This window comes from Prionailurus bengalensis, chromosome C2, assembly GCF_016509475.1.
Source record: "Prionailurus bengalensis isolate Pbe53 chromosome C2, Fcat_Pben_1.1_paternal_pri, whole genome shotgun sequence".
Taxonomy (NCBI): domain Eukaryota; kingdom Metazoa; phylum Chordata; class Mammalia; order Carnivora; family Felidae; genus Prionailurus; species Prionailurus bengalensis.
In genome coordinates this window covers 29,163,399-29,284,188 of record NC_057350.1, presented here as the reverse complement: position 1 = coordinate 29,284,188, position 120,790 = coordinate 29,163,399, and the positions used below count along the sequence as shown (strand labels likewise).

Here is a 120,790-nt window from a genome sequence, read left to right as displayed (position 1 = left end):
TAATCAATAGCTCTTGTATCATAATTTTTTTCCTGAAAATTCTTTGCCACTTACAAAAATGTGCTAATTCTATTTTCAGTGGTATTGACACATAATACTTAAAAATGACTAAAGATCTCCTAGTCTTTAAACATGTAAATCTGTCAGGCAGGTGTTTCTCCGTGGAGAGCCCTCCCACGGTGTGGTTCTCTAGTATCCACAAACTAGGAAGAGGCTAATCTGAAATTCATACAGCTAATCTGAAATTCATATAACATTACCTCTAGCTCAAGAGCAGGAAATACTAGCGTTATTGGAGAGAGTCAAGCTGGAAGACACTTCAGAAGATGGTGAGACTTTGAAAAACAATTAGGAAATTGTTATTGAAAAGTTTGGTAACATAGCTTCCTGTCATAATGTAGAAAATAAAAATGGTATTTAATGAACTTCTGGATCTAGCTGCAGAGATTTAAAGACAGAATGTGGAAAATCTCAACAGCCTTCTAGCTTCCTGTAACTACACACAAGATGGAAGGGCGGCTGGGAAGAGGAAGAGAAACTAAAGAAAGAACTGTACCATTTTCATTCAGATTTTAAGAATTTAGAAGAGATATAAAGGCTCAGGGATTTGTGGATTTGAAAATAAAATTGGTTTTCATCCTCAGCTATTACACCCAGAAAAAGATTCTCAAAGAAATAAATAGCTTTAGCAATCCAGCTATATAGCAATAGCTATAAAATTGTTATATAGCAATAGCTATAAAATTACTATATAGCAATAGCTTTAAAATCCAGCATACTAAAAGAAACTTAGGGTAAAGAATGCAAGTGTCTGGCTGCTGTAAATCCCCTTGTTGGCATCTCAAACAAAAACTAAGGACATGTCTCCTAGTACTCTGCTAGATCATATAGATGTTGCCCCACATCATTCTTACTCTTGTCCCAAGGTAGAAAAAAGCCCGTCTCAGTAAACAAACAAACAAACAACAGTGTGTGTATATGGTTTATGCTTAATGGCATGGATTTAGAAAGTACAAAATAAAAAGTCTTTGGACATCCCCAATTTACTGTGGGCAGGGAGCAGGCTAAGAAGTACACTTTGTCGCACAAACTTTGCCATTCCATATAGATGAGGACACAAAAGGCAGAACCAAGAGCTTAGAAGGCAGTGCCAAGAACCAAGGAGAATCATTCCCAGGAGTAAAACTGTCCCCATTTCGGGACTTCAAAATTACTAACCCCAGTAACTGCTGTGCATCTAATTCTGTCCCTATTTGCACTGCACTTATTTTTGGCTCACCATCCTGTGGTGACAGAAAAACATATCTCTTTAGTTCACAGCTTATCAGATAGAGAGGAACCACATCCTAGGAGCCAAAGAACCCATCCATACCTGGACCTGATTCAGATGATGACCACCTGAGCATGATGCTGTAACATGAGAACCTCAGGGGTCATGGAAGGGGCTGAATGTATTTTCTGTGCAGTCGGAGGGCAGGTAGAACACAATAAAGATGACCCTAAGTTCTTTGGTTCTCTCCTCACTGAGTTAGAGGGTATTTGTCTCCTCCCCTTGAATCTAAATGGGCTCTTTCACAGCCTTAGGAAATAGAATATGGCCAAAGTGATGAGATCCCAGTTTCTGGACCTAAGCCTTCAGAGACTAATGTTTCCATTTTCTGTACCTTGAAATACTTACCATTGGAGCCTTTAGTCTCCATGTAAGCAATTCTGCTAGAGGGACTATGTGGAGAGGTCCTAAAACTACATGGAGAGGGAGAAGAGCACAGCTGAATCCAACCTTCCAACCATTCCTGCTAAGGCCAGGAATATTAGTGAATCCATTTTGGACCCATCAGCTGAATAACACCGAATGACTCCAGCCAACAACATAGGGAGAAGAACCAAACCATTGAGCTCTGCCTACATTTCTGACCCACCGAATCATGAAATAAAATAAAATGTTTTGGCTTTTTAGCCACTCAGGTTTTAGCCACTTTGGGATAATTTATTGCATTGCAGTAAATAATTGGAACAATGTTTCAGCATGAGACATCTCAGTCTACAGTTGGTGGGATACAGAAGAAAAGCATTCATATCATTTTCATATGGAGAAGAAGAACAGCTGTTTCCATTGATCTTCTTGGGGTAAGGTTGGTCTCAGGTGTAGGTATTCTCTGTTCCTTATACAATAAATTGGACCAGCACCACCTTTGCTGAGTTAATAAGCTTTCGTGAATTTTAGAGTTTAATAATTGGGGACTATTTAGATGTAATACTCTACGTTTTCCTCCCAAGCTTTATTAATAGATAGTTATGTTTTGGCCACTCCTTGTCTTCCCATATCTTTAGAAGTCAGATGAAGCTGAGGGGGGATATGTTTTCATCCCTCTCTAAAACATTCCTGCCAAGCCCAATTTTCCAAATTTTATTTTATTTCTGATTGGTTTTATTTGCTTTTAAATACAAGTGAGATGGAGGGGAAAGAACTGATTTTTTTTTGTCACATTCCATTAACCAACGCAAATAACTTTCCATATGCTCACTGAACAATTTAAATGCATCTCTGCAGTCAACCTGCCTTTAATCTTTTTGCAACATATCTGTTAGCTGGGGAGTTTAGATCTCCATGGCACCTCTCCCTCCTTATGGTTAGAGAGTAGGTAAAACTACAGACTTCAATCCTTACAGTTAATCTGTAAAATTTTTAATGCTCATTTAATTTAAACCATAAAAAAATCCCATTTAATCATATGCTATATCCATAAACAGATATGTTTAAAAGCTGGCCTTAAAAAGACTTGGGAAATCAACTTGCCATAAAGATGTTCTAAGAATTTTCGTATTCTGCTTCTTGTTAACTCTGGGTGTCCTCTCTGAGCTGGCCATCTGTACAGCTCTTTCTTAGCCTTCTTCACATTTAACTATGATTAGGGCAAACCACACAACCTAGGAAAGCTTCAAATCCAGCTTAATCTTCTCAGATGGAGTAATATTACAAAAGCACTGTTTATCTCACTCCATACTTTTCTTTACATTTCCTTCAGGGAGACAAAGTCGGCTCCTCCCACCTTCTTTCCCAATCCATCCTGTTTATTCACAGTGACCATCATGCAGATCCAGCCTTGTGATTCTCAGGCTTTCTAACTCCAAACATCTAAGTGGTATTAGGCTCCCCAATATTTCCTGTAACTATTAAGTAGGAATCTAGGTATAAGTATAGAATATAAGGTATTCTATAAATAAGAATCTGGATTCTATAGCTATTTCGTGGTTAAATCAGAGTTATAAATCCCTCAGGTGACTGGATTATTTTTGGGGTTCCATCCAAAGGGACAAGCTGTGTGCTGACAAAATGTCCCTTCCTCTTCCCTCTCATTACTAATAAAGGAGGGCTCTGTAGTTCTGTAATGTTCTGGTAAGAGCTTCACCATTCTCTCCCCCTGCTACTTTTAATCCTGGTACCCACAGCACCCCCATAATTATTTTCTCTGACACCATTAAGATCGATCTTATTATGGTATTCATCTTGATTTCCTTCAGTTGCTACAAAAAAGCACATTAAGTTGTCCCTCATCTCCCAGACTATAGGGACCAGAAGGCTTGTGAAAATTCCTTTTCTTACCCATATTCCATCCCTTCCCAATTCTTGAAACTTCCTGCTAAATTCCTTTGAGAATTCAGTCTTTTGGCGCACCTGAGTGGCCAAAGCTTCTGACTTTGGCTCAGATCATGATCTTGAGATTTGTGGGTTCCAACCCTGCCTTGGGCTCTGTGCTGACAGCTCAGAGTCTGGAGCCTGCTTCGGATTCTGTGTCTCCCACTCTCTCTGCCCTTCCCCCAATCGTGCTCTGCTTCTCTCTCTCAAAAAATAAACATAAAATTTTTTTTTAGTAAAAAAATAAAGAATTCACAGTCTTTCAACAGAAAGATCTCCTGTCTCCTTAAGCTGTTCTGTTGCCTTCATGCTCTAACTGAAACTGGATTCTCCCCTGAGGACACTGGTTCCCTTGCAGCCTTCTCAAGAGGAGGCTGTCTCCTTATGTACCTATCCCTTTCTGCTCAGGCTGGAGGAGGGGTAGTTTCTCTTTCCTCAGCATTTCCACTTCAAGATCATTCTCTCTTCTCTCTGTTGGAATATATCTCCTGCCATACCTACTCACTGCATCATTTACAGTGTTCTCTCATTTCCAGAATCTAACTCCTGGCTCACTATCAGTGTCTTCAAATCTATTCCCGCTAAAATTTCAGTGATTTCAATGTACATCCAGCAGATCCTTCTGAAGGACTGGTCCCTTAGTTCCCTGAATTCTTCTCGAAGCTTCTCAATTCTTAACCTCATACACTCCCTCCCATGGTCATATATTAGACCTGGCCCCGTTACCAAAAAATGCAACCTCTCCATATTTCAATTTCAAGAATCCTACACTTCACTTCTTGAACAACTCCTGTCTTTCCATTAACAGGTGAGGGCAAGAGAAAGATTCTTGCTTCAAACTTTGAGCTAATGCAGGCTGGAGAACCTACATTTCATAATACTGCTTGATTACTCTGCTAGGAATTTGAACTGTTTTTCACTATTGTAGATCATGCTGAGCCAGACATCTTTATGCAAACTGCTGACCATTAGTGAATTTATTTACTTATATGCATTTCTAGGCATTCATAGACTCAGAAGGATGAGCTCTTTTAGTGTTCCTGCTGCATTAGTTGAAAGTGGTTAACTTTCAGAGGAGTTATAATGAGAACTAGAAGATACAAACCTTTTTCCCCCCTTTATATTTCTGTATAGTTTGAGTTTTAAAATAAGAACCAGCATTTATGAATCAGTGATAGAGCTAAAATCTTTTAGTTTTAAAAATAGTAGATAATACTAACCAGTAATTCACGGAAGATAAAAAGCAAATTGCCAATGAATATGTGAAAAAAAAGTTCCAAAGTTGAACTTTAAGACCAGGATGAGTATTCTCTTATTCTTTGTAAGAAACATAGCTTTTGCCTCTTCATACTTTTAGGATTTTGCTCTTTATCATTCTGTTTTCTTTTTTTTTTTAATCTGAGAGTATATTCAAGGTGTTGATTTCATCTCATTTACAGGATATTTAAAAGTGTGAATGTATTCTTGTTGATTCTACCTGAGATATGCTGTCCTCTTCTTCCAATTTTGCTTTTTTTTTCATTTATGGTATATATAAAACCCCTCTTTTTCTCATTCATCTCCCTTTTTGTAATGTTTTATTCATCTTTACACCAACCTGTTCTTTCTTTGTGGTTCTTCTGCCATGTTTAATTAATGTGGAAACCTCTTGTGTCACGAGGTAAATAAACATGCTCATTATTACATTGCTTAAAGTAATCAATCTCTGGAGTTTCCTCTTTTTCTGAAACTTTATGAATACTTCTATTCTGTTGCTTTATCATACATTTTAATTCCCCTCTTTTAAAATGTACTCATTTTTAAACGAGAACTCTCCTCAAACAGTATTTACCAAATTACATGCAATAAGGAATGAGTTTATGTCCATTGTGTGCCAACTTGGGTGCAATTCCCATTCTTGTGTTGGGACTTTATCCAGAACACTGTTTCAGGAGCATGTGCCGAGCTCATAAGCTCTTTGATTACTTAGAAGACTTTTATCTATTTCTGTCCTGCAGGAACGAGATGAGCCTTTTCTGTATTCACCACCTGGGTTTTTCACATTCTAAACAGATAATGCACATGGATCTGTAGAACCCTCAGTGTGTACTGTGACCAGAGATCTTCCCGACTCCACCCCTGTTTCTAATGCTTTGTTTGTGAGCCTTACACATTGCAGAGGATAGTAAGCCACCACCATCAGTCTTGATTTTGGGTGGCTCCTGGTTCTATCCCACCAGTAGTATGCGAATTTTGGTATCTAATTAGGTGTAGAAAACGTTGAAGTGGGATGTAGATATTGATATTACAAAGTAGACGAATAGCTGTTAATTTTCTATTTGATAGTGATCTTCAAGTTCTGAAACAGGAAGAGAATGGCAGAGAATGGAGGGAGAATGGCTCCTGCTTCTGACAGCTGAGCTGATTGGCTTCTTCTCACTTCCACCAGCCTGGCAGATGGTAGGGAATTTCCCAGCTTCAGACAAGTTTACTCCTGTGGCCACTTTGAGTTTTTCTTGTCTTCTGCTTCTAGAATTGATAATTTGAGTCCGAAGCTGAGTGAGGCAAATTAATTATAGCCATTTTCTTAAAAAGACAAGAGGTCATTAGTCGAACTACTTTTTATTCATGAGATGTAAAAAGGAAACCAAAACAAGCAGGTGGGGAAAAAATACTGTACAAACGATGGATCTGATTTCCAAATAATCCTGAAAACAAAATGCAAATTACTAATACTTTTCTATCATTTACTTTATCTTTTACTAAGAGAAGCATTTAAATACATGCTCTGGGCACAATGAATTGAAACAGAAAGAGTAACTATGTTGTAAAAATCTCATTAGTCCTCTTGATGCAGCCTCATACCATAGAAGTAAGTTCATCTGTTCTGTCTCCACAGCTTTTGAAGAAGATACAATGCTGTCGACCTCAATGAAGAGGCAAGCTTAAAAATCATTAATAAAGATGAGTTTATTTGGGAATAACAGAGGAATTATAATTCAGGACAGGCAAACTGTAACAAGCTACAAGCAAATCTACTGAGGGTTTGGGGTGGGCTGTATTTATGGGAAGGAATGTAAAGGGTGGGGGAGGTCAGTTAGAGCCTGAAAAAATCAAAACAAATGCAGACCATCCTTTCTTCAAAATTCCCCAGCCAGCCAAAACCAGTCCAGTCATACAGACAAAGCTTAATTTAACTCATTTTGCCAGCCAACCCAACCTGGGTCATTTCTTGTTTAAGACTCTGAAAAAGAAACAAAACTTTCCAAAATCTCTGGCTACTTTCCTATCTTTTAAGAAAATGCAGGGTGCCTGGGTGGGTCAGTAGATTAAGCGTCCAACTGCGGCTCAGGTCATGATCTGCGTGGTTCACAAGTTTGAGTCCTGCATTGGGCTCTGAATGTCTGACAGCTCGCAGACTGGAGCCTGCTTCAGATTCTGTGTCTCCCTCTCTCTCTTCTCTTCCCCTGCTCACGCTCTGTCTCTCTCAAAAGTGAATACATGTTAAAAAAATTAAAAAAGGAAAATCTGAATATTACTAGTTTTCTACCTGTTAGGTATTCGGGGGAAATCAGTCTCTCTGTCCTTAAGTTTTGCTTTCTTGTGGGCATATCCATGAGGTTTTCCATCTTAAATTCTCTGGTTCTGTTTTAGATTAAATTTCGTTCATAGTGCCTTTGAATCAAGTGGACTAGATATTTGATTTTTCTTACCAATCATTTGAAGATATCATTGTTTACTAGCACTGAAGTCAGTGTGCATTGATTAATAGTTTGATGGCAGGAATATATGCATTTAAGTTGACTTATATGGCTACTTAGGACATTTTCAGAAATTGCCATATGCTAGTTGTCCTAAATTCTCTGTATAACAGATCCTTTAACATTTCTTCAAGAAACTGAATGTCTGAAATCTATATCCAATCCATATCAAATATAGAAACATAGCCCATGAAATCTGTACCATTTCTATTCTCAGTTTTATTCATTTGAAAGTGAAAAACAATGATCTATTTCATATGTTAAGGATAAATGCAACTAAGAATGTCCTAGACACCTTGTAAACATTTAGTAAATATTATTTTTCTTTATGGACTACAAAAATCTAATTCATCATATCTGTTGCAAGAATTCTGTTTGTAATCATGAGATGGGACATGGAAATGGACTGATGCTTTTGCCATACAAATACATAAAAGCAAAGCTCTGTTCCACATCAATGAGAAAACACTCAATGCAGAAGCGCCAGTTAATAGCTTTCAATATTAATACAAGGATATTCTATTGCTATGTTCAGTTTTCCATATCTCTTTGGTTATGTTTATCCATTGAGTCAGATAATTGATACAATTCTCCAATTTAAGTCATCTGTGTGAGGAAGAATTTTAATACTTTTCATTCTATAGAAACCACGACTAGATGAGGAATATATCTCATTTCCTCAAATTGTTTACCCATTATCTACCTAGTGTAGTCAGATTGTAAGGGATAAATTGCTGCCATGTGACACAGCAGGAAAGCAAGTTAAAATTCTTAACAAGTCCAAGGCAACTATTTGGATATCCCAGAATGCAGTGAAGCGATAGGGATATGACTAGATCATGCAAGTGTTCGCCAGATCACCCTACTTATTCTATAGTTTTACCTGTGCAAAAACAACATTAATGTTTTGACTCATCATGCTCTTTGCTACCATGGATATAACAATAATTAGGTCCCTTACAAAATTCATTTTTGCAATGAGAACTAAGAAAGAGAAAAATTACATCTTACATGTGTCTGAGAGTTGTAATATTATAATCCTACAGCTTTCTGAGAAGATAGATGGCAGTCATGAATATAGACTAATTATATAGAATCACTGACCCTTTTTAGCAGATGTCAAAGGAAGGCTAAGAAAATCCTTCCAGTCCTAGAAACTATAGGGCAAACAACAAACTACTTCCAGAGAATAGGATGCTTGAGTTCCAATCATCATCACTTACCTTGGGGGGTTGTAAATAACTTTAAACAAAGGTTTTGGTTATTAATCTAGCTAATTCTGAGTAGAGAATTTTTTTTTTTTGGTCTGAATGATCAAATCCAGAGATTTGATAGAGAGAAACAATTAGTTATCTATCTATTAAAGAAAATCAACCTTCACTTCTTAATTCAAGAAGATTTAGACTTTGAGCTTCTATTAAAACGTACAGAGTCAAGGACACTCAGTATATTTTCAGACTGACCAGTATATCTCCTTTGACCCTTTGCTATTCTCTCACTATTTTATTTCTCAAAAATATCTCATCCATAATCTCTGTGAATCCTCCCTGTGGTCCATATTCCAGCCCTGAACTCTCTCCTGAATAGCAGTCACTTGTTCCCAAGTACTTACAATGTGCTTTAACTGCAGATATTTGATGTAGTTGATTGTTTGGCAGAACAGAAGGAGAAAAGTGGGGATTACAGCTCTGCTCCAAAAAATAATGAGTCCTCTTGAGATTCAGCAGAGAATCCTCCTGACTTGTATCTCAGGGGTGCCATGGACAGCTTTAAAATACAATAGATATTTTTTAATCACACGAGTGTTTGTATAGGTATTTGACTCATATCTGATCATTGAGAATGAAAAATATTATTTCAGCCAACAGAATTTTACATATGGGTCATAAAAGCCAGTTGTCAGTGCCATTAAACAAAACAAACAAAAAGCAAAACCCTTGGTATGTCTCCTTAAACCCTCTAATTTTAATAATTTCTTCTGTTACACAAAACATGATGAATTATGATGATATGTGGTCCAGTGAATTACTTCTTGGAAGAGATTTGTATTTGATATTGACAGATCATTTATTTTCAGAGAAATCATGTTTTTGCAAAATAAGTGGAAAAATACTAATGTCTTTCTAATCAATTTCTCAACAATTTAAAGAAGTTGGAAAATAAAGTTATATAAAAATCATGCTGAAACTGGCTTAATCTATTGTAAGTGAAATGTTTCAAAATGAATTAAGCTTAACAGCTGAAAGGGGTGATTAGGCAGTGTCTTTATTTAGCAAAATACCTTGAGATGCCATTAGAGGGCAATCATTTAGTGGGAAACTAGGAAAAAAAATGCCAGCACTGCATAGAAATGAATAGAATTGTGTGAGAGAGTAAAGAAGGGAAATTGAGAAAAACAGAAAGGAGAGCAAGAGAGAGACAATACAGCTGATCAAAATAGTACAAGACTGGATCCTTTGTTGGTGGAAAGTACCACGAGATAGTGTTTAATACTCAGTTTCAAATTATTTACAATTTCAAATTACTCATCAATGTAATGTCAACCTAAGTCATCCATCCAGATTATCAGTGAAGTCAAGTAGGCCAGTAAAGACCCTGTGTGTGTGTGTGTGTGTGTGTGTGTATACATGAGCACACATGCACATGTGTTAAAAATAAAAAAAAAACACTGAGTTCAATGTTTGAGTTAATGAGGTGTGGAACAGTATCAACATATTGTTTATACTAATTTAGTGGAAGAAGGAATTTGAAGATAAAGATGACTATGGCTATGACTATGTTGGGTATTTCTAGAAATCTTGGGGAGCCCCCTGCATACTTCATAAAACATGGATTTGGGATTTGAATCAGTCTTAACAATTTTAAGTAGTAGAGTTTAACTATCACAAAAGATTTGATATAACACACACATATGCACACCTTTTTACTGAGTAAAAGATTGGCATGGAGCTTTTAAGTGGTTACCAGTTCATAGTGGCAGATAAAATAGTCTCTGCAGACAGGTATGTATCTGTATCAACATCTATCATCTATCTATCTATCCTATCTATCTATCTATCTATCTATCTACCTACCTATCTGTCTGTCTATCTGTCTATCTATCTATCTACCAAAAATAAGAGATAAAAACCCATAAGGAATCTTGGAAGAAAGAAAAACAAAGCATGGCCCAAATAATCATTGGATATACTGCTCCCAATAGTAGGATAACAATGAAAGCACTCTAGACCCAGGGTCTGTAGACAGCTATAGCCAAAGAAGGTGCAGGTGAAACTAACAGTGTGATTTGTTACTTGCAGAAGGATCATCCAGACAGGGTGATCCCCCAGCCCATCCACTGTGAGCTCCTCCTTTGAGCAGCAACCCTAGGGCCTCTGTCTCCTGGTAGCTCTGGAAGAGATGGGTCACATCTACCAATGACTTTGTCAACTTTTCTTTGATTCTATTTCATTTATATTTATATTTTTATGATAGAAAGAAAACTCTAATGTTAATGCATCAGTATTGGTACTAATTCCAATGCTGTGGGCTTGAGAAATAAATTTAATCATAACAGTTTTATGTTACAGAATTCCTAAAATATCTAAAGAGTTGTTAAAGTATAAGGAGGTCAATATTTCATGAAGCATGATACCTAGTGCCTTCCCTTAGAAAACTGTTCCTTTAGAATATTAGACCATATGTCTCAAATTTGGGGCAATGCTCTGTCACCTTGAAACTCACTTTTGGGTTCATTTAATTTTAGTGTTCTGCTGCGTGGGAGGAAATATACACAGCTACTTAATGGACCTAGGAGGTAATCTATAAGAGCAGTGTTGGGTATTGAAGAAGTTGGCTGTTAAAGTTGGAAGCTGTTTGCTCTGGTAGGCGGCAAGTCTCCCCCTCAGATGGGAAATATCCTGTCCCTGATTGGCTTTTGACCTAAGGGTTAAGCCTAATGGATTAAGAGAATGGAAAGCCTGGGGGTATTAGAGGGAAATATGCTGTTCATTCACCTCATGTTTTCATTCCATGGACATTTCCAAATAATTCTTTGTAGCCTCTTATCCTATATCTTATTTACTTGACCCTATGGAGGTGTGGAGTTCTTCCTTGAAGAAAACTGTTAATCCATATTTTCTGATTGTATGGACATATTGATAAAAAACTGGAAGTCGTAGGGATTTAACTCCTATCTTCTTCCCCATCTGCCCTGGACTCATGTGAGAAATCACAGTCCTGGGAACATATGTCGGCTCTGCAGAACTAAACTTTTCACCCTTTGGTTGTGTCAGTGTCTACACTCCATAGGAGGCGGTGTTCATAGCTCTTCTAGTTTGTGTTTGTTCTTTTAAAGGTCTTTCTAGTTTGCAGTTTTCTGGTGTATTTCATAGGGTTTTTTTCACCTTGGAATTTGAACCTCTTTTTCATTCAAGGTCAAGGAATGGAAACTGGAAATGCCAATTCTGATTTTAGGTTCTCACTAAGTCCAGCGATGGTCACTAATATAGACTGCAGCTGGTGAGGCCAGGAAGTCAAATCATGTTAAGATACTGCAACAATAAAATGCAAAAAATGCATTAGTAATCAAACGTCAATATATGATTTCCTCATTTTACTATAATCACTGACAATGTTTCCAGGGAGAAATTAACAAAATTAATCTCCTCACAACCTGAAAGAAATGAAAAGGAAATTAAAGTCCCATACTGAAATAAAATAATCTTGCCCTTGTGAGTTAAGGCCCCAAAACTCTAAAAATTTTTAAGTTAAAGTCCAAAGAAATTAAAATATTTTGTGGTTTTGTGTTCTTCTCAGTAGCAGCCTGAGCAATTCTCCATGCCTGTTTGAGGCTGGGTTTCCTTTATGGCTACATCTGGGTTCTGCCTCATAGTCTCCATAAGTTTTCCAGATCCAATAAAAACAACTGGAGACCACTCCCATTGAAGGATTTAATTTGACAATGTGTTTTGTCACATCTGAAGGAAAAGTTCATCCATATACCCATTTCCTTTCTCAGAGATATTTAAAGATTGCTGCCTTATAAAATTTAGGAAATCCCTATGGTGATAGCCCCAGTCTGCAGGTTTTTTGAGGTTTCTTATTTTGGTATGCTCCCAAATATTCAGAAGTTTATCATCTCAATTTCCTCTTTCAACCCTAATTTCTCATTCTTTAAGCCTGCATGGAGAGTAAGCGCTCAGTCCTGCAAGATGTGAAAGAAGAGTTTAAGGACCTCCATTTTGACCTTAGTCTGTAGTTTCTCACCGATTAAGTTCTTTCTAGCTTATCTCTTAACTCAGGCAAAAGACCTGGCAGGCAAGGCATCTTATGATGGGAACCTGACCTACCCAAGCAATAACAACTGCCCTGATTCCAGCAAGACCCCACATGTTTGACCCCAAAACAAGGACCTACCCAACCTTTACTGCCCAGCTGTCTGTACCCACTGACCTTTGTCCCACATTTTCTTATATAAACCTAGAAGTATTTTCAGCATTTTGGAGACAGTCTTTGAGACTGAGATTGTAGTGTGCTATCTTCCTGGTGTTGACCTCACTGAAATAAATTCCTTTCTTGTTTCTATGCCACTCATCTCTCTCTGCCTTTGAATTTTGTCAGCAGCGAGTGGCTGAATCCGGTCTATCTGAGACCCCTGGAGACAGGTCTCTTGCACCCTTGGGCCCTGATTACAATACCTCCCTTCAGACACCATTTGCAAGTCTGGGTTATCATCTGACCAACTGGATCTGGATTGGAGGTTCCAACAACTCCTGCCTTGGTTCAATTAATTTGCTAGAGCAGTTCACAGAACTCAGAGAAATACTTCACTTACTAGAGCAGCAGTTTGTTACAAATAATATGTATAACTAAGAACAGCCAAATAAAGATGCATAGGCAAGGTATGGGAAAATGGTGCAGGGCTCCCATGACCTCTGTGAGCACATCATTTTCCCCAAACTTCCATGTGTTTGCCAACCTGGCCGCTCTCAGAGCCTGTCCTTTTGAGTTTTTATGGAGGCTCCTTGAATGAACATGAACACAATTGATTAAATCACTGACCATCTGCTATTGATTCAGCCTTCAGCCCCTCCTCCTCCTCTGAGTTCAGGGAGGTGGGATTCAAAGGTCCAACTTTCAAATCACAGGGTTGGAGTTTTTGTCACTCAGGGTTTACCCTCAGGTGGGTTCCAAAAGTCACCTCATTAACATCACAAGAGACCCCTTCGTAACTCCTCTCTTAGGAAATTCCAAGGGTTTTCAGAACCCTATCCCAGAAATGAAGTTGAAGACCAAACATTATTTCTTATTGCAAATCACAATATCCAAAGCTGTACCCCAGAGTCATCCCACTGGAGGGTAAGGAGTCTGGGCCATTTATCCTTGGACTTCCATCCCCCATCAGCTAAGAGTTGCCTTGGGCACATTAACTACCCATTCCAGCCTTTCCAGGGCTCTGGAGAATTTGCAGACAGAAAGGAGACTGACTGGCTGGAGGGAGAAAGCTGGGAGCTATGGGACATTGTACTTAGCTGCTAGTGAACTCAGATGGGCCGGGGAAAAGAGTGAAGATTCATCCACAGCATCTGCTACATACTCTAGCCTGAAGTTTTCCTCTGCTATCCCCCTACTACTTCAGCTAAACTCAACAGTTTTTAGAAGTTTCTGATAATTTAACATTGCAGGATAATTATTTTCCTTATGTTAGCCGAACCCCAGTGTTCCTTTCATTTTAGTTTTCTTTCCTTTCTGGTCCAGTTTTCTTGTTTTGAAAGGCCACCCATAGTAAGATAGATTTATAAAGCATACACAATAAATTCAGAGTCTCTGAAAAACATCAAGTACACAACTCTTTCCCACCTGCACCTCATGGAACTGGATTATGTTACCCAAAATGTATTCTCTTATCCGAGCATCTTCTAATCCAAGCTTGGACTCTTGTCTTGGACTCTTTTGCTCAGAGTCCTTCAATATGTATCATTTCTACTTTCCCTTCCTTTCAAAAGCTATTCTCTAACTTCTGGAACATGACTTTAAGGGTCAAGGGAATGCTCTGTCACCTCGACATTCACTTAATAAGGGTGTGTGTATATTATACTGATTTTGTCAGCTTTCCACTTTCACATTTATACAATCCTTTGATATAGCTGTTCCACTTTTTAAAGGATGTGTCACAGTTTGGATTCTCCAGAAAGTAAATTTTGACATGGAGTTTAGTGTGCAAGATGTTTATCAGAGACTTGGGATCAACACCAAAGGAGGGAGATGTGAGCAGTAATGGACAGAGGGAGACATGAACGCCCGTTAATAATTAGAGCTATCCTGTTTTGGACTGAAATGGCCTGGTCTTTATACCCCAGCCTCAATCACCCTCATTTAATGTAGGCTACTCCAGAGTGCATGTCATTGGGGGTAATGCCATAAAGAAACACAGGACAGGAGAAAGAAAGAAAGAAAGAAAGAAAGAAAGAAAGAACAAAATAAGATGGTATATTTAAACCCAAATACATCAGTAATCACAGGATATATGAAAGCTCTAGATAAATGACATTTTCACACCAAATTTTCAAAAGTCCATCCATCTTCTATTTACAATAAATCAAGTAATGGCAAAGGATACTTAAATGTCAGAAGTAATAGAATGGGAAGGTATATACCATGGTAACATAAAGAAAAAAATTGGCAAAAATGTATTAATATCAGGAAATAGAGACTTTAAAGCAAACACTATTATACATGATAAAGTGGGAACTTGAAAACAATGAAAGTTCAATTCATTAGTATGATATAAATCTAAAATTGTATGTACCTAATATCATCATCAAAATACATAAAGCAAAAAATTGCCAGAGCTGTGAAGAGAAATAGTCACAATTATAGTGAAAGATTTAAATTTTTTTTAATGTTTTATTTATTTTTGAGACAGAGAGAGCATGAGCAGGGGAGGAACAGAGAGAGAGAGACACACACACACAAAATTCGAAGCAGGCTCCAGGCCCTGAGTTGTCAGCACAGAGCCCGATGTGGGGCTTGAACTCACAAACTGTGAGATCATGACCTGAGCCAAAGTCGGATGCTTAACCAACTGAACCACCCAGGTGCCCCTATAGTGAGAGATTTTAAAGAAGTAGATATACAAATCAACAAAGGCTTTAGTAAAATTGAACAATGCAAGTATCAATTATAATTAAAAATAATTGATATTGGTGCTCACTTCGGCAGCACATATAATAATAATTGATATTGATATCAAAATATTGATAATTCATATTTGATATTGATATCAAATGTAACTAATAATTTAATTATTTGACTATTATCTCTATCTCACTCTATATCCATCTATCTATCATCACACCAACAAGACACACAAACAATTAAGAAAGCTGAACTTATACTGAGTCATAAAACAAGTCTTTAAAAATTGTAAAGACAGATATCACATATATTAGGGGTTAGTAAACTATGAACTATAGCCACATTCGGTTTGCTGTTGATTTTTTAAAATAAATATGTATTGTAATAATATAGCCACAACATTGTCGATGGCTGCTTGCATACTGCAATGGGAGACTTGAGTGGTTGTGTTAGAGATCTTTGTTTCTGTTAACTTAGTGATCTCGGTTCCCAATGGAGTAATTCTTGCACTAGAGGACCCAGTAATAAGGTACCATTAAATTGGAAGTTGAGACTACCACCTGGCCACTTGGAGCTCCACATGCCAATAAATCAATAGACAAAAAAGGGGGTAAATGTCCTGAGTGGGCAATTAATTCTGATAAGCTAGATAAAATGTATTGCTACAACACAAGGGGTATAAGTAGATCTGGAATTTGGGCATTTTCCCTGCTTCTATCCCTTAGTATTCCAAAGTTCACAGCAAATGGGATGTTATCTAAAAAGTGTCCAGCAGATGGTGCCCGAGTAACATGCGTAGTGGAACTGCCGCTCCTGCAGGCTAGTGGTGGATTTGATTTGCATCCACTGGCCCCTGCTTTTCCCCTTGGAAAGGTAAAGTCTGCATTTGCAATTGTTAAAACGCTGGCTAGACAGCCTCCTGCTTCTATATAGGAGCTGAATGCAATTGCTTGTTTTACTTTGGGAGTAGAAAGAATAAAGGTTAAACCAATACCTTCTAGTTTTTATAGACTTACTGATAGAGTTTTTATAGAATCATAAAATATTCTTGAAATTAAAAGTGTGTGGGCATAAAGATAATACTATATAATCATATATCATATATTTTAATGGAAAAGTCATATTTGAAAAGCGTGTTCAATTTTTAATCCATACTATGCATAGGCATACTGTTTTATTCTAGGGTTAGTGTCTAATCCCGAACAAGAGCACTTGTTAAGCTTTATTTGATCTTTTATAGGAATTCCCCCATCAACTGAAATGAGTATTTGAGATTTTATAAGGGATTTCAGTTCAAATTTACAAAGCTATAGATAATCAAAAGCACTTGCTCAGCAAAGTTGAAGTTATAGTATATAAAGGATTTAATTATTTGGGGCAAAATGGTAGAAAGTATAGCTCTGGAGACAACCAACCTAGGTTCATACATTTATTTGCTCTGTACAATTTGGAACAAGGTTCTCAGAGTCTCTCTGTGCCTCAGTTTCCTCAGGTTTAAAATGAGAATAATTATAGTTTTTCCTCATAGGTTTCTCTGAGACAACATGAGTACAAATAAAACACTTAGAACATACCTGGCATATAAGAAATGCTAAAAAAAAACCGTTAATATTATCACTATTATTTAAGAAATTTAGATGCATGGACATGCATCTAAAATATTAAAATTTTTTTGTGTAATTTGGGCCACTCATGTAGGGTAAATGTGTCCTTATTCTTATTTAAATCTTTTATGTTAATCAAATTTCTTTACAAAATGCAATACTATTATCTTTCATTTAAGTAGAGTATATGTAATATAATTTAAATGAATTTTGATTAAATCAGGATTTAATTCAGGGACCAGAATTAATTTCCTCATTCTATTTTATAAATGGCATATTCTGGTTCAATATACCAATATTTACATTCTTGATAATTAAACTATAGTTGCAAATTTTGTACTTAAATGTAATAAACAGTTTGGAATGCATATCTTATATATTTCAAATAATATCCAATTAAATATATTACATTCTGTAGCTACAATCAGACACAGTTTTGTTCTAGTTATAGAAGTTTATTCAGGGGACTCTGATGGGAGTCCTGGAAGGTTTCTCTCCCCTAAGTTTCATTTAAGCACATGATTGCACCTGTGTTACATTGAGACCTAGTGACAAAAACTTAACAATTTGACTTTGATTACACTGAAAAAATATCAATACTCCTGAAGTTAACATATACATTTAACACCATCCCACACCATACACTTATTTTGTAACTAAATGCATTTTCTGGTAAAAAATAAATTTGCAAAACGATGAAACAATACTGGGAAACAAATGAAAACCATGGGTTTAGTAAGAAAGTATAGCCTACCAAAGAATGTAACATATTTTGATCCAATAGTTACTAAAGTACCCTTGTACAGCCATAAAAATATATCAGTGAAAAAGAATAGAAATTTTAGAAATAGATACAATTGTATATGATAATTCACAATGTAAGGAAGTACATCACACTAAGTGATGGCAAAAAGGATATTCAACAAGCAGTGTTGTGATAAATGAACAATATTTAAAAGAATTATATCCACATATTTTAACATATTAAAAATAAATTCCAGTTATATTAAATAGTTCTATTTAAAAACTCAAGTCTTTAGAAAACCAATCCTTTCAAAAATCCCATAAGATTTTTAAGTACTAATTGCATAGTATAACTGGGAAAACTTATTTTAAAGAGATTAAGTAAACTACCCGAGGTCACTGAGGTCTCTACTAGAAGAATAATGAATCAAACACAAGTTCATTTGAATATAAAATCTGTAATTTTCCATTACAATTCTATATAAAGTGCTTAGAAAAGTACCTGGCATATTTTGAATTAGTCAAGTTTATAATTTTAGTGGTGTTGTCATGTCATGATCATTAGTATTCTCAGAGCTAGAGGAGAGTTCAGAACCAGATGAAATAATGTAAGTTAATAGTCTATACTTCTGGGTAATATTGCCAAAGCTAAAACCAGAGCCATTGAAATGTTTCAACCTTCTGAACTTGGTTCAATGAATAATTCTTGGTAATTCATTTCAAGGAAGTAAGTAGTGAAACGAAGTGGACAGAAACACTTTGTGCACAAAGAGGTTATGACTTGAGTCCTTTGTGACAATAAAAATTAGAAAATAATCTAAAATTTGAAGAATCACCATTACTTTATTAATTAAATTATGCTACATTAGCAGTAAAATGTTAGGTAGTTATTTTAAAATGATAATTATAGGGGTGCCTGAGTGGCTCAGCCAGTTAAGTTTCCAACTCTTGTTTTTGGCTCAGGTCATGATTTTACGGTGGGTGAATTTGAGCCCCACACTGGGCTCTGTGCTGATCATGCCCAGCCTGCTTGGGATTCTCTCTCTTTCTCTCTCTGCCCCTCCTGAGAATGTGTATGCTCTCTCCCTCAAAAAATAAATAAATAAACATAAAAAATAAATAAGACAAAATGATAACTATGTAGAAAATGTAGTAAAAGGCAATCCTTGTAGGAAAAGGAAAAACATAAATGTAATCATGGTAAAATTTCAATTAAATGTAGTAATGGTGTTCATAGAGAAAATCAGAACATAGAAAAATCATCCACAGGGTGGCCATCAGAGGAGCATGGAATTTGGGTAATTTTCTTCTTTGCTTTTTTAAAAAATCTTTTTTATGTTTGTTCAGTTCATGAAATTGTAAGATGATACATTCAGGTAATTTGCTTAATATATTCATCATCATAATTATTTCAAATATGAACATAGGTATATATTTGACATTTAAATTCAAAATAATGTGAGCTTTAAAGTAGATTGTTTTAGCAATTAAAAAGATAATAAATTTATCATATTAAATAATACATACTTTCACTTTCTTTTCCATTTTGTCCAAATTCAGATAAATTTTTCTTCTCTTTAATCCTTAAATTAACTCCCAATTAACAATGAATCACTGGGGGAGAAACCATGTCCAAATTTTTGTAGGGGTCTACTGCAATTAAGGCTGGATAATCACGTTGGTAGTCTTGGAAGAATCTAAAGGTTTTTTGACTTCTCTCTGCTCATTAATGTGCATTTTAACAGCCAAATTAATAAAACTCTTGCTTCTATAGCTCATCCTTATCCCACAAATTCATCTTGTTAATGTTAATGGGAAGATAATTACTACATTCTTGTGTCATACCATCACCTTTCCTTTAATAGCTAAAGATTGATGGTGATTCTAAGTAGGAGAATATTGGTCAAGGAGGGGACAGGAAAAGAGGCAGAAATTGTGCACAGCCTGTCATGACCCCTTTTCAAGCTTTTAAATACACATGATTTTATCATTTCTACTTGAAAGACATTACCTCTGGACACCTGGGTGGCTCAGTTGGTCAAGCATCCAACTCTTGGTTTCGGCACAGGTCGTGATCTCAGGGTTTGTGAGACTGAGCCCTGTGTCAGGCTCTGTGCTGACGGTGTGGAGCCTACTTGGGATTCTCTCTCTCCCTCTCTCTCTGTCCCTCCCCTGCTTATGCATGCTCTTCCTCTCTCAAAATAAATTTAAAAAAATAAATACATTAGCTTTATTTTAGAAAGTATTTTTTTTAATAAGAAGCCTCCTTGCAAACTTTTATCCTTGATTAAATTACACCATATGCTGTTCACAATACTGTAATTCACTGGATCTAAGATGTCAATGATTATAGATTTACCATTATTTCATGGACAACTAAGGAAAAAACTATACTACCAACTAAACTATGAAATAAGGTTTTCTTACCTATCACATGTGTTATTTTATATTTCTAAGAGAATGTTTTTAGACTTTAGAGAGTTTTTTTTTTTATTTATCACTGTTCCACCTGCATGAAAATGATAGAACAGGAATAAACCAAATCAATTCATACATCTCTAAAACGTCCTGATACTCAGATCCAACTTTTATGAATCCCTCTTCAAATCAGAGTTGTTGTGGTCCTGTTTGTCCGCACCACATTGTCCTCTGTGCGATCAGGAGCCGGTGTAGGTGGACATTCTGAAAAGTGTCCAGTTTTTTCCAAACGGCAGACACCTGTTCTGCAAGTTTTCACACCAATTTCCTTGGACATTGCCAGACACCACATTCCTTGTTCCTCTTTTCCCACAGGAATTTGCTTAAAAATCCTTTTTCAGAGAGTAAACATTTTGCTGATCACCACATACAAATTGCAACAACATCACTCATATTTCTTTCCCTCTTTCCCTTACTGTTTTCCCCCACAGTGCACTGACAGCAAAACATTGCTTTATGTATGTATTCACTGTTTGTTCCCCCAGATGTAAAGTTAAGTTTTATGTAGACAGGATTCTACTTCCTTTAAAATTTTTTGTTTTTGTTTTATCCAGCACCTACCACAGTAGTATTTTATCCAGCACCTACCCCATAATAGATACTCAAAGAGTAACAGATGAATGACTAAGTGACTATTCACCTGAACTGTGGAAAATTCAGAAAAAAAAAAAAGCAAGCACTCCTAGCTTTCAGGAATTGTCCTCCCTTTGAAACGCTGGGGTTATACACTTAGAAAATATGTTTCTCCCTGAACCCTAGTCTATGATAACAACCCCACCCCTTTTTGTTGACACCATCTTTCCCTAGCTGTGTGAATATCACTATACACAATCTTCTATAGTTTTGGGGCTTTCGTAGCATGGTTGGCTACCTTCCATTCTGAATATCTTGATGGTAAAATGCTTCTGGTCAACTCTTGGCTGATCAGCCATATGACTCTTTCAAGTTATTTATTTTCTCAAAAATTCCTGGTCGTAGATCAGGAACACGACAAGGATGCCCACTCTCACCGCTGCTGTTTAACATAGTGCTGGAAGTTCTAGCATCAGCAATCAGACAACAAAAGGAAATCAAAGGCATCAAAATTGGCAAAGATGAAGTCAAGCTTTTGCTTTTTGCAGATGACATGATATTATACATGGAAAATCCGATAGACTCCACCAAAAGTCTGCTAGAACTGATACATGAATTCAGCAAAGTCGCAAGATACAAAATCAATGTACAGAAATCAGTTGCATTCTTATACACTAACAATGAAGCAACAGAAAGACAAATCAAGAAACTGATCCCATTCACAATTGCACCAAGAAGCATAAAATACCTAGGAATAAATCTAACCAAAGATGTAAAAGATCTGTATGCTGAAAACTATAGAAAGCTTATGAAGGAAATTGAAGAAGATTTAAAGAAATGGAAAGACATTCCCTGCTCATGGATTGGAAAAATAAATATTGTCAAAATGTCAATACTACCCAAAGCTATCTACACATTCAATGCAATCCCAATCAAAATTGCACCAGCATTCTTCTCGAAACTAGAACAAGCCATCCTAAAATTCATATGGAACCACAAAAGGCTCCGAATAGCCAAAGGAATTTTGAAGAAGAAGACCAAAGCAGGAGGCATCACAATCCCAGACTTTAGCCTCTACTACAAAGCTGTCATCATCAAGACAGCATGGTATTGGCACAAAAACAGACACATAGACCAATGGAATAGAATAGAAACCCCAGAACTAGACCCACAAACATATGGCCAACTCATCTTTGACCAAGCAGGAAAGAACATCCAATGGAAAAAAGACAGCCTCTTTAACAAATGGTGCTGGGAGAACTGGACAGCAACATGCAGAAGGTTGAAACTAGACCACTTTCTCACACCATTCACAAAAATAAACTCAAAATGGATAAAGGACCTGAATGTGAGACAGGAAACCATCAAAACCCTAGAGGAGAAAGCAGGAAAAGACCTCTCTGACCTCAGCCATAGCAATCTCTTACTCGACACATCCCCAAAGGCAAGGGAATTAAAAGCAAAAGTGAATTACTGGGACCTTATGAAGATAAAAAGCTTCTGCACAGCAAAGGAAACAACCAACAAAACTAAAAGGCAACCAACGGAATGGGAAAAGATATTCGCAAATGACATATCGGACAAAGGGCTAGTATCCAAAATCTATAAAGAGCTCACCAAACTCCACACCCGAAAAACAACTAACCCAGTGAAGAAATGGGCAGAAAACATGAATAGACACTTCTCTAAAGAAGACATCCGGATGGCCAACAGGCACATGAAAAGATGTTCAGCGTTGCTCCTTATCAGGGAAATACAAATCAAAACCACATTCAGGTATCACCTCACGCCAGTCAGAGTGGCCAAAATGAACAAATCAGGAGACTATAGATGCTGGAGAGGATGTGGAGAAACAGGAACCCTCTTGCACTGTTGGTGGGAATGCAAAGTGGTGCAGCCGCTCTGGAAAGCAGTGTGGAGGTTCCTCAGAAAATTAAAAATAGACCTACCCTATGACCCAGCAATAGCACTGCTAGGAATTTATCCAAGGGATACAGGAGTACTGATGCATAGGGGCACTTGTACCCCAATCTTCATAGCAGCACTCTCAACAATAGCCAAATTATGGAAAAAGCCTAAATGTCCATCAACTGATGAATGGATAAAGAAATTGTGGTTTATATACACAATGGAATATTACATGGCAATGAGAAAAAATGAAATATGGCCTTTTGTAGCAACATGGATGGAACTGGAGAGTGTGATGCTAAGTGAAATAAGCCATACAGAGAAAGACAGATACCATATGGTTTCACTCTTATGTGGATCCTGAGAAACTTAACAGGAACCCATGGGGGAGGGGAAGGAAAAAAAAAAAAAAAGAGGTTAGAATGGGAGAGAGCCAAAGCATAAGAGACTGTTAAAAACTGAGAACAAACTGAGGGTTGATGGGGGGTGGGAGGGAGGAGAGGGTGGTTGATGGGTATTGAGGAGGGCACCTTTTGGGATGAGCACTGGGTGTTGTATGGAAACCAATTTGTCAATAAATTTCATAAAAAAAAAATAAAAAAAACAGCAAAAATAAAACAAAACAAAACAAAACAAACAAACAAACAAAAAATTCCTGGTCGTATGGACTTAGTTAGATTATAAATGTAAATAATATACCAACTAACATAGTAAATGCACTATTAATGTTAACTGTTATTAAGTTTGGATCTTAAAGTCTTCAGGGGTCTGTTTTAGCATCTTACATGAGTTTGATAAAAAAAAATACTCAAATCTATTAGAATAGATTTGCACTATGCATTATCTACAGAATGTATAGAAGAAAACATGGATAGAGTTGTGTAATGTGGCTCAATACATGTTCATTTAAATAAGATAAATGTTGACTTTGCTCCATAAATATCTCTCTAGAAACCAAATAATGATTCACGAAATGTTGGAAAAAGATGGAGAAATAAAGAATGCGGTCTGCTGCATGTTTAGCAATACCTAGTCATGGGCAGATTGCCTGTTTTCAAGCAATTTGCATCATAAAAACCATGAAAAAAAACACACAAAGAAAAAGTGTTTAGGTTTCTGCCCATAGTATTTCTCTCCCTGAAGTTGTTTGCCTCGTGCTATTGTGGTTGGCTATAGTGTATTCATTATGTTATAACCTGCGAGCCTTCCCCAGCTAATTTGGAACGGTGTTCCGTATCTTGATTCACTCTTCTCTATTATTGCATCTTGTTCATTTTCTTCATATCACTGTACATTTTGTAGTTATTTATTTTCTTGTCAGTCTCTCCCACTAGTGTATAATTCAGTGAAGACAAGAACAATTCACTACAGTCCCAGCACCTACCAGAATGCCGGGCACATAGAAAGTAGTCAGTGCTTGTTAAACACATGATAAAGAGTGGCACCTGGGTGGCTCAGTGGGCTAAGCGCCCAACTCTTGATTTTGGCTCAGGTCATGATCTCATGGTTCATGAGGTGGAACCCGACATCCAGTTCAGTACTGATAATGTGCAGTTTGCTTAGGATTTTCTCTCCTCCTCTTTCTCTGCCCTTGCCCCGCGCTGTCTGTCTCTCTCTCTCAAAGTAAATAAGTAAACTGGGGAAAAAAAAGAATTAAGACATGATAAATAAAGCAGTGAAGATTTGAAGAAATTCTCTGGAAAATATTTGGAAATTTCTCTTGGCTCAATGATGAGCATACAACTTTGGGATCAAAGAAAAACGATCACAAATAAATTGTTACCATAAAAATGAGCAGACTTATAGCTTCTCTCATACATTCGCAAATCACTAGTTATTTGAGGTAAAAGGAAAGGGTATTATATTGCTATAGTGGAAAAACAAACACAAAGAATCCTGGATTCAAGGCAATCTAATACTTTGCCCTGGTTTTCTTTCTAACTGGAGTCATAGGAAAGTCATTGAACTTTCCCCTGGCCTCCTGGTCTCCTCCTCTGTGACATAGTGGATTTGGAATAAATCCTTAGAACCTCGAGATCTTTTCTAATATTGCTTTATTTTTAATTTCTGTAGTGTTGATTTTTTAACTTTTGTAATACAGTCTAAAGCAGAGCAACTTGCACTTGCTTTTAATATATGGAATTAATAAGTGACCTTATACTATTTAGACTATTATTTGTGAAAATATATAAAAGAAATTTCATTTAAAATGGAGTCAGAAAAAATAATAATAATAAAACGGAGTCAGGGGCACTGAAAGGGGTGCTGTCATGCACTATAACTCAATGTAAGAAGGGTACCTCATCCCAAATGGAAGAAATTTACTTTTCATACCGCATCAACAGGGAGAATTTCTCTTTGCCCATCAATAGTCCAGCCAATGAGAAACTGCCGCACTCAGCCAATGAAAAGCCATCACCACCTTGAACTCAGCAAAACAGCCCCTCCCAGCTTCCTCCTTTCTTCTATGAAAGCAAACCCCTCTCTTGTGTTCTCCGGACTTGCCTACGGTTTGCCAAAGTTTGCTTGTCCCGAATTGTAATTCCTCTGCTATTCTTGAATTAACTCATTTGGCTAGTAAAATAACTGGCTCTTTTGTTTTTTAAGGTCAACATGTTCTTCTAACTCCACTTAGCTATTAGGAAGAACGCAGGGCTGAAAAAGTTGGCAATTTTCTCTATACTGTCAGATTCTGAGGTCTGAGGTCTGAGTTTCATAGAGAAAAAAACCTGTGCATACTTGATAGAAATAAACCAAGATGTTCTAACCTGAAAAACGTTTGATTCGCCCTGTCAAAATCAATACTTGCCCTTCCTTTTGCTGCTAAATGCCATTATTGTGATTCGTGTGGAAATTCTGAAGAAATTTGGTTATGCTTACTACTGGGGGAAAAAATAGTAGCCATGTTCAATAAAGAATAAAGCCATCAACTCCAAATGACAGACCTGCATGTGGGGTTCCCTGTAAAGCCAGTAGAAGAAAGCCAAGTTCACCTTTAATAGACAGCCGTTTGTTGGCAGAGTCCTTTGGAAAGTTGTTCTATCTGCCTCTCTAAAGTCATGTTTGGAATCGTGATCTGGTGACTGATTGTTTAAATACAACTTGTCAAGGTTTATACTCTTTGAGATGTGCTGGTCTCCAGTTCCCTCCCACTTTCCTATCCACAGTGACACACTCAAAAGCAGTCTCAATTCTTGCATCTTAATATTTTACAGGTTCTCTTCGTGGAGTAAATCCAATCATTGCTTCAAATACTCTCGTTCCCATGTGGATAAGGAAATCTGGAAAGACAGCCTCGTAATTCTGCTCACTGGCTGTGCTTTACATTTCTGGTTTCCCACGTCAGCTGGGCCCTAGCCTTTGGACTTTTTAGATATGGCTGTAAATGTAATGTGATTGCAATGTTTACTGAGTACTTAACCGCATGCTAGGTTCTGTGCCCAACATTTTAATTTAGATTCTAAGCCAGATTCTAATTTAGTACCTTTGGTGCCCTGTGAGGTAAAAATTAGGCTGAAAAGCTGAGGCTAAGAAACAAGAAGCTAAGTAACTTGCCTTGTTTCACACAGGTCACAAATGCAAACGAAATTCTAGCCCAGTTCTCACGCTCAAGCCTTGTTTTCAACCCGGTCCTCAGTAATCTCCTCCTCTCTTATTCTGATAATGAGCCGTGGAGGTACAAAGCATGTGCTGAAGAATTATATGTCTATTTAAAAACACATCTGCCTAATGGAGAAACATCCCTCACTTAACGTTTATTTTTGTCTACTTTAAAAACTAATGCATGTTTGCTATAGAGAATTTTGAAAATATATAAATACGGACAATAAAAATCTTTCATAATCTCACTATCCCATGGGGACCACTATTAACACTGCTTATTTGCAAACAGCAAATAATTTAACATTTTTAAATGACAATAATTTAACTAATTACGTATACTTTATAGTTGCTGTCACAGATAGGGGCTATATCCTTTAAAAGTTGTATAATTATATAATTATATTGTTAGCATGTTCAGATGTTAACTTTTATCATAAATATCATGACATAATATTGCATCATGTGGATGTATATATATTAACTCAAAGGTTGTCCTATTGCTATACTTTAATTTTTCCTTGCTTGAAATATATAAATAATGACCCAGTGAAAATATTTATCAATAAAACATTCGATTTCATTGCTGTTTATTCCCTTGGGGTGGAATGTGAATCATTAGGAAATTCTGTTATTTAAAATTAAATTTTTTAAAAAAATTTTTTAACGTTTATTTATTTTTGAGACAGAGAGAGACAGAGCATGAACGGGGGAGGGGCAGAGAGAGAGGGAGACACAGAATCAGAAGCAGGCTCCAGGCTCTGAGCTGTCAGCCCAGAGCCCGACGCAGGGCTCGAACTCACGGACCGTGAGATCGTGACCTGAGCTGAAGTCAGACGCTTAACCGACTGAGCCACCCAGGCACCCCTAAAATTAAATTTTAAATATAATGTAAATTCTCTTCAGACCTCTCCTGAATGATAGTCTTGCTATGCACCACGGATGAATAATTAGTCTTAGGACCTTGTCTTTTTTCACTTGTCTTCCTCACTTTGTAAATATTTGGACCCATAAGGCAAAAGTAATCCCGGGTAAAACTGCTGGCTCCCCAGGACAAAAGAACGTAGGAAAGCCAAGCCAAGTCCAAGTAGTCACTGCTTTCTTTACCATTGTGTGTCCCAGTAAATTAAAGTGTGTGTGTGTGTACAAATATTAAATCTTGACCCTTGAGTATGTATTTCTAGTATTTTGTGTGATGAAATTCTAAGTCGCACAAAGAACTTCTGCTACATGACAAAGTATGATAGGAGCTTTGAGGAAAAACACTTATACAACGGTCTAAACTGAAGCTGAATTGACACTATATCACAGAACACCATTTTTACATGAAAGAATGATTGAAGACAAACTATGGTTATTCAGACTTGGATACCTGGCAGAATTTGCTCAACAGTAAATAGAGCGAATCTATCATTGCAAGGAATATAACTGACAGTGTTTGTTGCCAATGAAAAATTCAAGGTTTTTTGAGAAAGTTGTATTTTTCCACTACCAGTATTCACCATTATGAGCTTGACAGCTTTCCAATACTTAAAAAAATTTTTGCTGAAGTTGGTGGTATCAATAAGCTTTTTTGGATATTGCATTATGATATGTGTCAACATTTGGAATATATTCATAACTCAGTTATTCATACTGAGTTATTCATAACTCATCATACAGTTATAAAATCATACAGTTATAAAAGATTCATTCAAAATGCAAGATAGACCAATGAATTTTAATGTAGCACAAAAGGTTTGCTGATAGGGTTTCAGGTTCTACATTGCAACTAACTTTTAAGAAACTAGCAGAGGTTTGCTGTTATTATCAGACAAATTTCCAGGACTACCTGAAGAGCAACTAAATTAGTCCACCTCTTCCAACTATAATGTGTGTGAAGTGAGATTTTCTTCATCGACTTCAATCAAAAGCATACATCGTAATAGACTGAATACAGAAGGAGGCATGGGAGTCCCACCATCTTTTACTAAACCAGGCTTTAAAATGTAAAACAATGCCAGTATTCTTAGGAAAAAAAAAACAAAAAAAACAAAAAAAAACTTTGTTCTTTAAATATAGCTATTTTTCATAAATAATATATCATTAATGAAAACAGGTAATGGGTTATTGTTAGCTTTAAATAAATTAATAAATCAAAAATTTTAAAGTCTCATTTTAATTTCTAATGTAGTGAATATCCCTAGAGATCCTCCATATACGCAAAAGTTGTTTAAGTACTCAGTAATTTTGGAGTATATAAAGGGTTTCTGAATCCAAAAAGTTAGAGCTCTCTTGATCTAAGAGAAATTCATACACCAGTCCTCCGAGAGAGAGATTCTTCACAGCACTGACCATGGGAGCAAGGAATTGGAATGAGCCTATAGCTTGTTCACTAGGGAATTATTTAAGTAATAATCATCACAATAATTTATGTAATATATACCATGTGTTCTTGCTGTTCTAAGTGCTTTACTTGTTACACAATTGGATTGTGTAATGCTTACCACGAATCTATGAAGAAGGCATTGCTATTACTTCCATTTTATAGATGGGAAAGTGAGCTCTGAGATGTTAAATGACTTGCTGTTAAATAGTGGCGCTGGACTTTAACCTGAAGTCTTACCTCACAGTCTACACACTTAATGACATTCAAGTTCCCGTAAATTGTAGTGTTTGCAGAGAACAAAGCACCATGGAGAAGTCAGGAACAGCAGGTGAGTATTGCACAGCCTCACGTGGGTAGATCCTCTACAAAGAATAAGTTAAAAAATATGGGGGGAGGGAAGGAATTGTATTGCAATTGCGATGACTTGTAGGAAAATGCCATTTGTATACTTCCATGTTATTCCAGATAAATGACTTATGGTGGCTAATAAATGTACCAGAAAAAGAATCAGTGGGGAAATATAAATGAAACAAAATAAAATAAAAATGGCCCTTCACAAAATGGTGGTAGTATGCCATGAACTGAATAGTATTGTTTATTCAATTTTTAATGGCAAGGTTAAAAAAAGCAATGAAAATAACATCTACTCCATACCAACCCCCCCCCTTAAAACATAAACTATGATTGTCACGAGGAAAGAATTCTCCCCTGTTGGCCACAGCGCCAAACACTTGCCCAGATAACTATGGGAAACAGGCAGCTCTTTCTTTCAGCCTTATTTCTAATCAGCCTCATTTCTAATCAGCCTCAGAGATTCTGATCCTAATCTATGAAGCTCTCAACAAGAAAGGATAAGGTGTGTGCCTAGAGCACTTCTAAAGTAGAACAGAATCCCTGGAAGGAAAAGAACCCAAAAACGAGTCTCTCCAGCAAGCTAAAAAAATTGAATACTATGACATAAAACGTGTCCCACCCATTACTAAATCCATATGCCCTTTTATTCCCTCTCTCCATGATTTTCTTTTTGCTGAGAAGGAAATATTTATTTTATAATTCAGTTAGTGTGAGAGTTCAGTGATAGAATGCTAACTTTGTGGCAATGTTTAGTTTATGTCAAGGTCATTTTTTTCATACTTTCTGTTGCCTAGGTAAATCTAAATATTTTACTGTTTTTTTTAAGTATTGAAGCAATGAAAATTGTCATTCCTTTCTTAAAAACCTCTCATGCCTTCCATCTCATTAGCGCAGTCTTACTGTACATACCTCCTTCAAAATAGAGAATCTTGGCATTAAAATATGATTCTGGGGACTCCCAGGGATTTTCCCCCAATTCCTTTGAGTGGAGACAGTATTACTCCAGTTTCCCAACACACCTATAGCCCTGATGTTTACTAAATTACCTTGGGGACCTCTCTCCTCCCACTGATCAGTAAACTGTGTGTCTCTATAGAGCTGAGTATGTGTAGAAATCTGTCTGCTTTCAGTTGCTAGAACCAGCTTTTTCTGAAGGGACTGATTCCAAGAAGAGGAAGGAAAACAAACGTTGAATTTAAAGCCTGAGCTATTTTTAGGCCTCTTCTTCCTGGCTTACCTCCTTTATGGCACAGGTCCAAACTTCCTTCTTTCCTTGTATCTGAAAAGCAAGGACTAGCTCTACAAGAAGATCTTGCACATGGAATCCACACAGTGAGCAGTTTCAAAGTACAGATGGAGAAAGGGCCCCTCAGGCTGAGGCTGCTCAATATGAGATATCCCCAGATTGGCACATGAGTTTGTGTAAAGTTCTGGAAGAAGTGAGACAAAGTTTCTAAGTCCTGAGCTGCGATCTCATTTCTTCATAGACACATTTGTTTTAAAGTAAAATCTGTCACTTCCTCTTTGCATAGGGCCAGACAAACGTGGTCCAAAGAGAGGAAGAAAGCCAAATAAATCTTTTCTAGACATCTATGACAAATCATTTAGTCTAACCCTTATGTAGAAATTATCTGGTTCCTCACAGTTTGACTCATTCTATGAGCAGACTAAAAGTTCCCCCAGGTATCATGTTTGGGCCTTTTTCTCTTGGAAGATGGCTCTCTCCAATGCTAAATCTCATTCTATTTACCTCTAACATTAATTTCAAGAAGCAGACAGAATTTTCCTTTGTCCTGAAATATAATTACCCATCCTTGTAAAATCATCACATTGCCTTATCTTTAACCCATATTCAGAATGTCTAAAATTTCTTTCTCTTGGGGTGCTTGGCTGGCTTAGCCAGTGAAGCAAGACTATCACAAGGTGGTGAGATCGAGCCCTACATGGGGATGGAGCCTGCTTTGAAAAATAAAATAAATAAATAAAAATAAATAAAATTGCTCATTCTTCTGTCGCTTCAGGGTCTAAGTTAAGTGAAACAAAATATTTCCTCAGACCAATGACACATCTCAGGGATCAGCAAATCTTCCTCAAAGTATTGCATACACCAGACTTCTTCTTTTTTAAAAATGTTTTATTTTTTTATTTTGAGAGAGTAAGCACAAGTCGAGGAGGGGTAAAGGGAGAGAGGGAGAGAGAGAGAGAGAGAGAGAGAGAGAGAGAGAGAGAGAGAGAGAGAGAGAAATTCCAAGCAGGATCCTCCCTGTCAGCGCAGAGCTGACCCTAGGCTCAATCTCCCCAACCAGGAGATCATGGCCTGAGACCAGCAAGAGAGTGATGCTTAACTGACTGAGCCACCCAGGTGCCCCTACAGCAGTATGTCTTTATACAAGGCTCCCCGTTCCTTAATAGTTATTGAAACTCAAAATGCCATCCTTAACATTATATTCCCTTTTATACGTCTTGTATCTCATTTAGCTCTTTGCTGGTTCTAGTTACTGGGGAGTTTTTCATTTATTATGTTGCTTTATACTTAATTTGAAGAATAAAATTTGGATTCCATATACTCCTTTGGTTTTCTAATAGTAAGGGAAGCATTTCATGTGTTTCTAATTTTAAAACCAGTCCAATAAAATTCACTTCATACAATTCTACTGACACCTGTTGTCCTTAACAGTTTCCTGTAGGGGACAACTGCAATATTCTGTTTACAAACAAAATTTCTCCCCTCATCCCAGGGAGAAATGAGCTTTGTGCTCTATCACGAAGAAACACTGATTTTCCAACAGAGCAATCCTGCAGCTTCAAGAGTGGAGACCTACAAAGTGCAAACTCCCCTGGAGGCAGATCTTAGTACCCTACAGAAGGTCCCGCCTCTCCTTCCGCCCCTACCTCCCACTCCGACCCCCCTGCCTGCTCCACCCCGCGCCCGCCTCCCGCCCCCTGCCGGTCGCCCAGGCGCGCTCGCGGGAAGGGTCGGGTCCGGGCACGGCGACTGCCAACTAGGTCTGGGCTGAGTGCGCGCGTCCTTCCACCTTGTAGGCGCCGGACTGACTGACCCCAGCGGAGAGAGGTGACAGCCTCGGTGCCTCTCTCCGCCTCCCGTCGTCGCCAGGCGCCCGAGCACCATGTTCTCCGGCCCGCGGAGGTGGGGCGCCCGCGGCGACTACGAGCGGGTCCCCGAGGGGCCTGAGGCGCAGGTAATGCTTATTGGTCCTGCGGGGAGAGGCGGGCGGTCTCCCGGCCACTCTCGATGGGGAAAGGGAGTTGGGGAGGGGAGAGCCTCCTGTTAAGACGCTGAAACGCGAAGTGATGGTTTAGAGCCTTGTTTTAGCCGTTATCACACACGACACACACACACACACACACACACACACGCGAGGGCAGTCTTGAGAGCGGCAGTGGAAGAGGCTGGTGGAGGAGAGAAAGGCATCTTTGTTTGAAGGGATGAATAACTCCCCCGTAGTAAACAGAAACAAGCATTTGAGAAAGGAACGAGTGGACCTGGCATCGCTGAAGGAGTAGAGGTTGGAATTAGAATTCTGCAAGCGGTGGCAGACCCCATTGAAGCCGCAGGAGAGACTCGGGATAAATAATGCTGTGTTAACCGGCCGTTTTGGGAGACTGAGGTTGGGGCAACCCAGAAACTGCGGACACTGAACTGTGCCTTACTCTGCCCCCATGATAACACGTGCTTCTTCCACAATAGGAATCACGTGCTAGGGCAGAAGTACAGGGAAATGAACCCCGCACTTGTGTGTTAGGAGGAATTTCCTTAACAAAAAATTCCACTTGTTTTACTTTTCACCACTATAGGAGACAAGTCTTAGAAATAGCCCCTAACGTAAGTAGTTCTGTAATTCTAAAGAGAAGGAGGAGGAGGAGGAGGAGGAGGAGGAGGAGGAGAAGGAGGAGGAGGAGGAGGGAGATTTCAGATCCAGGTGATCTTGTTCTACTCCTGGTTTTTGTTAGTGACTCCAAGTGTCAAATACATATGACGATACTGTCCTGATTACATATGAAATGAAACTATAAACTTCTTTAAAGGTAAAGCAAATTATATGGAAAGTATTCTTTTAAAAGTTTATAAAACATAAATGTTGAATTAATCGCTTAAAAATATGAAAGAGCTCCACCAGGACAATACACCTTTTTTATTTGTTAGGCTTAAAGTGGGAAACGGGTTTAACATCACTAATACAACTACAGAGGTGGCAGTAAATCACACACTTGTAGGGAGGGAATTTATAAAACAAATAATTCTCTTACCCCAAATTCCAGTCAGTTCTTCCCATCGGATTCCATCAATGTTTATATCTTTGACTATTATTCAATCTGGATAGCTTTGTGGACCAGGAATCCATTTTGGTAAGATTGAAAATACTAGTTTTAATTGCATTTTCTTTTTGTTATTTCTGTGCTGTCAAATTGAAAAAAAAAAAAAGTTAAAGGTTTCAAAGCATATTGAAAACCTTTTATGATTAATTACATTCCATTAAAACGACTTGATATTTTTGACATAATAGATCTCAGATAAGAATACTACCTACTTATAAACTAAGAACATGGCTTTGTTTTAATATTTATGTATTTATTTTGAGAGAAAGAGAGAGAGAGAGAGAGAGAGAGAGAGAGAGAGAGAGGAGAGGGAGAATCCCAAGCAGGGTCCCTGCTGACAGTGCCAGTGAACGGTGAAATCATGACCTGAGCCAAAAATCGACAGTCGGATGCTTAATTGACTGAGCCACGCAGGCACCCCAAGAATATGACTACCTGATAGAGTCTACGGTTGGCATGGTGACCTACGAATAGAATGCTTCTAAATATTTTTCTTGCAGTGATTAGTGGCCATTCATTCATTCCTCCAAAACATGTTTGTTATGAGGTAGTCTCTGGGCTGAAACTCAAAATATAAAGATAAATCAAATATGGTTTTCTGTCTTTCAGAGCAATTAAGTCTAGCAGGAGAGAAGAAACTGTGAGCAAATGATTAGTCAGGAAACAGTGAGGGTAAATTCAGTGAAGACTGAAGCCCTTTAAATCCTTCGTGAAGAATATGTTGAGATTGCTATGGTAACCCAGACAACAATATAAGCCTTGAAGGCTGGGATGGGAGGAAAGTAATTATCAAAGTAAATCTTTTTTCTTCCTTCCTTCCTTCCTTCCTTCCTTCCTTCCTTCCTTCTTTTCTTTTCTTTCTTTCTTTCTTTCTTTCTTTCTTTCTTTCTTTCTTTCTTTCTTTCTTTCTTTCTTTCTTTCTTTTTGAAGGCAATAAATCTTAAATAGGATTGAAGTACAAGTGAGAATTAGCCAGAAGTGAAGTAGAAGGATGTGGGCAGGAGGAAGGGTATCTCTAAGCATCAGCAAAAGCCTGTAACAGGTAGAGTTGAGAGTGTGGAATTATGGCTGGGAGATAGAGTGAACTAAGTAGATTAGATCCAATCGCTTAAACTTCTTAGCTGGAGGATCTTCAGGTAAGTTTCTTAAACTCTAGGTCTTCGTTTTGTCTTCTGTAAAATGGGGATGACAAAAATGGTCTCACCACAAAGACATGTTATAGTTAATGAGATAATATACTTTGTACAGAATCTGGCACATAATAATTGATTAAGAAACCAATTCTTTTTGATTTCTGGATGTTTTCCCTTCTCCATGAAGCTGTACTTCCACCTCCGCTTAGTTTCCTCCACCAATTCCAGAACTCTCCTCCAGTATCTGAAAGAGAGCTCCTGAAGCTAGGGGTTATGAGATATCGTTAAATGTAGCAGTCACACAAACCATATCCTCATTGGCCACATCCGAAGATTGAATCCAAGGTGATTGAAAGCAACACGCTGCCTTAATCCTGGACCCTGACTATGCTGTGGTCTCATGGTCTGAATACTTTCTGTTCTTCCATCATAATCTAGAAATAACAGGACCTCTATTTAGTTGAAAATTGCCCTTAAGTCAGAAATGTTAAGGTATGTTGATGGAATTCCTACTATATGCCCAATGGTAGATAAGTACAGTAGATAAGAAAATGGCTTAGAAAACAAAGGCCTGTACTAGGCTTGGGTAGATGAGGAAAATGGGAAAGATTTGGGGTAAATAGATCTGCAGACCAAAAATACTGTCAGAGTGAGGGTAAGTGAGTTAGAAGGACTGAGAAATGCTTAGGAGAGGATAGGAGGAAATCAGAACACTGAAAGATACTTTTAGAATTGTTCTGTCTTAGTTTTCTATATAGATGTTGCTTTGTGGCAATATATCAATAATGAACTCAGTGAGACCTGTGCTATGAATTCAGTAAGTATTTATTAAAAAGTCATTCATACATTCTTGGTGCTTGGTAAGGCTTATTACCTTGACCAGATATTTTACCTGTTTACTGTTTATTTTCTGGGAGGTAAATATGCTTGGAATTCACTGTGACAAGTTCAGTGTAAGATGCCTGGCCCACATCTAAGGAGTCTGTTTAACAGAGGACTCAAAGGACCTCATAGGAGATGCTTTCCCATGGACAGTGGTCCTAGACAGAAAGTTAAATCAAATACTGAGTTCTTGGTCTGCTAAAATAACCCTCTCTAGAAGCTTTGTAAGACATGGGTGCTGAAACCAACCACCTTTTTTTTTTTTTTTTTTTTTTTTTAATTAGCTCATGATTCTCTGATCAGTTGGATCATGACCTAGTTTGGGTCAGCTTGACTGAACTCTGCTAAACTGTTTTAAGCACTACTGCCAGCTGGAGGGTTGAATGGTGACTGGGTAGTCTACTCATATGTCTGGCAGTTTCCAAGCCAGGATGACAGACAGATGAGCACCTCAGCTCTCTTCTCCGGGGTCTCTCATCCATTAGCAGGCCAGCTTAGGATCAGACACGTGGTGCACTCAGGATTTTGAGCACACCAAGCCTCTTGGGGCTTAGAATTGGAGCTCTCTTTGTGTCACTCCTGATCAAAATGAGAAGCAACACCAGCTCAGATTCAAGGGGTGGAAAATGGAGTCTACCTCTTGATGGGAAAAGCTGCTAAGAATTTGTAGCCATTTTCAATCTGCCACAGACGTACATGTGTCTTGGATGTGAATAAAATCTTTTCATTGGTGGTAAATGATCAAATTGGCAACTCCCTGTGAAAGAAAATGTGACTTCCAGGTTAATTGAAGAATTTTCAGAACGTTTTCCACAATAATATGTGCACTTATTTTCCAAATGATACGTCTGGTAATAGTAGTGATGATGATATCATAGGTCACAGGAGTGAGTGGTTGTTTTGGGCCACAGTGTGATGATGACTGTTTTACATTTGTCATTGCATTTACTTTTGCAACAGTAATATCAAGGTAGATAGCAATTGAGTAAATTATATATATCTTCAATGATTTATAGTATGTCATTTGCTACAACTCAGAGAGCAGATTTGGAATAAATAATGTTCTCACCTCTATACTCAGGACATTTTGCTGTACAGGATAGAATTTTGGCACTCACTCCTTCTAGGATAAGAATTTTTTAAAAACATGGTAAACACTTTATGTATGAAATCAGAACTGGATTAGAGAGGATGTATGATAAAATTGTTAAATATGGGACAGTTTCTAAGAATGAGCTTGACTGTGGTGATCAGTTTTACTTTTTAAAATATAGACATTGATGCTGACTCTAAAAATATAAAATTATTACTTTTGAGGCCTTCTTTGTTAAAACTTTCTTTTGGTTGAACTCACCAGATCAACAGGAAGGAATTTATGGAAATGTTATAACTTCCCAAAATAATATGTAATGGTGATAAATAGATAATTGTTTATGTATTTATACATTTATACAAAAATATGTAATTAAACACAGAGAAGTAAACCAAATGACTATTAGTCTCTTATTTTTCTATTTTCCAGAAAAAGACAAAGCTATATTTAATTTAGTGGATAAAATATTTTAAATTTAGCTTATATATATACATATATATATATATATCTTCACATATATACACAGTCATAGAAATTTGAGGATATATATATACACACACACAGAGAGAATGAGAAGTAGAAATATCAGAAATGATTTTCCTTTCCTACATGTTTTTTTTGCTGTGAAAACGAGTCATGATAATTTTGGGAGAAATCTTAAAATGCTTGTAGTCTATCCACCATTCTAATATCTTAATTTTATTCCTTAAGGATTACGATATGAACATAGCTGCGACTGTTAGTAAATGAAATTATTTCATGTGTACTTTTCCACCTGCTGACAAAGATATTTCAAATATAAAGTAAAGGCATATTCTTCACAGACTACTTGTTGTATTTTTCTTTCTAGAAATGCAATCCAGAGAAAAGTGCTTCATTCTTCAGTCGGATGACATATTCCTGGTTTAGCAGGTAGGAATTTTACTAATTTGTATGTAACATACTACCCTAAGGAAGATTCCAAGGGAAACGACACCTAAATGTTATTCCTCTAATCTAAGCATGAATATATATTTTTTAATGTTTATTTATTTCTGAGAGAGAGAAAGAGAGAGAGAGAGAGAGAGAGAGAGAGCGAGCGAGCAGGGGAGGAGCAGAGAAAGAGGGAGACACAGAATCTGAAGCAGGCTCCAGGCTCTGAACTGTCAGCACAGAGCCCTATGCAGGGCTCGAACTCAAAAACCGCAAGATCATGACCTGTGCTGAAGTCGGACACTCAACTAATTGAGCCACCTAGAAGTTCCAGCATGAATATTTTTATAGAATGACTTTGTGAAGATTTTTTCTCATAGAAAACATTTTATTATAGGGGCGCCTGGGTGGCTCAGTCGGTTGAGCGTCCGACTTCGGCTCAGGTCAGGATCTCGCAGTTTGTGAGTGAACCCCGCGTCGGGCTCTGTGCTGACAGCTTAGAGCCTAGAGCCTGCTTCCGATTCTGTGTCTCCCTCTCTCTCTGCCCCTCCCCCGTTCATGCTCTGTCTCTCTCTGTCTCAAAAATAAATAAACGTTAAAAAAATTAAAAAAAAAAGAAAACATTTTATTATAGAGAAACCACAGATAGTATCATAGAAAGTGGTTCACAGAGAAGATTGCTAATAGTCCTGCAATATGGCTGTCCCTTTATAGGATTTGTATCATATTAGCACTGTGGAGGGGCAGAAATTTGGATTTTTTTTTATTATCCAGTATATATGTGTATATAATTTCACTTAATTCTCCCCCAAATCTTATGAGATAGGCATTTACAGATGAGAAAATTGAAAATTGAAACTTAAGGAGGGGAAGTAACTTGTCCATTGATACCCAGGAAGAAGCACACCAACTTGGTGTTAGAAGTCAGATTCTTTGAGTCCATGTTTCATGCTTTTTTTTTTTCATTTTGTTATTCTACTCTTTACTACAAATAGTCCCACAAATATTTGAGGTCTATCTATCTATATCACAAGCTCAATTTGAGCTTTTATATATGTATATATATCATATATATATTATAAAATATTATATATATTATATATTATAGACATTATATATACATTATATATTATAAAATATAACTATTATATAGTTATAATGTATATAACTATTATATAGTTATATATAACTACTATATATATTACTAATTACTTAATTACTATTACTAATTACTAAAACACATACACAGTCATTTTTATAAGACATATAATGTGATTTATCTCACAGAGTAATTCATCTAGAAATCAAACAAGAGCAGAGCTGACTTTTTCTAATTTTATAAATTCAGGAGCTTTCTTTAGAAATGTATTTTTCCCCCATAACAGAAAAGCCATGATCATAGGAAACTAAATTTATTATCTTAACTTTATGCCCCTTGTTCTATAGTTAATAGAAACAAAATTTCCCAATTTGATGTACAAATATGCTCTCATGATTCTCATAGATGAATCCTTAAAGAAACAGAAAAGGTTGATTGTGTGCCAGATACCCTGCATTATGCTAACCTTTAAAAATGCAGAGAAAAGTGACCTAGTTCCTATCATCTAGGAATTTGTAGTAGATTTAGAAAGATTAAAAGGTGCTCTTTCAATTACCCAAAAAGGCAAAAGGCAATATAAGCATTATAAAGAAACACAAATTTCAGGAACGCCATGTAAGCGCATTTGCACAGTTAGGGAATGTTTTGTAAGTAATTCATGCTTTTAACTCAACATTTGACAATGTGTAAGATGAAGCCAAGTGGCATTCCAAATTGAGCAAATACTGTATGCAAACCAGAGGCAAGAGTGAACTGACCCCTCCCCCATTGCAGCCAGTTGATGTGGCAAGAGATCAAACTGAAAGAACAGATCATAAAGAGTTTTCTAGGTCATTCCAAAGATAATGAGAAGCCACTGAAGAATTTTAAATAGAGAGTAATGTATTCGTGTTTGCGCTTCAGAAAATCACCTTTGCAGTTGTGTGGATATGGTATGTACCAGATGAAAATGGAGATAGAGGGAATGGTTAGAAGGTTCTTCAATTATCCTGGTAGATTTATGGCTAAAGTTTGAACTATCGTAATGATAAAGAGGATGAAGAGGAAGGGACAGATTCAAAAGCTAATTAGTAATGTTGATTAGATAAGGAAATTGAAGAACTGGGAAGAATGTTAATCATTTTTTGGCTCAGATAACTGTCAGATTCAGGTGTGACAAAAAACTTTATGTTCAGTTTAGAGAAGCGTCAATTTAAGATGTCTAACGCATTCCCATAAAAAGTATTAAATAGGTGTTTGGATATATAGGCTTTTGATCTATGAATACGGATTTGGGAGTCATTGACTATATGTCAGTAGTGGAAGCCATGAGCATGAATAAGATCATCCAGAAAGAGAGCTTATTGAACGGGATGAACAAATGGAACATTGAGATTCCTCAGTATTTAAATGGTAAAAGGAGTGGTAATCCAACAAGAAAGCTAAGGAAAGACATTCAGAGTGTAAGAGACAAACAAAAGAAAGAGTGTGTTTGAAAGCTAAGGAAACTGTCAAAAAAGGAGGACAATAAGGTGGTCAGTAGTGCCAAATGCTGAAGAGGGGTAAATTTAAAAAAAAAAAAGAATTGAGTATTCTTTATTGAATTTATCATTGTAAAGTTCATTGGTGATTTTTATGAAAGCAGTATAAATAGAGAACTGGTATACTTGGTGAGTAAATAATTGGTTAGAAGCATATAATTGGGTTGGGTTATAAGAATTCCAAGTTAACACAAATCTATGAATCACTTGAGGAGGATGGCAAAAATTTTACACCAACATACTACGTTAAATTATACATATATACTATAAAAAAAGAAAGGTTAAATAAGAATTATGTAAATGTGGGCTATTTATACTTAATGATTTTTTGTTCATGTTTATTTTCCAAACCTGAGTTATATTTCATTCGTGTCTTGAGAGAAAGAGTGAGGCCTATTCTGGCTTTAAAAGTTTCAGACTGTCAGTTTTAAGTCACAGAAAATATCACAGAATTTAAATAATGCAAATAAAATTAATTTTAAGTAACTGTACTTTTAAAACTTAATTATCAAACTATAAAAACTATATGTATTTGTTTTAAATATTATGAATACCATTTTATGAAGCCTAAAATATGAAGCTGAAATTAAACTTAATACGCAGGATAAGGCACAACAAACTTTAAAATATGGCACCTCAATATCTGTCACTATCTTAGATCAATCAAACCAGTAAGATGTAATTGTTGAATATAACATTTATTTTCTGTTCAAATTTAACATCTTAGACCTAGATAGGAAATATTTTTATAGCATGCTCCTATCTGGAACTGTCATTGGCATGAATCTAATTTGATTTCTTATCTGGTAATTAAACAGTAGCAGCTGAAACATAGCTATTGTTTAAGAGAATGCCTTTTTGAAGACAGTGGCTAATTGTGTTCTCAAATCTGTTCTTTGAGTTACAGAATAAAATCAGAAATTATTTCCAGGCCAAATTCAAGCTCCCATAATTATATGAATAATTCAATTAAAATGTGCTCAGATGATACAAATAATTAGGGAATTATATGCTTATGAGCCTTAATTCCTAAGGCAGAATTTGTAGAGTGGTTTTGATGATCACATAATTATGAAGCCTTTATTAGCAAATATAATCTGTCATCAGTGTATAATAATCATTGTCATAGAATAATCCCCTTGACATACACGGAAGACTCTAGTTAAAGTTTTTACCGGTCACAATTGAATCACTATTTTAACCAGGGATACACTATTCAGTCTGCCCTACCTTTTCCTCACATATTAATAAAACTTGTACACTGCCTGACTTTGTCCTATCCTACAACTGTTGGACAGACTGACTTTTTGCCTTCTCCTGTGACACAATCACCGCTTTCCAGAAATATTTAAAAAGGTGATTAACAGTAGTGAACTTGATAATTCGATTGTATATCTATACTTTCCACGCTTTCTGGTATTACGCATCTACAAAATTTACCTTTCATCTCATCTTCCTGGCCTACTGCTACTGGTTTGCTGCTCTTAACATCAGTTGGATGAGATGTGTACTCACACTTGTTAATGTCAAATATACTCAGAATTCTAAGATAACAATATTGAAAACAGAGTGGAAATATTACACTTAATGGCATTGTCTGCCTATGGTCACGTTAGCACCGGTTTATCTCACATTTAAAAAACTCTGACCAGGCTCTGGAGTTCCTGGTGTTTAACCGCCTGTAAACACGGGAAATTAATACTGCTCTGCCTGCTTCAGAGAGTTGTGAGTATCAAATTCATTGAACTGAATGACCTTTGAAAAGCACTATAAGTGTAAAACATACAAGATGCGTGCAGGAACCTTATTACCACTTAGGAATCAAGTCCTTAAGTTTATGGGACCCAGTCCAGGCTGCATTCCACTATCGGGAGGGTCAGCTGTTGGTCCTTGTTGCCTCCCTAAGAGCTGCCTCATCATTGGAATTAAAGAAGCACCGCTTCCTCTTTTCCTGGATGCTTATGTGTGGTAGAAAGATGAGCCAGGGTGATGAGCATATTTAAATGTACAGAAGAGAGCAAAAGAGAAGGAAGAAGCACACACCTGGGAAAAGGGAAGTCACGGTGTTTAAACAACTGAGCCATGTGCATCACAATCAATTCAGTGTAAGTGTCACTTTTAGATGCTGCATTATTTGGAGACTCAGCATGAAAGCCAGGGGTCACTTATCCCTGTGCACCAAAACCGCTGAGTTTTGCATGGTTCTAACTCAAAATGCTGAGGCAGTAAATGTTATTAAAATGCTTTTGTGAAAATCAATGCAATCTTATTTTGAAAATGAATATTTATTTTGTGGAATGGAAGAGAAAGGCTTAATATGACTTAAAAGTAGTTTATTGCTTAATATGGTTTTGAAACTGCAGTGCAGGAAAATGTCCAGCATATTTGAGCCAACAGAAACGTGATTACAGAAGGTCCTTTCTTATTACATTTAAACCTTTTTGTTAAATATGAACTGTAATATGATATTATATAGTGTAATAAAAGTAAAAATGAATCCTGTGGAGACTCTGGTTACCACAGAGTTTAAATCCATCTCAGGGTCAATCAATAATAGAGATTGTTCAGTAATAATGACAATGAAGCAGTCCCAATTTGGGATAGTGTAACACCATGTTATGGTTTCTTGGACTAATAAGGTACTTTATAATGGAAAGAACAGAAACTATTGAGTCAGAAGGCCTGAGTTTAAATGTGGGTTTAATTTCTTACTGAACAAGTCATGTCACCAAGCTCATAAACTGAGTATATCTGAACTTAGGAACATGTTTTGCCTCAAGCAACACAATAGCCAGATAATTATAGCTTAAACAAATAGGTATTTATTTTTTTATGTTACTGAGAAGAACGCTGGGAATAAGCTGATGAACTACCTCAGAAATGTTACAAAGGGCCCAGAGTTTTTCTTTCTACTTCCCATCCTTATTATTTGGCTTTTCACCCATGGTGAAGAAGATGGCTTCTCTATATCAGAGCATTATGCCTTCAGTGCAGGCAGGAAGGAGGAAGGGGAAGGAAAAAGGAGGCAAGACATTTTCTCCTCTCGAAGTTTGAGCCTTCTTTTGGAAAAGAAAGTTCTCCTCAGCAGACTGAGTTATTGTTAATGCCAAGCAAAATGTTGTCAGATTACCAGGACTGCTTTAGACTGATCATAATTATGACTCTGGCTGAGATAAGGACTTACCCTGAGTTCAAGAGATTTTCACCTGAATAAGTATCAAGATTCCTGGTAGTAGGAAGATGATGGGGCAGAAGGATGGCTGTGAGGTAAGTATAATTTATTGTCTGCCACAACATCTGTGGTGTAACTAGATCATGCATCCTAGTTTGCCTGGGACAGTTCTAATTTAGACCTGTTGTTCTTGCATAATTTATTCACAGTCTCCCTTGGGGCAAGTTCATTGAATGGGGGAGAGTGGAAGTGCTGAGACTAGCAGTTATTTGTCACACTTCTTAAGGCATGGGCTCAGAAATGACACTGTCACTTTGGCTCATAGTCTATTGGTCAAAATAGGTCATATGGCCAAGGCTGATGTTTATGGGGCACAAACAGGTACTCCACATCTAGTTGGACAATTTGTAAAGTCAAGTGGCAGAGGGTATATATATAATGTCCCGGTGGAATAGGAGAAGTTGCAGATGCAGAGGTTGGATCCATTTCTCCTCTTATTCAAGACTAAAAAGCAGTTAGTTTGGGGTTTTGGAGTGAATACACCTTACTGTGAATGTTAACTATTTAAATTTCAGTAAGGTAGGTAAGTAGTAGGTGACTCCAATATGAAATGAGTAAATTTAGTGTTTCACTAAATAAATGGATGTCCCAATAATTCTAAAAGCTACAAATGATTATTACACATTGTTCAACTGCAGGATAAGTTGTATGACTTTCCAAAATACAGTCTAATCATTCCATCCTGATTAAAAAAATAATTTATAAATCAAAGAATAAAATAAATGCATGAAAAATTATTTTTAAGTTGATTATTAGTTTTGCTGAATTGTTTACCTTACTCTTTCATTTTTAGAATAATTCTTTTAGGATATAAGAAACCTTTGGAAAGAGAAGATCTTTTTGAACTAAATGAAAGTGATTCTTCCTATATTGTGTGTCCTATCTTTGAAAAACAATGGAGGAAGGAAGTTTTAAGGAATCAAGAGAGGCAAGAAATAAAGGTAATTAATTCTTTTTTAAAATGTTTTTATTTATTTTTGAGACAGAGAGAGACAGAGCATGAGTGGGTTAGGGACAGAGAGAGAGGGAGACACAGAATTGGAAGCAGGCTCCAGGCTCTGAGCTGTCAGCACAGAGCCTGATGTGGGGCTCGAACTCATGGACTGTGAGATCATGACCTGAGCTGAAGTTGGACGCTCAACCGACTGAGCCACCCAGGCGCCCCAAGGTAATTAATTCTTAAATCTTAAGTACCTAATTACTACATAAAACTAGAAAAAGCTTCTTCCAAATGTGAGATATTATTATTAATTTAGAAAGTTCCTAAAATATGTGAAATGACAAGCCATTTTCATAAGTACAATTGATTTTTATTGCAACTAATTTATGTCATAAAATTATTCAGCATCTCCTCCCTTTAATATCAAGAACAATGTGTTGATATGTTATCTTTGGCTTTTCACCAGTATCTTTTGCTCAACTATCATGGCAAAGATGGTTTCTATATCTCATGGCCTCATATCTATTGGTCCAAGTAAGTAATACGGCAACCATGGCCAAAGTTTATGGTGCAGGGGCAGGTACTCCATATCTTGTATCACATATGCACACATATCTCCTCTTTAAAATTCCCAAAAAGAAAATATAATTTGAAGATAAAACTCTATTTATATTAATTATTTTAGTGAAAGTTTCAACATTCACAAAAGTAATAAAATACAACTATTTCTCTTGTGCATTTATACCCCATGATATAAGTAATATCAGGCGTTCTGGAGACATACTTTACCAATGATATAGGTCATATTTTCAAGTTTAACTGAATTTATCCCTTTCTTATTACTTTATTATTTTTGTTTTATTTATTTATTTATTTATTTATTTATTTATTTATTTATATTTTTTGAGAGGGAGAGAAAGAGAGAGAGCATGAGTGGGGGTGCAGGGGCAGAAGGAGAGGGAAAGAGAATCTTAAGCAGGCTCCATGTGGAGCCCCATGCAGGGTTCAATCTCATGACTGTGAAACCACGACTTGAGTTGAAATCAGTAGTCGAACACTTACTGGGTGACTGAGCCACCCAGGTGCCCCTATTTTATTACCTTTGGGTTACATTACTAATTTTATGGTTGGTTTGTATATATATTTCATTTTTACTTGTATTTGCTGTGTCCAATTTTCTCATGGTTTCTTATTTTCTTTCATTATGTAGGCATTCTTTCATAAAGAGGCACGTGCCAGGAAACCATCTCTGCTCTATGCATTGTGGAACACCTTTAAGTTTGTCCTGATTCAAGTTGCTTTATTCAAAGTGTTTGCTGATATTTTGTCCTTCACTAGCCCACTCATAATGAAGTAAGTTGTAGTCTTTTCTTTTTTTTTTTTTTACTCTCTCTACAGTTAAATGATAAGCAAATGATAAGCAAGTGTTTCACTCTAAGAGTTGTACTAAAAAAGAGTAGGAAAAGACCTTATTGCAAATTTTACTTAGGATATGGACATTCTGTTAGCTTTGCCATTCACACAAATGTGAATGATGATAATACAGTCAATATTTACTGAAGCCAACTGTGTACTACACACTGTTCTAAATTCTTTATATTAATTATCTTATTCAATCTTTACAACCATCCTATGAGATAGGAAGTATTATTACAATCGTTATCATGATGCAGAAACAGAGAGGTTTAAGTAATTTGCCTAACTTCACAGAGCTAGAAAATGCCAGAGTTATGACTAAAATCTAGGAACTCTGTTTTAGATATATATTCAGAAAATGAAATGATATATATGAAGGAAAAACAAATTTTTTTATTGACCTATAATAATATTTTTGTATTGAATACATTTCCAGGTTGTTGGAGTTTTTAAGAACTATTCAATTCATGAAAACAGAATTAATCCTTAGTTACTTGACTCTTAGATAATGTCCAGGCTTGTATTTTGTCCGGTATTTATTGAGTACTTACTACACGCTACTGTACTTGATTGACCCTAGGGGTAGACAAAAGTCAAAAAGTCCCTGCTCTGATGACACTCAGAGGGGTGAGACAAATAGTAAACAAATGAATAAATATAAATGATATTAAGAAATAATCAGTGTTAAGGACAAAGTATTCAACAAGGAGAAGTAGGAAATGCCTCTCTAGGGAGATCGAAGTGCTATGTTAATTTAAAGAAGTTAGGGAAGATACTAGTGATAAGGTGACATTTGAAAAAAGTCCTGAAGGAAGTTAGAGAGGAAGCCAAGACCATATCTATTGCAAATAGGAAGAACAAGAAGGGCAAGAGCCTTGAGGCAGGTGCATGCTTGGTGTCTTTGAGGACTCATGGGAGATAAGTGAGGCTAGAACAAAGAATTGGAGAAGAAATCAGAGGTAAGAAAGGTCTGGGAATGAACAAGATTTTAAAGGAACTTATGGAATATGATGGGGGAAATAGGCTTTTATTCTGTGTTAAGAGGGAAAACGTTGGAAATTTTGAGCAGGAATTGATGTGATTAGACCTAAGTTTTATAGGGATCACTCTGCTGCTATGCAGAAAATAATATAAAAAGGAGGAAAAGTAAAAGTATCACCAGTTGAAATACTGAGATAATCCAGGCAAAAGTCAGTGGTGGCTTCAGCTAGGTTGTAGCAACGAAGGTGATAAGAAGTAGTTAGATTCTGGCTCTATTTTAAAGGTAGAGTCAACATCATATACTGATGGATTGAATGTAAGTTGAGAGAGGGGAGGAATCAAGGATGCCTTCAGAGTTTTTGGTTGAAGTCACAAGGTAAATGAGACACCATTTACTGAGATATAGAAGGCTCAGGAAAGAGTAGAGTATGGTGTGGGGTTTCCTTTTGGACTTGCTAAATTTGAAATACATATTAGCCATTTTGCAGGAAAGAATGAACTGACTGACTGCTGTCCTTTGGAAAGCCTGACTGCTATTCTTAGGAAGGTCTGCTTAGAGGGGTGACTTTTGGTAGGCAACTGGAACTTGCATTTCAGGAGGGTTCCTGCTACCATAACTGTTAACAGTGGCTCAGTACGTCCAAACTGCTTAACAATCAATACGATTCATGCTGAATACCTGCTTTCCTTCTGGGAGTCTGGAATTTTGGCATATGTTAGGAAAAGGGTGCCCTGGATACTGACTCTCTAATGAGCTTATCTGGTAGACAACATTTTACATATGCGGCCACAACTAGTTGTCAGGATAATTAAGTGTGTTTTGTGTGACCCTACGGAGAGAAGACTTTTGGAAGCTTATATCTGTTTTCTCCTGGACTTTACTACATGTACCTTTTCTCTTTGCTGATTTTTGGTGTATACTTTCACCATAATAGATCATAATCATTAGTATAACTAGATGCTGACTGCTATATGTCCTTCTAATGGATCATTTAACTAGGGAGTGGCGTTGGGGATCCCTGACAGCCGTCTAGCCAATCCAAAAAGATTGAGTAAGCTTAAGTTTGGAGTTAAGGAAGATATTAGTTGAGATAATAAAATTGGGAACTGTTCCAACAAATTAGATTGGGTATGTCAAATCATTTTTCTGGATGAGACCACCTTACCATGGATAAGGAGAAGTAAACATCTCTGTAGATAATCAGCTATTCCAGTGTGTGGAATTAATGAAGATAGGGAAATCCACAAAAGGACAGTGAGAAGGAGTGCATAGTGCAAAGAGAGGAGAACCCAGAGAGAATGGTGTTGGGGAATCTAGGGCAAGAAGATATCTCTTTGCCATCAGAAAACTGGTCCTGTCATTTTTCACCCCAAAGTCTGGTTCCCTTGCCTATGGAAATATAATCCAAATGTCTGCTGGATTAAAATCCCCCGCAGACAAGGTAACATACCTTTCCTTCCCCCTACCTCTGCTGCTCACCCTTATATATCCCGGCTATTTTAAGGAGTTGCCATAGAGTTACCTCATCTTTGGCCAGAAATCTATCAGAAATGTATATTAAACAGCATCTTCCTCTCCTGCCCTGTTCTGGTGATCTATTGCCATAGTATTAAGCATGTCAAAGTTTATTGGCATAAAACAATGATGATTATGTTCACAAGTGTCTGTGAGGCAAACACAATAATCACTGCGCTACAGAAACAAGGCATAATCTTGTGTATTAGAAACAAGGCATAATCTTATGTATTCAGAGAGGGATGGATTTTCTTTGATCCACCAGGATGGTGGCTTTAGCTGAGTAGCTTGAATGGCTGGAGAGACCTGTAGCAGCTCAAGTAGAGACAAATTTTGTGGGCCTTGGCTCTGGCTGTTAGCTGGGTTACTTTGGTTCTTTTTTATGGGTACTAGTGCTGGAATGTCCAGGATGGCTTCTTAACTTACATACTGATGCCTGGGCTACGATGGGTAGAAATGGCCTGATATCAATCTTTGTCTGTCTGTCTGTCTGTCTCTATCTCTCCGTTGCCTCTCCAAATGGTTAGGTTGAACACAGGAGTCTCTGGTAAGTTGAACTTCTCACATGGCAGCTGGATTTTTTTCAGAGTGAACATGCCAAGAGGCTCAGACAAGTCTTGTTATGACTTAGGCTTAGAAGAGCCAGAGTGTCACTTCTGCCACCTTAGTTTGGTCACACAAGCCCCTAAATTAGCCCAGAGCCAAGGGGAGGAGAATTAGAGTACTTAGGTTTAACTTCTCAGTGAAAGGTGTAGTAAGACATTCCCACCCATTTTTAGGCATGCTCTGATTCCTATTTTCCAATGACTACTGCTCAAAAACTCATTCTAGAATGTCACTGTGGTTACTGTTTTCTAAAATAGCTATAGGTGATGGCAATTCAGGGTCTCTATCTTCTCCAAATATTTGCAGTCTATAATAGGGTGTTAAAGAATTGCTAACTCCTTGCCTAAGGGTTACACAATGGTGCCCATAATTTTATGACATACTTTTGTAACATTCTAGCTTGACCATACCTGCAAAACAGTAGTGTCAATATTGTATTGAAATGAGTTGATGTGTATTTCTTCCTGCCTAGACTTCCAGCTCCTCCTGGTAAAGGATCATGTGTTACTCAATGTCTGTGTCCTTAGCACCTAGCACAGAGCCTGGCACATAGGACTCAAATACATTTCCTCAATAGAATACTAAATAAATGGGCTTATCCAAAGTTAAACTTTTCAAGAATCAAGAGAATCAAGAGATTCTCATTCTAAAGTAGATGAATAGCCTTAATATTTCCACATTGAAGAATAAATGATCAGAAAAAAATTTATGAGTTTAACTATATGTTAACTAACTAGAATGTAAATAAAAAGTTGAAACATAAAAAAAGAAAGAATTTTATGAGTTTGTATGATCATAATCCGAGCCTGGGGGAGTTATTTTTTTTTTTAGCTAATTTTGAGATGTCTATTTTTTCTTTTGATAAGGAAAAGTACTAGACAGACTGTTTGTAAGGATGAAAATATATTGTCCTGTTATCATGACTCATATATGTAATAATCAAACATCTAAAAATAACACTTTCATTAATTTACTGTTAGAAGAAACATGTTTCTTGCTGATTGTTGTGCTTACTATTTTCCCCCTTTCTATGAATTTTATTATGATATTAGTCAAACAAAAAAATGAGTATTCACATCTGATATGATGAATATGGTTTTATGGTCTTCACCATGTATTGATCACAGATTATTTTTAGTACTTCCTGATTTATGTGTGTAGACCCACTATGATACTTATTATAGTCATTTAGTTGTTTGATTTTATGAGAAAGGAAACAGTCTGATAGGTAGATACATCCACAATAAGAATAGTGCACTTCTTTCAGGAAATTTGATTTCCAGACCAAGAAAACATTCAGTAAGTTGCTCTTGTAAAAATAATTTGGTGTCCCAATGGATAGCATCTGATACAGATCCACTGATAAGTACCAAACCTATTATTTTATCTAGGTGGGTTTGGAATAATTTAATAGTGTCATTGAGAATATACAATGCTCCAAATAATTTTCAATGACTAGAGGTTTTAATAGTAATTTTAGAAACACTGGTTGGTATATATTTGATTCCAAAGTACAATTTTAATAAAGTTAATATTTTGAAGTACTTGGTTTATAAAGCAATTTGGTTTATAAAGCAACACAGATTGCTTTTAATTTTTCACCCATATGCTATCCAAGGTGCGAATAAAATAGATCCAAGCTTAGACATTAATTTTTTATTTTTTAAAAATGTAAACTTTAAAAATGTAAACTCACATAAAGAATGAATTTTTATTTTTTATTTTTTTATTTTTTTAAGTTTATTTTTGAGAGAGAGAGAGAGGGAGAAAGCGAGCAAGCACGGGGGAGGGAGACACAGAATCGGAAGCAGGGTCCAGGCTCTGAACTGTCAGCATAGAGCCTGACATGGGGCTCAAACCTATGAGCTGTGAGATCATGACCTGAGCAGAAGTCAGACGCTTAACCGACTGAGTCACCCAGGCGCCCCTAAACAATGAGTTTTTAAATTCAGTGTTCTTAAAATAATTTAGGTATAGTCTTACCTAATTACGTATGGTTTCCTGTGAGTATAACCTTAAGTACATTCAAAATGGCTATTCACAATGACAAAGCACATTTCTGTATCTCCAGAACTCAGAGTAAAAAAAGGTATATTTCTAAAACATCTTCTAATATTATACTTTTTACCTATAAAATAACAGGAAATACTTAAATCAAGAACTGAGCCTGCAAAATAAATGATGTATTAATCTGTAGTATCAGAAAGAAGATATCCAAGTTGTTCCACCATTATGAAGAGTATATGTAGTCTTTTAAAATTATTATTATTATTAGTCACATAGAGGCAGTTGAAAAAAGGTTAAGAGTACCACTATAATGTTATTAACAATGACATCAGGCATTCTGAGTTTTAACCAGTGTATAGTTGAAGGACAATAAACAACCAAGATCGTTATGATTAGAACCGTCCCCATTGTCTAGCATTGTCCCCAGCATTGACCTGATACCATGGCCCTGCCTTCACCAAACTTAAGAGAAAATAAGGGAAGATAGAATAGAGGGGAATTGGATAGGATAAACGTAATAATAAGAGGTGAGATATAATTCAGACCTTTGAAAAAAAACCTATGTGCCATTTTAAGAGATTCACTACTTAAATTTTAACTGTCATGTTTCCCTATATTTAACAAAATGCATGATTATGATAAAAAAGAAGCTTTAAGTGTCTGTATCTTAACTTTTATGATGAAGTTAGACCAGAACAGTTAGTTGATGAGATTACCATATGAAAAGTAGAAAATAACCTTGCACTCAAAAGCATCTGAAAGTAACTGTTGATTCTATTAATTTTATTATATACTACTTGAATTAAAAATAAATGGGGGCACTTGTGCTGAGCATTGGATGTTATATTTAAGTAATGAATCACTAAATTCTACAAGTAAGAATAAGTGTGTGTGTGTGTGTGTGTGTGTGTGTATTTGACAGTTTGAAAACACTTAACTCTAATTAGCATTTAACTATTAGATGTTTAACATTTCTTCTCCTTTCTCAATTTTTGTATGACATTCAGGCAAATGATTATTTTCTGTGAACATCGCCAAGATTTTGGATGGAGAGGCTATGGTTATGCTTTGGCACTTTTTGTTGTAGTCTTTTTGCAAACCTTGATCCTTCAGCAATATCAACGTTTTAACATGCTCACTTCAGCAAAAATTAAGACAGCTGTAATTGGGCTCATCTACAAAAAGGTAAAAAGTTAAGGAATTCTCAATTTCTAAATGGATTCTTTCATTGTATGCTTTGAAATAGCATATAGTATATTAAAAATTCTTAGAGTGCCCGTTGAATATACATTTATTTTGCTTTAAAAAACTTTGACTCATCAATACTGGTTGTATTAATTTCTCTATATGGTTCTCTATAGTCCTTACAGTCCCTGAAACTTCTAGTGAGCCCTAATCCAGGAAACTAGATGATGGTTTCTGTCCACTGTTGTGTCACTGAACTCCTCCTCACAAAGTGAATAGTCTTGAGTATTTTCATGTTTGTCTGTGTTTATGTACGAACATTTCTTCCTTTCATGATCATTTTCTTTCTGCGTGCTACTTTTTTCTTCCTGTGCTCACTCTGCTTTCTCATGCAACAAAGCCATCTTTCTCTATGCAGTCATTATCTGCTACTCTTTCATTCTGTGCCTTGCCTCTGCACTGCACCCCCAGAAACGAAACCTGGCTGATACTTATACTTGTCATAACCCTGAAGTTTAATTTGTTCTTTCTTGAAAATACAGTTTTAAATACCACCTCGTTACCATCCAGAGCCTTTTATTTACATCATAATTAAACTGTTAAAGAGCTTATTTACATCATAATTAAACTATTAAAGAATTTCTTCCTTCCAGTAGTTATCACTTGAATTATTCAATTAAGTGTATTTTGCATTCTTACTCACTACTCTTTTGTAAATTGTGGGCTCTTTAAGATTTGGAATAGAAACCTATTTACCTGTTGTACTTTTATCATCTGGGAGAGTGACTTTTATACATTTTTATAAAAAGCTGGATGTCTGAGTAAATAAATAAACAAGCCACTTCTTCAAGAAATTAGGGGGAATTATTAGCATATATAATTAATATGTGTAACTAAATGCAGGTTTTGTAAGAGGTCAAAAGAACAGGAAATCTACAATGATTGTGTGCGGTTAAGGAAGGTTTCACATAGAAAGGAAGCCTTGAAGTGGTCTTTGGGAAAGGTGTAGAATTTGTATGAGTGGAAGGAAGCATTACAATTTGGACTGCGCTGGGCATTAAGCATTACAGGCCATTTGGCCATATTGGGCCAAGATGGGAGTATGGAATGGTTTTAGCCCAAGTGCTGGGTCATACTGCCACAGTCATAATTCTAGAGGCTATAAATTCTGAAAAATCCTAATAGGGAGGAAAGATGTCAGCAAATCTAGGAATCAGTTTAAATGTTAACACTTGTCTTTGATATACAGTCCATATGGAATAGGATTTCATTCAGTGATTAAAGCATTGGAGTTTGAGTGTAGGATTTGGGTGGATTTGCAAATATGAAAGAGGGGAATGTGGTAGAAATTAGAACAAGTTGTCAAATAAAAAGAAGAAAATCAAGCATTGTGGGTGACTCTTACAAGGGCAGAGAGACCTTGGAGATAATAACATAAAAGGTCACACTGGCTACAGGGAGGAAACCATAGATTCTTTAGAGAGATTGTTTAAGAACAAAGAACACTCAGGATCAAAGGAGTATATCAATCAAGCCAGCTCGGTAGACCTTGCCTTAGGGATTATGATTTAATTCCAAATCCATCAAACAAGCAGCAGAAGACATTACAACCTGTTGTTGTAACCTGCATTGATGCACTGAGGTAGCATATGCACATGCCACTGATTTTATAAGGGTGGCTTTTTTCTGAGTCCCCTATCCTACACCTGCTTTCTAGAGGGAGTCTCTCTCCATGGAACTAATTAGGGTAGTTAAATTTCTCTTCTCTTTCTCTTCTTTGTCTCTTTACAGGTTGTAGAATTCTGATTTTCATCATACTTAGATACTCAATGTCCAAAATGTCTCTCATAGTGGCGCCAGATACCCATATTAATCTGACATTGGCTCTAGTTCATCAAGGACTTGTTTTTAGAGTGGGGTAAACCTGATCTCAGATCCTGTTCTTGTTGAAGAGGGGAGCTGTTAGGACTTTCTTGTTCTCTGTCCATTCACATGCTGCTCGTTTGGAATAAAGGTCAGGGCGTACCAATTTTAAGGTTTGTGGAAAAAGCAGGGGCCTCCTTCCACTTGATCACTTTAGGAGTTCATCAAAAGCTCAGATTTTGTTATACCTTAGGTCACAGGTACGGCTCCATGACAATTCTTGAGGTCTAAGAAATGGGATATGCTTCAAAAGCAGCATCAGTTATCCTGGGTTTAATGTGGGCAGTCTGAGAGCATTCCTCTACCAAACACTGTCCAGTAGAATCTTTGTGATTTTAAAAATGGGTGAAGATGATCAGAATGTATAAAACTTTTATTTAAAAAATAAATGTCATGGGAATATAATGTGTAGCATGGTGACTATACTTTGTATTTGAAAGCTGCCAAGAGAGTAGTTCTTAAAAGTTCTCATCACAAGAAATTTTGTAATTTTGTACTATGTGTAGTGATGGATGTTTAGACTTGTGATCATTTTGCAATATATACACATATCGAAGCATTATGTTACACACCTGAAGCTAATGTATGTCAACTAAATATATCTCAATTTTATATTAAAATGTTTTTAATGTTTGTCTATTTTTTTTTAATTTTTTTTTTCAACGCTTTCTATTTATTTTTGGGACAGAGTGAGACAGAGCATGAACGGGGGAGGGGCAGAGAGAGAGGGAGACACAGAATCGGAAACAGGCTCCAGGCTCTGAGCCATCAGCCCAGAGCCCGACGCGGGGCTCGAACTCACGGACCGCGAGATCGTGACCTGGCTGAAGTCGGACGCTTAACCGACAGCGCCACCCAGGCGCCCCTGTCTATTTATTTTTTAAGTTTATTTTGAGAGAGAGAGAGAGAGAGAGAGAGAGAGAGAGAACACAAGCAGTGGAGAGGAAGAGGAGAGAGAGAGAATCCCAAGAAGGCTCCATGCTGTCAGCATGGAGCTCAGTGTGGGGCTTGAGCTCACGAACCGTGAGATCATGACCTGAGCCAAAATCAAGAGTTGGTTGCTTAATGGACTGAGCCACCCAGGCACCCCTTTGTTTATTTTTGAGAGAGAGAGAGAGAGAGAGAGGTGGGAGCAGAAAGAGAAGGAGACATAGAATTCAAAGCAGGCTCCAGGCTCCGAGCTGTCAGCATAAAGCCCAATGCGGGGCTTGAACTCATGAACCGTGAGATCATGACCTGAGCCATAGTTGGACACTTAACCAACTGAGCCACCCAGGCACCCCAATATATCTCAATTTTTAAAAGAGGGAGGAGAAAAGGAAAAACAGGAGAGATTTGGGACATGGAGTGCTGACAAAGAGAACAGATTTGAGTTAGAGACCAAAGTTTTGTTTTCCATTGAAGGAATAATAGGATTTGAGATATCTGGAAAAAAATAAAGTGAAATAAAATAAAAGTTTCAAAACAATTTTTTTAACTAAAAAAAGTACTACATCCACACTATCTGGTTGGGCAGCCACTAGTAACATATGATTATTGAGCCTTTGAACTATAGCTAGTAAGATTAAGGAAATGAATTTTTAATTTTAATTAAATGTAATAACCACACATAGCTAATGACTACCATATTGGATAGTATTACAGTTCCTAGACTGTCTACATTTGTACTTTAAAGATTTATTCTTACCTTAATTGTGATAATTATAAAATGCAAGAAAATTGATAAAATATATATATATTAAATTTTTAAATATTTTTGAAAGAGAGAGAAAGAGAGCATGGAGGAGGAGTAGAGAGATGGAGACAGAGGATCTGAAGCAGGCTCTGCGCTGACAGCAGAGAGCCTGACACGGGGCTTGAACTCATGAACTGAGATCATGATTTGAGCCGAAGTTGGACGCGTAACCGACTGAGCCACCCAGGCGCCTCAGATATATTTTTTTAAAATAAAGACACTCTACTGTGGTCAGGATTAGGAGAAGCAGAATCCATACCATGCACGTAGAGTCAGAAAGATAATTCTGGCATATTGTATTGCATGCAGTGGAATTGAAGAAGAATGCGTTCTTATAAATGTTATGAGGGTCTACCTTTAGGTACACCTTATGTCATTAGAAGTATAGTAACTTTTGGTTTAGAATCACTGGCTTAGGAATTTTTAGGGCCCTTCCAGCTCTAAATTATGTGATTTCTGTGACTTATAGCAGCGTTGGTCAGGAAAAATGTCATGGTTAATATTGCACAATATTGCATGACGTAGGTCTGAAGGATGAATTGCATGAGGCAAAGGCTCTACTGTTGGAAATATATAGTGGGAGGGAGTCCACAGATGAATACATGGCTTACTCAGAAAATGATGAGTAGATTAATGTAGCTAGAGATAATATTTTATGAGCACGTTGGTGGGGAGGGTTAGGATGGTAAGAAAGCAGGGATTGCAGCTCATTTTTTTAGAAGCTTGAAAACTACATTGTAAAAATGTACTTTAGTTCTAGAGGAAGTTAGGACTCATTTGAGCCATAGGACAGATGGATAATCAGGAGAAAGTAATTAAAATAGGTTGGGTTGGAAATAAAGAATATTTTAGAACTATATTCATAGTTCTGGAAGTAAAGATATGAACCAGAGCCATAGCAGTGAGTCTAGAAATGAAAACATACATTAAGAGGGAGAATGTGAAATGGCAAACATATTTCACCATCAGATGATAAAATGAGATACTGGTGAATTGAGTTCAGTGATAGTCAAGATATCTCCAGCCAATAAGATGTTTTTAAAGGCTGGGGCCATACCTGGCTCATTTGGCTCTTGTTGGAGTATAATTCAATATATGAAATCAATGACGTTTCACAATGTGATGAGTCACCTACCTGTGCTGTGTGTGTGTAGACTAGATAAAGACAATATTCTACAATATTCTAGAAAAGAAATCTCAAACTTGGATGGAATTTAAAAATAACAGAGCTTTGTGAGTGTGATTATGATTACAATATGACTGTTAAATGAAAATTGGCTAATTTTCATTTTGATTGCAGAGTATTTATAAACTCTCAACTTTTCATATGGTTTTAGATTTTACATTTTTTTCCTTTTACCTCAGTGTTGCTTTCTCTCTTTTATAAGGTTAAATACTTTTTACCAGATAATTCTTCAGTATGTTGCACCATCCAGTATACTTGTGGTGTCATATTGCAGTATTCTTCCAAATTGTTTTGTATAACAAAGAGGCAGTTTAGATTGTGTAATTTAGGAATAAATGGTAACTAAATTCCCCTTCATGCCTTGTGAATTTTGTCCCTCACAGAAATGTAAAAGTTTAGTTGGCAGAAAAAAATATTGAAAGAAAAATCAGTGCTCCTGATGTTAAAAATGCAATGCAGAACAACATCCATTTAGATAGTGCCCTTTAATCTTAATATTTTGAAAGCAGTTAATTTTTAAAGATAATTTTCTTTTGTATATTGAAGGAAATATGTGTAATGAATAAAATGGGGCAGACAAAATGACAGCAATTCATAATTCCAGATTGCAAAGGTAATCATTGATGTAATTTCCTCTAATTATTTTACATGCATGCATATATATGTGTAATATACTTTTTTATAATCTATTATTTATTTCATAATAGGTCATGACCAAACATGTTGAGAAAATACTTTGTTATATGACACAAACAATTTAAATTCATAGCAGAAACTTTCATATATGTATACACTACACTTTTTCCTACTACTGTCATTTTTTGCCTGATTTACTTGTCACCTTGTTTACCATCTTCACTCATGATACATATGGTTCACTCAATGTATATTGGAGTTCTTTTTCCACACATTCTTATTTTTTAAAATTTTTTTTAACGTTTATTTATTTTTGAGACAGGGAGAGACAGAGCATGAATGGGGGAGGGTCAGAGAGAGAGGGAGACACAGAATCTGAAACAGGCTCCAGGCTCTGAGCTGTCAGCACAGAGCCCGAAGCGGGGCTCGAACTCACAGACCGGGAGATCATGACCTGAGCCGAAGGCAGACGCTTAACCGACGGAGCCACCCAGGCGCCCCTCCACACATTCTTTATAACCATAGCAGTATTGTCTTCTGACTACAGATTTTACAGCTGCTGCCAACCCCCACCTCTTACCCCACCATTTTCAGATAACCTGTTTTATTTTAATTTTACTGTGTTTGGGTGCTTGTATTTCTTTTTTTTTTAATTTTTTAAAAAATATTTATTTATTTTTGAGAGAGACAGGGAGAAACAGAGCATGGGGGAGGGGCAGAGAGCCTAGAGAGACACAGAATCCAAAGCAGATTCCAGGCTCTGAGCACTCAGCACAGAGCCCAATGTGGGGCTCAAACCCATGAGCTGTGAGATCATGACCTGAGCTGAAGTTGGATGCTCAACCAACTGAGCCACCCAGGTGCCCCGTAAGTATATCTTTCTAAGGATAATTTTAACATTATAGAATTTGCAAATTTTACCAGGATAAGAGAAGGTACTGTTTTCTAACTAAATTGACTGGTACTTCCTGATTGCTTTTGGTTTGAAATATTTTCTTCAATCAGAGAGATTGTCTTCTGTTTTATCTTTAATTATTTCTTATTCTTTACTTGTAAAGTAATTGTTATGTATTTATGTATCTACATATATATATATATATAATATACACACATGTGTATAATAGACACATACAAACATATATGTTGCACTCTGTTTTAAGCACTATTATGTACATAGAAATAGATACATGGTCAGTTATAGATATGGATGTAGCTGTCAATATAATGCTCACATATGTAATATAAGGAAACTTAAAGTCAGAACAATTGAGTAACTTACCCACTGTCAAAGAGTTATGAAATAGTGTTACTGGCTGGCCCTGGAACCCAGGCATTTCACCCTAGAAGTTGGTTATTCATTAATCTATATTTATAAAGAAATATAAATGTATATGTAAATACATATTAATATAAATACATATTTATATTAATTACATATTTATATTAATATGCATTTATATATTTATAATATATATTTAATATATTCATATAAATATAATACACTTAAAACATATTTATGTAATATATACATATATGTGTGTATATTTATATCCCATGAGTGTATATCTACCTGAAACTCCTCCATGCCTTAAATCTTTTTTTTTTAATATTTCATGTTTAAAATATGTTTTCTCTAATATCTGGGAAAAGTTTTTGAATATATCTACTGGTTTAGGAATTCCATTTTTGGGGGTGCCTGGGTGGCTTAAACAGTTAAGTGTCTGGCTTTGGCTCAGGTCATGCTCTCATAGTTCGTGAGTTCAAGCTCCACATCAGGCTATCTGCTGTTAGCACAGAGCCTGCTTCAGATCCCCTGTCCCCCTCTCCTCTGCCCCCTCCCCTGCTGTCTCTCTCTGTCTCTCTCACTCTCAAAAATAAACATAAAACTGAAAAAAAAATCCTTTCTTGTAACATCCATTTGGACTTTTGGTGCCTCCACTGTAATTTTAAACAATTTGACACTTGTATTTTCAATTTAAATTATTCTTTTTTGTTTTTACTCATTTTAAACAGTTATCGTGTTCTTTTGCTATAAGATTAAAAAGGGATATTCATATATTTCTCATGTTTCTTGTGATATATTTTGTTCCAATAGGTCATTTATTTGATTCCTTGGATAATTTAGCTACTTTGAACTATTCAATCTGCTAGTATTTTCATAAATACTAAATACTCTTTAACTTTTCCTTCTATAAGTGTGAGAGAAAATAGTTTATAACTTTTTATAATTATAAGTTGCTGGTGGATTCTATTAGAGATCAATGGTCCTCTCTTAAGAAATGTTATAGACTTAATGAAATGAGAGTTACAGTTCTAGGATTTCCATGGTTTCACTTGGCCAAATTAGGCGATCAGTAACATGTTAGGGGAAGGTTAAAGAGCTGCCTTTGGGGGAGACATGGCTAAAGCTTAATATCATAATGACTAATATGTTTTTCTTTTTTTCCCCCTCTTGTGGCAGTAGTAGTCATTCTGTTTTATCACTAGCACAACTGTCCCCCCATTACTAGTCAGTAATAGAACTGTTTCTAATTTACTGTGTAGAAATGTAAACAAGGATTGAACACTGCAGCAGTCATAAATGTTAGGGGGATTCTGGAACCTTATGATGCTCCCTTATGATATGGATATGGATATGATACAACCTTATGAGGCTGTGCAGACCACCACCACCCCTGCCCCCAAGAAGGTTGTACCTCCCTCTTACATGAAGCCCTCCTGCTTTAAACTCAGGAATTATAGAAGAGTTCCACTGAAAGTCGTACCTACTTATTTTTAATATGGGCCTTTTCTTTGGCTTTTTATTATTCATTTGTTGAAAAAAATAGACTTTGAGTGCTTCCTATATCCCATTTACTCTTGTTAGCCCCAGCTGTCTATCCTGTCCCTCTTTAAATCAGTGCAGTGGACATTCCTTAAAATTCTTGGCATATGAATGAACTTTTGCCTGGCTTCCAGTACAAATACCAATTCCCCACTACTTTTGCAGTTTATTTTTTCATTTCACTGGGAATTTTAAATGAGTGGAGCATTAAATAAATGAATTTCTAACATCAACCTTAGTAAGAGTTACCAATAATTAAACTTGGGAATATTGAATTCAGTATACAAATATTAAAATAATGTGCATAGAGACAAAGTGAGAATTGGGCCTTGGAAGAAAAAATGTATTTCCATCTGCTCCACGAAGCCTTTCCAATATTTTTATCTTTCTAAATTCCCATAGCCCTTCTTAGCTATTTTTATACTTACTATCATTCTGTGTGGGAGGTATATGTGTGTGTGGGGGGGTGGTGGTAAGTAGACTCCACAACCAGATTATAATCTTTTTGAGAATTAGGATAGTGTCATTTTTAAATTTTCTAGTTTCAAGCATAATACTATTCATCAGCATGCATTAGATATTTATTGATTCTTTTATGTACTTTGTACTGATAAAATTTAGATGGTTTAGCATTTTAGGGGTGCCAACGGATAGAGAAGATTCTCAATGCTAAAAATATAAAATAGATTTTTTTGTGTGTGAATTCTACACCCATTGTGGGGCTTGACCTCATGACCTCAAGATCAACAGTCACATGCTGTACATACTGAGCCAGCCAAGCACCCCTAGAACAGATTTTTTTAAAATTTTGTAATCAGCAATTTGTAGAGGGTTCTTAGTGAAGGTATTTGCTTGGGAATACAAATGTTACTCTCTACCAATATGCAGTGAATTTTAAAACTATATGTTTTGATCAATAATTGTATCTTCCTCATGTAATAACATTAAAAGTTCTCAATATTTTATAATCCTAATGCATAATCTTGTACGTTTTCCTAAATATATTAAAAATTGATATTAAAAGTTACCATTGTTTGATGATAATAATGCCCCAAGTTCTACAGAACTCTTAAATATTTTGCTGCTTCTTTTTTTTTTTCCTAGGCCCTACTTTTATCTAATGTCTCACGAAAGAGGTTTTCAACTGGGGAAGTTATTAACTTGATCTCAGCAGATGCCCAGCAGCTCATGGACTTGACCGCAAACCTCAATCTTCTTTGGTCAGCCCCTTTACAAATCCTGATGGCCGTATCACTGCTTTGGCAAGAGCTGGGTCCAGCAGTGTTGGCAGGGACAGCAGTCCTGGTGTTGGTTATACCAATAAATGCTTTGGTTGCAACTAGAGTAAAAAAGCTAAAGGTAAGAAAAAGACTGCATCCTGTTACACGTGTTAAACAGAAGCCAAGTTTTCTGACTTGTGTTGACAATAACCATCTAGCAAATTCTGTATATGTGGAAATAACCCAACTTTGTCATTCATTCATTCAACCAATATCGATTGGACATCTGTTCTGTGCTGAAGTACTGCAGTGAGGAGAACTGATGAGTTCCAGCTTTCATTGGAGGAGAAGGCATTGAGAAATGAATAAAGCACAATGCCAGATGTTAATTTGTGTATGAAGAAATACGAATTAGGCTAGGATGATAGAGTAACAGAGTGCCATTTCACATACGGGGTAATGAAGTCCTCAGGAAGGATATGATATATCAGCAGGGTAAGGGAGGAATCCATGTACAAATCTGAGAAAAAGATTTACTAAGCAAAAGTAACAGTGTGCACACAGTCTAGAGATAAGGGTGTGCTTGTTTTGTCTGAAGAGTGGCAGGGAGGCTGGTGGGTTACAGTAAGCAAGGAGTGACTACATCCAGAAAGTAGTTGGTAAGTGATTAACTGAAATAATTTTAATATTCTTACTTTACATTCATTCATCTTACTGTTAATACCTTATTTGACGTCTGCCATGTACCAGACAGTGTGGACTATGCTATACTGTAGAAATGGAGAAACAGGACATAGTTTACTGCACCAAAAAACCACAGTTTAAGGGGAAGGACGAATGGTTTCATGTGTTAAAGTAAACACACACATGCAGGTGTATTGCTTATGACACTTATTTTATTTTTTTAAATGGATAAAAGATTAACACTATCTATGTACTGACATGGAAATGTGTCAGTCACATATTAGGGGGAAAATAAAGAAACCTATGTATGCAGATATATGTGTATATTATGCATACATGTACATATACATAACCCAATTTTTTTTAATGTTTTTAACCTTTATTTATTTTTGAGAGAGAGAGCGAGAGAGCATGAGTTAGGGAGGGGAGAGAGAGAGGGAGATATGGAATGTGGAGCAGGCTCCAGGCTCTAAGCTGTCAGCACAGAGCCCGACACGGGGCTCAAACTCAGACCATGAGATCATGACCTGAGCTGAAGTCTGACACCCAACAGACTGAGCCACCCAGGTGCCCCAAATTTTTAAAAATGTGAATATACCTATGACATGGGTGTGATAGAGAATACTAAATGAAATGATACAGATTTAGATATAAATGAATTTTTATAGGCATAGAAATAATCTAGAGATGAAGCACCAGTCTTTTAAGAATGGTTACCTATAGAGTATAATTAAATGGAAGGAGGGAGATTTTTCACTAATTACTTGAATACATTTAAGGGATGAGGATTTACACCTTCTTTTATATTTTTCTGAATTTTCTAAATACAGATCAATCACCAAATAATTACTAAAATTACTACCAAATAATTACTAGAAAGATGACTAGTCTTTAGAGATGAAAACTAGAAAATACCATATAACTATGATATAATTATGAATTAATAACATAATAGTATTTAGAATAACAAGTTTGTATTATAATTAATATTTTTAAACTAGCTTTTAAAAATTCTAGATTTTAAATAATTTAAATTCAAGCTTTTATGAATTGAAATACATTTGGGGGAAATTTCAAAGAGAGTACAATATTATGTACAAATATACTAAACAGAAAATATGCCTTTAATCACACAAATAGTATTATGGATAGTAACTTGTAAGTGTGTAGTTTGTTAGATATACAAATACTGTACTTATTATTTGCCAAAAAAGAATCAATATTTGAAAATATCCATTTTAATCACTTTAATTTCCAAAGTATTAATACTCAAGATAGTATATATGTATAAGATAGTATAAGATAGTAAATATATATATGTGTATATATATATATATATAATTGATAAAATTTGGGAAATTTAATCCCATTTAAATAGAGTATGGATGGATATTATTTTTTTATTCAATTTTATTTTATTTATTTATTTTTTTTTCTTCAACATTTATTTTATTTTTTGGGACAGAGAGAGACAGAGCATGAACGGGGGAGGGGCAGAGAGAGAGGGAGACACAGAATCGGAAACAGGCTCCAAGCCATCAGCCCAGAGCCTGACGCGGGGCTCAAACTCACGGACTGCGAGATCGTGACCTGGCTGAAGTCGGACGCTTAACCGACTGCGCCACCCAGGCGCCCCTTTTTATTCAATTTTAAACAAATTACATGTAAATAAATAAATTTTCTACTATTTTGTAAAGTATGCAGTTTGCTCTTATTCTACTGCTGGCTACTTTTAAGCTTTAAAATATCTACTTATAACTAATTTTTACCTTTACCAATGAAAGAATATATGAATATTTTATGATGGTTTTCAACTAAATATTATATAAAATAGAGGGAAGAGAATGTATTTTTTTAAAAAGCTGTAGCAAAGTAAGTTAAATTATTAGCAACCTTTGTCAAATATGCTATCATTTTCTTCCCCTTAAATAGAAAAGCCAAACGAAGAACAAAGATAAACAGATAAAACTACTCAATGAAATCTTACATGGAATTAAGGTAATATAAAAGGAATGTGATTTTAATTTCACTATTTAGAATACAGTAATGTTAGTGAATAAATGAATTTTTTACCATTCTCAATATCAAAGTAATGAAATATATATATTGAAGGAAAGTAATGAAATATATATATTTATATGTATATATATGCAAAAAATACATATGAGTATATCATATAAACATAGGATACACATTATCTACCATTATATCATAGGATATAAACATTCACCATTACTACACTATAAACATTCATCAACACTATCATTATAAACATAGGATTTGCCTGTTATATGTACGCATTGATTCACATATATAGGTATACACACACACACATACACACACACACACATGTAATTGTTGGCAGAGTATTTCAAGTCTCATGTATAGGAATTCTTATTGTTAAAATAGCATTTAAATGAAACCAAATAAAATGCAGGTATTTTCTTTTTGTTTCTCACCCAAGAATTAAACATAAATATCCCCAAAGAGACAACATATAACTTGTTTTAAGGGGTTGTGTGGAAGAGATGGAATGAGGCAGGCAAGAGTGGCAATGACATTATCATCAGGTTGAAGGCAGGTTTATATGGGGAAAATGATGAAATGTCATTCAGGTTCTTTTAGGTGGAATAGAAATGATCATACAAATGGTATTTTACAAAATGTGTGTTATAAATTATTTATCCCTAAGAAAGCTACCCCCCATTCCACTAATATTTTCTCTATCATAAAAGAGTGCAACCTCATGAACTTTCTAGATAGATAGATAGATAGATAGATAGAATTTCAAATTCTGTTTCACCTAGATTATACCATATCAGATTTTTCTTTTTTTTTTAATTTTAATGTTTATTTATTTTATGAGAGAAAGAGAGAGACAGAGAGAGAATGAGAGCAAGCCAGGGAGGAGCAGAGAGAGAGAGAAATCTCAAGCAGGCTCTGCACTGTCAGCACACAGCCTGATGTGGGGCTCAAACTCACAAGCTGTGAGATCATGACCAGAGCCAAGACCAAGAGTCCAGTGCTTAACTACTCAGCCACCCAGGAACCCCTAGATTTTTTCTAAAGGACAAAATTTGTAAAGCCCACATGGAATTTCCTTCTGGAATTGACAATTGCATAGGAAATTTTCTGTCTTGTGCATTTATCATTACAAACATAGGATATGCCCATTATATGTACACATTGATTCACTTTAGGAATCATTAAAAATTCTGCTCTATTGTACTGTATACTTTCACAAAATTGAAAACTACTCAAGTGAAAGACATTGTTAAAGATACCTTGAAAAGAGACTGATATGATTCACTTACTTATCTGAATATAAGAGTAGCCTTAAGTAGCTCTGAAATTTAACTCAGATTAAATTACTGAATAGCTGATATTCTGTAATAAGGTCATACACCCCCAAAGGAATGTGATCCTAATGCATCCAGTACTTCTCAGTGGGTTAATTGATAACCCCTGCATTCATACAAAGTGTAGCAATGTATGTTTATAGGTTGTACTGGGTGGCTCAGTTGGTTAAGTGTCCGACTCTTGATTTCAGCTCAGGTCATGATCTCACAGTTTATGGGTTTGAGCCCTTTATCGGGCTGTGTGCTGACAACATAGAGCCTGCTTAGGATTCGCTCTCTCTCTCCCTCTGTCTAGCCCCTCCCTCACACTGTTTCTGTCTCTAAATGAATAAATAAATAAATAAAGATTGATCTTCATAAAAGGAAATTTGTATTATCAGCAAAACTGGGACAGTGTAGATAAAATAAAAGAACATTTCCTAGATATCTGAGCAAAGTCAAAAATTTGAAATTAGTTCCAGCAGTGAATATACTAGACAACTGGTAGAGGACAAAGTATAGGGAAGTTTAAAGTATAGGATAGTTTGAAGGTGTGGGCAGTCAGCATCCCTGAGGTTTGGGGGAAGAAAACAGATGCGATAGCCTCTCTCTGATAATGATAATAGCTCTCATTTAGTGAGCAATTTTTACGTGCCACATGCTGCAATGATCACTTTGGATCTGTTTCCTCATACAATTCTTAGGAACCCCAAGAAAATAACTTCTCATCTTCATTTTCCAAATAAGGAAACAAAGTCTCTGAGAAGTTAAGTGTCATGTCTGAGTTCACAGAGCCAGTGAGAGATTTTTAGGGTTCTCCAGAGAAACAGAGCAATAGGATGTATGTGACTGTATATATTCCAGTTTACAATCTCAAAACACTAGTCACCTTTCAGAAAATGGCTTGAAGTCCCATGCCATCAGTCTTCCAGAAATTGAGAGGCCATAGAAAGGAGCATAGCTATTGGGAAATGGGAGTGGACAGAAGTGAGAGCTGAACCAGCAGGAAGAGTACTAATATTAAGCTAGACAGAAACACTGTGGGGCTCATGCCCAGAGCTGAGATGTTGCTAAAGTCTGGCTCAGAAATAAGGTAGCTATTGGTGGATGAGAAGGACAGAAACCTGGAGAGGTGGTGATTTTCTACTCCCAGCCATCTACCCCCCAAAAGCCCATAATAAAAGGAAATACTTTTTTTATGTTTATTTTTGAGGGAGAGAAGATAGAGAGAGAGCACGAGCAAGGGAGGGGCAAAGGGGGAGGGAGACAGAGAATCTGAAACAGACTCTGTGCTGTCAGCACAAAGCCTGACGTGGAGCTTGAACCCATGAACTGTGAGATCATGATCTGAGCCCAAGTCAGATGCTCAACCGACTGACCTACCCAGGAGCCCCAGGAAAAATTTGACCCAGGTGAAAATAGGAGTATTATTTGCTTTATGAGTTTAATGTTTTTTTTAAAAAACCTTTACAGTTGTGTGTATGTTGGGGGCCAGGGGAGTATACTGTGTATATTTGTATGGGTGCAGGTTTTTATTTCTTATATGATATTGATTTATCAAATAGTCATTGTCTGCATCTTTTACAGATCCTCAAACTTTATGCATGGGAACCCTCCTATAAAAAGAAGATTGTTGAAATTCGAGAACAGGAGTTAGAAGTTCAAAAATCAGCTGGGTATCTTGCTGTATTTTCTATGCTGACATTAACTTGCATTCCATTCTTGGTGAGTGTGTATAATATTTCCTGTTTTGATTTTCAAATTTGATCTGCAGATCACCTCCAAATTACCTGGACTTAAGGTGTCCAAAGTGGAGTCTTCTGTATCTGAAATAACATTTTCATGAAATGCAGTCGTTGATTTATGTAGAATAGAGAATGGAAGTTTTAAAGAAGAGGAAAGTATATGCATTCTCATTGGTCTGTATTTTTTACCTATAATACAATTTTGTTTCTTTACAAATTGCTCACAGATCGACCACTTGCCTTTCTATCCTTAAACAGTATAACCTGCATTTAAGAGTTTCATTTCAGGTATAAAATTCCTTGATTGGTGTGATTAAGCAAGACCCAAAGGCATACTATATGGAGTTGGGAAGGGAATGAAGAATTATTGAGTGCTTCTCCAGCATGCCAGACAAGTTAATAGAGGTTGCCTTGTTTCATTCTTGCAATGAGAAGGCATTGCTTTTCTCATTTCACAATAGGAAATGAAAGTCCATTCTACTTTGGTAATATCCTCAAAGTTATAGGATTAATATTCGGAGGCAAATTGATAGGAACTGAGGGTGTTCTCTTTCTGTCATACCATGTAAGCATTGGGAATTCCGTGCTATTTAAACTAGAATATAAAGTGCCTTGAGGTATAAAGCGATGACTGAAAGCCAAAGGAAGACAAGACCACATAGAGCTGAAGCATCAATGTTAATCAAAGTTACCACTCCCGGTGGTGATGGGGGCCAGGGGAAGTTCCATATGTCTCCCTGGTTGGCAATTTTAAATATTATTATTTTTTATTTAGATAAAAATATGAGTATTATGAAAATAAAAGTGATATTTACATTTGGAATTCTTTGGTGAAAATGTCCAAGAAGTATTTGCTTAAGATAAGTCCTATGTACATGATAGCATATTCTCATGCATATATGAACTTTTCTGCCCTTTCTAAATGACACTTACAAAAGTAAATATAAATGTTATGAGCCATGATTTATTCATACTTTCTTCAGTTAATTTTGTGACTCACAGAAAGTATAATCATTACATTTGAGTCTGGGTGTATACATATACCATTGAAAAATAAATTTACATAATACTCCATCTTAAAAAAAAAGATGTACACATTTTATTTATTTTTTAAATTTTTTTAAGTAAATTTCTTCCGAGAGAGAGAGAGAGATTGGACAGGGGAGAGACAGAGAGAGAGAGGGAGAGAGAGAGAGAAAGAGAATTCCCAACAGGCTCTGCACAGACTGCATTAGTACACATTTTAAATGGGAATAATTCCAGTAGGAACATGATATCTGAAAGAAGGGAATTGGGCCACATGGTCTCAAGGATGCCGTTTTCTAAGATACACAATTGTATTATCTAAATATTATTTTATATTCTTCAGCAATCATACTGAATAGTACTGGATTTTGGTAAACAACAATAAAAAAGGTTTTAACATTTTTTCCCCTATTTTGGGGGACTTTAACTCATACTGTTGTTAGCACTGAATAATTGAAGGAAAGAACATGTCTGTATTTTTTAGGTGTCCCTGGCGACGTTTGGCATCTATTTCTTATTGGATGAAGGAAACTTTTTAACAGCCACTAAAGTGTTCACATCTATGTCTTTGTTTAATATTTTGAAGCTTCCTTTGTTTGATTTACCAATGGTGATCTCAGCTGTGGTCCAGGTACATCCAAAATATGCTTAAACCTTAGAAGAGTCATTCATCTACTGAAGTCTGTGGTTTTGCACATTTTACTTCTGTGTCTTTTTTTTTTTTTTGGTATTTATTTCACTTTTTGTTGTTGTTTTACACTGCCTTCAAAATTAATCTCCCCGAATTAATGAGTAATAGGGAACATGAACGAATCGGAGGAATCATGTTTTCTTTGCCTATGCTTTTCTCCTATCAAAATGACTTTTAAGTGTTTCCATATAGGATATTGTTTTCATTGCTAAGCGTTAGTTTATTTTATTTAGCTTTTTAAAAGGTAGTGTTAGACATAATGCCATCAAAAGTCTCATTTTATGTTTTCAGTTGAAAAAATATTTAGCTGGATGCTTTGTATGGAACTTGATATGAATGTTTCTCCAGGGTTCAGCAACATTTCATCTGTACTGAAGGAATAAGACAGGGAAACAAGTGCACTGATAATGTCAGTCTGCCAACAAACCGTGTATGAGGTATCTGCTTCAGCAGATCTTTATTGTAATCTCCAGTCACTGGGGGCTCTTTTAATATTATTATAATGAGTAGAAAGCTGCTAAAACCACAGGGAATGTGGAGAATGATCCCTTTGCGCTGAGATTTTGTGTTAAATTTTTTGAATGTCAGGTTTCGATTTTCTGGGTGGCCTCCATTGAATCCTCTTCCTCAAGTCTGAGTTCATAAGCAAAGTGAAGCTTTGCTAATTGGAACCAGCTCTTTAATCTATGAACTTTGCCTTTAAATTTTTATATGATTTGATGGGTGCCTGGGTGGCTCCATCTGTTAAGCATCTGACTTTGACTCAGGTCATGATCTCTCGGTTCATGAGTTTGAGCCCTGGTTTAGGTGAGCTCAAGTCCCGCTTCTGGTGAGCCCCACCTCTCTCTCTCTCTCTCTTTCTCCACTCCCTCTCTGCCTCTCATGAGTTTCTCTCTGTCTGTCCCTCACTCACTTCTGCCTTCTCTCTCTCTCAAAAAAATTTTTTTCTGTATTATTTAAGTAAATAGTAACTTATAGTTACTAATAGTAACTGTAATGGCAATAATTATATTAAATTATATTAATTATATTAAAATTATAATAGTAATAGTATATTATTTGAATAAATATATAGTGAATACCAAGTAATCCATTTTTGTTTTATCATACCTTTTCTGGTTGTTATTTTACTAATAATGACCAACAGAGGGCATAGAAGTACTATTGATGTGACGCTTCTAACAACTTGTTTTCTTGGCATTCTGAAAAATGCCATTCTTAGAATAAGTATTGTTTTGGTTTTGAAATTAGAATCTAGCTAAAGGTCTAGTATCTCAAAGTGTTCTCCAACTCCTAGTGGTACACTACTGCCTTCACTAAATAAATATGGATAACAGTTGTCAAAAGAAAGGAAAGGAAAGGAGAGGGAGGGAGGAGAGCGGGGGGGGGGGGGAAGGGAGGAGAGGGGGCAGAGGGGGCAGAGTGGGGAGAGGGGGGAGAGGGGGAAGAGGGAGAGGGAAAGGGAGGACAGGGAGGAGAGGGAAAGGGAGGAGAGGGAGAGAGAGAGGGGAGGGAAAGGGAGGAGAGGGAGAGAGAGAGGGAGAGGAGAGGGAGAGAGAGAGGGAGAGGAGAGGGAGAGGGAGAGGAGAGGGGAAAGGGGAAAGGGAGGGGGAAGGGGAAAGGAAAGAGGAAAGGGGAAAGGAAAGAAAGGAAAGGAGGCATACCTATATGCCGCACTTGGGAAACAAAACCGTGGCCCAGTACATCTTATCCACTAACAATAGATATCTTCTAGCATAGTGTGAATAAAAACATACTAGAGATTTCATGTAAGTCAGTTTCAGGAAAACAAAATTGATTTTATTTATCCTAATTGTAGGTAAGCATTTTATAGCTTTTTTACTAAAACTAAATGTTATTATTGCCAAAACTATCATTTTCTACTCAGAAGCAGAACTCATTGAACAATTCTGAAGTTGCTTTTGAAAACTAATCTTTCTATAATTATTAATGAATTAGTCATTATGGCTTTACTAGAGTGTTAAGGAGTAGTTTTGGCATATATGCCTTCCTGCATATATGATGTTTGTTTTGGTCTTTGATCCTTGAAGCTGTTCTTTCTTTTTAGGAATGAAATTATTTATAAACATTAAAATAATTCAAACTATGCTAACTGAAAATTTATATCAATATCTTCCATGTGCATCAAATATTTTTAATCGTACTGTAAAGTCCCCCAAAATTTTTTTAATTGAAGCTCTCCTTGACCCCCAAATAAATTCCATCTGTGTTTATTCTGATAGACAAGAATATCATTGGGTCGGTTGGAAGACTTTCTCAACACTGAGGAGCTTCTTCCTCAAAATATTGAAACAAACTACATAGGAGGTCAGCATTTTCTCTGCCTTCAATATTTATTTGACTTCTGGGTTGAAGATAATTGGCTCTAAAATGCACCATTGTATTTATTTTTCTTCACAGATCATGCCATTGGTTTTACAAATGCTTCCTTCTCCTGGGATAAAACAGGGATTCCAGTACTTAAAAAGTAAGTCATAATTTGGGAAAAACTAAAAACAAAAAATATTTTAGCATTGAATTCTATAATGTTCCATATTTTTATTTCTTGGAGTTAAAAAAAAATTTAATGTTTATTCATTTTTGAAAGGCAGAGAGACAGAGCATAAGCAGGGGTGGGGCAGAGAGAGTGAGGGACACAGAATCTGAAGCAGACTCCAGGCTCTGAGCTGTCAGCACAGAACCCGACGCGGGGCTCGAACTCACGAACTGTGAGATCATGACCTGAGCTGGAGTCGGCTGGTCAACCAGCTGAGCCACCCAGGTGCCCCATATTTCTTGGAGTTTTTAAAGCAGAAGATGAATATATCGAAATTTACAAGGCTATTTTTTTAAATCTCTCACAATACCTTTCATTTTTATAGTTTTTTTTTTCCCCTCTCTTGCTTTCTATTCATTTCCTCTGTTTCCTCTGTAGCATTTGTTGTTCACAGTTTGAAAGGTTGGGTATTCATAGAATAGTGTAGTCTCATATGAATAGAAGCAATTTCAAGGATGATGCTCTAATTTATCTAGGAATATACATTGAAAACTGTAACAAGAACTTCCTATATCACTCTCTCCTTTTCTTGTCATGCAGCTTGAACATAAAGATTCCAGAAGGAGCTTTAGTGGCTGTCATAGGGCAAGTTGGATCTGGAAAATCATCTGTGCTTTCTGCCATGCTTGGGGAAATGGAGAAACTTACAGGAGTTGTTCAAAGAAAGGTAGAGCCAACAATACATTCATTCTCTATCTCCTAGTGTAATAGGCCATAGCCAACACATGGTTAGTGTCCTAAGAATTTATCAAATCAAATTGAAGATGCAAGTATGTAATGGGCATTTCTAGTTTGTAACAAACATTTCAATTTCCACAAAAATTGATTAGCTATGGATGGCTTAGTAACAGTATTCTGTCCTCCAAATACTTTAGCAAATAATTTATGAATGCTTATGGTAATTGTTTGATGATATTAACTGAATTGCAACCAATTATAGAGAAACTAATGTGATTTATATTTTAATTTGATTTGCTTTCTAATTATCATCCATTGCAAAGTTCCCTAAGTAATTACAGCCACATTTCTAAGAAGTCTTGTAGTTGCTCATGGGTAGGATTTTTGACCTAGAAAAAAATCAGAAAAATAATAATATTAATAGCTTACTTTAAATTTCAGCCTTGGACTAGGGAGAGGACTACTCCAAGCCTTTTGTTCTATTCTTAAAGGTCAATAGGAATAAGAATTCAACAGGTTCTTAATCAGCTGTTTCTTTTTTGAAACATTAGACTATCTAATGAGTTTTTCCTTAGGTTTAACTAGCTCTTGGATAAAATACTAACCTAATACTAACCTACTCCTCACTTCTGATAAGATGGAGAAGTTCTATGGATGTGAGACCAGTTTCTTCACAGTTTTCTCTCTAGGACGAATCAATTCCAACTCTTTTATTTTTCTTCATAATATGTATTTCCTCATATCCTTTTATCTTTCCTGATTCCAGCCCTCCAATGAATAGTTCTACATTTATTCTTCTCTCTCAGCATTACTGTTACTTATTTTAGGATCAACTATGATGTCTGGGACTTTTTCTGATACAATTATACTGAAATGAATAGCCCTACTTTTTAACCTTAAGTATATTGTGTTTGTAGCCCTGTGCTCTTCATAACAATTGCAGTCAGCCTTTTGCCTGTAGTTGAAGATGATTGTACTATATCCTAGGCCAATAAGTGTCCTTTAAAAATATTATGATTATCATATTGACTTTATTTTCATTTAGTCTCTTCAGCTATTTTTACCAAGCAATTATTGCACACATACTGTGTTCTTGATACTTAGTACAAGCAAAATAAACACGAATATGACATACCCCTCTTTTTACAGAGTTCATAGTCCGGTGACAGAGATACTAAAATTAATTATGATGAGTATTTAAATCAGACATAAACAAATGGATCAAAGTATAAAAACCAACAGATTCTGCCTTGAAGAGTTAGAAAAATTATAGAGAGGAGGTAGCCTTTTATTTGATCTTGAAAAATAATTAGGAATTAATCAAGATAACAACAATATCTAATGCTTTAATGTGCAAAGACTTAGCCTGGTTCTTGGCAGAGTCAGATAGCTCCCTGTGAATTTTAATGGTTATTGTTATCTTTACTATGATTGTTGAGACTCTCATGGTAAGATTTAAAGATTATTTCTGATACCTTTCAGGGTTTGAAATTAAGAAAATGTTCATGGTTATGCAAGAAACCATAACAATGCTGTTCCTAATTATAAAGCTGAGTGAAAACCCTTTGTTTAAATTAAGCTAAGCTTGTGGAAGAGAGCAGATATTGTCTGTCAGTATAGTTGGCCACTTTGTCCTTCAGAAAGTTCTTTGGTCTGGAGCAGTGGCAGGACATGAGGTGTCATATATGAATTATTTCCCAAAACTTTTTTAATACTAAATTTATAACTATCATTCTTATTATCTCTGATTTAGTAATAATAATCATAACAATAGACGTGACACTTTGTGTTTACAAGGTGCTTTTGTGTTTTATCTTTCTGTTCCTCAAGGTTTCACATGAGAATTTTTTGAGGAATATCATGTTACAATGTTCAACCTCCGGTCTCCTGGTTCTCAGTATCAAAGGCTCACACCAGGCACTATTTATTCAGAGTATTCAGTGTTCGGTGTTGTTTGATGGAACATTACAGATTTGGAAGACCGTTTTTGAATTAGCAAATCTTCTATTGTGGTTTTATTATTAAGAATAAAATGAAACAAAAACCCATTTTAATTTGTGTATAAAATTAAAATAATAGTATAAAAATTAAAGGAAAAACTTACACCTCTGTGAAAATGGATCAACTCTTCTGTAGTTCCAGTTACACCAGCACATTGAGTCTCAATGTAGTATTTAGTTTCTGTTTTATATTTTGTGCCATTTTTTGCTGTTCTTCAGCCTTTTTCTCCTGTGTTTTTCATCCTCTTTCCCCTTATCTTGCCGAATACATAGCAAGTGTTCAAAATCTTTATCACTTGAGAATTGATTTAATATTATTCTAATTAAAGGTTATTCAAGAGCAATCACCTTTGTGTTCAAGATCAAGTTGGATCAGAATTACATTGTTTTGGATCAAAAGCCACTCCATGTCTTACATGCTCAAAAAAGAAGAATTAAAGTTAATCTTGGATCTTTAAAGTACCTGATAGAAATCAAAATGTTAATAGTTATATACATACGCATAAGTTCATAGGTCAAAAAGTACGTTCAGTGTTTTGCATTATTGTACAGCACACAGCAGTCAAAATAAATTCTTTAAAATCAATGTTTGGATAGAGTCCATGGGGTAGATTGAAAGGTAAGTCTCTAGTTCAAATACTGTGGGTCCTTTCTAAGAAAAGAAGGGTTATTTAAAAGGATATTTTATGCAGCAGACTGTCATATATTCAGGAATCATTTTGAGACATAAAATCATCAAAAAACAAACTTAGGAACAGTGAGTATGTGGAAGACACAGATGTGCCACCCAGATCCCCCTTCTAGGAAGGGCTTGCCTCCCAGCTGTGGGAATACATATAGCAAGCCAGCTCATTCAGGTTTGGCCTGGCTAAGGCCCCACTCCTGAAGGTCAGGCCAATTTAGCCTAACACAGAACAACTCTGATGGATAATACTCCTCTATGTCTCTCTGGGGGGTTGGTCAAAACCTTGTGGGATCTGTATTATGGTGTGACTTTTCCATCTACCCAATCCTCCTACCCTGTTTTCTTCCACAAGCATTGATCCCAAGTGAGCAACCTGTACTTCAGGCTTAGTGTTATGGGCCAAACCTCCCATCCCCAAATATATATTTGGAAGTCCTAGTCCCCAGAATGTGACTGTATTTGGAGATAGGGTCTTTAAAGAGGCAATTAAATTAAAATAAGGTCAGTAGGGTGGGCCCTATTCCAATATGACTGATGTTCTTACAAGAAGAAATTAAGACACACATACACGGAGAGAAGGCCATGTGAAAACTCAAGAAGGGAATCATCTACAAGCTAGAGATTTAGGCCTCAGGAGAAATATTGCTGACAACTTGTCAGACTTTTAGCCTCCAGAATTGTGAGAAAAGAAATTTCTGTTGTTTAAGCAACTTAGTCTGTGGTACCTTATAATGGCTGCTGGAGCTAATACACTCAGCCTCTACTTCCAGAAAACTCCACCAAAGACAGATAACTTTGATAGAAACTACAGAGAAAGTAAATTAAAAAAGCACAAAAGTAACTCATTTGAAAGGGCCTATAATAAACATATATAAAATTAAAATGCAAATAGGATATATTTATATTTAAGAAATAACCTAGTTCTGTAAAAATTCAGTTTAAAGTTAAAAGAAAACAAAGCCATGGACTAAATATGTTTATGTTCCTTTAATGTGGTACATGCAATGTTTTTTCTTTTCCCTTGTTAGGAGTGTTTCTTTTATTTCTTTCCTTTTTAGGGTTCCGTGGCTTATGTTGCCCAGCAGGCCTGGATTCAGAATTGCATTTTACAAGAAAACATTCTCTTTGGCTCCACCATGCAGAAGCAATTTTATGAGCAAGTATTGGAAGCCTGTGCTCTCCTTCCTGATTTGGAGCAGTTACCAAATGGAGATCAAACTGAGATTGGAGAAAGAGTAAGGAAAATATAATTCATCACATGCAGGAATAGAATTCCATTCAGCCATGTTAATAACATATTTATAGTCTTTTTTCTGAAGTCTTAAAGAGCTCTATACAACTATAATTTTTAAAAATCATTACAGAATTTCTATGAAAGAGATGGCGATATTAAGGACAAATAATTATCTATAATTGACTATTTGGAAAACAGATTTAAAATCAGCAGGGAATGCTGTCGTTAGTGTCCACATGGGGGAACGAAAGCCTACCAACTGGATCATCAACACTTTGTTTTTAGCTGCTCCCATAATGCTGTTCACTGTCTAATGAGTGAATGATGTTTTGTGTTTTTCCTGTATCTCTTGTGCGCAAAGTCAAGCCTAGGACAGTAGCAACAGAACACCAGTCTCCAGCGGTGGCACCAAGGCCAGGTTCTAAAAAGACTCAGACGATGCTGTCGTTAACGTGCCTTCTCCATGTTTGCTCATTCTTGCTTAAGAGGATCTTGCTTCCCATATTCTTTGTTCTATTTTATTTTCATTGCATTAATGAATAGTCATTACTTTGCCCAGTGTTTTGGAGTTTAAACAAAACAAAACAAGAGAGCATGAGCCAAAGTATGAACCCTAAGAGATTATCTCTGACCCGTGACTAAACTCTCCATTAATTAAACATGAATGCAAAAGCAGCCTCTGCCTGTGATTCATGTGTGCTGTGAAGATGGGTAAATGATCTTTACCAAGTGCTTTGAATTTCTGAAAAGAGAGTAAGCATAGTGTTGTTAGGCGTTTGTACCCCTGGCCCCAAGTTGTTTAATAGTGCTGTTATATAAATTGATAAATAAAATAATTAGAGAGCAAAAAGATAGAAAGTAGAAATATTTAAGATCTAGAATGAGGCAAAATTTACCTTTTAGCGAGACTTATGTTGGCTTTGTTCATAGCCTGTTACTTTGCAGATGTATTTTCTCAAGTTATTAAATTGATTTCATTTTTTTTCCACCACATCTGTGTTGTCGTTTTTTTTTGTTTTTTGTTTTTTTGTTTTTGGTGTCTTTGCTATCCCTTGGCAAAATGACACCATAGCTAAAATGATGCAGAAATGTGACTTCTTCAAACTTGTTAATACATACTGAATATTATGCTAATAAAGCCAAACTCTAACAATATGAAATGTTGACGGTATGTAAGTAAAAAGAATTTAAAGAGGAAGAAAATGCAAAATGTGAAGTATATATTAAATATAGGCATAAATGTCATCACCATATATAACTTACACTTTTTGTAATTAGATGTCTCCCAATCTGATGATATGCTTTAAAATAAACATGTAATTGACTATTTCAAAAGGAAATCTGTTTACAGCTGTTTATGAGACAACTAAGATAATGGATATAGAATTTTATTCATTTTTATTCATCTTTTCCTTTGGCATTCTTCAATTGACCACAAATATTTTTAAATCTATTATATGCCTTTTTTCTGCTATGGGGTACATAATGGTGAGCAAGGGAACTGTCCCCCTACCTTCAAGAGATTTGCAATCCAGTGTATCTCTGCCAATGATATTATCAGTTGTCCTTATTAATATTTATTAATCACCTAGTGTCAGACACAATCTGTGCGCTGGGAGTGTAAGGATAAACTAGATCATAGGCTTGTGAGGGAGACTGATGTGGGTATTGCCATTTCTGGCAATGGGATGAGTAAACTGAGCATCGCAAGACAAGAATGGAAGGAACGAATCACTTTACTTGGAACAGTGGGTGGAAGATTGCTTTGGAAAAAGACTTCTTAGAGTGACTAGATTTTGAATTAAAAGGGAGGATATGGGCTCTAAGTAGAATGAACAGCTTGGGCCAGTCTGGCTGGCAGGCCACCTTCAGGTGAGGACAGTATCAGGAGAATGGTTGAAAGATGAGTCAACACCAGAACGTAATTATTGTAGATTTATACTAAGGAATTTGTTGTTGCTCCTGGATGATGGCAAATGAGATGTGGGCATCCCAGGTTTTTAAACAAAGTGATGACATAATCACAGGATATGCAATGACAAGGCAGAGGATGAATTAGAAGAGTGACTGGGGATAATAGCTAATGTTGATTGTGTCTGTACTTGGTGTTGGATTTGTTGTAAACTTGTAAGTTTTTTAAATTTTTTACAAATATCTTTTGTTTTTTTGTAATTTATTTATTGTAAATATCTTATTAAATGCTTATGACAAACCTATGAGTTGGGGGCTGTTGTAATCACACACACACACACACTCACACACACATATTATATTATTTTATATATATTTTTGCATGCCTTTCCCCCCTGCTAAACTGTGACCTCCTCATGACAGAGGCTCAGTTTCATTATCTTTGAATCCCAAGTGTTATCTAGCACCCAGAATATGATTATACAAAGGAGGTATTTCTTGAGTAGGCACAAGATGAGAAAGGCAAAAAAGCATTGGCATTTTACAATTAGAGGTAACTGGCTAAGTTCTGTGCTGCAAGGAAAGCTTTTAAGCCAGATCTGTAAACACTAAATATAAAATAAATCAAGTAAATTGGGCCTGGCCCCATAATTCTCTATACAGGGCTGTACATGTCGACTTTAATTCTCACATGGAATGATGGATATTCCTTATTTCTTGCTTCTTAGAGTTGTACTTTTGCCAACAAGACTTGTAGTAATCTTTCTACAGAATAAAATAGGACATGATGATTACTGCTTTAGTAATTTAGCTATTATTCTCAATTTTCTATGTGTCAATTTAAAAATGATCACTGGTGTCAGTATATGGTTAGCAGCCAAAAATCTTATTTAATATATCAGAGGCATGACTTTTCAGAGTTAGGGGATTGGAAATTCTTTTCTCCTTAATTGTTAGTATCTACTTTTGAGAGTAAGCAATTAAGAGAAAGCAGATATATCTGTTAATTTGCACAAGTTAGTAGCACTTGGAAATAGCGGATGGGGGCTAGGCCTTTTGTATTTTGGAATAAAGAAAGGTTTGAGGGTTAATCTTGAATTGTCATCTGTCCATGCTGCAGAAGAGAAATTGGATGTCACTCTGTGTGCTTTGAGATTTACCCATTTTTGGTCATGGTTTTTCTCCTGCTCCATTTTCAGGGTGTGAATATAAGTGGGGGCCAGAAGCATCGAGTGAGTCTGGCCAGAGCTGTGTATAGCAGGGCTGACATCTACCTCCTGGATGATCCCTTTTCTGCAGTTGATGTCCATATTGGAAAGCAACTTTTTGAAAAAGTGATTGGGTCCTCGGGTATTTTGAAAAACAAGGTAGCCATAGTGTCATTTATGCTTTGAGAGGATAAAGGGAAGATAATCTGCATCGCAGTGTGCCTAAAATTCCAGTATTTTGTTCATTTGTTGAAGCAAAGTAGTGAAATTTTACGTGAAAGGGGGGTATTATATTAATCTTTTTACAGACAAATTTTCATGAATATTTTTTAAAGTTTTATTTACAAGTTTACTGTGACAACAATTTATGTGATTGTTACTTTATAGACTGATACCACACTCTAAAGGGAATTTGTATGTCAAAATGAGTTGTTTTTAGTTTATTTGATTTTTTTGAAAAACGGTATTTTCATACATAGCAATTTCATAGAAAGTATTATTTTACTTACTATTAATTTGTTACTTAAAATTATGGTATTATTAATATAGCAATAACAATTCAGTTCTCTTGTGAAAGGGCCAAGAAGAAGGGTATTAATATTTACTGAGTGCATTCCATGTCTGACACTAAATTAGTTCATTTAGTTCTTAAACCAAGTCTCTGAATAGGTATTAACATTATTCCTGTTTTACCTCTGAAGGAACTTGTAGTTCAAAATAGTTTGATATAGGTTGCTTAGCTTAAGAAGAGCAGAGATTTTAATAACATTTAGAATTGTTGAATTATTATGTTATGCACCAGAAACTAACATAATATTGTGTGTCAACTGTACTTTATTCTTTTTTAATTTTTTAAAAAGTGTAAATGTTTATTTGAGAGAGAGAGAGAGAGAGAGAGAGAGATGGAGTGCGAGCTAGGGAAGGGACAGAGAAAGGTGGGGGACAGAGGATCCGAAGGGGGGTTCTGTACTGACACCAGAGAGGCTGATGTGGGGCTCACATACACAAACCTTGAGATCATGACCTGAGCCAAAGGCGATGCTTAACAAACTGAGCCACCCAGGTGCCCTCAACTGTACTTTAATTAAAAAAAAAAAAAAAGAACAGATTTTAAAAAGTCTGTCTGACCACAAAGCCATACTCATTCCTTCATAATATGCATTTATGGATTTGTTAATATAAGCACTCTGGAAACATTAAATAAATGTGTAAAATGGTAAAGTATATATCTAAGTAAATAATAGATAAATACCTTACTTATCAAAATGAACCCAAGATAAAAACTTATGGTTCAATCCTATGTGTGTGTGTACAGTAATATGGAAAGATTTAAAAATGAATAATATGAATTATGACTGTAATCAAACACTTTATTGTAATCCTATAGGGCCTTTAAAAAACTAAGCCATGGATGACAGATATGAAATTTTTAAATTTGTTATGAAATTGATTCATTTTTAATGAATGAAGAATCCCCGAACCAATGGGTTAAAAACGTTTGCAGTCCAGGGCGCCTGGGTGGCTCAGTTGGTTAAGCGTCCAACTTTGGCTCAGGTCATGATCTTAGGGTTCGTGGGTTTGAGCCCCGTGTTGGGCTTTGTGCTGACAGCTCAGAACCTGGAACCTGCTTCGGATTCTGTGTCTCCCTCTCTCCCTGGCCCTCTCCCCCTCGTTTTCTGTCTGTCTCTCTCTTTCTCAAAAATAAATAAACATTTTGCAATCCTTTTTTTGGTCTAGCAGCATATAATCATTCATTGTGAAATATATAAATGCTGCCTTAAACTGATACCAACCAACAATTACACTCTTAAATAGTAAAAAAAAAAAAAAAAAGAAAGAAAGAAAAGTAAGAAAGACTACAGCTTTCCTTAAAATAGATTATTTTTGGGGCGCCTGGGTGGCTCAGTCAGTCAAGCGTCCGACTTCGGCTCAGGTCATGATCTCACAGTCCGTGAGTTCAAGCCCTGCGTCGGGCTCTGTGCTGACAGCGCAGAGCCTGGAGCCTGCTTCAGATTCTGTGTCTCCCTCTCTCTCTGACCCTCCCCCGTTCATGCTCTGTCTCTGTCTCAAAAATAAATAAACGTTATTTATTTAATAAATAAAAATAAAATAGATTATTTTTGCCATTTTTTACTATAATGCAAGAAATAAAACACTCTGTTTTTCAGACTCGTGTTTTAGTGACACACAACCTCACACTGCTACCACAGATGGATTTGATTGTTGTAATGGAGAGTGGCAGAGTTGCACAAATGGGAACATACCAGGAGCTGCTGTCTAAAACCAGAAACCTCACACATTTGCTTCAGGCCTTCAGTGAACAAGAAAAAGGTGAGACACAATGAAAAATAAGCCTAAGATGTAGCGTGCCTACCCATTCTGAAAGTCCATTAATTGTGTGATTTCTTACAATGCATTTTTCTTTATTCATCCTGCTTAAGTCAGGAATTGGGCACCTTCCTTTCTCTAGAAAGGAAACAAATACATTGGAACACATCAGCTAAAAATTAACCTCATTTATGATTTTTAAGCAAAATGTCATGCCCCAAGATCTGTTTGTTCATCTATGAAATGAGAGATTAGATGATTTATAAGCTCTACTGCAGGTCTAGAATATAATGGGTCTAAACATTCTACTTTCTTTTAAATTAAGAACAGGGAGCATAAATCTATGTCAAGTAAATAATAAATATTTTAAATGTTGCATGTTGAGGGAGAGAAAAAAAAGAAGGGAAATGATATTTGTCTAACTTTTATTATGAATTAACAATTGAGTTTACTAGTTTTTCTTATTATACTCCTAGCATTTTAACTTAAGATTCATAAATGTTTATGTAAATGAAGTGGTTTGATCCTTACCTAATTAAGGCACAGGCATGTTTGAAATCAAGCATCCGAGGGGTCCATTATTTCCCATCTCTGAAAGTTTAATGCACATCATCTTTTTCTAGCTAGATGGTTTCTTATGTAGACCACTATGATCATTGTCCTGTAACTTCCCAGAATACTACTGAAAAATTACTATAAAATCAGTTAACTATTTCATAATTTGGGGGTAACAGAAGAAATATTGAGCTATGCTTTGTATTTTCTATATGAACTGGGTAGCCACTAATTCACTTTACATTGTGCCTAATTATAAACGTCATAATAATGTGTAACCAGTTTATAACAAGATCAGTGCAATTTATTATTTGAATGTTGTGAAATTAAAAAACAAAGCAATTTTGCTGATGTGTTTCCTTTTTGGACTGCAGCAAATACCAATTAGTTATGCACCACTGTTTTTCTATACCTCGTCTTTATTCTTTCTCAAATTCAAATATTCTATTTGCAGGTGCATTCTGAAATATCTGATGCATCATCAGATGGCTGTGGTCATTCTTAATAAAAGAAGTACCTCCTATTCTCTTAATGGCTAGCGATTTTGGAAATGATCTCTTACTTACTTGGTCAGGCTCAGTAATAATTTATATTTAGTATAAGTATAGGAAAGAGATGTCTGTGAATGTCTCCAGGACTAGAATGACAATGTGGTCTGTCATTTTTTTTTCTTTTCCCAGCACTTAGGTAGTCTCATGCAAGGGAGATTACAGGTACTCAGTAGCTGTTAAGCAGGTGAATCTGCCGGAAGTATGTCTCCTCAGGAATTAATGGGATGATTTAGAATGCTATGAACCAGTGTATTTTTCATGTGGCCATTTATTTTAAAGGCCACATGAAATATAAGTTATATTATTTTGGAAAATAGAGCTCTAAAAGCAGACAATAACTTCAATGTTCCATATTTAATTCACCATAAAATATGAACAGTGTGTCTTTTGAAAGTTGTGGAATTTGCTCTTGTTTAAAACTCCATTTTTGGAAACAAAAATCATGCCCTTTCTGTATTTCTATATACCTTCTTATGTATATGAATCCTCTATGGTAACAAGTGAAAACAGTATTATTCTTGAAGCAGGGCTGACATTAATAGATGTCACTGCCTTACCACCAGAAATATGCCAGAGTTAGAAAAATGTAAATTGAACTTTTTTTTCTTAATGACTGCAGTGTTGTCTTCTCTGTTAAAATTCAGGAAGGTGATGAATAGAGTTATTTTTTGCATTAGAAATATAATACATTTTTAAATGAATATTTCTAGGACTTTAATTTTTTGGTTGCTGAATAAAAATGTAAAATGAAGGCTTTTTAAAAGCAGTCATCAAATTACTTTACCCATGATGATACTAGATGTTAGATATTTGTAAAAGGTCAGCTATGTATAGTGCAATTCCCTTAGGGGCCACACAGAGCAAGGCAAAAGTAGTTTTTGATGACATAAAACACCCCACTAAACAATAGCTTCAAACCAGGTTACATTCAGTGTCAAGTTCTTGCAGTGCTGCCCTTAGACATGGGCCAATGTGACCCAGTACTATGCTCCATGCTTTAGAGAGTCCCTGTTTCAGACTTTCCTAGCTGGTTCTCTGACCAAGAGCCCAAGGGATTATTGTGCCCATGAAGGGTCCCCTTCTGATATTCTACCTTTTTTATTGTTTGTATTTTTAAACAATTTTTTTAAATTTTATTTATTTATTTTTGAGAGACAGAGAGAGTGTGCAGGGGAGGGGAAGAGGGAGAGAGGAAGAAAGAAAATCCCAATCAGGCTCTACACCACCAACATGGAGCCTGATGTGGGGCTCAAACCCATGAACCATGAGATCATGACCCAAGCTGAAATCAAGAGTTGGATGCTCAAATGACTGAACCAGCCAGGTTCAGAAGATGAACCAACCTCATCTTCTACTTTTTTTTCTACTGTTCTGGGTATTTGGGGTTCCAGAATTCTCTGTCGAGATGACATAAACTTGCTCCTCAGTTCTGCCCTCCCAAAGGCAGGCTGATCTACTGGCATTTGCCACTCTTTGGCTTGAGGAATTTTTTTCTTTCTTGGAAGGGTTAGGGTGAGTACAGCCTAGACATGTAGCCTGAAGTGTCTGTCCACAGACATGGTTCAGGATGGGGCCAGGGTAGGAGAGAAGGGGACAGGAACCTTGACTGAGGCCATGTCACCCAGAACTTCCATGTTTTCCAGAGGAACTCTTAGGGTTCCAAATACTCTCACATGGACCTTGCCTTGAATATGGTTGGGGAGGTGGATTGCTAAGGATAAGCAATAGAACATATTTGTGAGTCTGTTAGTTCAATCTGTAACTATTAAATAATTAGCAATATGGCATGTGGGGCCTTCATTTATACTCTTGCCCTGGTTCCCACCAATGTGAGATGCAGGCTTGTCCCTGTGGGGCATTTCTTTTTTTAATTTGCATAAGTAGTAGGGAAAACCCAAACTATATCTGAGAGCATTTTTGTTGGGATTTAGAGGAAAAAGATTGTCTGGACAGGTAGTAAAATTTAAGAGGTATGATCCTTAGTTTGAAAATACCCTGTGATCTGTCATTTATTTAACTTATCTTCTTTGATCTTGAGTCTATTCAAGAATTCTTTTAAAAAGAACACAGTCCTTCCATTTTAAAATTTGTGTTAACTTATGTGACACCAGAGTGGGAGTAAATGTCAGCACAACCTGGTGGAAACAACACTGGGCCAATTTTAGGTGCCCCAAGCACCTAACTAGGTGAATCTTCATAAATATGACTTAACTCTTCTGGTTCTTCCCATTTATAAAACATGGGACTTGAACTAGATCCACTTTTCCTGGTGGCTGATGTGGAATTGAACAATGCAGGTTTTTATCACTCCTTTGCCCTCAAAACTGCTTATGACTCAGCTGCTTTTTCTCCTTTTCTTATCATCCTCAATCTTGCTATTGGGGTTGAGAACAGATAACAAAGTAGTTTTACAGTATGATCTGGGTTTGGATACATCAGACCTTTAAGAATCCACCCAGCTCTGAAAAGTCTATAAATCTCACCTTTTGGAAATATTATATTAGAGAATCAATCAGAGGTAAAAAGAAAGGTCAATGAAGAAAGATATGAGGACTAATGATAAATTTACATGGAATCTCATGTCTCAGAGAGATAGGTGATGTAAGTCAGATTCTTCCATTAAGGGATATTTGATATTTATTTCTAGAAATAAGAAAACATAGAATTCATATAAGAGATTGTAGAAATTCCCAACTTCAGTTTCTATCTTTTAAAAATGAGAAGTCTGAAATTCAAGGAGTTTAGGTATCATACTGTAAAAAAAGACAAAACCCAGCCAAGTTCCGAGATGTTTCCCTTCAGATTCAGGTTCAGATACCTCGAACCTCTCAGTGTTGTAGTTCTAGATGCGACACTTGTTTCTGTGACTTGCTTAACTTCTCTGTGCCTCAGTCTTTTTATCCCCAAGATAAAGGGATAATTATACTATCTTCCTCATAGGGATACTCTTGAGAATTAAGGGAAAAATTTATATATATATATATATATATATATATATATATATATATATATGATTTAGAATAGTGCCTGCCACATAGGAAGTTAGTATTAGTGATATTAGTAAGAAGATGACAGAGATTTGGGGGACTTACCATTGTGTTTCACCAATAATCTTCACAATAATCACAATTTTCTGTAAGACTTCATTAAATTACATTTTTCCTTTAAAGACTAGAGTCATATTCCTCTTGGGCAAATAACTATCCCTTCTGTGGAAGATCCAAAACAAGTTAGAACTCTAATGTCCAAAAAAATAATTTCTGTGGACTTATTCATTATGAAATCTCAGTTTTTATGAAGATATTACAAGATATTTCAGGCAAAGGGGAAATTATGGGGCAAATGAAAGGACTCCCTATATTCCTGTGGATCCAGAACACAAAAATTTCTTCAACTGGTATAATCTTTCACCAAATTTCTCACTATTTAATGCATTGTTTGCTTATATGTATATAAAAGCACTCACCATCTTCCTCTCCAGCTCATGCTTTAAAGCGAGTCAGTGTAATCAACTCCAGAACTATACTGAAAGACCAAATCTTGGAGCAAAATGATAGGTGAGTATTAGGATGATACCAAGCTCACTGGGATTATGGACTAATTACAATTTTTTAAACATTTAAAATGCATCCTTTATAAAGGATCTACACATTATAATGGCTACAAAAGTACTTAGTGGTTTCCAAATTTTGAACTATAGGTTAGATGGATGTGTCTCAGTTTTTAAGTGAGATGGATGTGACTTAGTTTGGGGAAGATATGCTCATTAGACTCTCAGTAACTTCTAGACAAATTCTAGTAGAAGAATGTGTGTGTGTGTGTGTGTGCGTGCACTAAAAATATCTCCAACCTATAGCATTCATATGCACTGCTGATGTAAATGGGAAAATAAGCTTGAGACATGAAAATTCTACAATGGACTGGGATGATTATCAGGTCAGGATATGTAATCTAGAAATACAGACTTGGTATAGGAATTGAAGAATCTGTTTGCTAAGACAAAAGGAAGGAAAGAAGGAAGGAAGAAAGAGAGGGAGAAAAGTGGGGAAGGAGGTATGAAGGGAAATAGGGAAGGAGGAAGTGAAAGAAGGATGGGAGAAAGTGAGAGAGAAAGAAAAATAATACAACGTTGACCCTGATTGGATTTTGTTATATTACACTTCTTTTTTGTAAGTTTCCAAAATGAGCAGTAATTGAAGCTTATTACCCTAATCTGTTATTTGCTCCAAATTTCCCCACAGCAGTTGCAAATAGGAGCCTGAAAGAAGAAAAAGAAATAATAGGAATAAAAAGATTAAAAAGTCAGTGCCAGAATTATAAGGAGCGGTCACTCAGCAAGATTGCTAAAATGGAGAATTGGAATGGATTATAGGGAAGCAAGCACTTTCGGATGCAATAGCTTAGAAATTTGTAGATTTGACTTTCAATTAAAAAATGGACCTTAAAATAAATGGAATTTATTTATTTATTTTGAAAAGAGTAGATATCCCTAAGGATGTGTGGATGATGTGAACATTACAGGTTTGAGTTTTGCCTCCATGACAGATTCAGCTGACTCAATAGATCAACTAAATCATTCTCCCAGATATCATGGCTTGCTCACCCAACTTCTGTAGGTCTTGTTCCAATGTTACCTTATGAATGAAGACTTTAGGTTTAGTTACCCTATTTTAACATAATACTTCCTCCCCTTTCCTGGCTTAATTTTTTTTCCCCATAATTCTTATTAATTTTCAGTATACTGGAAAACTTACTTACTTTTATTTTGCCTTTCATTTCTAGGTTTTAAGCTGTAGGACAGCAGAAATTTTTGTCTATTTGTTCATTACTTTATTGCCATCTAAACAAGTTTCAACTAAACCCTGAGTAGCATATAAGCTGATGTTCAATAAATATTTTGTTGGATGGATGAATAAGTAACTGAAGTCTGAAAGAACACTCAATGATTTTAATCCATCATTTGTTCTATGTTATTTTTTTGAGCATTATAACAATAGCTTTCATTTAAATGAGTGCCAGTTTTTAAGCATCCCTAAGGGAAGCAAATCCAGGAGCACTGAACCAGACTTTGAAATTTATGTGCTGTAGGATCTACACATCTCTGATCATTAGGAGAATTTTCACCTGTGTGTAGTTTCACTGGCAGCCAAATTGTAACTTGTTTAAAAGCTTAAAACTTAAAAATCTATAAGGATTGTTGTAAACTTAATCATACCCTTCTCTCTATAATAAATCAATTTCTCTTATTTATAAAATCACTGTCAGTCATAATATCTAAATTGAACCCCTCATAGTTTTTGTGAGTCACCTTTGGGAAATTTCTACTTAAAATGAGAATCCCAACCCCCATAAAAATACACTTACAGAATTGATTTCTAAACATTTCTCAAGTTGTGGAGACCCAAACTGAAGCCAGCATTCTGAAACTTCCTTCTCCAGTAAGGAGCACATTGAGAAGATGGCTTCAACTCCAGTATGTCATATTCTTATCAACACAGCCCACTATCAAGCTTCCTTTTTAATGACTGTGATAAAAATGTAATTGAAGGTCCATAAATTCCCCCATGCTAATCTTTTCTTGTTTGTCACCATAGTAATTAAATCATTTTTTATTTTGTGTTTGAGAGACCAGAGGCCTATTTTAATTTTTACAAAATATGTGCATGTTTGGCTACTACCTATGTATTTCCTAGTTTATTATTTTCTGTGCTACTTCCCATTTTTGCTTTCATTTTTTTTAATCTGCTTTACTATTTGGTAAGATAATATTACATGGAGAAAATTTCCTGACTTTTCAACCTAATTTTCTATTTTTAAGAATTACCCAAATTTCCATTAGTGCAGCATTAAGATAGACTAGGGGTTGGAAGATACACAGAGGCAGGAACTATACAACAGCAAGAAACTCTCTACAATGGAATGTACAGAGAGAGAATACAGTGAGTCTTCTTCATGGAAGAATTCATGGGGATAATGGCTAATTGCCCATCGGGAGGTAGGTGAAAAGGAAGGGAGTTGGACTAAATAATGTCTGAGAATCCCTCCCCCCCCCTGAAATTTAAGGCCTAGAATCATTTTCTGATGTTAATTCAGATTTCTAATAGGGACTAAAATAATTTGAACTGTCTCCACATTTTTTTTCACTTTTTGGTTTAAAGTTACCTGGTATATATTAATTATTTTATTTCTTTAAATATTCCTTAATATCTTCCACAAGTAAATTAAATTAGGAGTGTTATTTCAGTACCTAGACTGCCCCCTTTCTGTCTTTCATGTCAGACTCTTTTCATCACTTTAATCCTCCCATGCACATTCCAGACTTTGCAACTGCATGCTCAGTTCAAGAATAATGGTTTCAGTATGTTAATTTTATATCTTTTATACAAAAATATGCAGACGGGTATTGTGCCAACTTTCCTGAGGGTTTCTGAAGGACAACACGAAACTCATTTTTAAAACTTCTCTACCAGCAAAATAATTCGCTCTTTTAAAATTCAGATAGAATCTGTTATTCACAACAAAGTGCCCCAAACTACATGCAGTATTTTGTGGAAAAAGAATAAATAACATTGTAGTCTGGAAAAGCAATACCCTCCTGTATAGTGTCCAATAAATTCTTGGTCTTTGTTAGTTGTGTCTAATTACGATGCTTTAATTCCCTTTTAACAGTTGGGTTTCACAGCATTTTATATCCAGCTACATTAAGAATTAATTTTTTGGCTTGATACCAATGCCGAATTTGCTTATCCAAACAGAAGCCATGCCAAGGGCTTGAAAGATGATGACAGTAATTAACCCAAATCATATACCAGGAGTTGTTCCAATGAAAGTGTCTGTTAAATAGTGTATCTTTTCCTGATGGTGAAGCTGATTGTACGGAGGCCATGTATTGCAACGTCCCACAGAATGTTTCTTGACACTAGAGCCAGAGACAGAAAGGGAAGAGTCACCAGACTGATCAAATAAAGCCTTTCTTATTCTGGTAAATAACATGGGAAATGGGGAGAAATGAGGGCACATAGCTCAGTCCAGTATTTCTAGAGGTCAGTTCGATATTAGATAAATCAAATGACCTAGAACTTGGCATACTTCACGCTTCTATGTCCCTACAAGGGACAATGAGATATAGGTAAAAAGCATGACCATTGTAGCAAAAAAGTAGGAAAAAACTGCAGCCACTATAACTACTGATTTTGTTATGTAAATCTTAATATAGTAAAGTGATAAAATATATCATCATAATATAAAATATAATGCTGTTATAGAATAATATTTTAGGTTCATTATATACTGAGCTACAAAGACCATGTATAAAATGGTTTAAAAATTAAAAATCTGTTTTAGAACAACATTTGTATTGTGATACTACACACATGTAGGGAAAAGACTGTGGTAATATTCACAAGCACTTCAGCACCGAATGTCTCTGGAGCATAGGATTATGAATGTTTCTTCTCCTGCTTCTCTCCCTCCTCTGTTTTCCCTCCTCCTTTGCCATTACTTTTCTTCATGCTGTTAGACATTTTCCAAATGTTTCTCCAATAATACAGTTCTAGAGGAATTGACACACACTTGGTGATTGGTTAGAAATGTGCCAAGATTGAGACAGAGGAAGTATTTGTAGCCCTTTACAAAGCCAAGGAAAGCTTTAAAGAAGGTAGGAAAATAACTGATTCAATTTAGGGTAGTGTAGAGATAAACAAGCAATGAGATGAATTGGATGTCGAATAAGCATTTTACTGTATAGATCTGGAGCTCAGGGAAGAAGTATGGACTAGAACAATCAATCTGAGAGTCACCCACAAGGAAGAAAGTTTTTGTAACTGGGAGTGAATGAGATTGCTCAGGAGAGTGTGGAGCATACAAAGGCAATACAGCTGGCCCTTGAACAATGTGAGGGGTTGGGGGCACCGACTCCCCATGCCGTTGAAAATCTGAGTGTAACTTTTGACTCTGCAAAAGCTTAACTACTAATAACCAACTGTTGCTGGGAAGCCTTACTGATAGCAAACAGTCAATTAACACATATTTTGTGTGTATTAACTGAGTCCCAGGCAAACCTATTATTTCTCTCTATTCCCTTCGATATGCAGCCTGTACTCCATGATTACCATCTCATCCAAACGATGGCAGTAATGTGAAGTCTCAGGCTTTGCTTTCTTTCCATTAAACCTTCATGTTAGAACTCACATGTCAGTGCTCATCACACTTGCTTCAAAAGATCATACAGCTGTATAAATTGGTTCCACTGTGAATTAACACCTTTCCTCCACCTGGGCTCTTAATAGTGCCTAGAAATTCTTCCATGACTCTCAGAAGGGGCCCCACCTCTTACTTGGTGGAGAAAGTAAGGGCAGACAGGAAAGTCAGTCACCATATCTCTACATTTATCTGCATCTCTACACAGCCTTTTATAGTTCTCTCCTACAGCAAACAAAGGAAATTCTTTATTAATATCCAAGAATAGCCAGATGATCTGAATTCCATTCTGTCCCATTTACTCAAAACACTTTTATTTTTTAATGTTTATTTATTTTGAGAGAGACAGAGAGAGAAAGACAATGTGAGCGAGGAAAGGGCAGAGAGGGACGGAGGGAGAGGGAGAGGGAGAGAGGGAGAGGGAGGGAGAGAGAGAGAGAGAGAGAGAGAGAGAGAGAGAGAGAATCCCAAGCAGGCTCTATAGTCAGCATGGAGCCTGACACAGGACTCCATCTCATGAACAGTGAGATCACAACCTGAGCTGAAAGCAACAGTGAGATCACAACCTGAGTTGGATATGTTGTGTGTATTATGTACTGTATTCTTACAATAAGATAAGCTAGAGAAAATAAAATATTATTGAGTAAATCAAAAAGAAAAGAGAATACATTTACAGTAGTGTATGTATATTTATTGAAAAAATCTACACATAACTGGACCTGTGCACTTCTAGCCTGTGTGGTTCAAGGGTAGGCTGTAATGACTAGATCTGAACCTAAGGAAAAATGAACATTAAATGGAAGACAGAGAAAGAAACCCAAAGAGAAACAAATGGGGGGTGGGGCAGAGAGGAGTGAGAAAATACAAATGCATGGTGGTAGGGAAGTAAAAGGAAATGTCCCTTAAACAAGGGAGTGGTCAGTGGTGATTAATGTCATGGAGAGTTAAAGTGAAGTAATTTTTAAAATATTCCATGGATACAACAATAAGTATTTTACTTATTTCATTAAGATGTTGTTGATGGAAACGCTTTCAGCCAGGTGCCAAGTAGTTCAAAAAGGAAAGGTCACTTGGCAGAAAAACATTTAGCTATAAAAAAGTCATGAAGTAGGATAGGAAGTGAAGAGGGATATGGCATTGAGAGTAGAATCATTTTAGTGGCGATGGTATTGGTTTTAAGATAAGAAGAATGTGAGGTGCCTGTGTGGTTCATTCAGTTATGCGTCCGACTTCGGCTCAGGTCGTCTGGCTCTGTGCTGACAGCTCAGAGTCTGGACCCTACTTTGGATTCTGTGTCTCCTTCTCTCTCTGCCTCTCTCTCTCTCTCAAAAATAAGTAAACATTTGGGGCACCTGGGTGGCTCAGTCGGTTGAGCGGCCGACTTCAGCTCAGGTCATGATCTCGCGGTCCGTGAGTTTGAGCCCCGCGTCGGGCTCTGGGCTGACCGCTCAGAGCCTGGAGCCTGTTTCAGATTCTGTGTCACCCTCTCTCTCTGACCCTCCCCCGTTCATGCTCTGTCTCTCTCTGTCTCAAAAATAAATAAACATTAAAAAATAATTTAAAAAAATAAGTAAACATTAAAATAATTTTAAAAAGATAAGAAGAATATGTTATTCTCTATAGACTGATGGGAAGGAGTCAGGAGAAGGGAAGAACAAAATGAATATTAGAAGATTGTGAACAATTCTGGGTTTCTTAGATTTGCCCTAAGATGAAAATCCCTTGGATCATTTATTTGAAAGGCAAGTTTCTACGGGGGAAATCTTATAATCTGTATTTTTAACAAGCACCATCAAGTGACTCACTGATACGAAAGTGTGGAAACACTATAATTAATAAATGTGTTTTACAGCACCTGGCTGGCTCAGTTGGTTAGGCATCCAACTGTTGCTTTCAGCTCAGGTTGTGATCTCACTGTTCATGAGATGGAGTCCTGTGTCAGGCTCCATGCTGACTATAGAGCCTGCTTGGGGTTCTCTCTCTCTCTCTCTCTCTCTCTCCCTCTCCCTCTCTCTCTCTCTCTCTCTCTCTCCCTCTCCCTCTCCCTCTGTCCCTCTCTGCCCTTTCCTCGCTCACATTGTCTTTCTCTCTCTGTCTCTCTCAAAATAAATAAACATTAAAAAATAAAAGTGTTTTGAGTAAATGGGACAGAATGGAATTCAGATCATCTGGCTATTCTTGGATATTAATAAAGAATTTCCTTTGTTTGCTGTAGGAGAGAACTATAAAAGGCTGTGTAGAGATGCAGATAAATGTAGAGATATGGTGACTGACTTTCCTGTCTGCCCTTACTTTCTCCATCAAGTAAGAGGTGGGGCCCCTTCTGAGAGTCATGGAAGAATTTCTAGGCACTATTAAGAGCCCAGGTGGAGGAAAGGTGTTAATTCACGGTGGAACCAATTTATACAGCTGTATGATCTTTTGAAGCAAGTGTGATGAGCACTGACATGTGAGTTCTAACATGAAGGTTTAATGGAAAGAAAGCAAAGCCTGAGACTTCACATTACTGCCATCGTTTGGATGAGATGGTAATCATGGAGTACAGGCTGCATATCGAAGGGAATAGAGAGAAATAATAGGTTTGCATGGGACTGAGAGTTTCCTGGAATGTGGGACAATTAATGCTAAAACTAAGAATATCTGGGGAAACCAGAATCATTAGTCATCCTAGAGAGCAAGGATGGTAGAAAGTTGGATTCAGGATCTGGAAGTCTAGATGGAATAAAAACCAAATGTAGTGAGAATAATTTAATGTACAATTTGGAATAGAAAAGGTTATGGCCAGAGATTGGAATGTTTAGAGTTGAGTTTTCCAAGGTGTGTTAGTTCCAGGTTATAAGATTCATGACTTAAGGACCTGACAATTGATGGTCAAAGTAGAATGCAGATGAAGGACCCTAAATATATGATGGCTCTGAAGTTGAAAAGAGATTGAGTTTAATGAGCTGTCTCTGTAAGCTATGACATCACTCAGGATGGTGGCAGAACAAAGTGGGATGGTGAGCCTGATGCCATTTTTGATAGGCCAGGAGGCAAGTAGATGAGAAGACATAGATTATGGTACAGATAGGTGGCATTAGCTTAAATAATCTAGGGATTTAGCTCAAACTTGAAGGATAATTATCTGTAGAAGAAGGAAAAAATCAGACTTATTCTCCTGACTTAAAAATATATGGGATATCAGAGGATGAACTCTCCATTTGAAGAGATTAAAGGAACAATGCTATATCATCAAGGCAGAGGAATATGCAGCAAAGAAGTTGAGAATGTATAATTTAAAAAAAATGCTTGGTCAATCTAAAACTTACAAAATGTACATTGTCTTGCTTTATCAGGCCCTCATTGGATCAAGGAAAACAATTCTCAATGAAAAAGGAAAAGATCCCTATTGGTGGGGTAAGCACCAGAATAAATATTATTTGTTATTAATATATATTAACATATATGATTATATTGCATTATTAATAAATATATATTTGTCATTGAATTTGAGGAGGTTTGTTATATAATAATTCGAAAAACATACATTAAATGGAACTATTGGATATATAGTGTTGTTTAATTAGGATTACATGCTACTTAGCGATATATATTCTTGTTTACTAATGATAGTAACTAATATTATTTGAATATTTATTTTTAAGTGCTCCAGACTGTGCCAGCACTTTACATATAACTTATAAGGTGGCTACTATTACTATTCCAAGTTAGAGATGAGTACTCTGAGAGATATAGAAGTTAGTAACTTGACTAAGATCACATGCCTCCAGAAATGTCAAGTAGGATTTAAATCTATCTTGTCTCACTTTTAAGTACAGTAACCTAATTTTGTATCAACTTTGCTTTTAGGTGAAGTTCTCAATCATTCTGAAGTACCTCCAAGCCTTTGGCTGGCTCTGGGTGTGGCTGAGTGTGGCCAGTTATGTAGGGCAGAATTTGGTAGGCATTGGGCAGAATCTATGGCTGAGTGCCTGGGCAAAAGAAGCAAAACACATGAATGAGTTCACAGAATGGAAGCAAATAAGAAGCAATAAACTTAATATCTATGGATTATTGGGATTAATGCAAGGTAAAAAAAAACAAAGAAACAGCTGCTTCTCTTTTCTCTTTCTGCCCTATTCTAATGCAAGCATATGGCATCATTTTATTTCACATAAAATCTGTGCCATAATTTGCATATATTTTAGAATAATTTAAATGCATATGTTTTTAATTCACCATATTTGAGAAAGTAAACCAAAACTTATGTGTGTCAGCTACATGGCCCACACTAAATAATGTGTTTGTCTCATTTAGTCTTGACAAAAAATTATTTATAAAGGTGTTATTATCTCTATTTTACAGCTGAGGAAACTGAGACTCATCTGCTAAGTCATTCAGGACTCAAAAGTCTTGATTACATGGCTACTCACTATATGTGTTTAAACTAATTTATTAATTCATTTAACATACATTCTAATGAAGGGACTCCTTAAACTTGGGCATCCTACTTAGATAATATGTGTAAAGCTTATAGAAAAATGCTGAGCATAAGCCAAGAGTGCAGTAAGTGTTGGCCGTTACTTAACACTATACAGAATGAACACTGTGCACTAAATCCTACGGATAGAAAGTTTCAGAGCCAGGATTTGAATTCATGTCTACCTGATTTCCCAAACTTAACCACTAAATTAACATTTCCAAAAGAGTTTTACATGAAACAATAGAGAGGCTCCACAAATATAGGATTCTGTCCTCTAATAGGTCTGCAAAACTGAGAACTGTATTTTTCTGTGCATCTGAAATCTTTTTTCTTTCCTTTTGCTAAAAAGTTTGAGATATTCTTCAATAAACTGACCCATTTAATTATATTTAAACCAATGTTTCTCAAATCCATTTGACCATAGGGAAAAATTATTTTCTTGTGTTGTCCATTAACATCTTGAGCAACTTGTGTTCCACAGAATACATTTTGGAAAACTCTATACTATTATATGCTCCATTCCAAGTGAAAAGTATAATGTAACAAAAGCCAGAAAGAAAAAAAATAGTCTTTCAAAAAACTTCTTAATAGTTCTGAAATGCTATGGAAACGTTAAGGAGAAAGAAAATTGAGAAAAGTTCTGTGATTATAGTCAAAGATGCATAATCCAGAAAGAGGTAGGAAAAGAATGCAGATTGTAGGTAGTTGAATAATTGATGATTAAGGAGTAGATACATGTTGTCCTTCAAAGAAGTTAGGTGATTTGAAAGAGAAAATTGAAGGATATTCAAAAGTACAGTAGAAATAAAGAGAAGATTTTTTTAAGTATAGACATTTTGTGTGTGTGTTTTATAAGAAGAAAGTAAGGCACCTTGAGGGAGAATGATAGCAAATTCAAATTAGAAAATGATACATGGAAGTCATGCTATCTAAGGATATTCATAAGGGAAAAGACAAAGAGAGGTACATGCATTTGGGAAAATAAAATAAAGATAAAATAAAAAATACGAAACTAGGGCTTTGCTTCTCTTTCGTCCTTTCCCATCTTTATCGTGTGGCCCGAGTATTTCTTGTAAGTATCTCCATCAAAAAGTAAGCAAATATTTTGAGACAGATTTATGTTTATTTTGTCATTCTGCTAACATAATTCACTGGGGAAAGAGATGTTATATTAATGACTAAAATGAGATATAAGGACTAGCTATAGTATGAAAGATACACTATGTTTGCCTTTGAATCAGTGAGAGTCAAGTTTATTGGCTTGCAGTTTACAATTCATTGAGGAAAAAATGGATATAGCAGTCTAGAATTCTAAGCAGCTAAAGAGGATCCATATATACAAATATCTCTATATCTATGTCTATCACATGTGCATATGAGAGTTAAACTCATATCGATCCAGGAGCTCATGTTACAACTTTCAGGGAAATTCAGTATACTTTGAAGAATATTTTAAGTGAGCAAATATCATTCCCTATACTAGACAAGGTATGCAGGTTTAGTACTCACAATTTTACTTTTGTAAAATGAGAATTTTTAAAAAAAATTTTATTTAAATTCCAGTTAGTTAACATACAGTCTAATATTAGTATCAGGTGTAGAGTTTAGTGATTCATCACTTACATATAACACCCAGTGCTCATCACAGTAAGTGCTCTCCTTAATGCCCATCACCCATTTAACATGCTCCCTCACCCTCCCCTTCAGTAACCCTCAATTTGTTCTCTACAGTTAAGAGTTCTTTTTCCTGATTTGCCTCTCTTTTTGTTTCCCCCTATATTTATCTGCTTTGTTTCTTAAAGTCCATATATGAGTGAAATTATATAGCATTTTTTCTTTCTCTGACTGACTTATTTCCCTTAGCATCATACTCTTTGCTTCATCCATGTCATTACAAATGGCAAGATTTCATCTTTTTTAATGGCTGAGTAATATTCCGTGTGTGTGTGTGTGTGTGTGTGTGTGTACCACAATGTTTTTATCCACTCATCAGCAGATGAACATTTGGGCTCTTTCCATAATTTGTCTATTGCAGATAATGCTGCTATAAACATTAGGGTGCATATATCCCTTTGAATTACTATTTTTGTAATCTTTGCATAAATACCTAGTAGTGCAATGCTAGATCATAGAGCAGTTTTCTTCTTAACTTTTGGAGGAACCTCCATACTGCTTTCCAGAGTGGCTGCACCAGTTTGCATTCCAAACAGTGCAAGGGGGTTCCCCTTTCTCCACATCCTCACCAATACCTGTTGTTTCTTGTATTGTTGACTTTAGCCATTCTGACAGGTGTGAGGTGATATCTCATTGTGGTTTGATTTGTATTCCCCTAATGATGAGTGATGTTGAACATCTTTTCATGTGTCTCTTGGTCATCTGTCTGTCTTCTTTGGAAAAATGTCTGTTCATGTCTTCTACCCATTTGTTAATTGGACTCTTCACTTTTGGGGGGTTGAATTTTATAAGTTCTTTATAAATTTTGTATACTAACCCTTTTCAGATAATGTCATTTGCAGATATCTTCTCCAACTTCATAGGTTGTTGGAATTGTTCATTTTGCTGATTGTTTCCTTCACAGTGCAGAAGCTTTCTTATTTTGATATAGTCCCAATGTTTTATTTTTGCTTTTGTTTCCCTTGCCTCAGGAGACATCTAGTAAGATGTTGCTACATTTTATATCAAAAGGGTTGCTACCTGTGTGCTCTAGGATTTTGATGGTTTCCTGTCTCACATTTAGGTCTTTTATTCATTTTGAATTTATTTTTGTGTATGGTGTAAGGAAGTGGTACAGTTTCATTCTTTTGCATGTTGCTGTCCAGTTTTCCAAACACCATTTGTTGAAGAGACTGTCTTGTTTTTAATTAACTATCAATAGACACAGGAAATATTTTGTAATGAAGGCAATAGATTATGCACAGCTTAATCAAAAGATTTTTTCTTGATTGGTGTTTTGTGTAGAGTGGTCTTCAGTCATTAAAATGTGAATCTTCTCTGTTTTTTCTTTATTTTTAATTTTTGCATTAAAAATTAAAGTTTTCTGAAGATTTGTTATTAGATGCAATTATAAGTTATCTATAAGTAGGGTGAGCCTAAGAAATGAAAATGCATAATTTCTAATTTTTTTTCAGTAGACTATAGCTGCATCTTATGGAATCTTGTCCAATCAAGAGCAGGCTGTATTCACTGACATCATCATAGCTCACAAAATAAAAAAGCTGGTGGGGGCAGAGGGGCGGTTAAAGCGTAAACAGCATTGTCATATGTTATTACCACAGGCCTCTTATGAATTATATAAATGTTAACATTCAAAATAAGCTAGAGTTCGAAGCACAATGTTAGATCTATATTTTATAACAATAATAAAACTCTTACCTTATTTTCTACAAAAGAAATATTTCTGCACATCTTTTTTTTCCCTGGGTCCCAGCTATTTGCCTTAGAATCTCTAGGACACTCTGAACATCTCTTATCTATTGTGTTTTATGCCTTACCTTTCTCCAATCCAATGTGAACATATAGGCACCTTATTTTCAAAGTGCAATGTGTTTTTTTATTTAAATTTTTATTTATTTTTATTTTTTGAGAGAGAGAGAGAGAAAGAGAGAGCTCATGTGCAAGCAGGGTAAGGGGCAGAGGGAGAGAGAGAGAATGAGAGAGAGAGACAGAGAGGGAGAATCCCAAGCAGGCTCCATGCCCAGCATGGAGCTCAACTGGGGCTTGATCTCATGACCCTGGGATCATGATCAGAGCTGAAATCAAGAGTCAGACATTCAACCGACTAAGCCAGCCAGACATCCCCAAAGTGCACTGTTTAGAGTACACTGCTGTTTCTAGTTTAACATGAGTAAGTGGATCATCTCCTTTACTTACCTCACAAAATACCACTGAAATGACAGTGAATAAATATAAAGGAAAGACTTCAGAAGATTTCAGAGTGATAAAGTTTTACATAAGCAGTTATTATACTGATAGATAATCAAGGGTAGAGGAACCTGTAGATATGGGAGAAGCTGTAACAGAAGAGGGAGTTGTTCCTTTGAGCAGTGGATAAACACTAAACTCATGGTCATGGGTAGAGAATAGGATTGAATTGCATGGAAATAATCAAAATAATTCACTAGACCATTGTTCTCCTCCCATTAGCCTCTCCTACGACACCCACCACCATCACCAATGTGCACAGCAACTGTCATTGTAGTAATTTCATTGTAGTGATACAATGAAAACTAGAAAGTTGATATATAAAGAGGAAATGAGGGTTTCTAGTGTGTGTGACATACATAGAAGAAATCCTTAAATGGCTTTTGGAGAAGCTCCAGCCTATGTGTCTATATTCCAGTATTCCAGACTCTCTGTGTCACACCTACCCAATTTTGTGGAATTTGAAGCAATCTCTTCCATTCAGAGGAAAAAAATGTTGGGGGAAATTAATGTGTGCAATAGCAGAAGGAAGCCATCAGGTACCTCTATTAATTAACCATGTGTTTATTTCATATGTTTAAACTGATAATGATGGATGATTTTGCATTTTAATTAAACCAACAGTATAAATAACGGCTAACAAATCAAGCAATGGAGTTTAGTAATGAAACAATCCTATTTGAAATAGAAGCTTAAAATGTCAAATTAGTATCTTCAGAGATTCAAAATACCATATCCACAAAGCCAGTGCAAAAATGTGCTGAAAAAAGTTCAATCATAGACAAAAAATACTTGAAACATTTAAAGAATTTAAAGAGATTATACAAGTGTGAGAAGATATGTTAGAAGACATTTTCCCAGAAGTACAACATAAAAAATATAAATCGAAATGATAAATAAGAAAATTAAGGGAATAATCCAGGAAGTTCAACATTCACATAATACATCTTTCAATAAATGCAGGTGAAAATGGTCAAATTCACAATATTTAGCATTTCCCAAAACTGAAGAATGCAAGTGTTCTGATCTTGCAACCATTCCAGGTTAGAGTGGAAAGTGAGAGGGTTCCAAAAGAGTAGATGATGCTGCAAAAACAGGAGAGGGCTAAATAGGATGAAGGAAATAGAATATCTGATGAGTCTGAATATATTTGGAAAAGATTTGCTGACAATTGAAGTGTTTGGGAATGAATTAGTGCTTGTTGCATAGAAAACTAAGAATATGAAAAAAGAATGGTACAACCATAATAAATTTTGTTAACTTCATACATAATGTATGTTTGGTGGCAATGTAAACATTGGATATTTATTTGAGGAAAGAGGGTAACAACCTGTTTTTGAAAGGGAAAGAGGGAAGTATGGGGGAGTGAGGTAGGAAAAAAAAAGAAAATGTAAAGTTAGAAATCACTTAACAGCAGCATATGATATTATTTAAAATATAAAGGAATTAGTTAAAATAATTTAAGATGATCAGGGTTAACTACCATTCTTTTGTTTTAAACATACTTCCAAGGGTATAAGAATTATGCTGACATCACACTTTTGTTAGCAATTTCGTATATTAGAGAGCAGTGGAGCAACTGTGTATCCCCTATGACTCAGAACAAACTAGCATAAGTAACATGGGAATTTATTGACTCCCCAGACTGAAAAGTCTAGGCATAGGTCATTATACACACTACAGATGAAGTGTCCACTATTCTTTACGAACTCTACTTGTTGTCCTCATTGGCTTAATTCTCAGGCTTCACATGATGATGGAAATGTTCTCTTTCAAAGAACTTCCTTTGAAGTTCGTAGAAATTCATAAAATTTTACTCCTTGAAACAATTTGAACCACATATACATCCTTGACCAATCACTGTAAAGAAGCATGACTTCTTTTAGCCCTATAAGTCCTCCATTTTGAGAATTATTTGTCCTTTCATTTCCTCTCCCACGTGGATAGCCTTCTATGAGCTTGTCTCTTTCTTGTCATACTTGGTCAAATGCAAGTAACAATAGTCGATAGATAAAGCTAGATGCTTATTATTTATATGTCTGCCTTTTCCGCTGTGGCAAGAACAACTCTTCCACCAACCAAATCTCAGTAGCTTAACAGACCCAAAAAAAATGTGTTCATTTTGGGTCAAGTAAAGGACTACACTTGTTCTTGTGACCCAAGTTGAAGAAGCAATCCAACCACCATTATAAATGTTAACAGGCACTGTACAAGGAATAAACGTGAGCAGTTCTGGTACCAGCAATTAAATGCTTTAACCTGGTATTATGTGTTGTTTCTCCCTCAACTTGTTCTTCAGAACCCTTGATATGGTCCCCTACATCACAAGGAGGCCAGAATGGACAACTCTACCATGGACTAGAAGCTAGGAGAACTGAAATTATTTGACTAGCAGCACCAGTGACTACCATATTGTCCCATGGGACATCACAAATAGGTTGCTAGAATTCTGTGAACCTGGTTGATCTGTTATATTTTGTGCATTACTCTAGAATCTATGGCCATGAATAAGGAGAGTTCTTCTTTGATAGGATTGCAACCCATCAGAGTGTCTGTATTTATTATAAATGCACCATTTACATTTATACTTAGTTTGATCCACAGTCGCAAGTTAAGTTTGCTCTTTGAGTTTTCCATTTAAAAAATGCTATGATAAACAACACTTTGAGAATTAAAATATAAAATTCCTTAAAAAGGTTAACATGCCCTTGATAACAATTTGTTTTTAGGTTTCTTTGTCTGCTCTGGAGCCTATATACTCACTCGAGGGTCCCTGGCTGCCTCTCGAACATTGTATGCTCAGCTATTGGATAATGTGCTACACCTCCCGCTCCAGTTTTTTGAAACCAGTCCTATAGGCCAGATAATCAATCGGTTCACCAAGGTTAGTAAAGCTGTACCTTATTGAATAGCATGCTTAAAAATGATGATCCATATTTAATACCTTGCAATAGCATTTTTTAAATTTTTTAAAAAAATTTTTAGTGTTTATTTTTGAGACAGAGCATGAGTGAGGGAGGGGCAGAGAGAGAGGGAGACACAGAATCTGAAGCAGGCTCCAGGCTCTGAACTGTCAGCACAGAGCCTGACATGGGGCACAGAGCCTGACATGGGGCCCAAACCCATGAACCGCGAGATTTTGACCTGAGTGCAGTTGGACGCTTAAGCAACTGAGCCACCCAGGCACCCCTTTGCAATAGCATTTGTAAAAAACAAAAATCACCCTGAAAAGATGGGATTATGTTTAGTATAGATTTCTTGGTATTTTATTTCTAATCTTGGGATATTTATAATTGATGTACAGCAGCATAACATCTTACACACATAATCAAAATAACCCTTGAAAATTGCTGGAAGAATCCAAAAAGTATATGTGCTCTGGTGTCTATAACTCCAATTCTTGTATATATTTAGCTTGAGAATCACTAATTTAAGCTGAGAAGGTAAAGAAAATTTAAGTCTTTATGGAGACATTTGTATTTTAAGCATTCTGCTTTTAAGAAAACTGTCAACTCACTTATGGTGAATGTGGGAAGGGGTATAGTTTCCCAGAGTGTCTCTGCTTACCTCCAGGATTTTCCCCATTATATTTACTATTTTTTTAATGTTTATTTATTTATTTTGAGAGAGAGAGCATGAGCAGGGGAAAGGCAGAGAGGGAGAGAGAGAGAATCCTAAGCAGGCTCCGTGCTAAGCAGAGCTTGATGCAGGGCTGAATCCCTGGACAATGAGATCATGACCTGAGCCAAAATCAAGAGTTGGTCACTTAGCCAACTGAGCCACCCAGATGCCCTGGGAAGGTGTGTTCTAAAGACAGGCAGGAGGGGCGCCTGGGTGGCTCAGTCGGTTAAGCTTCCGACTTCGGCTCAGGTCATGATCTCATGGTCCGTGAGTTCGAACCCCGCGTCGGGCTCTGTGCTGACAGCTCAGAGCCTGGAGCCTGTTTCAGATTCTGTGTCTCCCTCTCTCTGACCCCCCTCCTCCCCCTTCATGTTCTGTCTCTCTCTCTGTCTCAAAAATAAATGAACGTTAAAAAAATTTTTTTTAAATAAAATAAAATAAAATAAAATAAAATAAAATAAAATAAAATAAAATAAAGACAAGCAGGAAACTACATACGGATATGATGCTCTTACCCTATTTGGTTCATGAGATAATCAGGAAAATCCCAAAGTAAGACTTAGAATTAATAAAATTCCACCTCCACTCTTTGTGTCAATTTTGTTATAAACTGATTAGTTGATCCCTTAAGGTTGGATGTCTTCCTATTCCTGGGATTTCATAGGTCATACCTTATACCATAGATTTGACAACATAAATTTGATTAAGTTATATGTGAATTGATAGATGACCTTCCTATGTTCTCTCTCTCTCTCTTTTAAAAGTTTATTTTGAGAGAGAGAGAGAGAGAGAGGAGGGGAGGGGCAGAGAGAGAAGAGAGAGAAAGGGAGAGAGAGAGAATCCTTAGCAAGCTCCATACTGTTGTGGGGAGCCCGATGTGAGGCTCAAACTCAATAACCTGAGCCAAAGTTGGACAATTAACTGAGCCACCCAGAAACCCCCGCTATGTTCTTCTCTCATTCCCATTGTCCACTTCAATCTTTCAGTTTCTAATTTTGTAAATGAAAATTATTTTGTTTTCCTGCCTTTTGTGATGTTGACAGGACCCAGCTAGCCAAGAAGGCCACTGAACGTGTTCTTGATGGATAAGAATGGCCCAGGAGTATTTTACATTTTTTAAGTAGTGACTAGTGCTAGGCCAATGCTCCTGAACACCCAATTACTGGGGTTTGGACTCTTTTTTGAAATCTTTTTAAGCAGAGTCTGATATTAGTCATATAAACTACGTGCTGTGTATTTGTCACTGGGAAACGCACATTGCTTGATCATAGGCATTTTGTTACTAAATACCCTCTTAACTATTACAACTGACTACAGGGGGAAAATATGTGGGGATAGATTGGGAAGGGCAAAGACCATGTAGTTAGACGTATTCAATCATCATATTGTCACATCCAGGTATTTTTAAAATTTTTACATTGAATGATATATTTCTTCTTCTTCTCATTTTAAATCACGAAAAGTAAAAAATATAGTGACCTGATATCAATTTTTTAGGACATGTTTATAATTGATATGCGTTTCCATTACTACTTACGGACCTGGGTGAATTGTACATTGGATGTTATTGGAACAGTTTTGGTCATTGTAGGAGCTTTACCACTCTTCATTCTGGGGGTTATTCCCTTGGTTTTCCTCTATTTCACTATACAGGTAAGTACATGGACTTTTATGTGTATTAATAACAGAAGTTCACAGTCAATTATAGGTTCAAGCCCACTTCAATTGCCTGTTAGTTCAAGTTCTCCAAAAAGTAGATTCCAAGAAAGGATTCCATATAGTAGAGTATGACTAGAGAATGCCTGCAAAAGATAGAGGAGAGGGAGCCAAGGGGTGAGCCCTCAGACAGCAATGCATGTCTGATTCCTGTGAGGGAGAGAAGAGGATTGGGTAGGGAAAATCTTGGATTACAGGACAGTTCCATGAAAGATTCATCAAATGGATGGGGAATCTACAACCAATGTCACTCATTGGAGTATTCCATGTGTCCCCGAGATGGGCCTGCTCTAGCACCCCTGCCATCCCCACTCATTGCCTGGAAAAAACCTGTGGGTAACATGGCCTCCATGCTTAATAGAGTAGTAGATGCCGGGGCAGCAGCCGGACTGACAGTCAGCTGTTCTCCCTGCAGCTGGAGAACTGAGTTGTGCATTTTTATGGTCACCACAAAATCTATATGGTATTTGCATTTTAGCAGAAAGTTAATTTGTCTGTAAATCCAAGAGAGAAACAGATGCTGCCTTTTTGTCCTATTATCCCTGATATCGGCAAAGTACTCCTAGAAGAACTAAACAGATCTTTCATGACATGATATATATCTTTATATTCCAATTAAAATGTGGTCAACCACATTCCAAAATTATGTCACTGTGAGACTACAGTGTAAAATGAAATTTATTTTTTTTTTAATTTTTTTTTTCAACATTTATTTATTTTTGGGACAGAGAGAGACAGAGCATGAACGGGGGAGGGGCAGAGAGAGAGGGAGACACAGAATCGGAAACAGGCTCCAGGCTCTGAGCCATCAGCCCAGAGCCTGACGCGGGGCTCGAACTCCCGGACCGCGAGATCGTGACCTGGCTGAAGTCGGACGCTTAACCGACTGCGCCACCCAGGTGCCCCTTGAAATTTATTTTTTAATGAGATGTCTTAACACATATTTAATTTAAATATGAAAGTATTTTGAGGCTGTTTACATGAAAGGATGCAGTTCTTGTAGTTCAGTGCTTTCCCAAAACCCAAGTTTTAAAATTCGTATTGGAGTTTAATCTGCCCAAACCAGAATGTTAATCATTTTCTTATTTCTACACCTTTGTGATTATTATTCCTCCTACTTTCTATGTTTTCCCTATTTTCTCTGCCTGACTGGATGTTACTTACCTTTCATGGCCTAGGTCATATTTCATTTTCTGTGTGAATGAAGTATTCTTTACCAAAATAGTGCAAAGAGATGAGACTCATTCAGGTATTATTGATTTATTATACTACTAGTATTACAGGCTATTTTTAGACCACAAATTATCTCTCCAATGAGATTGTAAGTCTTCTAGGGAAGACAACTACATCTTAGGGCTAAAAGAAACAAATCTAGACCTTGAAGGATGGTACTGATGGTACGATTGTACCTGCTTAAAAAAAAAAAAAAAAAACCTCATATCACAAAAGAAAATTTATGTGATAGTCTTGTGGTTGGTAAACTATAACAGGGTGACCAGGAGTGGAAACGATCTAGAAACCATCTCTTGTTAGGGGACACTGTATGGAGTGAGCCCTGAATATGAATTCAAGGCCTCAAATTCTAATTACTTTCCTGACTTTTATGTTTGGCACATCGCTTCCCTTTCTAGGCTTCATTGATCCCCCCTATAAAACAGGAGTTTTGTTTTATATCAGTGCTACTCAAAGTATGGGACTAGACCTATGGGAGATACCCCAGACCTATTGAATCAGAATCTTTGGTTGTACCTCTTTTTTAAAAAATCACATCTTAATGTATACATATATAATTTTTATTTGGTAATCACATTCTAATAAAACTGGGAGGAAATAAAGAATCTATCGTGGTGAGGCCCACAGTCTGTGTTTTACCTTCCAGGTGATTTTTATTAAAGCATGAGAAGCATTGATCTAGATCAATAGTTCTTAAACTAAATACTCTAGATAGATTTGTGGAAGAACTCCAGTGCTTTTGCAATTCGTCGAAATTTCCTGCAAATTTCTTTATAACAATCTCTTAAGTCCCCTTGCAATCCCAGAATGCCATAATCCTTCCTCTGTGTTCTCCAGGGCACTTAACACAGAGCAGAGCTGGTAGACTGCAAGTTGACAGGCCATATGGAGTTTCCGATATGTTTGTGTCCGGCCTGCTCAGTGTTTTTTACTAAAATGAAGACATTTTAAAATCAGTGATTTTACATAAAACTCCAAGCCCAAAGATTTTTCTTGAAAACATTGCAAAACGTGGTAATTCTTGATTTTCATTTCCGGTGTGTTGTGATTATCGGGGGCTGGTGAATGATGGTCCAGTTAACTAGGACATGCTCCCTCCAGCCCTCCAGTCTCTGCCCATCCCAATTATTCTCAACCAAGTTGGAGGGGAAGTAGCCAATTATACTTGTGGCTGCACTGGAGGGAAGTGCTTGTAGACCAGAAAAATGAATATTTTTTCCATAATTATATTCAGGAACAAAAATAGTATTGTTTGTATACTTGACTAACTTCCCTCACTTAATGGGTTCACTCCCTGGTCACATTTCCAACATGTGACATAGAGCTTTTTCCATAGCAGGTACTCAGTAATGGTTGTTTGAAAAGATTACCAAAGTGGAACCTTACCCACCTCTGTTTTAGTTGTGCTGTCCAGAATCTGCGTTTTTTTACTGTGCCAAGTGTGTATTCATTTCTTAGAGCTCCTGTAACAAATTTGGTAGCTTAAAACAACAACAAAAAAAATTATTATTTCACAGATCTGGAGGCCAACAGTCCAAAATCAAGGTGTACATAGGGTTGGTTCCTTCCGGAGCCTTTGAGGGAGAATTGGTTTCATGCTTCTCTCCTGGTTCTGGTGGCTGTTCACAATGCTTGGCATTTTCCCTGGTTTATGCACACATTTCTCCAATCTCATCCTCACATGGCTTCCTCCCTGTGGCTTTGTCTTCTCCTTTTCTGTCTCTTATGAGGACACTCGGAGTTGGGCTTAGGGCCCACCCTAAATCCAGGATGATCTCATCCGGAGATCCTTAATGACATCTGCAAAGATTCCATTCCCAAATAAAGCCACACTCACAGGTACTGGAGACTGAACTTGAACTTCACTTTTTGGGGTCTTGTCATTTTCAAACTATGGAAGCAATTTCTGCTCCATCTTTCCAACTGCCTTTTTCTGTTTTCCGGTTAGAGATACTACGTAGCAAGCTCTCGGCAGATTCGACGATTGGCAGGAGCCTCTCGCTCTCCTATCATTTCCCACTTTAGTGAGACTTTATCAGGGGTGTCCACTATCCGGGCATTTGGACACGAGCAGAGGTTTATCCAGCAAAACAAAGAGGTGGTGAATGAGAACTTGGTCTGTTTCTACAATAATGTAATTTCAAACAGGTAAGTGAGAGCAATATACCTACCTCAAGACCAGTCTCTTTTAAGATGTCTTGTGCCCTGACTTCTAAACAGAAGGAATGTTTTGCAATGGCATTTCATGAAATTATTAAAAAAAGAAAAAGAAGAAAGCCTTAACTGTTTCTAATATTTAATGGACATTTAAGTTAAAATGTATCTGTTCATATTCATATAAAAGTACACACTACTTTACATGAAAATAAGGTCCCAAGTTTTTTGAAGGTCATATAGCATGCTATTGGAATTTCTAGAGATATGACTCTGTTTTTTTCTATATTTGTAGAATATGTTCTATTTGCAAGCAATACTTTATAATAGTTTAAATTTGAGATCATCATTTTACATACAGAGGAAAATGAAATATTAAATAATAGCGGGGCACATATAACTTTTGGAGACTAATGTTACCATAGAAAAAAGGATATGTAATCGGAAAGGTGATTGATTTTCTAATAGGATTTTAAAATACGACGCATCATTTTAGCTGGTGTTCTTTTTTGACTTTTTTATTCTGATTAAGTTTTAAAGCAAAGTTCTGCAAAAGTAAAGTGTTTTTATGCAAAGGAATCCTTTAATGTATCATCACTGCAATCGTCCTATTTTGACTGAGTTCTTAGGAAAAGAAAGCAGCTATTGATGTTTATTTTCCATTTCCCAGAGGAGAGTTCAGACCAAGTACACCAAAAATCTTGCATCTCAGTTGAACAATATTTTCCATTATCACAGGTGGCTGTCTGTTAGACTTGAATTCCTTGGCAACCTCATGGTATTTTTTGCTGCACTGCTTGCTGTGCTGGCTGGCAGTTCGATAGATTCAGCAATAGTTGGCTTGTCCATATCCTATGCCCTAAATGTAAGTAATAATGATTTTGTGGTATATGATATGTTTATAATGCAATTAATTAAACTATCCTCTCTTTTGCCTGTCTGAATTATAGATTATATTAACTAAGTAATGAGAGACAAATCTGGATTGCCCTGGAGGCTCATTTCTTCCTCTGTTGCTACTAGCAGGAAGCTGGCTCAGCAATACTAAGTCAGCTCACAGAAAGAACAGGCTGAGTGCTAAAAGACCAGGAAACTCCTGCTGTTACACAGTTACCCAGAAGTTTCTTGTTCTCCTATCTTTATGGATTTATAGCATGTAACGTGGGGGGGGGGGGGGGGGCCTCTCTCCACTGTGGCCTGCCAATCTAGTTTGCCCAGTCTAACCAAGGAGATAATGCAAACTCTGGGGAGAGTACATGCTCTCCTTCTTTGCTTATAAGTTTTTCCCTAATAAGCCCTATTTTATATTACATTGAAAAGTACTAGTGGTATGAGTGTGTTCTTGCCCTCTTTGTAAAATAGAATATTCCTTAAATTACTTAGTATAATTACATATTATTAGAGGATAAGTCTAGATGATGTGGGTACTTGCCCTTCATCCCTTATCCAAAAACCTTAATTAAGGCCAGTTGCATTTCAGAATTCAGAACTTAGTCTTGTAGAAAGGAAATAATGACACATATACCATAGTCAAGGTCTGGGGCAGAATCCCATAATCAAACTACTTGCTTTGCAGTAAAATATATGAATGTTTACTCTAAGTGGGTTCAGTAAAGACTTTAAAGAGCCCCATGTCAGTTCAAGTCAGGTTGGCCATCAAATGATTTGGCAGCAAACTTAAGGAAAAACTGAACTGACAAGAGTTGTTTGACGTCCAGAATTAGGCTTGAATTACCTCCTGTACTTGTGGGTAGGGTGAGAAGAAAGTAGAGTTTAAAAAAAAAGAGGAGACAAGAGTGGTCAAGAGTTAGGAGATTCCTGCTTCCAGTGAATCCTGCCAAAGGTAATGTTATTCACAACTTTTTTCTCACTTGGGACGTACATTTCTTGAGGCACATCTCATCAGTCTTGGTATCCATCATTCCTTACACTAAGTATGGACTCCTTCAATACCTGCTGAACTATATTCATTCTATCTTCTGCCAAAAAAACATTGTTTGTATTGATCAATTTAACATAAAGAAACACTTGTGTGCATGTGTATAAATATATTTACTTCTAAAGTTGTTAAATAATCAGAAGAGAGAAAAGTACATGAAAACTATGAAAAGTGAAAGTGTATAAAGTATGATTAATATTATGTAAAATACTAAAGAACCAGTCAGTAAGCTCTTGGGTTTTTCCCTCCAGATTACTCAATCTCTGAATTTTTGGGTAAGGAAAGCTTGTGAAATTGAAACCAATGCAGTTTCCATTGAAAGAGTTTGTGAATATGAAAATATGGGTAAAGAGGTAAGCACTCCTAAATAACCAATAAATAGATGCAGGATTGAGATATTGTAGTGCACCTTGAATTGACATTTAAAAAAAATTTGGTTGGCTCACTAGGTTAAGTGTCCAACTTTGGCCCAGCTCATGATCTCAGAGTTTGTGAGTTCAAGCCCTGCGTTGGGGTCTGTGCTGACAGCTTGGGGCCTGGAGCCTGCTTCTGATTCTGTCTCCCTCTCTCTCTCTGCACCCCCCCCCCCCGCCCCACTCACACTATGTCTCTCTCTCTCTCTCTATCTCAAAAATAACTAAATATTTAAAAAAATAAAATAAAATAAAATAAATAAATTTTAAACAAAGCCTACCTTTCCAAATTCATGTTTTAATATTCAGCATTTCAATAAAATTAAAACCCAATGTATTGTGGAATACACCATTATTTTATATATCACAAAAATAGAAGAAAAGACCACAGATAACTAAATTAGGATAATACATAAAATGTAAGATACATTTGTAAAATGTAAGACATATAACATTTGTTATGTTATAAAAATGAAATATGATTACTTGTTTTTAGAAGGCACAATGATTTGTCCTCTACCAATGTAGAGTAAAATATGCAATCTAAGATTATAACTTTGTGAGGATTTTATGTTGAGAAAGGTGTCTTATATAGTGCTCTCATAATTAAAGTCTGTGCAATTTTTAAATTAACTATATATTTATTGCTTATGCCTTCTGTTTCATTTACTCATCATTAGCATCTCCGCGCATGGGAAGGAGAAGGAGAATAAATCAGTCTGTTTTATTTCCTTTAATTAGTTATAATTTAGACAAGAGAAGAATTGGGGGTGCCTGGGTGGCTCCGTCAATTAAGCACCTGACCCTTGATTTCAGCTCAGGTCATGATCTCAAGGTTCCTGAGTTTGATCCCAGTATTAGGCTCTGTGCTGGTGGTACAGATCCTGCTTTGGATTCCCTCTCTCTCTCTCTCTCTCTCTCTCTCTGCTTCCCCCCCACTCTCTCTCTCTCTCTCTCTCTCAAAAATAAACAAACTTAAGAAAGAAGTAGAAAAATTAACACTCTGTCTCGCTCTCTCTCTGTCTCTCAAAAATAAATAAACATTAAAAGAAAGTTTTTAAAGGGGGTCCCTGGGTAGCTCAGTCAGTTAAGCATCCAACTTCGACCCAGGTCATGATCTCACAGTTTGTGAGTTTGAACCCTGTATTGGGCTCTGTGCTGACAGCTCAGAGCCTGGAGCCGGCTTCAAACTCTGTGTCTCCTTTTCTCTCTGCCCTTTCCTCTCCTGTTCTCTCTCTCTCTCCCTCTCTCTCTCTCTCTCAAAAATAAATAAACATTTAAAAAAATTTTTTGAAGAGTAGAAGAATTAGACTATTGACAGTATAATATTTGAGATATCAGTGTATTTTACTAATCTGATTTACTTCTGTCTCCCAGTTCCATGAATTAACAAGGCAGATGTTATAGTTGACTTGAGTTTCTGTCCACCTGTAAAGGTATCTGAATCTTCATGAAACATTCCTCTTTTGCTCATATCTCTCAGGAAGAGGTGTCCCTCCTCCAAATAGAAAACCTGAGTTTCTACTTGTATTTTTGGTAATATTTGTTCATTTTTTCTCTCAGATGTTGCTTCATTAACCACTTCCTTTAATTCCTATGTATCAGTACCCTGACCCCCTTGCCTCTCTTAACCTACAAAGATGCTAAAATATTATCAACAGCCTGGAGCTCCTGGGTGGCTCAGTAGGTTAAGCATCCGGACTCTTGATTTCAGCTCAGGTCATCATCTCACAATTAGAAGCCCCACATTGGGCTGGGAACTGACAGTGAGGGGCCTGCTTGGAGTTCTCTCTCTCCCTCTCTCTCTGCCCCTCCCTGCCTCTGTATCTCAAAATAAATAAACTTAAAAAATTTTAATATCTATATCCTCCAACTCTACCTAAACTTTGATTCTTCTCTAGAGTCTTCCTCAGGTCTTAACCTCTTTTTTCACACATGGTTCATGGAAGATTAATCTACCCTCACAACCTCCAATTCCTATTGCCATGTGAGGACCACTATATCATTTTATTGTTTTCTGTATTTTCTAAATATTTGTATAAATATTTTTATATGTATAAATGTTATATATATATATTCTCTTCATATTGTAAAAAACAATAAAATGTGTGTGAATACACACATAACACACCCACACCCACACATTTTTAAAACAAAATCATCTTTATGTGGGGTGGTTGGGTGGCTCAGTCCATTAAGCGCCCAACTCTTGGGTTTGGCTCAGGTCATGATCTTACGGTTCCTGGGTTCAAGCCTCGACTCAGGCTCTGTGCTGATAGTGAGGAGCCTGCTTGGGATTCTCTCTCTTCCTCTCTCTCTGCCCTTTCCCCCACTTGCATGCACTCTTTCTCTCAAAATAAATAAATAGACATTAAAAAAAAATCATCTTTATGTAATTTGGTAACTCAAGTTATAAAACCTCTTGTCATGCAAGAAGTAAACTGTCCAGATCATTCTGTTTATCTCTCTGTAGCCCACGTTGTCTGCACTTTTTGCAGCAGAATTCTTTGGAATAGCCTGTACTTCTCTCATCCTACTTTGGACTCACTCCAAACAGGCTTTTAATTCCACCACTTCACTGAACCTGCCCTTGGAGATCACCCGTGGTCTCCTTTCAGGCCTCCCTTGACCTGATCCATCATCTGACACTGGGCATCACTCCCTCTCATGAAAGCACTTCACCTCCCCACCAGACATCACACTCGCCTGCACGTTCTTCCGCTTCCTCCTGTTCCCCCAACATCCCAGACAGGCCCTGTCTCAGGACCTCAGCACGTGTTGTTAGGTGCCTGCCAGGAAAGTGATTCAACCCATATCCCAACAGCTTGTTCTCATATCTTGTCCAACCGAGCCTTTCCTAACCACCCTACTTAAAAATCACACCACCTCTAACTTGCCTATCTCCCGTCTTCCAAAGCTTTATCACTGTTTAGCATTTTGCATATGCTATGTGATTCTTTCTGTCCCTTCCCAGCAGGCTGTATGCTCTGTAAAGGCAAGAATTTGTGTCTGTTTTGCTCACTGCTGAATCTCCAGCAACTAAAGCACTGACCAGCATAGTAAATACTCAGTATTTGGGCAATGAATGAATGCCAAACTGTCCTCATCTCAGCTGCAATTTCAAATAGATTACCTTCAGCTCCTTTGTAGGGTTTAAGAAGACTCTTCTTAATAACTGGATAGGGAGTGGGAAGCCTGGTTACCTCTAAAAATTTATTTCTAAGCTTTCTTATAACTAGATGAGAAGTTTTATGCCGGTAATATTTAAAACTGTACTCAGGAGATAATATCCACAAATGTTTTCCATCACTTGTGTTTTTTATGCATGGTAATTATTTTTAGAGGGAAAGGTACTTTTATTGTAGTTATTGTAATCTTTCTTTGTTTCAAGGCACCCTGGATAATGTCTAAAAGGCCTCCAGCACAATGGCCCAACAAAGGGATAGTGGAATTTATTAATTATCAGGCTCGATACCGAGATGATCTTGGTTTAGCATTACAAGATATCACTTTCCAGACTCATGGAGAAGAGAAGGTACCATATACATTTCATAAGTTTCACTCTCCTTTTTACCTGAAAGTATTCATTGTTAAGGTCAAAGTTTAATACGGTACGGAATAGAAGATGGTCTTTTGTTCAAATTTCATATAAAAGTACTAAACTCCACTGTTTGCTATATATAGAATAAAATTTCCTCTTTTAAAAAAGGTATTTTTAGGGGAATCTGAGTGGCTCAGTTGGTTAAGCATCATACTCTTGATTTTAGCTCAGGTCATGATCTCACAGTTTTGTGAGTTCAAGCCCCACATCAAGCTCTTCACTGGCAATGTGGAGCCTGCTTGGGATTCTCTCTCTCTCTGCCCCTCCCCGACTCATTCTCTCTCTTTCTCAAAATAAATAAATAAACTTTTAAAAAGGTATTTTTAAATTGTGCATACTATATTATGAAACATGATTTTAGTGTACGTTTCCAGCTTTACTGAGTTATAATTAATAAGTAAATAATGTATATATTTAAGCTGTACAAGGTGATGGTTTGATAATGAAATGATTACCACATTCAAAGTAATTAACACATCCATCACCTCACATAATTACAAGGCTTTTTGTTTTTGTTTTATTTATTCATTTATTTTTGCATGTGGTAGGAACACCTAAGATGTACTGTCTTAGCAAATTTCAAGTATACAATACAGTACTCTTAACTATAGTTAGCTCACTGTACTTTACATCCCCAGAACACGTTCTTCTTATGCATCTGAAAGTTTATGCCCTTTGACCAACATCTTCCCATTTAGCCCACTCCTCAGTCCCTGGTATGTACCATTTACCCTATGGTACTACAAGTTTGACTTGTAGATTCCATGTATAAGCAAGATCATACAGTATTTGTTTTTCTCCATATAGCTTATTCCCCTTAGCAGAATGTCCACCAGGTTCATCTATGTTGCCACAAATGGTAGGATTCCCTTTCTTTTTATGGCTGAATAGTATTCCAGTGTGTGTGTTTGTGTGTGTGTACATTTTCTTTATCCATTCTTCTATGGACACTTTGGTTGTTTCCATATCTTGGCTATTGGGAATATGAACATGGGAGTGCAGATTTCAATTCAAGATACTAATTTTATTTCCTTTGGATATATACCCAGTAGTAGTGTACTATTATTTTTACTTCCTCTATTAGGTAAAGAGTGATAATAAGACAATAAAATTAAGTTACCTGAAATATAGTAAATTCATAGGAGAGAATATCTGTATAGTCAATGACATGTTTTCCAGCATTACTAGTGAGATGGGAAAATACTTGAGATGTAATTTGATTAATAAAAACTATATACAAAACAGTTGATACTATATCAATTTTCTGTTTTAAAAAAGCAAACAGGTAAACACATTAGCAAAAATCCTAGAACAGTTGTAAAACATAAATAGTAGTTCTCTTCAGGTGACAGGATTATAAATAGTTTCTACTTCTATAGTTTTTCCCATAGTCTTTAAAATGTTTTATGAAAACATATTATTTCCCTAGACAGAAAGATTTTACAAATAAGTGAAAGTAAAAAAAAAAATTAATGGCAATGGCCCATTTTTCCTTTTACAGACCTGGCTTTTGTAACCTCAGACATCTCTTTTTCTAAATGTCTAAACCAGGTCCACTGCGTAACATCAAGGACAAAAAAATGTCTTTGGAACAAATGAAATCATTGTGGAATTTTGATTATGCCAATTAATTTAACGGATTCCTGATTTTTCTGGCATACAGTGTCAGATTTAAGATCTTTTATCAGGGAAAACCAACCTCCGTAATGTTTCCTCTGCCTTATGTTCCCATTAACACCAAAGTACAAATCAACACCCAGAAGGAATTGCTTCAGTCCTCGTGGTCAAAGGAATATATGCAATCATTTGCTATTTATGACAAGGTGATTATTTTGTCCAGGAATCCAAGATCCTACATGTTATCTGTGGCCACCTTCTAGAGTTTTAGTGCAGTACCTGTTTTGATACACCAAGGGAATTTGCAAACATTCCTTTGGATTTGCTATCCTTCTGGCAAAGGGTTCCTGTTCCCTTTGTTTGTTCCCTTTGTTTGTTTGTCCCTCGGGGGGCAAGGAGAGTAGAGAAGCCTCATTTTGAAAGTCCCAAGAAAACCACCCCATTATCAGAGTCATCTTTGGCCACACTCTTAATGGCTAGTCCCAGGATAGGTCAGGGGTGGTCTGCTCCTCCTGGGGCTGCTGGCGTGTTTTGGTTATGTGGTTATTAAATAACTCAAAAGTAGAGAAAATATACATTTTAACCTGAGCCTTTCCCATGAGTAATGAGTGTCTGGGTAAAGACTTATCCTTACAGTCCACATTACATATTCCATGCCAGTCAGGGTTATTCTGGTTGGCAAAATTAAATCCCACTGATCTGACAGTGTATCTGTTGTCAGTGCAAAAGCCCCAGTCCCTTACAAAAAGCACAGTGCAAACTTTCCATGATCATTTTATTGCAGATTGGAATTGTGGGACGGACTGGAGCAGGGAAATCAACACTTTCAAATTGCCTATTTAGAATTGTGGAAAGATCAGGAGGCAAAATTATTATCGATGGAATTGATATATCAACTATCGGACTTCATGACCTTCGGGGCAAACTTAATATTATTCCACAGGTAAAGCCTGTTTTGTCAGTAGACTTTCTTAACTCCCTCTAAATAAACTTCTTCTTCTTTTTTTTTAGTGTGTTCCTTCCAAGCATCTAAATTCATTTTTCAAAGTCAGAGCATTTTAGATGTGTTATGAAATATCACTACATAACTGAATCGTATTAAACATTCTTACTGTAAAGTATTTTTCCTAAATGCATTTATCTATTTGAAAAACTGGCACATTGCTTTACAAGTTCCCTTCATAATAGTAAATACAAATAAAATTTGAATGAAGTGGATCTCAGACTGAAACACACATTGGTATTTTTTGGAAGAAAAAAAATTACAAAAGCTCTTGCTTAGTTGGTAGAGTGAGTGTAGAATTTTGCCTCTTTTGATTTGAAATTTAAACACATTTTAAAAGATGAAAAGAATAATAATTCGGTTAGATCATTTTTTCAAGTCCTTTGATTTGTCTCTCTGTGGCATCAAAGGAACTTGATCATTAACAAGTATGCAAATTGGCTCAAGAATATGCCCCTGTAGTCAAAGATGACTTATTCAGTTGTTTGAGAGAGTTAAGCTGAGCATTTATGAGATATCTTTGTATTACCTTCTAAAAATATCTTAAAATACTTTAATCTCTTTGTCATATTATTTAGACATATGCCTCTATTCATGAATTTACTTCAAAAGCAAATTTGAATGGAATTCTTGCAGGGAAAAAATTAATGAAGAAAAGAGATATTAGTCATTCCTCTCTTAAAAATAAATACAGGTGTAGTAAAATATCGTTTCACCAGGCATGTTGGTAAGTTGGAAAGAGCATGGACTTGTCCTATTTGAATTCTATCCAACCACTTACCTTCTGTGTCTTTGGACAATTTAGACAAGCATTCTTTTGAACCGCCAGGTCACTACCTGTAAAATGGGAGTATGGACTTCCATCTTTCTGGAAGATGATTGATAACATTATGTCCATACTATAGTTTGCATTTATTCAATTCTGTGTTATCTTATATCTCTGACCGAATGGCAGCTGTCATCATCATTATTATTATGGCTAGTATTGACATTGTTAAGGAGAAAGATGATCAGGAAATTGAAAATGATTCAATCTCACTTATAGCTTATTCTGATTCTCTTCTGCTTTTGTTTTCAATATAATGATTTTATAACTATTTAGGTCAATCATTTTGCTTTTTCCTTGTTTATTTTCTGAATCTAATTTTTTAATGTATCTATGCATCATGTGACAATGAGATTACTGGTGATGATTTTATTCTCTAGGATCCTGTTTTATTTTCTGGAACCCTTCAAATGAACCTGGATCCCTTAGACAAGTATTCTGATTGCCAGCTGTGGGAGGTGCTAGAACTGTGTCACTTAAAAGAGTTTGTGCAGTCCCTTCCCAAGAAGCTGTTGCATGAGATTTCAGAGGGTGGTGAAAACCTCAGGTAAGCTGCTAAGAACAAAGCTTGGTCCGGTTATTCATTCCAAGGCTCCTTAGGAACTTTGAGTTAGCCTCAAAGGGAAGTCACTCCTGAGTCACCAAAGCCCTCCTTTGGTCTATTCAGAGCACACTATTGCTGATTCCCTCTAGGGAAGAGGTACAAGGAATAAAATGGTAGCCACTGGTTGGGAAATGCTGGTGAAAGGAAGAAAGGGCGGGGGGAAGAAACAATACAGTATGAAAAGTCATATTTAATTGACTCTTCTTTGATAAAGACTCCTACTCGAATAACTTTCTTCCTAAAAATGTTGTAAAGGGCTCCTTTTTTCTTCCTGGCGGTTTGATGACCAATGACAGTCCCTTTCATGTGATCAGAGACATAAGGAAAGAGAACTAGATCTTCTATGTGATCAGAGACATAAGAGAACTAGATCCCCTCAAGCCCTGCACTGCATGACTCAGCCTCTTGGTTGCTCTCTCCCTGCCTCTGTTTCTGCCACACTGGCCCCCTTGCTGTTTCCTCAACATGCCTAGCCAGCCCTTGACTGCCTTAGGGATTTTGCATCTTCTGTTCCCTTTGCCAGGAACAAGTTTCCACTGGAAATCTGTATGGCTCATTCTCCCCTTCCTAAGGGTCTCGAAATAAAAGGCAACTTCCTCAATCCAGTGAGGGTTTCTTTGGCAGGCCCATCTAATGTTCACCCCATGCCCACTCTCTATACCCTCCCTTCCTGTGTGCTTGAATTCTTATTAGTATGCATTTTACTCATTTATCATGTTTATTTTTTGTCTACCCATAAGAATATAAACTCCACATTGATATTTTTGTCTGTTTTGACAAAATAAATATTTCTTGAATAAATGAATGTGTGGCTTAGAAAGTGAATTGCAATGTAATCAGAATTACAGAATAGGAAGTGTGTAGCCATAAAGTCCACTGTAGAAGTTATTTTACTATTTTTTTAACAGTGTTGGACAACGGCAGCTTGTCTGTCTTGCTCGTGCTTTGCTTCGAAAAACAAAAATTCTCATCTTGGATGAGGCAACAGCTTCCATCGATTTTGAGACTGATAACCTGGTGCAGACCACAGTCAGGAAGGAGTTTTCCGATTGTACCATCCTGACGATTGCTCACAGATTGCATTCTATCATTGATTCTGATAGGTATGCTTTGTTTTCAGAAATAAAACATCTCTATATATCTCTATAGAGATAACCACTGAATAGACTAAACATACTGATTGCCATTAATAATTTTACGTGTGCTGAAAACAATTGTTTTCTGAAACTAGAAGAATATGCTAATCCTGACAGAATATTAGAAAACTGGATATACTTCTTGAGTTCCGTGGTCCCCATATTTTGTAGTGACATAACTCACTAGGTAATCTAAACTTTATCAAGAAAAAGAAAAAGAAAAAGAAAAAGAAAAAGAAAAAGAAAAAGAAAAAAAGGTGAACTGGAAAACTGATTATAATTACCTGACTGGGTTCTTTTCACATTGCAGGGTACTTGTTCTAGACTCTGGAAGGATTACAGAATTTGGAACACCACAGAATTTGATATGCCAGAAAGGACTTTTCTTTGAAATGCTAACAGAAGCTGGAATAACACAAGATTCAGTGACAAAATAATGATTTTAGCTGTGTATTGGTTACACTCAATAAAAAATAAGTTAGTATTTAAAAAAATGACAAGGAGCAGTGCACAAAGACAGGCCCCTAGCTACATGTTGGCATAAATATCGATAAGCATCATATTTCTAACTTTCCCGGGCTGTACCCAAACTTCTCTGTTCCATTCCTGCCCTCTGGAATATCGGCCTGCTCCACAGAGCCCAGTGTGCTACATGCCATTTGTCCTTTAAAATCTCTGAGTTCATCCAGGAGTCACCTTCTCTGTGACATGTCCCCCAATATTCCCCTCTGTTCTCCAGTCTGATCCAGCTGCCCCATTTCTGTGCCCTCACCATCCCCACATGCATACCCATGTACCATGGCAGGGACTCTATTTCAGTTATTTTAGTCTGTCTTCCCACTAATGCCACTTAAAGGCGAGTACCCAGTTTCAGTTGTCTTTGTATGTGAAGTTCCTAGCATAGTGATTTTCATACAGTTGATACCCAACAAATGTTTGAAGAATGAATGACTTGGCATTTTCAAGTATATGATACAGGTATTTATAAACATACATAATATATGTATACTGGACAGTATATAAAATGATGGAGGAATCACAAAAAATATTAAGAGTTATTCAGTTGATTTTGGAAATAGTGATTGTATATTAACTGAATTTTCTGGTGTGCTTTATTTAAAAAAATATTTTTACTATTGACTTTGAATTAAAAAATGGTATTTTCTATGCAACATTATACTTTTGGTTGGGTTAACCTCAGTGACATATATCAGATGGTATACATTCACAAGAAGATTGTTGATTTGTAATACTAATCATATTTTGAAGGACTTTTTAATTTAGTAGTTTTATGTAATACAAGCAATATTATTTCTCTGAGTTGCCCTTCAAATTTGAAGTATTTAAATTTTAATGGCATTTTCCTTTCAAGATGGTTTTAATAAAATATTTTAACATGTTCTTGAAAAACCATCAATTATTTCTTTTATTCACTTTTTCTCCTTCCTACAGCCATGTACAACCTAGCTTCATCTCAACAGGTATTTATGAAAATTTGCTTTAAGTTATAAAACCCTAGATTATCTAAAGCCTCCTTCCATTAGAATGGAAGCCACTAGAGGTGTTTTCCTGTCTTTACAATCCCTGAAGAGTCAACCACTATATTTTGTTCTCAGTAAACAATGAATAAATATCTGTTGAATTCC

The 120,790-nt window shown here is 36.4% G+C and overlaps 1 protein-coding gene across 3 annotated transcripts; it reads left to right on the top strand.

The window, feature by feature from the left end:
- Positions 1-32,071: 32,071 nt before the first annotated feature.
- LOC122491299 (multidrug resistance-associated protein 1-like) lies at positions 32,072-120,554 on the top strand. Of its 3 annotated transcripts, XM_043593843.1 has the most exons (28): positions 32,072-32,324; positions 37,421-37,482; positions 44,127-44,274; positions 45,484-45,626; positions 51,807-51,984; positions 61,393-61,647; positions 64,125-64,190; positions 67,118-67,255; positions 68,786-68,932; positions 71,236-71,320; positions 71,414-71,480; positions 72,090-72,216; positions 75,971-76,147; positions 79,257-79,424; positions 81,434-81,596; positions 86,181-86,256; positions 94,234-94,294; positions 94,748-94,967; positions 102,011-102,165; positions 104,400-104,555; positions 107,800-107,999; positions 108,744-108,870; positions 110,196-110,297; positions 113,749-113,892; positions 116,360-116,518; positions 117,785-117,951; positions 118,917-119,111; positions 119,455-120,554. In XM_043593843.1, exons 1-28 carry the CDS (start codon positions 32,253-32,255, stop codon positions 119,579-119,581), a joined length of 3,885 nt encoding a protein of 1,294 aa, XP_043449778.1. In that variant the 5' UTR covers positions 32,072-32,252; the 3' UTR covers positions 119,582-120,554. The 3 variants fall into 3 exon arrangements, with proteins under 3 accessions (XP_043449778.1, XP_043449780.1, XP_043449781.1); XM_043593845.1 differs by lacking the exon at positions 110,196-110,297; XM_043593846.1 differs by lacking the exon at positions 118,917-119,111.
- The last annotated feature ends 236 nt before the right edge of the window (positions 120,555-120,790 follow it).

Excerpts from the sequence above, each read along its gene's own strand:
- LOC122491299 (XM_043593843.1), top strand. The coding sequence starts at position 32,253 with ATGTTCTCCGGCCCGCGGAGGTGGGGCGCCCGCGGCGACTACGAGCGG. Across the intron at positions 67,256-68,785 it reads TAACTTGCATTCCATTCTTG|GTGTCCCTGGCGACGTTTGG; the intron begins GTGAGTGTGTAT and ends TGTATTTTTTAG. Across the intron at positions 117,952-118,916 it reads GAGGGTGGTGAAAACCTCAG|TGTTGGACAACGGCAGCTTG; the intron begins GTAAGCTGCTAA and ends TTTTTTTAACAG.